Below are 144179 nucleotides of genomic sequence, written 5' to 3'. Positions count from 1 at the left end.
TGAAGTGTCTTGAATCTAAAAAAAAAAAAAAAAAAAAAAAATGCCTTTCTTTCTTTTCTATATGAGCCTCAATTCCTCCAAACTTCCCACCCTCGTAGACAGAACTGTTGACCACTCCCTATTCGCTCCGGCACCGTTCTTCGTTCATCACCTCCGATCAGCACCGCCCATCGCGCCCTCCTCTCCGATCGCAGGCGACCAGACGACATCTCCTCTCCGATTGCAGCGAACAGCGAACAAGTTTTTTCCTTTTCTCGTCGTTTTTTCAGTTCTAAAATGAAATTGAGGATTAATTTTGCTGGAAAACTCTCTAATGCATTGAAATACTTGTTTTTTGATATTGGAAATCCGAAAATATTGAAGAAAATATATTTTCTTGCTTCAAATTCTTGTTAAATGTTGGTGAAAATCAATTTTTCTCCATAACATTGTTGAAAAAGTCTATAATCTAGTTAAATATGTTGTTTGATTTTTTTTGTTGAAACGGTTATGATTTTTGCTGAAAATACTCTTTTTTTTATGAAATTGTTGTTAGAATGTGCTGAAATCAAGCTTTTTTCTTGATTAAAATATGAAATTTTTTGCTGGAAATATGAAATAATGTTGTGAATGTTGTGATTTTTGCTGAAACTACTCCTTATTGCTTCAAATTGTTGTTGAATGTGCTGAAATTTGTTGTTGAATATGCTGAAAATCGTTATTTGGTTTTAGAATTATGAAATAATGATGTGAATGTTGTGATTTTTGCTGAAAATACTCTTTATTGTCTCAAATTGTTGTTGAATGTGTTGAAAGTCATTATTTGGTTTTGGAAATATGAAATAATGATGTTAGTTGTTGAGTGTTATTTTTTTGTTGTAATGTGTATGATATGCAATACCTTATGAAATCATATTTGTCAATTTGTGAATGCTACAATGTCTTATGAAATATTATTTGTCTATGATATGTTGGTTATTAGAAATGGGAGAAAAACATCAATGGACCAATGAGCATTTGAAATGCTTATTGGTTATTTGTATTGAAGAAGTATAGAGTGTTGGTAGAAAATGATTGAGTTTGTAGAAATATTCATGGATAAGGCTTGGAAGAGTTCTTAAGGAAAAATTTGGCGTTGATTTAAGTAAAAAACAATTGAAAATGCATATGACAATCTGAAAGTCAAACACACAGGATGCGTATATTTAAAAAACAAAACTGGTAATATATACAATTCTCAAACAAACACTTTTAACTTAACAGTGGAGGAGTGAGATGATTTTAAGAATATATATATATTAAACATTTACGTTTGAAGTTGCCAAATATTCTTATACTATTTTTTGTTACATTTGGGTTTAGGGGCATCCGAAGGCTGCTTCATTGAGAACAATTTCACTGCCTTTTCCAGATCTTTATGCACGTCTTTTTGATGGAAATAGTGTCACTGGTAATTTTAGGAGTTACTCAACCCAATCATCATCGGTAGTTGGAGCATCCTCTTGTCGTGTTCCACCACTTCAGATTACCGACACCCATTTTCTTGGAATAGATGATGATGGTGATGACACTTCCCATTATGAGCCACCACCTTCTGCTACTTCAACATATACTACTTCACCATCCGGTAACAACAACAAAAGGGCTAAACCCTCAATTCCTATAGCCCCTAGTGTCTCACCGTCTGCTTCTTCACCTGATGGAACTTCTATTACTACTGACGATTTAGAATTTGAAATGAAAAAAGCTCTACAAAGTTTGAGTAAAGGGTATACAATTCCTCAATGTTTAGAGAAGTTAGAGGTGCTTCAGTTAGGCCCTATATATCTTTTACGCTTTGTTGCATATCATATTTTTGGAGGGACTATGAACATGAGAGAGATGTGGATGCATTTGCCCGATGTTCCCGAGAGATTACAATGATGGCTTGAGATGACGGGTACAAGTTCAGGAGTTTTGAAGGATGAAAAGATTATCTGATGATTTTTCTTGTGTTGAAACTATTTGTTATGTATTTTTACCTTTGTTGTAACTATTTTGTTAGGTCTTTTTGCCTTTGTTGGAACTATTTTGTTAGGTGTTTTTGCCTTTGTTGGAACTATTTTTTGTTATTTTGCTACTTGGAATATGGTTAATGTAGTGTTATTTTGCTACTTGAAATATGGTTTATGTAATGTTTTTTTTTTGCTACTTGAAATATGATTAATGTAGTGTTATTTTGTTACTTTAAATATGGTTTATGTAATGTTTTTTTTTTGCTACTTGAAATATGATTAATGTAATGTTTTCTAAAGTTCTACTTTGTTGTTTTAGGTTCATAATGGATCATGATCAAAAGAAACTTCTCGTAATTCTTATGTACCTGTACATTCGTAATTTTTGGAAGAGGAGTGTGAAATGATTACGGGATAATGATTCGGAAATGACGGGACATGAATACACATTAGAGTTATTGCATTGTAATCGTTTATGATGTGTTGAAGTATTGTGCATGTCCTGTGACTCTTTTGTACAACTATGTGCTCATTTTAGAGCAAATTACTCATTAAAGGACGGCAAGCATGTATCGGTTGAGAAAAAGATGGCTATGTTTTTTATGATGATTAGCCATAATCAACGTTGCATGATTATCAAGTGGAGATCTCAACACTCGAAGCAAACAATTCATAAATTTGTTTATGAAGTATTGGAAAAATGATGCTTTTCGCACAAGACGTTATATTACCAACTTATTTTAATCTGAATCCAAACATTCCTAGACATAATAGGAGGCTACGACGGGTTTTCAAAGGGGTGGTTGGTGCACTTGATGGCACTTTGATACATGTTGTTGTTTCTACTAAGAAACAAGACTTGTATAGAAGTAGGGGAAAGGGAGATTGCTACCAAAACGTATTGATAATTTGTGACTTCAATATGATTTTTACATTTGTTGTGCCCGAGTGGAAAGGGGTAGCGCGTGACTCTAGAATATTATCAGAAGCAGTAGCCGATCCACAAGCATCATTCCTGTTTCCACCACCAGGTAAGTTTTTGTTTTTTTTTTTAATTTTTTTATCTTATTTTGAAAATTGATTAGTGTTTTGCATTTTTTTTTACAGACAAATATTATCTTTGTGATGTCGCATATGCACACACTCGAGGATTTATGGCCCCTTATCGTAATGTGAGGTATTGGGTTGGAGATTTTCATCAAAGACGTGCATTGAACAATAAATAAAAATTTAACCATGGACATGCAAAACTTCGAAATGTCATTAAGAGTGCTTTTGGTGTTTTGAAAGAACACTTCCCTATATTGAAAAAGATGGCACCATTCTCGTTTGTTACACAAAGAAACATTGTCATGACATGTTTTGCGCTTCATAATTTTATAAGAAGATAATGACTGAGTGATGAGTATTTTGCACGATACGATGAACACAATGTATCATTTCGAAATAACAATGTGGTCATTGATGATGATGAATATGAGATTCCAACACATGGTACTATAGCAGAGCGTGAATATATAACCCAGTTACATGATGAAATTGTTGAGCAGTTGATGCACAATATAGATTGAATTTGTTTAAATGAAATTGTTATTGTAAAACATAATTTTTTTTTATTGTGTGACTAATTTAGTTGCATGAATTTTATTTTCAGTGTTGTATGACTATTATTATCAAATTTTTGGTGTTGAAAAATCATTTTAAGTTTGTAAAATCATTTTATTTAAAATTTAGTTCATTTCAACAGTCTGCAGACGTTAAAAAACAAACAGTCTTCTTATTGCATACTGCAAACGTTTGGTCCATCTCTTCTGCTGCAAAGGCTAGCAGGTGTAGTCCACAAACTGCAGATATTTTGACTTCAGAAAAACAAACAACACCTTAGTCTTTTTTCTGTTATACAACTCCTCAATATTTCTTAATATCTCTCGGTCTCTATCTCTCCTGCCATCCTTTTTCTCAAACTTATGGTCGGACAGTTGAAGTCATGCAAAACTTCAATTTCTCATTGGTAACCACCTTGGTAAACATATCAAATGGATTCTTCTTTCCAATTATTTTTTTCATATTCAAAGTTCCATAATTGATTAACTATCAAATTAAATGGTACGTCATCGAAATGAGATTGAATTCTTTGTTGGGTGAACTACATTATGGTTGTCACCATGCAATACATAATCCTTTTTATGCATTTCGAGCTATAATATGAAGTTCTTTAACCATATAAGATTTTTGGTTGCTTCTACAAGATCCATATATTATGCTTATGTGGTTAAAAGAACAACACTCTTTTGTAACCTAACGTACAATTGATTGTTGTACCTACGATCGTGAGCACATAACATGTTGTGCTTTTACCCGAATCAGCACATCCTCCCAAATCTGAATCAAAGAAACCTTATAAGACTACCCATTTCTTCTGAAACATATGGAAATCTCAAAATGTTTATTTAGAATGGTGTAACAACCACTTTAATCCTTCTTAATGCTCTTTTTCTGGATTTGACATGAATCTGCTCACAACTGCCACTCCACAAGCAATGTGTGTAACACCCTAATTTTTTTAAAACATTAATATATTAAATATTTTCTCAAAACAGACCGAATAAAAACTCTTATTATAATTAAAGTCAAAAAGGCAATATGAAATAAACAATGTAGTGAAAGTTTTGAACTTAATTTAAAATACTAAATATGAAAATTACTTTTCTTTAAAATTATTATAACATTAATTTGTATAAAACATAAATAAAAATATAAAGGAGGAATACTTAAAGGTCATGAACATTATTATCGAGTGCGAAGCAGTCATGTTGAATCTCTAATTTTCCTGAAAAATGTTAATACACAACGAGTAATCATAAAGCTTAGTGACCACAAACATGACTCACCCATTATATAAATCATATACCTTCATATATAACATACTTTCACGATTCATACATTACATAAAACATATACCTGACAATGGGTATTACAATTCTCCCCCACTAGAATCAGACTTCGCCTTCGATGTCAGCCGCTACGAAAAGATAAGGATAATGCTCATACATCTCATCCTTGGGCTCCCAAGTCCACTCGGAGCCTTTCCGATGTTGCCATTGAATTTTGAACAAGTTCACTACCTTGTTCCTCAAGGTCTTCACCTTCCTATATAGAATCGTTGTTGACCTTTCAATGTAATTCAGGAGACCATTTACTTGAATGCCATTCACAGGAACCACAGTTGTCTCATCAGCCACACACTTCCTCAACTAGGAAACGTAGAAGGCATCATGAATCTGACTCAACTCCTCACGTAGCTCTAACTGGTATGCCACCTTGCCCACTCGGGCTACCACTATGAAAGGGCCAATAAACTTGGGGCTCGGTTTACCCCACTTCCTAAATCGGATAACGCCTTTCATAGGTGATACCTTCAGGAGCACCAAATCTCCAACTTGAAATTCCAATTCAAAGCATCTTCGATCCACATAACTCTTTTGGTGGCTCTAGGCTATCATCAATCTCTATCTGACATGTTGGATAAACTCTGTCATCTTGAGCACTATCTCAATGCTCCCGTGACTCTCTGTCCAGCCTCTCCCCAACATATAGGAATTTGACACTTCCTCCCATATAGGAGCTCGAAAAGAAGGCATGCCAATACTAGCATGATGGTTGTTGTTGTAAGAAAACTCAACCAACAGAAGGTAGGAGTCCTAGCTCCCACCAAAGTCAATGATGCATGCTCTCAACATATCCTCGAGCATCTGAATAGTCTGCCCGCTTTGTCCGTCTATCTGTGGATGCTAAGCAGCACTGAAATGCAATCGAGTACCCAACTCCTCATGAAACCTCTTACAAAATTTGGAAATGAAATGAACATCCTGGTCTGACACCATGGAAGTTGACACCCTGTGATGAGCCACTACCTCTCAGACATAAATATTGGCCAATTTCTTGGCCGAAGAGCTCTCATATATTGTAATGCCCGTGTTTCTGGGTTTGTCATTAATAGCGATGTAATATTTTAGGTTAACCTTTGTAACCCATCTTGAAATAATAAAAGATGTATTATTTAGATATTATGTGTTTTGTGCTTAGTTGTGTGACTTAATTAAATTATGAATGAAAATAAGCGTCAAAATAAAATGTTAGATAAAACCGATATATGGATAATGTTGTAGTAGTTGAAACGAGGCTTTCGAATATATAAAGAATGCCGAAATCCGAGTAATAACGAAGAAGTTATGACCTGTCGAAGTTTCGTGACAGAACCGGCACGACGCTGAATGACGTAAAATACGAAATTAAGATAGAGCGATATTTAGCCCTAGTATTCTAAACGAAAGTCGTAGAATACGTTAAACCGAGAGCGTGTATGAAAATAATGCCCAAATATGACTTCGTATGAGGAAGTTATTATTTTTCCGAAGTTTTGACTTAGCAGTATGCAGCCCGAATCCTCGATTTTAGATCGAGTGATTTTTAGCCGAAACAATCTAAATAAGAATCGAAGATCTCGTCAATGGTAGTGCAACGGTAAAAATACAGACGAAAACGGAATTCAGATGAAGAAGTTTTGAATTTTTAACGAAGTTTTCCTGTCCCGGCCTACTAAAAATATTATATTTATAATATATCAAAAATAAAGTCAAAATTAGCCAACGGAGTCTAAATGAGAGTTGTAGAGCATAATCTCACCTACGCGTTGATATATAGAATGTCGAAAACAGAGCTCGTATGCGAAAGTTATGGATTTTTGAAGTTCGGGGCATGAACCCCAAGGTTGTGTCAGAGCTCACGAGGTGAACATATGTAGTTCACGAGGTGAGCATTAGTGGCTCACGAGGTGAACAGATGATGGACGTCTTCCAGGGCAAGTGGCCAAGAGGAACGCAATGATGTATAGAGCTCACGAGGTGAGCATATGTAGCTCACGATGTGAATATTAGAAACTCACGAGGTGAACTTAGAAAATTCACCCTATAAATAGAAATCAAGGGTCAACCGATTTAGGTTGCTCATCTCTTACTCTCCCACTCCCGATACTCTCTCTAAGCCATACTTTAACCCCCCGAAGCCCCGGTATCATTCCCGAGACCCGAAGCGAGTCCCGAAGCCGGAAGATCCCTAAAAAAAAGAGTTTCCGAGTCGAAGCTCTGACCGCGAGAAGCCCAGTTTTTGTGAAGATCTTCCAGATCTACCGAATAATACTACTTCTACAAGTCGTAGTGCTATTTGATCATCTTCTGATCAAGTGAGTGTGGAGTTACTTTCTTCTAACGCATAACTATGAAGTATTTTACACGAATGCGTGTTATGTGTATATTTTGTTGTTATATGTGTGAACGTATATTCACTTTCTTCTATCTCATAGATATGATTTATTCTCTATGAAATACGTGTTGTGTGTTTGTGTCTCATATGTTGTTTGGAATATGTATTGAATGAGAATGTTACACAGGTTTTAAACTATGTATAAAAATATATATTTTTATCTACTAATATGTTGGGTAGAACATTGGTAGATATTTTGATGTGTGATAAATAGTTGAGAGGCCTCGATGTTGTTGTTGTTGATCTAGTTATTCAGCGGAGTATGGATAACGACCACATACTCTTTTTAGACAGTCATGTGGAATGCTAGCAGGTTCAAAACCTGTAGGTGTTGTGAACGATGTGTTCACCGGTGTACTCTATCCCCCTCATTGTTGCCTTTAGGACATTGATGTGTGTAAAACCAACTAGTTTTAATCCTACTAACTTAAACACAAAGACAAACACACGAAAGGCAGTGTACCTATCGATTAGCAGTTTAGTTCAGGTAAGTAGGGTATCGAACACAGGGAACGGTAAACAATTAAAATAAATGCTAATATTATCTAAATAAAACAAGTAATAGAAAGGGGGTTTTCTCTAGTTTTGCAAGACTAGAAACTTAAACAATTAACTAAAACTTAAACTAAGAAACTAAGAGCTAAGCAAATAAAAATCAACTAAATTCAATAATAAAGAGGACTTCTGTTTAGGTTCGACTCATTTGTTCTCATGGATGATTTCGATATATCGGATTAATTCTTCATTAGCTACCGACTAAGATGATTAGTTCCACTTTCGCTATTACTAATCCTTAGGAAACAAATTAACTCAAGCAGTGGCCAGTTGTCTAAATTAACGAATTTCCTAGTTATTGATTTGGGTTAAATAAGACTTGTAATGGTTAATTAAATTGGCCCTTCAATTAACCTCTTGCTGATGTTCATCAAACAATCTCACACATTAACTTACCTATCTTCTAGTTAATTCTAGTTTCACATTCGTTATTCCTAGACATACAACTATGTGGTCACAATAAATCATATGAAATTAATAACTAAGAGATGTTCATACAACTTAATTACTAATTTATTAACAGAAGATAGTTATTGTTAACACATAAGGTTCTTTAACAAGCTTAATAAAACATAATCACCAATTAAAATTAATCCTAATCAAATAATCAATCCATGTTCACAAATTCATCTACCTAAACAGAAGTTATGAGTTTTTAGCTCATCATTACAATGGAAACAAGCACAAAAACGAAATCAATTGGTAAAAACATAGTTCAAACAAGAGATTAGGTAAGAGTAAACTTGATTTTGACTTGATTCTCCTTAAAATTGAATGTAGGGTTGATTCCCTTGCTTCCCACGCTCCAACAGCACCTTTAGTCGACAATTGGCCTCCAAGGGTTCATCCATCTGCTAGGGTATCGATCTGAAAGTCCCTTTATATAGATTTTCACAAAACAGGGGCTACTCGGCGAGTCCATTGACCTACTCGGCGAGTCCATCACTTAAAACCCGTGTGCGGCAAGTCAGCGCGTCCAGAATCGCGAAACTTCTAACCAACTCGGCGAGTAATCGACCCTACTCGCCGAGTACGTTTGGAATCAGCATTTTCTCTAAACACGAAAGTCATCCGAAATTGTGTCTAGTTTTCAGAACATTTTGAATCTCGTCAATCGGAGTTACAGTTCATGAGATATGGCCAAACCACTGATGAGGGGTCAAGCTGTCCAACAACGTCCTTCTTTCTTCAAAATCCATGATCCAAGCGTCCAATCACTAGTTCCGCTTCATTTTCCTTTCGAGCATGTATTTGTTGCTGAAAATGAAATATTTAATCTAATTAAGCACCTTTTGTTCATTAAATGAGACAAAATCAACATAAAGTATTAAGATAATGCATGAATTTTATAACTAAATATGCCCATATCAGACATCTACTGTTGAGGAAACCCCTTCGCAGTAATGTCCGTCCCGATGAAAATCCTATATTAGGTCCCTTGTAATAGATGTTGCTTTAGGGACGTAAAGTGAGGATAACGGGAATGGGTAATTGGGTTATCGTTGATTGGTGAAATTAAATATAATTATTTATTGTGGGTTGAAAACTCTATATGCTTACCAGACTCCCAAGCCTGACCCACTCAGTCTTATTTGTATTACAGGAAATGATGCGAGGGCATAAGATCGATGAATCATCAAGTTGTTTTGTTTATGAGCCTGTATATGTATATAACTGTTGTATGGCTTGTAATATGCCGTTTATGCTTTTTGGTCTGTATCGGAACATGACATCTCGAATATTGTTAATTAATGAAAATGCATCTCTTAATGAAATGCTTTGATAAACTTTATTTTATCATATTTTGTTTTGGGAACAAATTCCATAACTCTTTTAAATCAAAAGGATTTACTCTTAAATTATTTTAAAAGCATAAATGAAACTGGTCTTTTTTGGCCGAGATTTTATGGATGTCACATATATGGCTAGAAAATGAGCACTCTTCATCAAACGATCGACTATCACCCAGATAACATCAAAACCCTTCGCAGTCTTCGTCAACTTCGTAATGAAATCCATCCTAATTTTCTCCCACATCCACGATGGGATCTCTAAGGTATGGAACTTTCCGTGAGGGCTCTAATGTTCGGCCTTGACCTTCAAGAAGGTCAAGCACCGCTCCACGAACCATGCCACATTCCTATTCATACACGACCACTAATAGCCATGTCTCAAATCATGATACATCTTTGTAACCCCTCTAATGAATGGAGAATCTTGACTTGTGGGCCTCATCCATCAACACCTGCCAATCCCCACCAGCATACGACACCCAAACCTATTGATGTAGTGTCAATAGTCCCTTCCTATCAATATCAAAGGCTGAAACCTGACCAACCACCCGTTTACTCTTCCAATCCTCCTCTTTGATGCTCAAGTTATCCATGCTTGTTAGAGACTTTATGCACCATGTTTTTTAAAGATTCAAGTTTCTGATGACACATTCACATATCTTAGAATATCTAAGTTCCAGTTACATATTCAAGATGTTCAAGTTATCCACGCTTTCAGAATATATTTCACCACTACTACCCAAGGGGAGTCTATTCTTTTTTCTCCGTTTTCTTGTTTTTAAATTATTTCATGCATACAGTGAGGGCATTGTATGTAATAAGTGTGGCGGGGGGGGGGGGGGGGGGGGTCAAAAAGTAGATTGCTAGAAAATTTTAAAATTTAAAATTTAGAAATAGATTTGAAATAATAATCTAAAAATTAAATCTAGTAATAGATCAAAACTTAAGTTTCTAGTGTGTATGTGAGATGATCTGATGTGAGCTCAAATGTTTAATTGAGCCAACACATGTTATAGTATATTTGTGGCTTCCCAAGTCCTAGTGAAAAGCCATGAGATATGAAAGGTAACCTAGTAGTTTTTATGGCATAAAAAGTTTTGCAGTCTGTACCTGAAATCTATCCAGGATAGCTTATGTAGTCATTGCACTTAAACTAATACATTTAACCAATAAATGTTAAAGTTAAGCTCCTTTGGTTAAGCATGTAGGAATTGAGCGAAAAAAAGAGAGTTATTTAAAAAAAAAGAGAGAGAGGAATTACCAAAAAAAGTTGTAAGAATTTTGGAGTTGTCAAAGTATGCAGATCAGAAGATCAAAATTCTGAAGAATCAAAAGCGAATATACCAAAAATCAAACAAAAAGGTGGTGAATTCAAAGAAATCAAAGATTAATTATTCAAAGAAGTGAATAATTCTAAAAGAGCTCCATTGTGGTATCTAAAGTTGTAACTTTTCTATATTATGTATGTTTGGGTAGCTTAACCAAAAATACCTTGAGGTTAAGAAAGATTTATGAGGATTGATTCGGATGGTTGCAAAAATGAGTGTTGCATAAGCTAAGGGGCGATGGTTCATAAGGATTGTGAGTATTTAAGATTGGGAAGTTATTAGGATTTTAGACACATATATATGCATTGAGGTTTTGATATAATGGTTGAGTTCAAAATGGATTGTCTTGTGTTGTGACTTATAATAAATTAGTTTGTTGAGGGCAAGCAAAAGATAAGTGTGGGGTATTTTGATAATGCTATATTTATACATATTTTAGATAATATTTTAATGCATTTTTTTATTAATATTCTGGTTATTTGCAAAGATATATGATACTTATGAAATCAAATTGAATTTTGTAGCCAAAAAGAACAATCTTGAAGCATAAGGACTATAATTGACAAGAGGAGGAACTTTGGAGACTTGAAGAACTTAGAAGAAAAAAATCCATGTGAAAAGCCCAAATCATGACGTGGCGAAGACTTACACGACGTGGAGTGAGTTTTCTAGAAGATAAGTGCACATGAAGTCAGAATTCTTGCCCGATAAGAATTCATCTAAAGTCACGACGTGAAATCGCTGTCCACATCGTGGAGCGCGAATATTCCAAAAACTATATATATATATATATATATATATATATATATATATATATATATATATATATATATGCATTCACTTTCACGATTTGAGAAGATTGGGAGGTTTTTCAGAGACTTATGGAGAAAAATTACTGGGAGATAAGTGCGAAAAAGCATTCATTGAAGGAGGGTCAATTGAAGATCAAGAGATTAAAGAAGACTTTCATCGTTTGGTACTATATGATTATGTCGATTTTTATTGGATTTGTGTTCTTAATTTCAACCATGAGTAGTTGAATCTCGTGGCTTCCGTTTAGATAGATGAAACTTTAACTTTATGGTTTGATTATTGATTTATGGATTTTAATTGTTGATTATGAGCTTGTGTTTTATTATATTTACCTAGCATGTTAATATTTGACACTTTAATTGCTTGAATTCAGGTTTTATGTAGCTTAGTGAACATTAAATTACATGAACTTGTTACAAGTAGTTTAGTGATCATTAAATTGCTAGAGCTAGGATCAATCCAATATTGGATAAATAGTTAAAGCAACTAATTTAGTTGTGCTAGAGAACATAAATTGTGATCACAATTGTGTTTATTTGGATTAATCTTACATAGCTTGCCTACATCTTATATCTGATTTTGTGTTTTTTTGTGTATGACCATACATAATTTTACATGAATTAGAGAAAATATTAGTAAATTTGGACTTGAATTGCTAATAATATAAAATTTGGTAATCAACTTTAATAATCCATAATTAATAGCTAACCACAGAGGAAAAGTGGATTCAAACTAAATGGAAGTGTTTTTAATATATTGATTAAATTCGTTAGTTAAGTAATTAAGTTTATTTAAACTTGCAAAACCAGATAAAAACCAATTAAACTTTTGCTTAATTTTTTATTATTTTTAGTAGTTAAATTAGTTAATTAAATATATTCCATGTGTTCGATACATGTCTATTGAGTTATACTATTTTCAACAAAGTACATTGCTTTAGGTAATAATTAGTTTCATTAGTAGGATAAACTAGTGCATAATTATTTTACGCACATCAATTACAACAAAAAGTTTGAAACAATGAAGTCTTGAATTAATAGCAGGTGATCAGCAAAAAACGATGAATTTCATCAAAACATCACAAAGGGAAAAATGGTCCATACTTAAATAAAACAGGAAGAAGGCTTCACATGTTCACCAAGAACTTAATAAGTGGCCCTACTATAGTGTGTGTATATATATATATATATATATATATATATATATATATATATATATAATTTAAAGAAGTGTAACAATCAAAACAATCAAATGGAGGAATGCTTCACTTAGAACTTGGATTTCTCTTAAATTTGTTTTTTTAACTCCAATGACTCTTTATTTGAAAACAAGATCCAAAAACTTGACCAAATACAAAAAGAGTATAAACAACTAAAATTAGACCGAGAGATATTACAATTTCAGGAACAAGATGAAGCACTAAAGCTAAGGTGAATTCAACCAACTTTAATAAAGCAACAAACTTTTAGTGAGCATATTTTTTCTTAGCCAATATTAAGAAAGCATGGTAACCACATTTTATACACCAAGTAAGATCTTTAAGTACTTAAACACCATTATGGCAACACCGAGGGTAAAATGGTCATCAACAAAGGCACATTACTCCAGAAGCACTTAGTGAGTGATCAATTCTTGAAATATTGAAATATCAACTGATTATACTTATGTAGCCGATTACATAATTAAATTGAAGACAATTCAAGTTAGAGTTATGCTTTGTGACTACTTCATAAATAAAAAAAATGGAACAACAAGACAATGACAATAATAATTGAACTCATTTATTGAGTTTCAAATTTCTAAATTACTGTGATTTTTGAAACATTTATACTGAGATTAATAATAATAATATTTGTTATCAATCCCATATAGGCATACACAAAGAATCAGATATCACATATGGTTGTTTAATAGAATGAGAGAATCAAATACCACTTTCATATGTAAATGGGTTGAGGAAGCAACAAATTATCGGTAGAAGATTACAACGCTGAATGAGAAGAACGAGGAGAAGGGAGGGTCGTGTGGAAACAAATATTGAGATATTTAGGTTGCGTTTAGTTACAGAAAACAATTTTCATTTTCCGTTTTTCGTTTTCCCTTTTCAGTTTTCATTTTTCGTTTTCATTAGAAAATTTAGAAAACGTGTTTAGTTAAAACTTATTCTTTTTTCATTTTCAGGTTTAGAAAATTAGAAAAAGGCGTTTAAATGTGTATATCTCTATCGGTTTTCATTTTTAGAAAATGTTAGTGGTGGTAGGGTGGGGGTGGGGTAGCGGCGGGGGCAGTGGTGGTGTCGATGATGGCGACGGTGGTGGTGGTGGTGGTGGCAGTGGCAATTGTGATAGAGGTGGTGATGATACTGGTGATGGGGTAGTGGTGGTGGTGGTGATGATGGTAGGTTGGTGATCATGGTAATGGTACTGTGTTTGTGGGTATGGGTGTGGGGAAGAGGGTATGTGTGTGTGTTTGTTTGTGGGGGTAGGGGTAGGTGTGTGTGTATGTGTGTTTGTGGGGGTGGGGATGGGTGTGTGTTTGTGGGGGTGTATGTAACAACCAATTATTTCGGGTCAATAAAAGTCAAACAAGTCAAACATAAGTCAAATAACTAAATAGTTCAAATAAAATAATGAAGATGCACTTTACTTTTGAGGTTTTCGGTTCTGATAATCAAAATCATCACTTAGACCGAAAACACCTTGGGTTGAAGTCAACTCCTTGACCGAGAACCCCTCAGCCGAGAACATCATAAACCGAAATTACCTATTTGACCGAGACCATGCGAGAGCGAGAACTCCCTTGGACCGAAATCACATGTGATTTCGGTAGAAATCAAGATGGTTCTCGGTGAAGATAGGTCGAATTCATAAAATCTTATCCGTGACACTTTTTCCTAGGCGACAAAATACACTTCCCAATGCAAACATCACATCAATTTTACCACCATACATAAAGATTAGACCGAAAACACCATTCACAATTCTCATTTACGTCTCAAAATCCTTCACATTTTTATCTCAAAACTCTTAAGAAAACCATCATATCTTCATACTTTTCCAAAGAACATCTTCAAGTCTTCAACAAATTACCCAGAAACACATTCAAACCTATCCCAATAAACTATTCCTTCAAGATTTATTTCTTAGGAGTCATTGTAAATTATCTTGTTTAATCTAGTATTTTTATAATACTTTCATGATTAGTTCATCAAATTTACACACACTATTATGTGTTTAAAACTATTAGGATACAACTATTTTCACGGGTTCTAACTTGAAGAACATCACCACTCACATAATTATCCAGCCAAGAACACACTTGAGGTGAGTTCACACCCCTACAATTTCCACGATTTTCCATGTTTAAAGGGGGGGGGGGGGGGGGGAATACAAGTAAAACACAAGAAAATTTGTGTTATTATACAAACCATTACAAATGTTTTTTTTACTATATATATATATTGGGTACGAAATTTGGTTACAAATATAAAACTATAACCCTTTTGTAACATGTTGAGCAAAATGGTATAATTATATAAAAATAAATATATAATTATTTCAAATCATTTTATTATCATAGTAGAAAAATGATAATGTATATACAAAGGATTCATCATTTTAATGAAACATTTTTATAAACTATAATAGATATGGTTTATGAGAGACACACACTATTTTACCATTTCAAGATACAATACCAAAAATAATTATTTAAAGGCATAATTATTTTATAACATGTAAATACTATAAAAGAATGATACATACATTTACAAAAAAAAAAAAAAAAAAAAGAGTTTTCATCATACTACACGTAAACAATCAACATGGGTTTGTGAGAAATGTCTTCAAGTATTTATCTAAGTACCAACAAAAGTCATGTATTATAACCAGAATCTCCCGTAAGAGAGCGTGATATTTGTGTATAGATCTATACGGGACTAATAATCCTGCACCTAAACTGTTAGCTACAGCTGGACTGACAAGTCTGAGGTGACAAATGTCGTACCATTTCGACGCCTGAAGAACGTCGTACATGTCATCTAGGTCGTTAGCATGGTTATAATAACTCACAAGGGGTATTAACAATACGTTTGGTTTATGAATACATACATATCTTCAAATGGTTTTATTTAGATAAAACTACATTACATTATTTTACAATACAATACAGTTTATATTTCTGGAAACATGCATTCAAATGGTTTTATAAAGATATAAAGCTACATTATACTACTTCAGGGTATAACAATACTTATACATTTTCAATTTTAGGGTTTTTAAGACTATATTACATTTAAAAGAAAATATTGGATTTTTTGTAAGAACACATTATCATTTTCAAGAAACAAAGACATATCTTTCTCAATGCTTATGAATCACCAACTTAAATGCTAACATTTTTTTCTTTCAAAACCACTTGTATTCTCAGGGAATCAGTAGACAGATACTCATGCAGGTTTTGTGAAGACGAAGCATAGCAGTTTACGTATTATATTTTTGTCATATGTTTTGGAGTCAAACAAACAATGATTCGATCTCAATGTAAATATTAAATTATCAATATAATGTTTGTAATGCTTTGATTTCTATTATTCAATGATTATGATACTGTACATGGCGTCATCCGCCCCTAATGTTTCCGCTGTTTTACCCATTTGAGGGTGTGACATGATGGGTATGAGTTTGGGTTGGGGTAGGTGTGTACTTGTGGGGGTGGGTGGGCGAGTGTGTGTGTACGTGTGAGTTTGTAGGGGTGGGTTTGGGAGTAAGTGGTGTGGGTAGGTAAGGGTGTTGTGGGTTGGGGGTAGGTAGAGGTGAGAGTGAATGTGTGTTTATATCTTAGACTTATATAACTGTATTTTGATAATTTTTTGAAGACCAGAAAGAGTTAGCCTTAAATGTTCGGAAAATTTTGGAATTAGAAAAATATGAAAAACAATGATTATTGGTTTTCCAAAAAATTATAATTTCTTTGTAATTTTAGAAAACAAAAAATTTTCATTTTTTCGTGAAAAATTTAGAAAAATAGACAAACTAAACGCGTTTTAAAATTTTCATTTTTTTGATTTTTTTTCGAAAACCGTCTATTTTTTCCAACCTTATCTTTCTTCGATGTCTCTAAAATAGGCATAATAGTCGATAGTAACGGTGAGCAAAAACCGAACCGAAACCCAAAAAAACCGAAATAACAACATAAACTAAAGCCAAATAACCGAAACCGAAATGAAAACCGATGGTGCGGTTTTTAATTTTGAAAAACCGAAAAAATGCAGTGCTGTTCGGTTTTATGTTTAATAACCGTACCAAATTAACCGAAATAACCGCAAACCACATAATTTAATATATTATTTAAATATTTATAATACTTATACTTAATTAATAAAATAAATTATCAAATTTATCATTTTATGATTTTTATTGTTTAGTTTTTTGTGTGTAAATGGTGGTTAGTAAATGTTAGACATATTGTTAATTATTTGAATGAAATGAATTCAATATAACATAATAAAATGCAACATGAAAGAATAAATCTGGACAAAAATTGTGATTTATTTGCAATGAAAATCTTGAAATAAATGAGAGCTGACTAAATTTTATGTTTTGAACATTAAAAACCGCACATTTTTAACCGAAAAACCGCACCACCTCATTTTGTGGTTAAAAACCGAAACTGCACCAAAATAACCACAAAACCGCAAAATCGAACCGAATCAAAACCATAATTTTCGATTTTTGGTTTTAAAAAACCGCAATTTGCGGCTGTGGTTGTATAAAAAAACGCACTGAACCGCACCATGCTCACCCATAGATGATGTTTGGCTTGTTTTTTTTGAGAGACAAAAGTCATTTTTTGAAGAGTTACAAAAAATCAGGTTTCTAACTTTTTCAAAAAATTATTTTTCCTTCAATCTAAAATCCAAAAGTCACTCTTAAAATATTTTTACCAATCTACTTTTACCCTATATATTTTCCAAAAATGATTTTTGCCTTTAAAAAACACCCCTAAATTTCAATTTCAGTCGAAGAATAAAAATATGCCATGGAAAAATCAGTCCCCGTTTCCGTAGATTGAGAAAAATCGAAACCAAAATCACTATCACGCGCCTCCTCTTTCGACGTCTTCGAGCTTCTCCAAGTTTCTCTACAAACACCACAAGCAGAGATGCCAGGGCCAACAATGGAGGCAGAACTACCAGTGGAACCACAATCATTGAAGAAGCTTAGCTTTAAAACCCTAAAACGGGCTCTCGATCTTTTTTCTCCTCTTCACTCTCAGTTTCCTCCTCCTGACCCCGAAAGGTTTCTTTTTTAAACCCTAATTTCGATTTATCAATGTAAGTTTTTCAATATATGATCTGATTGTTCTTTATGTAATTCTGTGCAGCAAGAAGATACGGATGAGCCATAAGGTTAGTACGTCGCTGTATTTTCACTCAGTATATGGCTTCATGTACTGTTTCTATTTTCTTCCCTAAGTATGTTAGTTTCATCGTTTTTCTTAGACGAAACAAACTAGTTTTTTGATCAAGACATGATATGAATTGTTCTAATTTAGAGAAAAAGTTTGAGAATCACGTTAAACTGTATCACAATGATACAAATAGAACCACGTTTCATTCAATGTTTGATTTTGAATTTGGAATTGGGGAATACTACTATCTTTTTCCTGAATGGAAAGAACTTACACTATTGTTTCTTGCGTTTGTGGTCATTACTTTTGAATGTATATTATGTGGTTTATATGTGTGCATTACTTTTTAATGCAGCTACACGTTGAGTATGGGGGAATAAAAAGTGTGCCTAATCAGCCTATCAAGAGTTCCTCACAAAATCAAGCTACACCTTCAAACTCAAATGCTCTTGTTCTACCAGGTACACACACTGATGATTTCCATCATTCTTATCTATCAGCATTAATCTTAATCTTGTTTGCATGTTGATTCTTTATTACTGTAATCTAGACTCCCTTAAATAGCAATTGCAATGAAAGCATGTACCCATAGCTCTTAAATAGAAATTGCAATGACACATGATAGTTTGAAAGTAAGATTGTTGAGCTATTGTCACACTGAATTATGCTGCTTTCACCTTCAAGTTGTTGTTACTTGGAAGCATGAAAGCCCAAAAGTACAATGGAATTATACCACTCACAATGACTTCACATTTTACTCTAGAATCAAAACTATTTATTGAACTGATGTCATCAACTTTGATATTATACAATCTATGCAAAAACAACAGTTTACCTTTTAGCTTTTTTTTATGAAATGAAACTTAAATTACTCAGCCCAAATAACATCATGGATAGAATAATAAGTATCATCTTTTGATTTATATAAATTTTTTTTGTAGGCACTGAAAGTTCTAAGAAGAGTGGTGCTCAGAGTGATTTAGCCATTACTCCTGTTCAATCAAAGAACCCGTAAGCATTATTTTGATATATTTTCTATTTAACAATGCTTCTAAAAGATATACTTTTTAATTGGTAAACTGAATTAATCGATTATGTACGTTTTTTTACTTAAACAGAGGTGATGGCAACTTGAGTGGCAGAAGTACTTCCATCATTCCTGCTCATGGGACTTCAGAAAGGTTTGGATTATTATTTTTTTATAAAAACTTGTTTTGTTTTATACTTTTATTTAACAAAACTTTCGTATTTGATAGTTTATTAACATTTTTGAATTATTTCCAGTAGGAATCTTTCAACTGCAGCCCTTATGGAAAGAATCCCTAGCAGGTGGCCACGTCCTGTATGGCATGCTCCATGGAAGAACTACAGAGTAAGCACACTTATTTTTATTACAAATGTTTTTTAATTTTTTTTTTTTATATGTTTAATTAAATGTGGTAATATATTTATAGGTGATTAGTGGCCATTTGGGATGGGTGAGATCTATTGCATTTGATCCAAGTAATCAGTGGTTCTGTACTGGATCCGCAGATCGAACAATTAAGGTAATAATTATAATATTTTAATTATCAAATCCATATTTTTATATAATTATTGTTTTTAAACATGATAAAATGTTGTGTACAGATATGGGATGTGGGATCTGGAAGGTTAAGACTCACACTAACAGGACACATAGAACAAGTTCGAGGTTTGGTTTTCATTTTTTTTAAACTTAACTAACAACATATATATATATATATATATATATATATATATATATAATACAAATTTTAATGTTTATTAATTATTGCAGGGCTTGCTGTTAGCAGTAGGCACACTTACATGTTTTCAGCTGGTGATGACAAACAAGTTAAATGCTGGGACCTAGAACAGAACAAGGTTCATATCACTTAAACAAGAAACATAAAATCTCTTTTTTTTCTTTTTTATATAATTTTCTTAAATATATTTCTTTTTGAAAGGTTATTCGTTCATATCATGGGCATTTAAGTGGTGTATATTGCCTTGCCCTTCATCCCACTATTGATGTTCTACTTACTGGAGGCCGTGATTCTGTTTGCCGGGTATGAAGGTTTTTAGTTTATTGTAAATTACAAAAATGGTCCCTCTAGTTTCTGTTTTTTACTGTGTTTAGTCCAAAATCGTTTTTGTTTTCAGTTTTGGTTCCTGAAACCTTGAAATAAGGACCAAAATCGATACAAAACCATGAAATAAGTAACAGAAGCGAAAATATTTTAAAAACAAGGACCATTTTTGGCCATTTGTATTATAGTTTAAAACTTAATATATGAATAATTTCAGGTGTGGGATATTCGTAGCAAGATGCAAATCCATGCTCTTTCTGGCCATGATAATACAGTTTGCTCAGTTTTTACTCGACCTACAGTAAGTAATTTTATTTTTAATAAATATTTTTTTTAGTAATTCAAAAGATTAAATTTTTACATCTTATTCCAGGATCCTCAAGTTGTAACTGGCTCACATGATTCGACTATAAAGTTTTGGGATCTTAGATATGGTAATATACTTATTTATTCAAAAAAAATAAATATATTGTAGTTTTTTTTTATTGGAAGTTAGTATTTATCTGGAGTTGTTTATTTTTTAGGTAAAACAATGGCGACTCTTACACATCACAAGAAATCTGTGCGCGCATTGGCCCAGCATCCTATTGAGTATGTATTTTCAGCTTTTTAACTTTTTTAATTTTTATCGGTTTATTTCATATTAAAATTAACTACTTCATTTTCTTGAATTGTCTACAGGGATAGTTTTGCTTCTGCATCAGCTGACAACATAAAAAAATTTAGCCTTCCAAGAGGAGAATTTTTGCACAACATGCTGTGAGTCTTTTTTTTTTTTTTTTTTTTATATACCATTTAATTCGATGTATAAAAATTAAATTAAGAAAAGTATCTAATTTCACCTGTTTGTTTTTTTATCTGTAGTTCCCAACAGAAGACAATAATTAATGCAATGACAGTCAATGAAGAGGGTGTATTAGCTACAGGAGGTAAGAGTTTCTTCATAAACATTTTTTTTAATAATACAATAAAAAATATTTTTTTTTTACTTAATATTGACTGACTATAATAATCTTTTTGATGAAAGGTGACAATGGGAGTTTATGGTTTTGGGATTGGAAAAGTGGTCATAGTTTCCAACAATCTCAAACAATTGTTCAACCAGGTACGTGTCTGTCTTTTAATGCTTCAAATAGCAATCTACTTCCAACTTTATGATTTTTATTAATTTACACTAAATATTTAATTTTTTTTTATAAAATTTTATTAGGGTCATTGGATAGTGAGGCTGGAATTTATGCATTATCTTATGATATGACCGGATCAAGGCTGGTTACATGTGAAGCAGACAAAACAATTAAAATGTGGAAAGAAGACGAAAATGCCACTCCAGAAACTCACCCGGTCAACTTCAAACCCCCAAAAGATATCCGTAGGTTTTAAACATGGAGGGGCATTTTTGGAAGATTTTGTTTTTATTGTTAATTGTGTTGTAATGTTAAAAAAGTTTAGTTTTGGGATATTTGATAAAAAAAAGAGAAAATTAAATAGTTGTGATATAATGAGTGTGGTGACAAAAATGGGACCAGTGTTTATTTAGCATGTCTAGGAAAGAAGGGTCTTTGCAGGTTTGTCATGAAAATATGCTTCCTCAAAGCTTAAGTAGCATGCAAGTTTCTTTATTTATTTACTCATGTTGTTTGACTTGGTCAAACCTTAACTTTTTGAGGGACCAAAGTGTTCACCTAAAAAGATCACAATCCATTTAAACTAATCATTATTTTATTTTGTTGTTATTTTTGGCAATTAACTTTTTTTTTTTGGGTTACTAAATAGGCTACCAAGAGGGTGTTTGGAATTTGCTTAATTGTCACAACTAATGCTTTTTTTGTAAAACGAGAGTTTAGGATTAGTTTATGTGGTGATAAAATACAATAAGTTGGCAAGTTGATATTAGATTTTGGCAAATTATGCTTATATATGTAAAATGATCAAAAAAGACATGGATAAAAGAGCTAATTTGTATGTGTCCATATTTATAAAAATTATTGAATTATATTATTAAAATATTGAGAAAATTAAATTATTAGTTCATTATGAACTCAAGATTAAAGTGCCTTACATAATCAATACAAGTACTCTTTGTGAAGGTGTAGCATTACATCGGAGTTGGGACTAGTTTATGCTCTCTTTTTTTCCTGCTGTATTTTTATTTACGTGACAAACTGACAATGAAATCTTAGATAGAAACTAATTATATTCCTTAATAATAAAAATATATGTATACATTCAATACTCTATAGTAAATAGTAAACACATCACTATACAAAAAAATAAAAAATAAAATAAAAATAACACCTATAGTATTCTCCATTGAAAATGTTTTATCAAAACTCAAAAATATGAAATTAAATACACAAACACATTTATTGATAATGGACTAACCAATTTTTGTATTTGACTATTTTCGTATGAAAGTATTAACTACAAGTCTACAACCATCATAAATCTCCAACTACTTTGAATATATTAATATGAAATACGAAAATACACTACATATGTTTTGTGGTATTTATTGTGACATGTTCTAAATAGTATACATAACAAATCAAATGTTATAAATTCGTTAAAAACTAAAATGAGTTTGTAAGTCTTATAGGGTCTCGCCAACGTTGCATGTGGGTCTCGTCGACATGTAAATTATTATTGCTCTTTTATTTATAAATTTATTTTATTTTTTTCAGAATCATCCTGAAAATTATGATGTTCATGATTTACTTTTTATAATTTATTATAAATAATCATTATCCACTGTATACTTGTTTACTGTATATCTAAAATATGGTTAATAATTAATAATATTATTAAATCATATTCGATTTAGTTTTGTACATTTTTTAGGGAACATTGGTATGATTTATTTTTTTTAAATATGAATAAGTATAAAAAAAGATGTAATGATTAAGACAGAAGTTGTGTGTTGGATGTGGGGACTTTTGGAATCATAGACTCTCTCTTATCACACAATGCAATTTGACCTTACCTTCTTTCAGTATTTTTTTAATAAGTGATTGATCTCTTGTAATAATTATAATTGATTTTATTTTTTTTAAATAGTAATTGTTATAATATCTTAAATGATACTGTATTTAAGAAATATTGGACCTTACTGTCTGGAATTTTTAAATATAATGATTATTTTACAACTTAAAAATAAGTATAACGCTTATAAATATTCAAAAATTGCAAGTCTGGCGACATGGACATCTATCAAAAGTTACAAGGGTTTTTAATTAAAAAAAGTAACATTTATTAATTGATTTTATTTTATGGTTGCTCCCAATGTTAATATATTGGTAGAATAAAATTTGCAATGTATATTTATCAATTGCTGATCTTTTTTTAATGATGTCTATTTTTTATGCTTTATAAATATTTATATGATTTTTCTTAAGTGACATGGATTCTCAGCAGAATATTTATGAAGAAATTGAAATTAAATATGAAGCCTTTTGGTTGGTAGGAAATAAAACTGAAATCCAGTTTCATATTATGTTTAATTTGATTTATGATTTATAACTCAACGATGAACATAGTGGTCGGCGCAAACAAGGGCTTGAAGAATATGAAGTCGGATACCTAACAGTTTAGGAGAGAGAAAGAGAAAAAGAGAGGTATTATGGTAATCTTAGCAATCCTTCTTGAATGAGATTTTAATTTCCTCATTATGTTCCGACTTGATGAAAAATTGAACTCATTTTAGATTCCAATTCACTTTGAAAACTTGAACTAAACATGGAAAAGTAGGAATGATCAACGTCGTGGATCTGGACCGAGAACAGAAGAACCAGGGATTGATTTAATAGGAAATGGAAAACCAAGAACCGAAATGAATACCCCGGTTCTGGTTCCAACCGATTTCAGTTCCGATCTATTTCCAGTCTACAAGTAAGTGTGCTCTTTAGGGATGTGTTCGGTTCGTAACCCTGCCTAAACCTGACCAATAACCGAAGAATTTGGAGCCGATTAAGAACCAAGAACTAGACCAAATTCCGGTTTTTTCCAGGTTACTCCGGTTTCACATGCTCAAGTGCTCATCCTTACAGGAAAATGATAAAATTGGATTTTAATTCCTCTAATTCCAAAGGAATCCTTTCAACCAAATCGGCTTTAATATCCAACATATCAAAAAGTATAATATTATAACATTATCCATAACTTAATCATATATTGGGAATTTATGCAATAACAATAAACAGTTTGTTATGTTAAATTAATATGAAAAGGGAAACTATGAACAAGTTAAGGATAAATGCTTAAGTATTTTTGACATCCAATATTTTGAAGTATCAGATGTTTGTTACTGGATACATAAAAAAATGGGATACATATTGACCAACTTAAAAACGCCATCCAAATAGCCATAAAAATAGGTAAATTATTATATAAATAAATTTTTTTAACACATTGCTATAATCTAACAACTAAATAAATCAAATTTTGTTTTCTATGATCTTTGTTTAAATTGACGAATTAATGTGAAAATCGAGTCGGTTAAATTAATCAACAAACAAAAAAAAATATTGGTAATGAATTAAGACATAAAAAATAAATTGGTGGGTACTTTTAGATCTATGAAATCTCACTACAAATTAATAATAGGAATCTGATTCACTCTCTCATCCTAAAACTGTAACTGTCATTTAATGAAATTGATTATGATATATAGTTTTTCTTTTTATTTTATCAAAAATTATTGTTGATATTTAATGTATAGCTTTTTTTAATGTATAGTTGAATTATTTTTTATATTAAAAGTTCGTATTTGTTTATGATGGAAGATTGAAAGGGGCATCTAAATGTAATAATTAAGATGGGTAATTAATAAATTATTTTATTAAAATATATATGGCATGTTACAAACTATAAAAGGGCTTAACATCATTCTTACTCATTTCCAAGAAGATTATAAAGATCTCACCCAAGATATAAGGATCTCTCTCATTTTGGGTGCTCTTTAGCTCGAATGTGTGTTCTATTTCTATTATACGTATCAATCTAGGATCTTGTAATTCGGTTTTTGTTTTCTCAAATCAAAAAATTTATGCATCCCAAAACCCTTTTCATCAATTTTCATCTTTGTTGTTTCCTAAAAGCACAAATTTCTGAATTTTTGTAAAGGGGTAGTCTCAGAATTCTAAGTGGGTAGTCTTCATTTTGTGTGTGGGGGCAATCTTGGTACTTGGTGCGAAAATATGGATCTTGTGGGAACCAAAAATTGGGGTTTAGATTAGTTTCTTTGATTGGGTTTGATCTAGAAAAGGGGTTGGAATTTTGACTTTCTGAGAGGATTTAAAGCCACCAATTAGGGTTCTTGTGAACACAATCATAAAGACGAGAAAGTTGACTTTTTCTTTTCATTTCTTGACCAGAAGAACAAACAAGAAAATTTCTTCAAGAAAAGGTAGGACATGATATGCTAATTTTTTGGTTTCTCCGTTGTGGGTTTTTGTCTTTCTGCTTCAAAGATTGAATCTGTGTTTGTTAAATTGCATTTTCATATCTGTTCGATACTGTAATCAGCTAAAAACCCTATCCGCTGGTCTTACAAATTCAAGATCCTTTTTAAAGTCTGTAGTGAAAATCTTTGTTTTCTGTATGTGCAATCCATTTGATGCTGCGTTAATGTTGATCAAACATGAATCCAGTTGAGAATTTGATCAAACATGAATCTAAAAGAATGTACTTGTAGTTTTTTCGTTTCCCAAAATTAAAAAGAAAAAACTAATATCTTCCATAATCCATATGCAAAAAGATCCATTGGGAATTGTCTAAAATATAATGGTTAATTTGCAACAAGCATGAATGATGAATGTTAGAAAATTGATCTAATAGGACTGATTAATCTTATTCATGGTTTAATTTCATACTTTAAATCTTGAAATTTCACAAACACTTTCAATTATTTGTCAAATAGGTTTTGTTTACATTCATCAACATGGGTTCATTTTGCACCAAGCTCATTCCGTGTCTGGTTTCACCACACAAAGCTTCAATTCTCGAGGACCCAAATGGTGGTATGTATTCCATATTTCCAAAATATACCCTTCTGTCATTTTAAGCAATTTATTATATGATAATTTGAAACAAAACTCTTTTTTTTTTTTTTTTTTTTTTTTTTTTTTTATTTTTATTTTTTTATCAACAGGGAATGAAGAGGAAGCCGGAAACTTGCCTGCATTTAAAGAATTCAGTTTTGAGCAACTTAAAAATGCAACATCAGGTTTTGCAACTGAAAACATCGTATCTGAACATGGTGAAAAGGCTCCAAATGTCGTCTACAAAGGGAAGCTTGAAAATCAAGTGAGGATAGCTGTTAAAAGGTTTAACAGATCCGCTTGGCCTGATTCCCGACAATTTATGGTACCAAAAAACTCAATTTTTTGTTCTATTTTGTGAAATTTATTCCAAATTTATGCGAGAATTTGATTTTATGAACATCAGGAAGAAGCAAAATTGGTTGGTCAATTGCGTAACGCGAGGCTAGCAAATCTTCTTGGTTGTTGTTGTGAACATGATGAACGACTTCTTGTAGCCGAATATTTGCCCAATAATACACTCGCCAAACATCTTTTTCACTGTAAGAAATCGTTCATGATCGACTTTTCAAAACTCAAAACATTATACTCTTTAAGAATTAGTGATTTTGGATAAGAAGGCTAAGTACGATGATGTTTTTTGCATTTGATTTTTCATAATCGTTCAAAATCTTGCAAAGTATACTAGTGTCTTTTAAGACGTTTTCACAAGAATTGGGGTTAGTAACGAAAAGATTCAATATTACGAGGGGGCTTATGTAAATTTTGTTGATCTAGGGGAATCACAGCCGATGAAATGGGCAATGAGGTTACGTGTGGTTCTACATTTGGCAGAAGCTCTTGAATATTGTACAAGTAAAGGCCGTGCTCTTTATCATGATCTCAATGCATACAGAATTTTGTTTGATGAGGTGGAAATTTTAATTTTAATTTTAAATTTCAAATTTCAACTTTTTTTTTTTAAAACCCAATATTCATGAATTAGATTCTTGCAGGAAGGTAATCCAAGACTCTCTTGTTTTGGCCTAATGAAGAACAGTCGTGATGGGAAAAGTTATAGCACGAATCTTGCATTTACTCCTCCTGAGTATTTAAGAACAGGTACGTTCTTTTTTCAATGTAGTTTTTAATTACGTTTTGAAAAAAGAAAATGTTTTTTGACTTTTGAGGTCAAAGGGTCGGATCTTTTAAACTTTGATTTTGAAATGACTTCTTAAATTTTGTTTTGCTTTAATGTTTTTTTTTTTTGAAAATGTGTTTTCCTTTTATAGGAAGAGTGACACCCGAAAGTGTGATATATAGCTTCGGAACTCTTTTGCTTGACCTTCTTAGTGGGAAACATATTCCTCCAAGCCATGTAAGAATACATGTCCACACTTTCCATTTATGTATAGATATATGTATGTATGTATGTGGGCCCATTTGTTATGTAGGATAAGACATGCCATGACAGAACAGAACAAATTATACTGTCTTTGGCTGAGAGTAATGTCAATGGGTCTTGTGTGTGAAAAAGACGTGAATGCCCTTCTTATTTGGTTTAAAATTTCAGGCTCTTGACTTGATAAGGGATAGGAACCTTCAAATGCTTACGGATTCATGTTTGGAAGGACAATTTTCAAATGATGATGGAACCGAATTGGTTCGTTTGGCTTCTCGTTGCTTACAATATGAACCCCGAGAACGCCCAAATCCAAAGTCACTAGTAGCTTCCTTGATTGTTCTTCAAAAGGAAACCGATGTTAGTTGATTAATATCTTTTATTTTTCATTTAAATTCTAAATTCTTGCATTTAAGTATTTTGAAAAACAGATTATTAATTTTTTTATTTTTACAGGTTCCATCTTACGTGTTGATGGGTATCCCGGCCACAACTTCATTCTCACCTCGATCACCACTTGGTGAAGCTTGCTTGAGAATGGATTTGACTGCAATTCATGAGATTTTAGAAACAATTTCATATAAAGATGACGAAGGACAAACAAACGAGGTTCTTACTTCGTACTTATTTTTATTCACAATATTATTATTTTTATTAAGAAAAAGGCTTCTTCTAATTCATTCATGTGTCCCATTTGATTTCTTGATTTCACATAAACTGGGTCGGACCCATGAAAGTAGAAGGACCCGCAAACTGGATTCCTTTTGTAATTTATTATTATCAAATTGAACATTGGTAAAACTAATAAAGCGTGATTTTTTTTGAATTTTGGAAATTGATCCTTGTAATTTGTTGTTACAGCTCTCGTTTCAAATGTGGACCGATCAAATGCAAGAATCATTGAATTCAAAGAAAAAAGGGGATATGGCATTCCGACACAAGGATTTCAAGGCCGCAATAGAGTGTTATTCTCAGGTTCTTTCTTTTGCACATTTCTGATCGATGATTATTTATTTTAGAAAAAACTTCAAAAATGGTCCCTGTGGTTTTTGAAAATATCAAGTTTAGTCCCTAAGTTCAAAAAACCTCACGGATCGTCCATGTGGTTTCAAAACTTTTAACATTTGGTCCTTCCGGCTAACTCCGTTACCATTTAGCCGTTAAGTCGGGGGCAATTTTGTCATTTCACTACACAGATACCATTTATGAGGTTTTTAATTACTTTTTTTTTTTAAAATAAATAAATATATAATATTTAATATGCAAGGGGTCCCACCCACTCTCTCTCTCTCTCTCTCTCTCTCTCTCTCTCTCTCTCTCTCTCTCTCTTACACACACCAAACAGTAAACAATCACCTTCATCTTCTCCAACCATCCCTCCCAAAAACCCAAAAGCTTACTGCAAGAATCGACAGTGTGTATGCGCCTACATTGGCTTAGATTCTGTCGTCAAGCATTTCAGCGAACACATGGTGTGCACTAGAACAAACCTAACACATGAGCACTCACATCTGCAACAAAAAACCCAGATCTTTGATGCTTAAGTACAAACAAGAAAAATCAACACCAGATCTTTGATAGAAACGATTCTTCCTATCTGTCCTCCAACAATTTAGTGAACAGTTTCCCCTCTAAATACTCGCGTCTTTCAAATTCTGCTATTTTCTTTCCTAAAGCCCAATCCATTTTCAATTTAATCAAACTCTCCTGTCTAGAATCAGGGTTTATCTCCTTCTTTGCTTAATTTTCCCTTTCAACCATTTTCTGGACAATACTTACTAATCTTGTATCGGTTCTTCAATCATGGACCATAACGAAGGAGACGATCAAAACGAGGCAACTCGATCGGAGCGTCGTATCCATTGGTCTCGCTATGTTGCTATGAAGAATCTAATTAGCAGTAATCCCCTTTCAATTTCTTACGATCTTGTAGTACTGTCTACGACATCGTTGTTGTTTAATAGAACATTCTGTGATCTAAGGCAATTTCGAGGGTTTATAATTGTTTTGTTTTTGTTGCCGATAATAGCGATAAGATAACGAAGGCCGACTCGGAGGAGGATTTCAAGTTAGGGACCAAATGTTAAAAGTTTTGAAACCACAGGGACGATCCGTGAGGTTTTTTGAACTTAGGGACTAAACTTGATATTTTCGAAAACCACAGGGACCATTTTTAAGTTTTGTCTTTATTATTTTTTTTTTTTGTCAAAATTGCAATGCTGAATGTTTAGCAAAATGTCTAAAATGCCCTTTGGAACCACCAAAGAAACTTTCGGCAAAGAATGTGCATGACCTACGTTTTCTGTACAAGTAATGTCGCACCTAATTTGACTATTTCTTTCCCACAAAAAAAAACACCTACTTGACCTAACAGTTAGTCAAAAGTCTAAAATGCCCTTACATAGTTATTTACATATGTACTTAATTGATATGCAGTTCATTGAACATGGACCAATGGTATCACCAACAGTTTTCGCGAGGCGTAGCTTATCGTATCTGATGAATGACATGTCACAGCCTCAGGAGGCATTAAGTGATGCAATGCAAGCTCAAGTGGTGTCACCCGTATGGCACATTGCTTCGTATCTACAAGCTGCCTCGCTTTTTGCCCTTAAAATGGAAAATGAAGCCCATGCTGCCCTTAAGGAGGCTGCAACCCTTGAAGCTAAGAGAACCTCACCTTCCACCAATGGATCTGGTCAATGATCCACTCGACACTTGTTCATATCAGTCAATCTTTTGCTGTAAATCTCTGAAATTTCTTGTTGACTTAGAATGAGATGTTTGACTTTTTTACTCAATTGTCAAATGCAATGGCTTTTTCATGTTGATTTTGGGTTTTTGATTTTTTTTACATGTTATTGAGTAAGTTGGGAGCTTGTGTAATGGGAAGATTGAAATAGAAAAATTGCATTCTTTTGTTGGAGATTTGAATGTAAAGCAAACAAGTCGTCTGACTCTAGTTTGTGTACAAAAATGTTTGTTGTTTATTTTCTTGGTTAGTAAATTCTGGCCATTAGACTATTTCAAGGCAACCCAAATATCTATCAAATAACTAATTTCTCTTTCTTCCATCTATACAAACCCAACAAAATACAAACTTTCACTCCCATTAACAACTCAATCCAAATCATTTTTTTTATTAAACAATTATAATTTATTATTCTTTTCTTATATAATAAAAACTATTAAATTTATTTTAAAAATCCAAAACAACTTAATTATTTATTTAAAATATAAAAATATAAAAGTACACATATATAACTCTATAATTAATAAACTGAATAAATAAAGTTACAAATGTAACATAATATATAAAATTACAAATATAGAAGGTGCAAAGTAGATATTATTCATGAATGCCAATTTTTTGTCATAGCTCAATTAAATTAATTTTTAAAGCTATATGAGCATTTCTATTACGAAGTTGTTCCCTATTGGTCATATAGTTGTCAGTAGAGTATTCAAAATGTTGTTCATCATCTTGAGTAGAGTTGTTTCGTCGTTGGTTTGTAGGCATGTCATTTAGAAACTCAGACGGATCATAATAGTTAAGGTATGTGTTTCGTTCATCCTCAACGATCATATTATGAATGATTAAACATATTATCATAATTTTTCTCATAATATCTTTGTCCCAAACCAGACATGGACGTTGAAGAAATGCAAAACAAGCTTGTAAAACTACAAATGCTTGTTCAACATCTTCTCTGGCGGCTTCTTGACGTTTGTTGAACAACTTGTGTTTTCAGATTTGTGGAGCAGTTGTTGACTACACAAAAGCAGTCCATGCAGAGATATTCTCCCTTAGTGAGATAATACAACATGTTACTTTCCTAAACCTTTCACGACGTAATCACTAAAAATAGGTGATCAATATTAATATCATTGTACAAACATGGTGTTCCAAAGAATGTGTGTCATATCCAGTAGCAGAGCCACAGTGTAATAAGGGGGGTCCGTGGACCCCACTTGAAAGTTGATATTAACCACACTTTACTAAAATAACCCTTAGAAAATTCATGGTTTCTTGAAATTATTCATTCTAACACCCACTTTTGCTGAAAAACAACCCTTAAAAAATTGTTTTTTGCTAATATTATCCCTTTGGCACCCACGTTTGTTGAAAGACATACTTTTGTGATATTTTTAACAAAAAACTCCCAAAGAAACCTCAAAATTTCAGATTTTTTTCTAGGTTCAAATTTGTATTTAATTTTTCATATAAGATGGATCCCGATAATTTTTTATTTTGGATTCGCCACTGGTCATATCCATAAGTCATACGATGCAACAACTTCTAGAATGTGTGCTCAACATTTTTCACTAACTTCACTAAAAACAACCAAGCCGCTAAACTTCTTGTTCCCATTTGCCTCATAAATTTTATGAGCTTCGTTCTCAATATATTTCTGGCTCATTCCACTCGTTTTTCGACGATATGCTTCATGGTAGACATTTTCGCTAAGTTGATTATAACGATATTTCATTTGATCCATGTTTTTGTTACTGACATTTCCTAGGTTTTCTATCCGGGCTTAATCATAGAATGCTTTACTCGTGCCCATAATGATTCGTTTTTCTAGTTTTCGCCACAAACTCTATTTTAACTAGCAATACGCAACCACTTGGATTGTGGTGACTTGGTAAGGCATGTGGAAGATATGGTGGATAACCTATTGACCCATGTTCAAATCCTGGCACCACTCAGCCCATGTGGCCATGGAGGTTCGCCTGCAGTGACTCCAGGGCATAAGACAAAGCTTTATGTTTGCAGCGGGGATTAGTCGGTGCGCGAAAACTGGCCCGGAAACCCTCGTTAGGGAAGCTCCCTTTCCAAAAAAAAAAAAACTAGCAATACGCCATGAAGACATTAAAACGATATCTTCTGCAACATCTCATTTATTGCCTTGTGATTGTGTTTCAGTGTTATGTGAGGTATGAAGATTTGCAGTGATAGAAGTTTGATTTGGAATTGATAAAAACTATATGTTTTTTTCAAATAAAAACTATTTGAAAACAAAGGATCCATGACATCAAATATGAAGTTGAAAGAGATTAGAAATAGAAAAACAAACTTGGATATGGAAATATGTGGATATTGTAGTCTATTTATAAAGAAAAAACATCATAATTTTTAGTAATAATTTTCAAGGTTATGAAAATTGCTCGGCGATAGCTGGGCGGTTGATTGACATTAAACGATTAATTGGACTAAGCGACGATTAATCAGAGATTAATCAGTGACCCTAAACTATTAATACATTTATTTTAAAAAAATATATATATCCTAAAAAAATAAGTATCGGAAAATTTGAAATTTTAAAAATTTGAAATTTTTAGTATAATATTCTAAATTTGAAAACTTAAAATTTTGTAATATTTGAAATTAAAAATTTTGAATTTTTAAAATAGCAACCAAACTTTGCATTTAATCACCGATGAATAATTTTTATTATTGATGGTCTAATGTCAATGAATTATAAACCAAATGGAAACATGGTAAATTGATCACAGTTCATTTGGTTTATAAAAAAAACACACTTCTTGCATAACATTTCATTCATTTAAAAAAAACACACTTAATGCATAGCATACATCATTTACATGTTGAATATTCAGTATGTGTTTAATAACTTAAGACTCTCATGTATAGCAGACATAATTTACATGTTCAACACTTTATATGTACTTAATAACTTAAGGGACAAATGAAAATAAACAAGTCCTCTTCTTTGTTATTAATTGGTACTTACGTCCCAAAATAAAATGTAAATGCTAGGTAGATATGAAATTTCAATAAAAGAGGTTGACGATAATTAGGTAACTACCTTAAGTGCCTCTCGTTCAATACAAAATAAACCTAAACTTCTTAGAAGAAAAAATATAAAGAAACAACGTATAGGGCCCAACCGGGTTCGAACCGGTGACCTATTGATCTGCAGTCAATTGCTCTACCACTGAGCTATGGACCCGTTGGTGTTAGTCTGTAAATGAAAATAAAAATATTGTTAAAAACGCAAGTTTTTAAAAATTAAAAAAACAAAAATAGGGCCCAACCGGGTTCGAACCGGTGACCTATTGATCTGCAGTCAATTGCTCTACCACTGAGCTATGGACCCTTTGTTGTTGCTCAACCGATCATTATATTTAAATACAATAATTATTTTCATACAACATTCCAACCATACTACCATAGGCAGTCGAACCACAATAACCCATTTCACGTCGTAAAGTAATCATCGTACCACCTTAATAAACATACGTCTAAGCATGCATAAAGTACTACCCACATATGCAACACAATCTTCTTCTTCCACCCATATCCAATTCAAACAACTCATCTAGAAAAAACGACTAGGGTATGCAGTCCTTTAGTAATGTATCTAGAAATTTATATAAGAAAAAGAAATAAACACTTAAAAAAGAATTAATACTAAAAACAATCAATAATTAGTTAAGTAATCATCACATAATAAAATCAAGGTTGTCAAGATTAACAGAATTCTGTTACCCTTTCACATATCTTGGGTTCCTCGTTGGAGCCAATATCTAAAATTTAGTGTCCTTTTATGGATAAGTTTCGGGCTAAATTGTCAAAGTGGAAAGCAGTTCAAAAAAAATATGCAACACAAAGTAGATTTGAATAAAAACAAAAGTACAAACAAAAATACCATTCAGGCATTCATCATCAGTATTACATCCATTACACATTCTAAAATATCATCATTCAAACAAAACCAGTATCATCCTAATCAAGATTCTGCAATGTCGGGATGATCCGGTATCGGATTAGCTGCCCGGAAATCCTCTTTGGTTCTACCGTAATAAGCCGCCAGTTTGCCGCCAGGAAAAGTCACAAAATTCCAACCGAAAGCTGACCCTCCGACAACGTAACTGCCCGGAGTTTCTTCTTCAGGGTGGTGCTTATTGGCGGTAGGCAGCTCTTCAGAAGCTTTTCTGGTGACCACCTTTTCCTTCTCTGCTGGCGGCGGCTGTGGTGGCTCAGCTGGTTTGACCTCCGGTGGTGGTGGTTTTTTCTGATCATGAACACCATCGATTCCGTTCTTACACTTTTCCATGGTGATTGTGTCTGTTGTCATGTCTTTGTATAGCTTCATTAAGACCTTCATTTCTGTAGAATATAGAAATAAAAATGGAAATGAAAATGAAGTTTATAAAACTATGATTGTCAATTGTTATATTTAAAAAAAAAAAAAAAACTTACGTTGGCTGATTTCATGAGCAGCTTTGGAAGTCTGGAAGTCTGGAGTTCGGAGTACCTTTAAGATGAGAGGGATTAATCAGGAATTTGATGCAAATAAATTGTAAGAGAATATGAATTCATAACTGTTCTTATAAGCTTTGAAGTAAAAATGAATTCTATGCGACTTAGTATGAATGTTTATAGAAATCAAGTTGAAAACCATAAACCCTAATTGACTAACGATCATTGCACAAGCCCATAACCAAATCATGAGTAATTGAAAAATCTCCCAGCTGTAACTTACTATGAAAGTTTAGTATTTAAAGAAATCCAAAAATTAAAACTTTAGGATCTATTCGAGAAGTTAAACCTAAATTAATCATAATAGGCAGGGCAAAAACAATAAGATTACATAACAAGAATTAACATAAAAATTCAAATTGTATGACGGAGCAACTATTTGAACAGATCGAAAACATGTATACTAACTGGAAAGAGATGAAATTAGGGTTTATAAAACAAGACGAAAAGTGCGTACAAACAGAGCATCATTTGGGATTTGTTGTTACGACTTGATTACCTCAAGGAAATGAGGACGAAGATCCTTAAGAACGGCTCGAATCTTGAAGTAATTTGAGTCTTGGATGTTGACATTGCAATCAGACGGACGTTTTTTGGGATTTGCTTGGAGATTTTGGGGACGATTCGGGATTTCCATTTTGTATATTGCAAGATTGAAGTAAAGAAAAGTTGTCGACTTTGGTCTGTTTGATTTCAACTTCCTAGATTTTGTAAAAATATTTGAGGCAATGGAATGTATCTATATATACGGGTATGTCGATAATTTTTTCAGAGGGTCATGTAATTTTTTTTTGGGTTGAATAAAGGATCGCGATACATTTTACCATTTAAACATTATAACTTTTTCAGAGGGTCATGTAATTTTTTTTTTTTTTTTTTCGATACATTTTACCATTTAAACATTTTGATATAGGTTTTAAAGTATTTTTATTGATTAAAATTATATTATTTTTTGAAAAAATATTAAAAATAATTATCTATTTGTTGACTTTTGATAAAAATATCTATTACTAACTGCATTCTTTTTTTTCTCGTTTCTCACTTCTTTTTTTCATCTAATCAGCATGGTTTTTTATTCGAATAAAACCAAATTGTCTAGTAGGATTATTTGGTTTAAATATTTGGATTTTTAGATTAGTTTTACAACGAATTATTACTTTGGATTTAAGATTGGTTTTGGTTTATAAAATAAGAACTGAATAATTCTAAAAAACCGAATAGCAATTTGTTATTATTTTTTAAATATATATTAATAATTCTTTATTTTTCAAATAGATTAAAAAAATTTCACCTAATAAAAAACATTAATGTGTATTTTTCTTTCAAAAGTTTTTTATCTATGAAATACTAAACTTTAATATACTTTTTAGTAGTTGTTTATAAACTTTAAACCACAACTAAATTATTTGTTTTTTTATTTTATAAAGTTAGGTAATATTCTAATTATATGTTATTTTAAAAAATATTTGATTTTTAATAATTTGATTGGATCAGATTTGAATTTAGTTTGTACTATCTGGATCAATGTTTTGAAAACTGAAATTAATTTGGATTCACTTGATTGGAACTGATCGAACCGATCCATCCAAACGAACATCCCTATCTAACCCTGCCATCCAGTGATTTGAACTTTGTTGTTTCGCTTCCTCCCTTTAACTCAATTAGATTTTGTTGTTAAGTTCATTATAAAAAGACATTTTTAATCTTAAATGGGACCAACAACCAGTCAACCAGCACCCACCCATCGCCATCATCGACTATTAAACAAATTAAATAACTTCAAACAAAACGATAAATGATTTCGATAACACACGAGGAATAAAACTACTGAAAATGCAAACTAAAAACTGTAAAATCAGAATACGGTATTTAATGTGGCTCAGTCTAATCTAACCTACAAAAGAAAGAGGAGAGAGAGAGAGAGAGAGAGAGAGAAAGAAAGAAAGAAAGAGAGAGAGAGAGAGAGAGAGAGAGAGAGATAGATAGATAGATAGAGTGTTTTATTATCACCAAGAAATTTTCAATCATACAATGCTAAACTTCATTTGTAATTTGATCACTCACTGTAAGGTATCACTCTTATTTTTGGGTTGCCAAACAAAAGGCTTTGAACAAAAAGAACTACCTTACTCTATATTTTCTATCTGGTATTTATTATTGTTGTTTGTTTGTTTGTTTGTTTGTTTTTCTTAATGTAACACACTTCAATATATAGAGATATATTGTAGTGAATTGAAGAAGTGTAAATCTCCCTTCTTTGATTTGCTCCAAAAACATTAAATATGAGAAAATGTTTACCAAGCTTCTATGACTCTTGTGTGTGCCAGCTAGCATGTAACACCCGGAATCCAGAAGGCCAAATAAAGGAAAGGAAAACCCTTAGTCATGAAGGCAATGACTCGACGAGTAGGGGAGAGTTTTGGTACGCGGGTAAAAGGACCAACTCGACAAGTTGGTCAAGGTTAAGAAACCCTAAATCTGGGTATTTGTACCTTATTTAAGCATCTTATTCCCCTTGTTTCAACCCCATCTACATCCTCCTTGTCCCAAACCCTCAACCAAGAAACCCTAGAGTGTTCTTTGAGTGTGTGAGCTATTTTGAGTGTTCTTTGTGCCATTTTGAAGCTTGTGAAAGGAGAAGAAGATAGAGGACTCAAGAGAGAAGGAGTAGATCCAGGGATTTCGTTCCATTCTCATCACTTTCTGGTAATCAAGCTTCCAAATTGACTTGTGATCCACTAGATCTCCTTATATCCTATTTATGTGGGTTTTTTAGTACAAGATTGATAGCTTTTGGGAAAGGATCGACCAAAGTGGGTATTCTCTAGATCTAGTGACTAGAGGAGCTATGAGGACATAAAGATGAAAACTTTAAGCCCTTAGAGTCCCCATGCAAGTGCTAAGGACATATTTATGGCCTTTTGAGCTCAAAAAGGCCAGGCATGGAAGAAAGATCAAGAGTTTACGTGTTATGTTGGCCTAGGGAGTCCAAATCTGTGAGTTTGTGGCATTAGAATCGATTTGAATCGACTGAATGAGAAGTGGACTAAAGGAACTCTACGAGTTGGATAGCCAACTCAGCGAGTTGAAGGAGGTTTCCCGTTTCTGGTTTCTGCAGGAACTCGGCGATTTGATAGGGTGACTCGAAGAGTGGGTGGGGTTTTTCCTGATCATGGATTCTGCATGTGCACGACAAGTTGAATAGCAACTCGGTGAGCTGGCCAGGGTTTTTGCATGGTTCTGAGGAACTTGATGAGTCTGAAGAAGGACTCGGTGAGTTGACTCATTTTGCCACAACTGAGTAGTGAAGCAACTCGGCGAGTAAGGAGAATGACTCAGCGAGTTGAGTCAACTTGGGGTGTTGACTTTGATTTTGACCAAGCGTTGACTTTGACTTTGACCAGGGGTAAAAGGTCATTTTACCCTAAAAAGGATTATCAGTTCCTGACTGTGTATTATGTTGGTAATTATAGCTCGGGGAGTTGAGGGGTCAACAGTTCGGGGATCTACCAACTAGCAGCGAGAGGATTATCAACGGGATTCTGCAGTCAGTGCGCGAGGTGAGTTTTATCCAGTAGGAACTGGTCGAAGGCACCATTGCCAACCCGTTTATGTATTTTAGTGTATACCGGATTTAGATCCGATGTCGAGGTTAGCCCGATGTAGTTTATATGTTATGTGTTTTGTACTTAGGTCGGATGTCGGGATTATCCCGATGTAGTTTATGTGATATGTGTTTTAGACTTCGATCCGATAATAGGGCAAGCCTGAGGAAGGTTTAAACTTTTCAGACTTAAGTTCGATGTCGGGTGGGGCCCGAGGAAGGAATGCATGTTTAGTTATACTTGTTATCTTTGTGATACTTGTATGAGCCTGGTAGGGAGGTGAGTGTGGACGGGGCCCATATCTCATCACTAGCTGAGTATGGATGGGGTTCAATATCTCATTAGTAGCAAAGTAACGGCGGGGCCCAAGACAGGCGAGGCCTTGAGACTAGTAGTTATAGCATATGTGTTTGATTGTTATGTACTATCATGATTATGATTATATGTTTGTATGTGTATAGCATCTGTGTTTGATTGTTAGGTACTATCATGATTATGATTATATGTTTGTATGTGTATAGCGGGCAGGGCCCATAGACAGGCGGGGCCTAGTAGAAACATATATGTATACCGAGCGGGGCCTGATGTTGGGTAGGGCCCGATTCCGAAGCAAGTTCGATGTCAGGCAAGTCCCGATACAACAGGCGAGGGACTAATGTTCGCATTATGTGTCTATGTGTATGGTATGTGGTAGTTTGAGGAGACTCACTAAGCTTCGTGCTTACAATTTTAAGTTTTGGTTTCAGGTACTTCAGCTGGCCAAGGGAAGAGCTCGGGATGACTTCATGACACACACCTCATCTTTTAGCCTGTAATGATTTACTCTAATAATTTGATATATGATTTTGATACATTGATTGATATGATGTTTTGAGATATTTCACTTATGTTTTATTGAGATGATTTGGATTACTATGGTTTTATTTTTTACTTAATAAGAAATTTTGGACCGTATTTTTGGGATGTTTCAAGTTGGTATCAGAGCCTTGGTTTGAGGGATTCGGACACACTTTCGGGTGTGTCTGAACTCAAACTAAGGAATTGGTTTGGAATTTTCGAAGGAAAAATCATTTTTATAAAAGGATTTTTGAAAAAAGAAAAGAATTTTAGAAAAAGCAAAAAGAAAAGGATTATGAAAAGGAGAAAATGGTGTGGTGCATGCAATCAGTCGAGCTCAATTAAGTACTCCTAAATTACCCATATAATTATATGTTATGATATCATCATCAACTTTATGAGAACTGCATGCTATATTAGGACTAAGGATCTAGGAAGGATGCCTTATGTGCCTGTTTTGTGTGAATCAACATTATGAACTGCATGCTAGTACATATTAGTCAGTATGATGGCCTGATTAGAATATTCTTGATTATGTGTACTCAATGCTCTAATGTTGCTTGCTTTGTGCTTTTAGGAGTTCTAGTTATCTTTTACTAACTAGTAAATGAATATGTTAAGTTACATATTGCGAGGACTGGATAATTTTAGAAGGTTAGGTCTAGCTCTATTTCGCAGCTCTTGTTTGAGTCCAACCGTTGTAGGGTAGGATCTCTCATTCGAAGAATTATGTAGTCTTAGCAATATGTAATGGTATTCGCAAGTTAATTATGGGAAGATAGCGATGAATTCTTATGCAGTTGATGGTGGAGAGTGGGATGGTGATTAACCTAGGGCAAGCCTAAGATGAAAGTGGTGCTAAGAGCAACAATAGTAGTAAGGGACTTGGTGGAGTCGAGACAATCCTTGAGGAAAGTAAGGATAGATGTGGAAGGTAGTATGGGCCGGTACTACTGAAAGCATATGATACGTACTCGAGTCAAGGAGGGTTGGGATAAAACCAACGGAACTTGTAGTGCGTGTGTGATCTCTCGATAGACATGAGCATTATGATGGTTGTTATGTTATGTTGCAGAATGGTGACGTTACGTGAGAGGCCAGTGGGTTGTTCAGGCACCGGCGATAGATCAGGCTCGGTTTCAAGAGCCAAGCAGCTTGGGGAGCAGATGAAAGAGTTTATACCGGCTGAGATTACGCGCAATATTCTAGACCAGACTCCTGTGATATTTGGTACGGTCAAATAAGGCATATTGGAGATTTTGGATGAGAGGCTGGAAGCCTTCCGTACTAAGATGGTGGCTATGATAGGGCTGCGTACACTAACATTCTGAGAGTTCAGAGCTTGTGGAGCTTAAGATTACCGTGGGCTAGAGACCCCATTGTGAGCACCAAATGGTTGGAGGATGTTGCCAATGCATTCCGCACTAGCTGATGTCCCGAGGGGGACAAGGTCCGACTCGCCTCATATCTCCTGAAGGACATAGCTCGTGATTAGTAGGAGGAGGTTGGACATGCTATTGGGGATGATGCTGCGTTGAACGCGATGACATGGAGTGACTTCTCGGTCAGGTTCAAGGCCTAGTTTGCACCAGTTATTGGGGTGCAGCAGTTAGCAGAGGAGTTTCAGGACATCCAGCAGACTACAGAGACAGTGGCGGAGATCACTGCCAAGTTTAGGGAGAGAACCCTTCTTGTTTAGTAGTATGTGGAGGGCGAGGAGATGAAGAAGGCTCGATATCACGAGATGCTGAGAAGTGACATCAGAGAGTTTGTGATCCGATCTAACTGCAAGACGTTGGAGGATATGATTGCTCGAGCCAGAGAGAGTGAGAGAGAGATTGACCTGGAGTCAGACAGGAAGAGGAAACTGGATGAGGTTCAGTTTTCCATAGGTTCGGGCAAGAGACCCTGGGGTCGGATTTGAGATCGAGAGACTTTTAAAGCTGCATTCGCTGTGGGAAGTTCGGCAAGGCACATGAGGGTGCGTGTAGGAGTGACAACGGTGGTGGTTCTGGTTGCTTCAAATGTGGCCAGACTGGTCATTTTAGCAGGGATTGCATTGCTACCACCACCCGGGGATCAGGACTGATCTACTTCCATTGCAGTAAGAGGGGCCATGTAACATCCATAAAATTCGAGCCAATTTAAAACTTTTTAAATCATTTAAAACCATTTAGTTATTAAAATTTGTTTTCAAAATAGTTTAAACATTAGAGTTCCCAGAAATCATAATCATAATTCGAGTAAGTGTACGGTCACACCTTTGTCTTCCCGCGCTCATCCGCTGAACCTGAAACAATAAACTGAAACTGTAAGCTCAAAGGCTTAGTGAGTTATCCCCAAAATACCAACACCATGCCGATATAACCATAACATATAACATATAGGTAAACAGAATAGCCATGCATCTCAATTCTACAGTGTGACTGGTCCGCCCGCACCGGGCCTTCACTCCACCTAGTCCACTCTCTGAGTCTACAGTATGCATAATGAGCCTTCAGCCTGACTGAACCGCCTCGCAGGCCTTCAGTCTGTCTAGACCGCTCTCTGAGCCTTTGGCACATATGGACCGCCTCACAAGGCCTTCAGTCTATCCGGACCGCTCGCTAGGCGTTCGGCCTAACTATGTGCTCTCTTGGGCCTGCAGTCTATCCGGTCCACCCTAGGTATGTTGGCCTTCAGCACAAAGCAGGACCGCCTTAACCCAACCCCCAATCAAACAACCATGTGCACATACAACAGATAATCACATAATAGTCTATAGACAACAAACCGATCTAACGTATCAATAGCATATCAACATCCTATAACCAGGATACCGACCTAACCGGTCACTAACATAATACCATCCTAACTACCATGATGCATATCTAATAGATCAATAAGCATATCAAGCAAGTACCAGTATACAATCCGAAAAAGGGCCGACCTTGGTGCCTTAGACCCTGTTGATATAGTGAGGATAACTCACCTCGCAATGTCGATCTGAACTGAAGTATCAACTTCCGAATCTCTATCTCACTGGAAATCCCAATCTATCACATGATAAATACAAATTCATTACACAACATAACAATCTTGACTAAGGGGGGCCACACAGTCCATCATGTCCATTTTGTCTTTTCTCGAATTTGGGCCAAGGCCCAATACCAAAACAGGACCCAACACTAGGTAGGCTTTCCAAGCCCACTGGTGGTCCACTAATGGCCCAATTTGCTAACTTGGGCCCAATCCCCCTAATGGGCCTTACCCAACTCCCAAATATCTTCTTGGCCCACATTAACTGACTTCGGATGGCCCACTAAGGCCCAAAGAACCAAAATCCCATGTATGGCCCAAAACTCGCAAGGACCATATCTGATGAGTACGCTGAGCGTAATCCTATGTGCGTTAAGCGTACTGGGCAAATGATACGTACGTTGGGCATACCTACATGTACACTTAGCGTACTCCTCTGTTAAGTCCATTTCTCATTACGTGCTTAATACTCCAATTCAGCAGCTACAATTACAGATCCAAGTCCTTTTCATCACCCTAATCCATAAAGTCACTGACTTGGTGACTTTACTTGTCCCAACCAAGCCCAGACTCCAAAAATGATGTATTACTTCCATGAAGATGGTCTTAACTCTTGCATGAATCCATTAAGTCCATAAAGGTGGCAACTTTCTACCTTAGGGACTCATTTAGCACCAAGGGTGGCAACCCTTTGCCTGGAAATCGGATTTGGGCTATAAAGCTTCCACCTTTGGACCAAAATTACTTCAAAACTAAACATTACTAGATCTAAGCACTCTTAGGTAAAATTATGAGCTTTATACCTCCAAGGAGTTCCAGATGATGATGTTATCCTAGATCTATGAGCTCCAACTTCCCAAGTTCTTCCTTGCCAACTTCTTCTTTTCCTCTTCCAAGATTACACCACCAAAATGACCTTCTCAAGGTCAAGATCACCCAAAGATGAAAGGATGAGACGTTTTAGGGTTTCTATGAGGTTGGGTTGGGTGATAAGGAGGCTAGGGTTTGAGCCATAATGTTCATTATATAGTGGTTAGCCCAAAAATTAGGGTTTAAGGTCTTTGGGAGTAAGTTGGGCATACTTCTCGTACACTGGGCGTACTCCTCCTACACCTGTGATCATTTAAACTTCTACGCTGGGCGTACTCGCCTAGTTGCCAAATTTTCATGCTTGGTCCTTTCTTGCCACTTCCTTCCAACTTAAAGGCTAAAAGTGACATAATTCAAATTTGAGTGATGAATATGAAGCTACTTGAAAAATGGGATGTTACTGGCCACAAGAAGGCCCAATGTCCAGGTTTGGTAGCAGCAGGACAGATGATAGCACCTGCTTCTGCAACATTGAGGATCACTGACGGTCGTCAGGGCCGGGCAGAGGCGCCTGTGGCAAGGAGCAGGGCATTCCACTTGGTTACAGAGGAGACATGAGCAACTTCTGATGTTGCAGGTGTGTATCTCTTGTTTCTTATCAGTCTTTATTTATGATTTAATTATTATGGTACTGCATCGATATTACTAAATGTATTTTAGATTTCTATTTCCTGGTTATGATTGAGTTATATTCCATCTGCATGCCTTGGATTGTAGAATAGTAGTTTGAAGATGCTACCCTTTAGAGCAGGTTCTCAGGATGCGGTAACTGTAGCAAGCGTGAATAGGATGTGGGGAGTGTCTCATTAGCCTTCGAGAGCTGTACTATTTTAGTAACGGGGTAGTTGTGAAACATCAATAGTGGTAAGCGTTGGTTACCAGTAGATTGAGCATTTGATGGTAAAGAAGATTGGAAATCCTTTCCAATTTGTGAGATGTAGGGAGCCAATCGAATCAAAATGGGGGAGAACCATCCATATTTCCATGTGCAAAAGTAAGTACGAAGTTGAGATAAGTTAGCACCCTAGTGGAGTAGGGAAGCATCTCGGTTGACTATTAGATAGAAAAGTGTGTGGGTTGGGAGTTTGGGAAACTTCACAACGTTGATTTCGTATAGTCATGACAGTTGATAAATGCTTTAGGAAACCAGGTCGGGGAGTTCTTGGCAAAGCGTGGGTTTAGCCAGGATGTACGACTACGGGATAGTCGTAGCTTTCAACAACAATTATACACCGGGGGAAATGTTGTAAGAGTGTTGTTTATCCACAATATTCATTAGCAACCAGATAATGCAGTCTGGGTGAGGCTCGTATCTCCTAGTTACTGGAGTGTTGGCGAGGCTCGTATCTCCTAGTTAGCGAAATGCAGGCAAGGCCGATATCTCTTAGTCGACAGGGTGTGGAGGAGGACCGTATCATCTAGTTATCAGGTTCGTACTCAAGAAAGGATAGATTAATAGAACTCGAGGGGGGTTGTACTTGCATAGCCCTACATAGGTGAGACCTACGGGCAAGGCCACTTAGCAGTATGATTTGGGTGAGAACTATGGGCGAGGCCCGTGAGTTAGTAGCAGGGCGGGTGGGACCTGGAAAAGACCATAGGGACAAAGTAGGGGATCGGGGATCCCAGGATCAGGTAGCCAAGCGACAATGTAGATAGAGCAGTATTAGTTAGCAGAAGTTGTCTTCAGAAGTCACTGGGAGCGACTGAGAGGGTGTTCAGTGGCTTAGTAACCAGGTGGAATCTGATATTTCAGATAGTGGGCAGATAAGTTTGGACCTAGGAGGTCCCGTGTTCCTTTGGAAGGAAGATAAGAGACAACATGGTGTTCAGGTGGAATCTGATATTTCAGATAATGGGCAGATAAGTTTGCGCAACTCTCGTTTGAGTCTAACCTTTTCTGGGATGGATCTTTTACTCGAAGGATTATCTAAGCCTCCTGGCAAGTATAAGTATTCTACATCTAGTTATAGTTAGGGAGTGTGTTGTTGTTGGTAGCATCGAGCTGATCAGGTTGAAAAGTTGCAGTTGAGCGGTTATCCATTGGGGTTTAGAAAGGTTTTGATAGTGGGTTCAGTTACCTTGGGAAGGCCATTGAATTCGGAGAATGTTAGCAATACTTTCAGAGTGACGAATATAAGTGGCGGTGGAAACACCAATTAGTCTAGAGCAGATAGAAGGGTAGATGCGGGTGTGATGTGTGAGATGTTCGCGGAATAGGTGATGGTAGCAAACTTTGAGGACGAAATCCAGGTTAATTAGGGGAGAAGTGTAACACCCATAATCCAGAAGGCCAAAGAAAGGAAAGGAAAACCCTTAGTCATGAAGGCAACTCGTCGAGTCTGTGGGATGACTCGACGAGTAGGGGAGAGTTTTGGTACGCGGGTAGAAGGACCTACTCGACGAGTTGGTCAGGGTGGGGAAACGCTAAATCCGGGTCTTTGTACCCTATTTAAACATCTTATTCCCCTTGTTTCAGCCCCATCTACAGCCGCCTTGTCCCAAACCCTTAACCACAAAACCCTAGAGTGTTCTTTGAGTGTGTGATCTATTTTGAGTGTTCTTTGTGTCATTTTGAAGCTTTTGAAAGGAGAAGAAGATAGAGGACTCAAAAAAGAAGGAGTAGATTCATGGATATCGTTCCATTCTCATTACTTTTTGGTAATCAAGCTTCCACCTTGACTTGCGATCCATTAGATCTCCTTATTCCTATTTATGCGTGTTTTTGAGTCCAAGATTGATAGCTTTTGGGAAAGGATCGACCCAAGTGGGTATTCTCCAGATCTAGTGACTAGAGGGGTTGTGAGGACATAAAGGTGCAAACTTTATGCCCTTAGAGTCCCCATGCAAGTGCTAAGGACATAATTATGGCCTTTTGAGCTCAAAAAGACCATGCATGGTGATGGCACGCCCCTCAGAGCGGGCCAGAAGTAAGAGAGTCCCTGGCAAGGAATTCCTAGTGAGGCCTGACCAAGCCTGACTCGACAATCCTGGCCACCAGGGACTCTAGCGGGGCGACCACGCTAGAGCCTTACACTCGCCAAATGTTGTCCTTCGCTACAGTCCAAATATAATGGCTCCAAGCGACAAGAGGCACATCCAGAGCATTATCGCCTGAGACAATCGTTAGCTCTGACACTACGCGGAACACGATCCACTCATAAGGACGACGAATCTTGTCGGGATCGCAGGCCCTTGTCCCTCATGTGGATCGAGCAGGATCCTCAGTATAAAAGGACGTTCACCTGGACTTGAGGGGTAAGATATCCATTCCCAATTCCTTAGCCTTTACACTTATTCTCTCTATTGACTTGACCGTCAGCGTTTTTTTGGGACCTCGTCCCGGTGAGGGGCTGACAGTTTTCTTTTTCTTGTGACCTCTCAAGTTTCCTTCCGGCCATCAGAATTAGTATCCCAAGTAGTTGGAGCCCAGGTCGCATCACATCGAATAAAGCTCAATACTTTATGTGTTATGTTGGCCTAGGGAGTCCAGATCTGTGAGTTTGTGGCATTAGAATCGATTGGAATCGACTGAATGAGAAGTGAACTAAAGGACTCGCCGAGTTGGATAGCCAACTCGGCGAGTTGATGGAGGTTTCCTGTTTCTGGTTTTTGCAGGAACTCGGCGAGTTGATAGGGTGACTCGACGAGTTGGTGGGGTTTTTCTTGATCATGGATTGTGCATGTGCACGACGAGTTGAATAGCAACTCGGCGAGCTGGCCAGGGTTTTTGCATGGTTCTTAGGAATTCAGCGAGTCTGAAGAGGGACTCGATCAGTTGACTTGTTCTGCCACAACTAGGGATGAGCGTTGGAAACGGAACGGAACCGGAACCGGTATTACGATAGTATAAGAACCGGTAACCGGACTGCCGGTTCCAATACCGGTTCCGGTTCCGGTCCCGGTTTTCCGGTTATTTTTCCAAACAAGAACCGGTTAAAATTTAGGTGAAACTAATGACTCTTTTGGTTAAAAAATAGGTACAACTAGTTTAGATGCAATTCATAATACTTACATGTTGTTAAGTTGGCTTCTAAAAGAACATAATATTCAATAATCAAGTTTCAAAAAAACATAACATTCAAAAATCAAGTTTCAAAAAAACATAGTGGTGTTCAAAAAACAAACTCGTCCCCACATATCAATTTTAATAGAATTCAACTAATCAAGTTTAAACCAAAATAATTCTCTCTAACTATCATCTATGTCTCCATTGGTCTTTTTCCCATTGCTTTGTCATTGTGTAAAGCTTCCTCAATCTATATATAAAACACAAAACAAAAGTGTTGTTAGCATTTACTAAAATGTAAAGGTCGTATAAAAATATAACAAGGATTGAAAGTACAAAATACCCATAGCTACTTCATCATCATTTAAAATGTCATCCATGTTGTCTATTATAGGTTTTCTACTCTTTCTAACCCAATCTTGGGTACACAACAAAGCTTCAACTATCACGTTAGACAAGTTAGCACGATAGTCGGTTAAAACTCTACGACTTGTGTTAAAGGTAGACTCCGATGCTACAGTTGAGATTTGTATCCCCAAAATATCTATTAAGAAATAAATTATTGTTAAATGTAACATCATTAATTATTAAAAGAAATGTGACATATTAAAAAAAAGTCAATACCTTTTGCCATTCAAGCAACTATCGGGAATCTTAACCCGTTAAGTTTCCACCAACTTAGGATATCAAAACTTTTGTTGTACGTAACCCGGGGCTTTTTCAAATATATAATTAATTCATTTTCCAACGCATCCGAGTTGTCACCTCCACTATTAAGGAAGTTGCCAAAAAAGTCGTTATCATCATCACAATCAACGACTTGTTGAGAACTTTGTTGTTGAGAAGACCCGCCCATGTCGTATTTTTCCACGTAGGTCTTAAAAAATTTCTCAATCTTCCTCTCGACCTCATAAAGCATTTCATATGCTTTCAATTCTATCTCCGACTTTGATAACTTTTCATTCTTGGAACCAATCATTTCTTTAAAAGTATACAACAATAATTGAGACTTCATTGTAGGATCTAGCAAAATAGCAAAGTAAACATAATCACTCATCTTTGCATAGTCGCCCCAATATTTGTCATATTTGTCCTTCATGTCGGGTATCAAATGAACAAAGTTGACTTTGGTTGACCATTTTTTAAGATGTAGATTCACATCTAAGATTTCCCGGATTAATCGATGGACTAAAGGTTTTGTTGAAGCCGAAACGTTCTCCGTTTTCGTCTTAAACTTTTCAAGGAAATCCACCATCTCTTTTATCGCCTCGAAATCCAAACGATCCGGTACTCTTTGTAGATCCTTCTCATACGATTTTTCTATCAAAATCCAAAAATAAAAACCAATTAAATTATCATATATAAATAAATGAAAAAAATGCTGCATTGATATGTTGTCTTTCCAGGCTTGTATCTAATTCAATATTTAACCAAAATATGATTTGTAAAAGTCTAAACTGAAGTATAAAGACTAAGCTACATGTTGAAAAAAAAAATCAAGTGATTCTGACTTCATATGAGTGAGTTATGCAATTTTAAAAACCGGGACACAATAATAAAATGTGCTGAAACAGAAAAAATGCTGCATTGATATGTTGTCTTTCCAGGCTTGTATCTAATTCAATATTTAACCAAAATATGATTTGTAAAAGTCTAAACTGAAGTATAAAGACTAAGCTACATGTTGAAAAAAAATCAAGTGATCCCGACTTCATATGAGTGAGTTATGCAATTTTAAAAACGGGACACAATAATAAAATGTGCTGAAACAAAATAAGAAAAGTAATACCTTTGATGCCAAATTCCACAAAAGCTTCCCATAACTCGTAGGCGGTTTTCAACAACTCGAATGTCGAGTTCCATCGGGTTCGAGAGTCGCCACACAAAAATTTCTTTGTTTCCAACCCCACGTCTTTGATGGTTTTTTTAAACTTCTTAATCCTTTGTGTTGAACCTCTAATATACTTCACCACCTTTTGTACACATTCCACATGATAGTTATGGTATTTTAACCCAACCTTCACAATAAGGTTTAGGATGTGAGCCATACACCGTATGTGGAAATGTTTTCCACCGTCGTAAATCGTGGGAAACATTTTAACCAAAAATTCGATTGTTGTGTCGTTACTCGTGGCATTATCGACGGTCATTGACATAACATTTTTCATACCCCACCCATGTATGCATGCTAGTAACTCTCGTCCAATTTCTTCTCCTTTATGTGTATCTATCTCCCTAAAATTGATGACTCTCTTGTGCATGACCCACTCGTCATCAATAAAATGGGCCGTGACAACCATGTAATTGACCTTTTTACAAGAGGATGTCCAAGTGTCGGTTGTCAAGTGTACAACGGTGTTTGCATTACTGAAATACTTGAGCAATTTATTCCTCTCATCTAAGTAAAACTTGCCTACGTCTCGGGAAATTTTATGTCTAGAAGGCAAGATCACCCTACCATTAAGCGCGTTAGTATATTCAATAAATGCTTCATTTTCAACATACTTGAATGGTAGTTCACCAACGGTAAAAAGGCCTAGTAATGCTCGTTTGATCCTAGTGTCATCATGTTTCCATGTTTGTACACTAGTCTCACCATTTGGTTCCTTCTTAAAATTCAATTTGGCTTGCTTTTTATCATTTTTTTCTTTGTTTTCCGGGTTTAACTTGCAATTCCTCCAATGTTTGTTCTTATTAGAAGTCCCGTTTCGGTCCGTATCGGCTTTAAGTATTGTATGACAATGAATACATTCCACACTTTTCCTTCCAACACCATCATCCTCTACAATCCACACCGACTCGAACTCTACCCAACAAGGAGCCGTTTCTTTACCATTATTCCTTGCTCTATCTCGTTTGCTAGTAATTGGTTTTGGCACGCCTCCATTCCTTTTTCGTTTCTTAGGACTTGGCTTTGGCATGTCTTCTTTTCTGGATTCGTCACTAATATTATTAATTACCGGTGGTGTCTCACCAATAAAATCATCTTCATAATCCTACATTTGGAAAATGAGTTCAAAAAATATTATATATCATCAAGCAAAATGAGTTCAAAAGATGTTTAATTCAATTTGGATAAGTGACATTATTTTACACCATATTAAGTTCTAAGATTTTATTTGTATATTTTTAGAGTTTTCTCAAACATGAATTGAATATTGAGATTGAGCCTTTAGGAGGAAAACAATTAACAAAATCTATTATATCTTTTTACGTTATATCATAAAAAATATTTTAAATATGAAATCAATTAATAAACAATGTAAATTGTAAAGGGATATATTATCTGTCAACCATATATCACAAGCATTACTACAAGATAAGGCAATAAAGGTCTAGGTAGCTTGAAAATTGAAATACATCATTCCCCTAAACTGGAATGGAACCAAAGGAATCCTCTCTACCTAACATCCTTACTCCTAACCTATATGTGCCATGTTGGTATACTAACATAAATGTAGACTAACATAATCAGGAAAGAAACTGGAAAGAAACCTAAAGAATAAGTCTCAACTCTCAAATGGGTTGAAGGGTAATTAAGTAATTTAGTAATGGAGTTGTTTTTAGTAATTTATTAATGCAGCAAGCCAGCAACAATCGACAAGTGCAATCAGCAAAAAACAACAACAATGACTTGTTGATTAGTAATTTAGTAATGCAGCAACAATCAATTGGAGATTGCACTTGTTGATTAAAAGATCTTAGCAAAAAAACAGTTGGTAGTTCTGTACTTCTGTTGCATCAAAAAAGCAAGAACGAACCAGTATACAATAAGAAACAATAACAACAATGACTTACTTGAGTTTCATCTTCTGTATTAATCCAATTACTTGAGTTTGGCTTCTGCATTGTTACACAAAATCGATTTTTGTTTGTCAGGATCGGTTTTTTTTCACAATGTCGACTATTGATCGTGATTTCCTAAGCCCCAAGCAAAACCGATCGTCCCTATTTTCCTCTGTGTGGTGATCGGCTTTTTTTTTTTTTTTTTTTTTTTTTAACTCTTGACTTGCCGTTTTATGTTTAGGTTAATTAAGGAATAGATTAGGAATTTAGGATATATGATATATCGATATTGCATCAATTAGATAATATTTTGAAAATAGATTTGCATGGATTCCGACTCTTACACTTCCAAGCCGGTTCCGGTTTTTTAACCGATTTTTGTTAGAACCGAACCGGTGGTAGAACCGGAACCGGTTTTGCCATAAGTCAAGAACCGATAACCGAACCGCTCTACTAATTTGTGTCCGGTTCCGGTTCCGGCGGTTCAAAAGCTCATCCCTAGCCACAACTATGAGTAGTGAAGGAACTCGACGAGTCAGGAGAATGACTCGGCGAGTTGAGTCAACTTGGGGTGTTGACTTTGAATTTGACCAAGCGTTGCCTTTGACTTTGACCAGGGGTAAAATGGTCAATTTTACCATAAGAAGAATTATAAGTTCCTAATTGTGTTTTATGTTGATAATGATAGCTCGGGGAGTTGAGGGGTCAGTAGTTCGGGGATCTACCAGCTAGCAGTGAGAGGATTATCAATAGGATTCTGCAGTCAGTGTGTGAGGTTAGTTTTCTCCAGTAGGAACGGGTCAAAGGCACCATTACCGACCCGTTTATGTATGTTAGTGTATATCGGATTTAGATCCGATGCTAGGGTTAGCCCGATGTAGTTTATATGTTATGTGTTCCGGACTTAGGTCCAATGCCAACATCGGGTCGTACTCGATAATCATAAAGCATATTCCAATAACTAGCATACAATATACTCATCAGGCCCTGCCCGATATCGATCCCCGCTCGATAAACATAAAACACATAACACATGCAAGCGTCACGCGTACACCAAGCATACTAAGTATAATAAACCATGGGTTGGAATTGGTGCCTTCGACCTGCTAAACATAGGGAGGATACTTACCTTATACTGCCGAATTACATAAACGATCCGTTGCTGCTGGCTGACAGATCCCCGGACTATCAATATCAAAACAACATCCAGTGAGCAATTGGTTTCCAATCCATAACTGGGGTAAAAAGACCATTTTACGCCTAACCTAGCTTGGTCTAAAACTAAGACCTCAACTCACAATCTGAAAGGCCCAAAAGTCAAATAATCAACCAAGTCCCAAATATGGCCTAATTTTCCAAATTGGGCCTAAACCCCTTACATGACCGACCGATAAACAATGGACCGAATCACACCCGAGTCAAAAAACACTAAAGCAGGCAGGGAGTTCACTATAAACGTACCTAATAGAGGTATATATATATATATATATATATATATATATATATATATATATATATATATAAGCGCATAACACAAAACATAATCAACAAGATTTTGATATTGCCATATTTATACCTATTTTTAGGCAATATTTAAGTACATTTTTATATATAAGCTGGTAATTTGTTTAGAAGATTAAAGGACACGAAAATCATGGAAAAGCGTTCTCACGTCGTGAGAACTGGAAGATTCACGACGTGAGTTTAAGTTCTAGAAGATATGTACACGGGTGAAGGAATCCTTGCCGAATACGGATATCTTGTATTCACGATGTGAATAACTTATTATTCACGACGTGAATTATGAAAATCGAAAAACTATATATATCCTCGACCATTACGACTTAAAGAACTTTTGGGTGATTAGAGGGGTTCCTGAAGAAGAAAAATCAGAGGAGAAACATACCTGGAAGCTGTTTTCAACACCAAAGAAGAGGAAGTTCATAATTTGCTTTATAAACTTGGTACATTTGTCATGTGTTTGACTATAGCTTTTTACGGTTTACCTGTTAATATGTCTAGCTAAATCTAGCTGCTTCTGTTAGCTAGATGAAGCTGGAACTCATGGTTTGAATACATTAGATTTGAATTTATTTGTTGGTTATATGCTTGTGTTGGTTGATTTTACCTAGCATGCCTAGTTAATGATTTAATTGCTTTAAATTCCTGTTCTGTGTAGTTAGTGAACACAAATCTACATGGATATGAATACCTAATAACAAAGTGAACACTAGTTTATTAGAGCTAAGACCAAACCAATCTTAGATAAGTAATTGAATCATTGAATCAAGCTGTGTTAGAGAACTCATATTATGAATGTAATTGTGTTTTGATCAATCAATCTTCATAGCTCCAATCTTACTTAATAATAGATTTCGTGTTAACTATTGTGTGACCACACATAGATTTTCATGAATTGGTTAATAATTAGTAGGTTTAGAACTAAACTGCTAATACTTCTTAAATTGGTAACCAACGGTAATAGTCTTGACTAATGTATAACCATTTAGTGAAAGTGGATTCGAACTAACATAAGTATTTGGTTTATTGATTAAGTTATCGTTAAAGAATTAAGTTCATCTAAACTTGCAAAATTAGATAAAAACCCTTTTAGCTTGTTAATAATTAGATTAATTTAATAGTAAATTAGTAACACTGTTCCCTGTGATCGACACCCGACTTACCTAAGCTATATTGTAATCTGACTAGGTACACTGCCTATAAGTGCATAGTTAGTCTAAGTTTGTTAGGTTATAAATATTAAAATTAGTGGGTACTTTTGTGAACATCAATAATAGATAGAAACATACCAGTTACAACATCTGGAGTTGATCTGTCCTCCTTGGTAGTGATCTGAAAAGCACAACATCGAGCCCTTGGGTCAAATACCCATCCAAACCGAATCCGAGTACGATACTGAGCCCGAATTTGAAGAACATACGAGCGAACTCGAGAACGAGCCAAGGCACGAGATGAAAAATATTGAGGAAATGTCCATGGGAGGTTACAAAAAGAGAATTCGAGATGATGTTGGTCCAGGCTTAGTACAACCTGCAATCCCTGCCACTGCCACATTCGAGCTAAAGGGACATATCCTTTCCGCACTAAAGGATATCCCATTCTATGGAAAGGATCGCGAGGATGCATTCAAACACTTAGATGAGGTGAATGACATTGTTGATTACTTCAATGTCCCAAATATTAACAGAGACACCATTTTGCTAAGGATGCTTCCCGTTACCTTTAAAGGAGCTGCAAAGGATTGGTTAAAAGCACTTTCACCCGGTACCATAACTACTTGGGGTCAAATGCGTGAGCAGTTTCTAGATTAATTCTTTCCACCATCCAAGATTGCTAAACTCAAAAAGGCAATAACCAATTTTAAGCAAAACCCGGGAGAGTCACTTTACGAAGCTTGGGACCGTTACCAAGGGTTGTTAAGGAATTGTCCTCAACATGACCTTAACATTCATCAGAAGGTGTCAATATTTTATGACGGGGTAAACGTGATGACAAGACAACTCCTTGATTCTTAAGGACCACTTACAAAGAAAAATTTGGGCGAAGTCAAGGAGTTAATTGAAGAATTCGCAAAGCACTCTCGGGAATATCATAATCCAAGGAATGAAGGCATTAAAGGAGTTAGGGGTGCACAACCCGAAGAGATAGTTGCTGTGATGGCAATGCTTAACACTATGGAGAGAAGATTAACACAAATGGACCAATCTATTCATGCAATTAGAGTTGGTTGCGAGAGATGTAGTTGTCCACATTTAACAAAAGATTGCAACTTGGACGAATATGGAAACAAGAAAGCTCAAGTTTGCTATTTGAGTGGGGACAAGTATGATGAAGATTGGGGGAAACCAAAGAAAGAGTGGCTGCCCTATGATGAATACAAGAAGCAAAAGGAAAAGAAATATACACAAACTGGCAGAGGCCTCTACCAAAAAGAACAACCACCAATCGAGAAGAAAACCGATCTAGAGACCATGTTAATTAAATTTATGGAAGCTTCCGAAAAGAGACACGAGGTTACTGATTATGCTATTAATGAACAAAGAACTTTGGTAAAGAATCATCATGCATTGATGGTAGAACAACAAGCTTTGATAAAAAATCAACAAGCCTCCATAGATAATCTTGAAGTGCAACTTGGTCAAATAACCACTCTGATTCATGAGAAGCTGTGCCCGAAAACTCCGGAATCGAAGACCCAATCTCATGTAATGGCTATAGATACTGAAGAAGAGGTCATCTCTAAGTTCTTAGAGGCACTAGAAGAAGAACCAAAGCAACCCGATCCAAAACCAAAGAAGCCCAAGCTCAAGAATCAAGATGATGCTGAATTGACGATGTCACAACGTGATCCATTTAAGCTCACGACGTGGGCCCATCAGGAACATAAAAATTATGGAGTTGGTTCGGTTTATCAGCCGCCATTGTCGTTTCCTTCCCAAGCTACCCTTAGTCCACTAGAAAGAGATCATATAGAGTTTGTTAAGCACGTGAAAGGTATCCCGATTAATACTCCCTTTGTTGAGTCCTTATCCAAAATTCTCGAGTATCAAAATTACTGCAAGATTTGATAGACACTTGCAAGCAATTAAAGAAGAATTCCAAGGTGATTCTAAGTGAGCAACGCTCAAAAGCTGTGTTGGGAGATACACTTAAGAAAATGGGGGATCCTGGGCGCCTCACTCTTCCATGTGAGTTTGGTAACAACATGAAGGTTGATGCTTTAGCCGATTCTGGGGCTAGCATTAATTTGACGCCTTATTCATTGTATCAGAAGTTGAAGGCTACAAGAATGACTATTCACATGGTGAACCTTTCAGTGACACAGCCCCGAGGTATTGTGGAAGACATTTTAGTGAAAATTGGGAAATTCTTTTTTCCAATAGACTTTGTGGTATTGGACATGAAAGAAGATCCCGATGTACCAATTATTCTTGGTCGCCCGTTATTAAACACTGCTGGAGCTCTTGTTGATATTCGTGAGTCTAAGCTCACCTTGAGGGTTGGTGATGAAAAGGAAGTTTTTGGATTGGAAGATAGATTTCAAGAGGATCATGCTCATGAAGAAGTTTTCACCATTGATGATCAAGATGAACTTGAATAATTAGAGAAGCTCATGGAAGAAGAGATCAAGATAATTCATCAAGTCAAAAGAACAAAACCAAGAGCGAGTGTTCCATATTTAGTTGAAGTCATTGCATACCAAAGTCCAACTTCTTGGGTGAGCAAGGAAGATGATGAGATGACAAGTGATGAAGAGGAGGTTACTTCAAAGGTGACAAATCCAGTAGTGAAAGAGGAGATGGATGCTATGGAGTGCAAAGAAGAAACTAAATGGACCAAACAGAAGCTTAAGGAGGATGAGGTCAAAGTTAAAAAGGAAAATTCAAAAAAGGCATACAAAAGACGAGTTCAAGCTTACAAGAGGCGTTTCAAGGAACAAAAGGTCCAGCTGGTGGTAGACTCTTCAAATGATTCAACGTAGGATGCATGGAGTCCAACTCAAGACTCCAAGAAAAAGAAGCGCTTCTCGGGAGGCAACCCAAGTTTGGTTTGCAATTTTCTTTTTAATTTTTGCATTTTAGTTTTAGAAACATAGATCATATCATCCAATTCGCTTATAACATAATTGAACACTGAATGTGGGGGGCCTAAAATGGAAGTAGTAATAATTGAGAATTTAGTTAAAAGACAAATTTAATTTAGAATGAATTGTCCCTTCCAGACATAATTCACGACATGGCTTCTTCAGAATTCACGACGTGAATCGTGAATAAACCAGATAATAAGTCAATAAGCCCTGACGAAATTCACGACGTGAATTATAATAAACTCACGATGTGAGTTTTGAATTACATGGGACCACAAAATAAAGACCTAGAAACCAGTTGACTCCCATTCTTTAATACCCCACGAAGTGAACAAGCAATCTGGTCCCCCTTGCTCCGATTTAGGCCGACAATACTCAAATCTTGTGCTTGCTTATGTAATAATTCCATACAAGGTAATGATTCTTCTATTTTATGTTTAATTTTTGCTTTAATAGTTGAATTTAGGGCTAGGGTTTGTTCATTTGTTGAATTGTTTAAAATATGCCCTAAGATTCGTGAATCGCCCTTGGAATGTAGTTGATTATTGGTTGAAAATGTCATAGGAGTAAACCCCCAGAACTATCATGACCGATTTGTATAGAAACAAGACCAAGTATAGAATCTAACTACGAACTCACGATGTGAATTTTTAGGAATTCACGATGTGAATTCTGGACGGTGCAAGTTCTTTGTTCCTTTTATTTTGAAACTGTTGGGTTGTTGTTTTGGCTTCACGATGTGAATTCTGGACGGTGCAAGTTCTTTGTTCCTTTTATTTCTAAACTGTTGGGTTGTTGTTTTGGCTGTGTTTGTTCCTTGTTTTTGTAGAGATGGCACCTAGAAGGGAAATACCTCTTGGGATTGCGAGTTTACACCCATTTTACAAGTTTCCAACCAATACACCCTGGGATGTTTACACGCGATGGAATACTCGGTTGGGATGGCTTTACAACCGGGAGTTTGCTGTTGCTCCCACTATTCAGTGGGCAAGGTTGAGGGAGGTTGGTTTGGTTGATAGGATGTCCCAATACCTAACAAAAATCTTTTTGGGGGACGGATTTCAATTTACATGCAAGGGGTGGTTCAACTTGTTTAACATCCAGGAGCGTGTTTATATCGAGCTTTGCGTAGAGTTTTTTTTTCCACGGTGACATTCCATGAGAATATCAGAGATCCCACTTTTCCCCAAGATTTGGTCTTTCGTTTAGGAGGGAAGTATCGAGAGTGCAGTTTAGTGGAGTTTTCTCGCTGTATGGGGTTGTATGAAGCTCATGAAACAATCACTCATGAGTTTGTTTTATTTTTAAGGGACGCCAAACGGGTGTATGCGGATGGGGTTTCGGGGCCGCAGTTTTGGATCCATCGCTCATCCATCGCTTCATCACCTTTTGTCCATTCATCACAAACGCCACAGTGATAAAGTTACTAAAAGTAACTTGTTCTTTTTATGGTGTATCTTACAACCGGGTGTTTGCTGCAATATTCCATATTTCTTGGCCTGATATTTGGCGGATTATGCAACAAGTGCTCGTCCCGGGAGCCCCATTTGTGGAGGGCATTTTGTTACACGATTGGCCCGATCTTATGGCCTCCTTGTTCCTGCCATCACTCGTTCTCTAACATGTATTGAGGGGAATGAGTTCAGTATGGGGTATCTAGAAACAATAAGGGTGGTGAAAAATTATGGGACACATTAGGGAATTCTTCAAGATGATGATGATGAGGAGGAGCCGACTGACCAACCTGAACCATAACCACGACCGAGACGCAGGAACGTGAGAGGAAGGGGGAACACGGGTAACCAATGCATCCACCCGCATCCATGGTGGGACCATCTTTCGGGAGTGACATGGCTGGTTATTTTGACCAGTTATCCTTGAGTGTTAATTGGAGTGGAGGTACTATGGAGAACGTTGTCCAACACTTTGGGGTGGAGTAGCCGCCTCGTTTGGGGTATCATTACCCGATTTGCCCAAGGTGGACGGAGTATGATGGACGTGGAGGTGATAGAGCGGGCACGAGCGGAGCGAACCAGGACGAGGAGGATGATTGAGTGTTTGTTTATTTTATTTTGTTTGGTTTGATTTGTTTTGGTTTGTTTTTATTTTGTTTTATTTTGTTTGGGATTGTAAAAACTATTAATATATTATGTTACTTTTATTCTTCTTTAGTTGTTATTTCTTAGAAATTGCTAGGAGCACCTAAAAAGGATATCGAGATATAAGTGCGTATGTGTTTAGCCGGGAGTGTTTCAAGTCAAGAGTTGAGACCCATATTTTAAATTAAGAGTGGGGCGAGTCAAGTGAGAAGAAAGTTTGAGAGAGGAGTCCAAAATAGTAGGGATAGAAGAGTTTTCATACGTTAACATGGTTGGAATACAAGAATTAAAGTGAAGTTGGAAGAACAATATTTCAGATGTTCTAGTTTTCACGTCGTGAACATGTTAAGGTTCACCTCGTGAGTCCGCATATGGTGGTTTTCCAAATCCATTTCACAACGAATTCACCTCGTGAGTTTGAGTATACTCACGTCGTGAACTTCAACTTTTCACAAAGAGGAGTTATATTTTTCCATATTCATTGTGTGGTTTCCCAATATTCTTTTTGGGGAATATTCTGAAGATTATTATGGTTCATACGATGTGGCATATGATTTCCCGCATTGTTCGTTCTATTTTGGAGATTTCCACCACATTAGTTGAAGATTGAAGACTCAATTCCATATTTTGTCGATACATTACTTATCTCACGTGTTCAAGATCAAAGTTTCTATTTCTCAAAGGCCATCTTCAAGATGCACCTTCCATCCGCACTTTTGGAGATGATCACACCACTATCCCAGGGGAGTCTGTTCCTTTTTCTCCCTTTTCTTAATTTTTATATTAATTTAGGCATAAGATGAGGGCATTGTATGAAATAAGTGTAGGGTAGGGGGTAGAAAAAGTAAATTGCTAGATAATGGAAAATTTTGAAAAATTGCAACTTTTAATAATTAAATCTAGTATTAACAATTTGAACTGTAGTTGCTAGTGTTGCATGTGATGATCCGATAAGAGCTCAAATGTTTAGTTGATCCAACACACGTTATAGTGCATTTGTGGTCTCCCTTATTTTAGTGAAATCATGGAACAAAAACACAACCTCGCTTAGTTTGAAGGGTGCAATATGTTTAGCATCGTGTACCAGAAATGTATCCAGGAAAATTATTATCTTTAACCAATAAAGGTTGAAGTTGAGTGCCCCTGCTTAGGCATATAGGGATTTGAGTGAAAATAGTGAGTTATATGTTTAAAAAAAAAGAGAATTAGAAGAAAAAGTTTGAAGAATTTTTGGAGCATCAAAGTCAAAGCATGAAGAACAAAAACCAAAATTCCAAGAAATTCAAAAGTTGAAGATACAAAAGAATTAAACAACAAGGTGTGAATTCAAAGAAATCAAAGATCAAATTATTAAGAAACTGAAGAAATTCAAAAGAGCTCCATAGTGGTATCATAAATTGTAATTGTCTAGATTATGTATGCTTGGGTTGCTCAACCAAAAATACCTTGAGGTTAGGAGGTTTTCTGCGGATGGATTCGGAGGGATGCATAAAATGAGCATTGTTCGGAAGAAGTGGGCGAGTGTTTATGAAGATTGTGAGTATTTAAAGTATGGGGGGGTACTTTAGGAAAAATTTTAGACACAAATGCATGCGTTGAGGTCTTGGCATAATGGTCGAGCTGGAATCGGATTGATCATTGTGATGTTAATAATAAAGGGTTAAGTTTAAATTTGCTTGAGGGCAAGCAAAGTCCAAGTGTGGGGTATTTTGATATTGCCATATTTATACCTATTTTTAGGGATTATTTAAGTACATTTTTATATGTAAGCTGGTAATTTGTTTAGAATAATGGTACTTATGAGTTTAAATGTTATTTGCAACCCAAAAAGAAGACATTTTGAAGAAAAGGGACTAAAAATATCAAAGTAAGAAACTTTGGGAGTTAAAAGATTAAAGGACACGAAAATCATGGAAAGCGTTCTCACGTCGTGAGAACTGGAAGATTAACGACGTGAGTTTAAGTTCTAGAAGATATGTACACGGGTGAAGGAATCCTTGCCGAACACGGATATCTTGTATTCACGACGTGAATAGCTTATTATTCACGATGTGAATTATGAAAATCGAAAAACTATATATATCCTCGACCATTACGACTTAAAGAACCTTTGGGTGATTAGAGGGGTTCCTGAAGACGAAAAATCAGAGGAGAAAGATACATGGAAGCTGTTTTCAACACCAAAGAAGAGGAAGTTCATAATTTGCTTTATAAACTTGGTACATTTGTCATGTGTTTGACTATAGCTTTTTACGGTTTACCTGTTAATATGTCCAGCTAAATCTAGCTGCTTCTGTTAGCTAGATGAAGCTGGAACTCATGGTTTGAATACATTAGATTTGAATTTATTTGTTGGTTATATGCTTGTGTTGGTTGATTTACCTAGCATGCCTAGTTAATGATTTAATTGCTTTAAATTCCTGTTCTGTGTAGTTAGTGAACACAAATCTACATGGATATGAATACCTAATAACAAAGTGAACACTAGTTTATTAGAGCTAAGACCAAACCAATCTTAGATAAGTAATTGAATCATTGAATCAAGCTGTGATAGAGAACTCATATTATGAATGTAATTGTGTTTTGATCAATCAATCTTCATAGCTCCAATCTTACTTAATAATAGATTTCGTGTTAACTATTGTGTGACCACACATAGATTTTCATGAATTGGTTAATAATTAGTAGGTTTAGAACTAAACTGCTAATACTTCTTAAATTGGTAACCAACGGTAAGAGTCTTGACTAATGTATAACCATTTAGTGAAAGTGGATTCGAACTAACATAAGTATTTTGTTTATTGATTAAGTTATCGTTAAAGAATTAAGTTCATCTAAACTTGCAAAATTAGATAAAAACCCTTTTAGCTTGTTAATAATTAGATTAATTTAATAGTAAATTAGTAACACTGTTCCCTGTGATCGACACCCGACTTACCTAAGCTATACTGTAATCTGACTAGGTACACTGCCTATAAGTGCATAGTTAGTCTAAGTTTGTTAGGTTATAAATATTAAAATTAGTGGGTACTTTTGTGAACATCAATAATAGATAGAAACATACCAGTTACAACATCTGGAGTTGATCTGTCCTCCTTGGTAGTGATCTGAAAAGCACAACATCGAGCCCTTGGGGGCTCCGCCTTCCCCTAGCGTCCATCTGTGATCCTAAAAAAAGCTGGCGCGCGCCGGCTTGGCGGTAAGTAACGGACAATTGACCTTCACATGGCCAACCTGATTACAATGATAACATATCCTAGTACTGTGAACATGGGCTAACTGGCGGCAATCCCCCACATAGTGCCCTTCCTTGCTACATTTGTGGCACAAACTACCAGATCGTCATGCCCCTTCATGAACCCTACCACTCTTCCCACAAGTGCGACCTTGCTGTCCCCCAACTCTAGACTCAGCGGTCTTGAACCGTTTCGGTTTCAGTTGCGATTATGCCAGGGCCAATCTCTGCTCCCTCAACTGAAGATCTATCTCAAGATCACGCCGCTTGGCGGCCTCCTGCAAGTCCACCAAAGAATCATACTGCTGGGTGGAAACAAACTGCCTGATATCCGTCTTGAGCATGCTCAAGTAACGAGTCATCTGAGCCTGCTCCAATACAAACTCAGGGCAAAACATGGACCTCTCAGTAAACATGCTGGTAATCTCTATCACCGACTCAGTACCTTGCCTCTGATCCACAAACTCATCGGCCAACCTCTCACCCTCTACCCACGACACATATCGAGTACGAAAGATCTCCATGAACTGCTCCTAAGATACCACATCCATCTACACAGTAGAATACAATCTCGTAACAAGTCTTCACCAATCCTTCGCTCTCGACATCAAGAGGTTCAAAGTGCACCTGACCTTCTGGTCAGCTGAGCAAGAGCAGGTGAAAAAGCATCACTCAAAATCAAATAGCCACCTCATGGCTACGATCGAATACTGAACTCCATCGAAAGTTGGGGGCTTCATATTGTCGAATTCCTGATACTGAAAACCCGACACGGTCCAACACCTGCAGCTGCAACGGCCGCGTAGGCAGCAACCGCCACATATCTGTCATCGAAGAACTCCATCATCACGGTCTTAATAGACCCAAATAACTCTGGTATCTGATCCCTGGCAATAGCTACAACCTCCGCACGGAGGATCTCCCTAATCCTGTCATCCAATGCGGCTGACCCATCCTGGCGGCCTGCATCCGATCTTGATCCAAATCCAATTTCAACTCGTCTCGTCATCACCATACTCAAATGAACCAGGAAGATATCAGATAATACACATACCATTTCAGGGGAACCAACTCCCAACAAAACCTAGGGTTGTGATTTATCTATTACGCATGCGTGTCCTGTGCTTTCAGTAGTACGAGCCCATACTAACTTCCACACCTACACGTAATCATCTCATAGGGTCATCACAACAACCCTAACAACAACTCTGACAATAAAATTCACTCTAGCATACTCATGTACTCTATTCTCAATTCCTAAAGGAAGGCTACACATATCGACTGGCCAGCTGACCCCAAATAACTCTTCCTACCACTAACTGCCACATGACCCTCTATTGGTGCCAGATAACTATCACACGAGCATTATCACATACTGCATAACTTAAACAATGTTAGGCTAAAGGATTCAATCCCACAACAGTTGGACTCGGACAAGAGCTGCGCAACAGGACCAAATCCCCCACTGCATGACCACTTAACTCATGCAATATGTAACTTAGCACATTCATTCATTAGTTAGTTCACACACGAAAGAGTCATGCCACAATCAATAGAGCACTTTACAAGAAATAAGGCATCAAATATCCGGAAATTCTATCATATGATACCTGAGGATCCCTATCCTATCACTAGCATGTTGCTCTAATCATAACATAACATAATCTTAATTATCTATGTGGTAATTTGTATCACTTACTGGCTCCGACTGATCGTACACCTTGCATCCTCCTCAATTATTTCAAAAACCATTTGAAAATTATTAATTTTTTTCCTTAGTTTAAGACTGGATTCGCAGGGTGTTCCTCCAATTTACTCAAACAAAATCTTTAATACCAACTTGTAACATCCATAAAATTTCATAAAAATTTAAACTTTTTCAGACCAACCAAAATCATAATTATTTACACTGTAGTTTTCAAAACATGTTTAACATCAAAGTTTTTTCCAAAATCACAAAACATAATATGAGGAGGCGCACGATCAAGCCTTTGCCTTCACACGATCATCTGAGGTACCTAAAACATAACCAAAAACTGTAAGTCTAACGCTTAGTGAGTTTCCCCAAAATACAACCACAAAAAATAATCGATTGATATTACAGCAACTGCATGCATACAGAACCTTCAGCATGCCTGGACCGCCGTACCAGGACTTCAGCCGGTCTGGACCGTTCTTCGGGCCTTTGGCCTGAATGGTCCACCTTATAATCCTTCAGTCTATCTAGGCCGCCCTGGGTCTGTTGACCTTCTATACACAACAAGACCGCCTCAACCCAACCAACCATCATATGTTTACATATAACATAATCAAACATTGCTAGCATATACATGCAGTTATACATGTCTAGCATATCACTATAGTATAGCATATCCTATCTACCAAGATGCCTATCTAACATATCACAATAGTGTAACAAGCATACAATAACATACAAAGGCTCGACATTGGTGCCTTCGACCCGAGATTATAGTGAGGATGACTCACCTCGCAGAATGAGTAGAAGTGATGAGGCCCGACTTCGAATCTCAGCTCTCTACACGATACCTACTTTCATCAAATGGCTAATTTTCATAAGAATTACAAAATACCCAAAATACCCTTAAGGTCAAACTTGATCAAAGTCAAAGTCAACACTCAAGGTCAATAGTCCATGTTGAACCAAAACACGTCGTGTTTACTAGCAAACACGCCGTGTTTCGATAACGTCTAGATGACCATGAAAACTCTATCCAACACGCTGTGTTGGCTTACAAACACGCCGTGTTCGCCCAAGTTCCAACAACTTAATATATTTAGTTGTTTTCTATGATTCCAGGGACTCCAAGGCTCAGATCTAGACTCAAATGCTATCAAGAAGGATAAAGTTTCAAACTTTATCCTTTGGAACCACTCTAAGGGTTCCAAGACCCAACCACAAGGCTTAAGCACCAAATCCTTTAAGTCTGAAACCCATCCTTTCCAGAAGATATTCTAGCACCAAAACCATCTCAAAGGTCGGTGCTTTATAGACATGCATGTCCAATGCATGTCTTGAACCCAAAATAGGTCAAAAATGGGTATTTATGGCATACTCTAGGGATGAGCATAGGCGGGTACCCACCTCATTTGGCGAGAACCGAAATCGGAACCGGAACCGGTGGTTCCTAGAAAGTTAGAACCGGAACCGGAACCGCTATAGGCGGTTCTTAAATTTTTGGAACCGGTTCTGGGAGCGGGTAACCCGGTTACATTAACTTTGTTAACTTTTATCGATAAAATCGCAACTTAGTTCGATCCAAATCGAATCAATTCAGATCAAAGAGGGATAGAATCGGACCAATATATATTCTAAACCGGTCTAAGTAACACACACATATTTATATGAAATACTAATATATACATATTTATATGAAATACTAATATATATATAGAGGTGGGTTCAATTGAGAAAATAAAAAAGGTTGAGAATGAGGGAATCATTCTCAGCCACTCATTTTATTCAAGTATAAAAAGACACGGTTGAAAACCTGTAAATATGATAACAACCTTTACAAGATCACTGTAGTAAAACCTGATTCATTTTTATTCACTTATGAATAACAATAACTGAAAATATAAAAAAAAATATTTTATCTTAAAACTATATCAGTATGGATGTCTATTTGTAGAGAATAAAAAATCATGAATTTTGGTATATTTAAAATCATTTTTCGATAAAAATAGCTTCTTAAAAATAATAAAAAAAAACAAAAAAACTATGTTTTTGTATATATTAAGGTAATGATTAGCATAGTTTAAGGAAACATGTTTTGTTGGAAAACAGATGTCTATTCTTTTCCCATTTCTGCTGGTACGACGGAGGCTTTTGCGGTAAAAATAAATGAGTGGCTGAGAATGATTCCCCATTCTTAACTTTTTTTTCTCAATTGAACCCTCCTCTCTCTCTCTCTCTCACTCTATATATATATATATATATATATATATATATATATATATATATATATATATATATATATATATATATATATATATATATATATATGGAAAAGTGAATATACCCTTAAGGGTATATAAGCTTAGGTACCCAAACCCACCGTAATACATCGTTTTGTTTGATAAATTCATTATAAAGTTCTTAAACTTTAAGTCCTTACTTGATTTGATTCCAAGATTTTCAAATTTTCACTATTATATTTCTCTTAAATCACATCTTTTTGTCGAACACCTACTAGGCTATATATTATAGTTAAAAATGAAAATTATGTATATGAAGATAAATGTGAAATTTATGAAAATCTTGAAAGTAAATCAAGTTAGAAGATGGATTATAAGAATATTGGACAATTACAATTTATATATGATACAAAATAACGTAGTATGGTGAGTTTGGGTACCCTAACGTAGTATGGTGAGTTTGGGTACCCAAACTTATATACCATTAAGGGTATATTCACTTTTCCCATATATATATATATATATATATATATATATATATATATATATATATATATATATATATATATATATATATAGATCCGGTAAGAAATTTTTTTTGGTAGGAAGGTAAGAAGTTTTTTTTTCTACATATTTTTTTTACGAACAAAATAAATGAATCACTAGATGATTCATTTCTAAGATGATTCACAAAAAAAATTCTCAAAAAAACATCTTTATGATTCATTTTTAAGTAAATTAAGAAAAAATTCATTTTTATGATAATTTTAGTGAATAACAACAAAATCATTGTATAAATGAATCATAAAGATGTTTTTTTGAGAATTTTTTCTTGTGAATTATCTTAGAAATGAATCATCTAGTGATTCATTTATTTTGTTCGTCAAAAAAATATGTAGAAAAAAAACTTCTTACCTTCCTGCCAAAAATTTCCTTATTATTTGATCTTGACTCTCTCTCTCTCTCTCTCTCTCTCTATATATATATATATATATATATATATATATATATATATATATATATATATATATATATATATATATATATATAGACAAACCGGTTTCGGCGGGTACCCAACGGGTAGCGTTTCCGAAAAAATGAGAATTGGAACCGGAACCGCTTAAGGCAGTTCCAGTTTCAGAACCGGCAGTTCTGAGGCGTTTCCGGTTCCAAAAGCGGGTACCCGGTTCCGATGCTCATCCCTAGCATACTCTCCATGCAAGGCATCAAAACTCGACTATAGCCCAGATCCAAGACTTTACAAGATCACTTAGACCTGGAGATTCATAAAGTTGCTAACTTTATGAAATCCAACCATTCTCTCACTCAAGAACAACAATAAAAGGGACACAACTTAAGATCTAGCAACATAGAGAAATAAAAATTGGATATTGGACACTTACAAAGGTCCAGTAGAGTGCCAAATTGAAAGATGAGGGTTGCTTGTTGGATTCTTACTTCCTTCTTCCAACTTCTTTCTTCTTTGGTTCCAAAAACACCACACTAGCTCACAAATGAAAGGGAAAGATGATTAGGGTTCTTAAGGGTTGATATGGGGGGGGGGGGGGGGGGGGGGGTTTGGAGGCTGATAAAAAAGTATCATTTAGGACTTAAGGAGATTATATAGGGTGCAAAATCTTGAAAGGCATCAAAACTCGACTATAGACAACCCCCCCCCCCCCCTCCCACACACACACAACACGTCGTGTTTTAGAGGAAAACATACAAAAATGAAATAAATCTCATAACTGGAAATCGGGATCTTACAATCTTAGTCTAAGGTTGTAGGTATTTATATGGAAAAAAAAGAAAAAACTAAAAAAACCACATGCGAACGTACAAATCACTAAATACGTTCGCAAATGGAATGTTAAAATCATAGATGAGCTTAATCCATTTGCGATTTTGATGACTATTTTTTATAATTTGGGTTTTTTTGGCTATTTTCTACAAAGTAATTAAGGGATTGAATTATTTTGTAATTTTCTCTAAAAATTATTTGAATTTAAGCGAAAAAAGATTGAGAACAATTCATTACAAATATATATTTCTTATAATCATATTTGGATTATTATCTTATGAAAAAAATAATGTTATTTTGTTTTATTTATCTAATACAAAATAAGCTTGAAATAAAATTTAGCTGATAATAAAGTTGGTAAATTTTCACTTGAGTATCATAAAATAATAAATAAAATGTGAAAGAAAGTTTAGATAATAATAATGTAATGATTAAATAATAAAGTAATAAAATAATCAGGTATATTGATGAAATGATTAGGATATACAGAATGTCTTTTCATATATTTTAACGATATTTATTTTATCCTAGTAAACTAGAAATACAAATTGTACAAGTTATGGAAAAAAAAAAAAACATTCTTAGTATTATGATCCTTAACATACCAATTTTTAAACAAAATTTTGTCAAAAGTAAATCGCGAATTTTTTCAACAGCGGTAATAAAATTTCAGTCGAAGTTAATTAGTTAACCACCAAAAATGTACCCTGTGTCTGTGTGTGCAATTGGACTTCTACATAATACACTGCAAAGGTTTCCCCAATTTGGAAAATCCAGAAACTTCAGTGAATTACCTGTTTCTCGTTAACTTCACTTTCTCATCTTTCAAAGTTTTCGACTATGAATCCGAGCACTGACAAGTTGGTGAGGAGAACAACAATGGTGGCGACGGTTACTGCCGGTTATTTCCTACTAACTGCTGATTATGGCCCCGAACCTAATGTTCTTGATCCCGTAAGCTTTTCAATACAGTTTACTGTTCTTTGACTTAATCTAGGGTTTTTTCGGTAAATTTCTGGTTCTCGATTTTAGTTTAATTAGTTGTATTTCGCTTGTTGCGGTGTGTCAAGGTAAACTTCTACTTACATATCGAGATTGTTCATCGCTTCCATGGTGATTTCCTCGTTGCTGATATTGTAATTTTGGTTATGTTTTCGTCATTGCAATTATCCCTTATTCGATAATCAAATTCGACTTTTGGTTTTCATAATCCTAACCCGGTCTCTCTCTCAAATTACAAAATTGGGGCCGATGTTTATAGTCTTTTAAACCCCAAAACTACTAGATTGTAACACGGCTTGTCTAATTGTAATCTGGTTAGCAACTGTCAATGTTATTAGGTTTATCTGATGATATCTCTAAATGTGGGTTTTTAATCTTTAGATGCTTATCTTGTTCATGGTATCTTGTGCGTTTTTTAATCATTATATGATGATCTCCAAATGTTCTATTATTTCATTTCTTGAAATTGTTTTCATGTTGCTGTCAATCCTAACACATCTCATTTTGCACTGCAAATAATAGATCAAGAATAGAATACAATCTGCAGAACAATCAGTGAAGAGATTCATCTTTGGATCTAAACAAGGAATTCAAGAACCCAAAAAGCCGACCCCTGATACTACATCAGAGAAACGTTCATGATCTTTTAGGTTCTTTTGTGATGTTTTTGCCTTTGGTTGACCTTTAGAATGTGAATCTTGACTATCTGATTCATTTTTCTTTTGTAAAATACAAAGGAAATACTATAGAGGAAAAAAACCACTCCCAAATAGCTCTCATAAAGATTAGGAACTTTCTTTCTTCTTTGTTTGTTTGATATTTGGTGTTTTTATTTGTATGTAGTCTCTTTTCTCTTGGACTTTATTTGCAGTTTTAACCTCATGTATGTATCTTTCATATGCTAGTGTTATTACATTTTACTTTTCGTGTATCTTGATTCTGTAGGCTTGGGATTTTTGTGTATAATTTGTGTATATGGATTCTATGAGGGTTTTGGGTTTGCTTGTGCGTTTTTTGTCTATGGAAAATGGATCTAATTGTAAATTGATTTCTTCTTTGTAATGCGAATCGATAATGCGCCATTTGTGGTAAAAAGAGACAATACAAGGGGCTTGATGAGCACAAAAAAAGAGAGCAATATATTTGATTTTTGGGTTTAGATTGAATCTGTCATCGAATTATTTGTTCACATCTGGTTTCTCTAGATTTTTTTGGTACATCTATGGTCCCTAAACTTTTGTTGATAATATTTTGTCGTGAAACCCCACTTATGTTGCTAACTATTTAAGATGACGTTGATTATATTTGTATTGGTAAACATTTTTACATTCGGACATCTACTTTAAATCTTTTAGTTGTTATTTAATGAAATTTTGATCTTTCATTTCTATTTATATTATGTTATAAAAAAGCTATATTATATTTTTGGGAATAAAATTACATGACACAACGATAATTTTAAAATAGCTAAATAATTTGTAATATTCAACTCCCCGAAGCATTATATCCACATGTAAGCCTTTCCTTGAACCTAGCCTTTGATTTTGATATTTGTCAAGATCAATAATTTTGAATAACCACCTAAACCAATTATTTACAAACCAATTGATTTTCGATTTTCTATAGGGGAAATTAAATATTCTTTTACCTTTTGTTTCTATCTAGTTAGGATTATGATATGCATAAATTTAATATCCTAATCCAATTTAAATTAAATTTAATGATACTTGTCATCATCCAAAATAAATAAATAAAAAGATTTTTTTTTCTTAAATTGATTATTATAAAAGTGCATCTTTTATTATATAACGAGTATTTTATAACTTGTGTAAAAGATAAATATGGTTGAGTTTTGTAGTATTTTTCAGACTTAATATTTTTAACCCTATCTTTTACCCAGAATATTTATTTATAAATTAATATTAAATATTTGAAAAAACCTCATTCACATACCTGTCAAACAACCATCCACTTTCTCTCTCCCTCACTAAAAACCTCTCCACTCTTCACTTCAGAGAAGCTCCCAAACAATGTCCCCTCCCTCTGCTTTCCCTCATTCACATAACTGTAATTTCCCTCCATGGCCACACCAAAATCTTCATTTCGCATCGCACCATCATCTTCTTCACAATTCCCTCCATGGACACCCTTCAAAATCCCATTAAAACCCTCCAAAATCCTCTGTTCTCGAAACCCTAATCCACCCTCTCCTCCAGCACCCATAAACCTAATCTCAATTCTTCGAGTAATACCCGATTGGGCCGATGCAATACAAGAGAGTCGTTTGAAACAGAAGAGGCAACTTTACAAATACGAAGATTGGGTTGAACACAGAAGCTCTTTGAGACATCTCAGGCATCTGCTGTCAAGTCTGAGTTCTAGGGTGGTTTTATCGTTAGTCCCACCGGTTATTGCCTTCACGACGGTGGCTGTGGTGGTTGCGAGTTACAACACGGCGGTGTTTTGGGATTTGTTGCCGGAATTTTTCCCGATTTTGAGGGCTTCTTCTTTGCCTTACCAGTTGACAGCTCCGGCGTTGGCGCTTTTGTTAGTTTTCAGGACGGAAGCTTCGTATTCAAGGTTTGAGGAAGGGAGGAAGGCTTGGACGAAGGTGATTTCAGGGACAAATGACTTCGCTCGACAAGTGATTGTTAGTGTGGAGACAGATTCTGTGTTAAAAACAGCGCTTTTGCAGTATATTCTGGCGTTCCCGATTGCTCTTAAGGTTTGTCATCTTTAAATCCAACAATAATGCTTCCAATTTAGAGATATCTGTGTGCTGACCTTTTGTAGTTAAATTCAATGCAGTGCCATTTGATTCATGGATCCGACATAGGAGGAGACCTCAAGAATCTTCTTGAGGATAATGATTTAGATCTAGTTCTGAGTTCAAATCATCGTCCACGTTGCATTATCCAATTCATCTCTCAAAGTCTCAAGTTGCTGAATTTGGAATCATCAACACTAACCACGCTAGTAAGTCTTTAAATGTTTCAAACTCGTAACTTTGAGCTCAGAAGTAAAATCTTGGTTGTGGATTACGTTTCAGGAATCAAAAGTTACGTGTTTCCATGAAGGAATTGGTGTTTGTGAACAAATCACAAGCATACCTATCCCTGTTTCCTACACTCGTTTGACTTCAAGATTTCTTGTTCTATGGCATCTCACCCTTCCAATAATTCTGTGGGACGATTGTCACTGGATTGTAGTCCCCGCTACTTTCATCAGCGCTGCTTCTCTATTCTGCATCGAAGAGGTTTGTTTTCCCTTAAAAGCCTTGACTTTTGAAATCAAACCCCCCATTTTCCAAACTTCAGTTTCTATACAAATTTTGTACCTTTTTCCAAAAGCTATTAAGAAAAAGATTGGGTTTGTAGTAAGCATTAGACGCATACCAATCTAGGTGTTGAATTGTACATACTACACATAGTATTACCATTTTTGTACTTTCAAAATCACTAGGTTTGACCTTTAAAGTCAAACTTAGCCTTGAAATTTGAGAAGCTTGTTTTTAATTTTTATATTTGTATTTGTAGGTGGGGGTTCTGATTGAAGAACCATTTCCGATGCTTGCTCTGGATGAGCTATGCAAACTGGTTTATGACAATGTTCAAGAAACATTAAAAAGTGAGAAAAAGATTCGAAAATTACTTAACACCAAAATTAAGGATGCTGTTTCTTCTAGAAAACACACAGCAAATGGGCACCCAGCTTCAGGAGGTGGACAAAGTATTTGGCCTAATAATTCCTCAAATAGTATAGACAATTGACGTATCTTTTATATTTACACGAGGAATGATATGTTTTAAAAGGCGATGTCTAATACTGTAGATGTTTATCTTCCATTATTATTGCATCTGTATATATAGCTATATCTGTTTATAGGAGAAACAAGTCCATAATTTCGTGTAATACATTAGCAAATTATTTAAAGTCGGATGCCAATAATCAAAAATCAAAAACCAATACAAACAAGATTGTTAAATCAACAATCACTTGTCAATTAAACTAGTCAACAAGTCATCCATTCGAGGTTATAATCTCCCAATTTCAATTTCTTGCATTTTGCAGAGTCTGATGCTTGTATCAAAAGTAACCCTCCAATATTACACTTTTGCCCACTATTTTGGGTTCAAACTTGTTCAAGCCTGCTTTTTGGCCAATCTTTATAGCCTCAAGGGAGGTAGCTTCTTTGTTCCCACCCCAAATTGGCAAAACTTCCACCACCAACTTCTGCACCAAATTTCCCTCGACCCCCTTCAAAATCTCCTCAAAGTCAACAATACCCCCTCTTAAATCCAGCAACACACTGCACAGTCCTTCACCTTTACAATGCTCCAAGATTGTCCCTAACTTCAATTCATCAAAAACCCGTGTCTCGATCCCCTTTTCAGATCCCACTCCTGTCTGTTGATCCGTGAATATGACCACCTTTGAAGCTGATTCTTCAATCTGAATCACTTGATTTGGATCTTTTGCAATTATAACTCGCAAAGGTTGGTTTGATTTGGGTTCTTTGGATTCAGGAACTGAATACTTTTTTAATGATTTTGAAGAAAGCACAACTGCATCGTGTTCTTGTAATAGCCTTGAGTAGTATCCACCAGCCTCCATGGATTCTTCCCCAAGATCATCTGAGAGACCACCATCGATAGTGAGAGAGTATCTGTATTTCATCAAGACATTGTTATGTACTTATTTGAATTGTTGCTTTTGTTTGTTTAATTGTTAAAACTGATGAATATTGTGAATATTGTTTGTTGTAGTGTAAGATTTTGTCTTATTCAGACTGTTTATTCGGTTAAGAAAACAAACTTTGTATATAGGATTTATCTAGTAAGCTATATATAGGTGTTTCTTTATGTTACATAAAGAGACATGAAAATGAGACTTATTTTCTCAAATACTCTTTGAAACATCACTTATCCATACAATACTTAACGACCTCAAAATAAAACTTACCTTAATGTAACAAAAGGGTTCCCAGTTTTCATTTGATGTATCCATGCCTCATTAAGCTTTTTGCAGAGTTCTTCTTCAACACCAACTGTTACATCAATTCCTGCATCTTGCAATTTAGCAACGCCCCTTGAGGCAACAATTGGATTTGGATCAACCATTCCCACCACCACCTTTTTCACTTTTGCTTTGATTAGTGCTTCAGAACATGGAGGAGTTCTTCCAAAGTGATTACATGGTTCTAAACTCACATATGCAGTTGAGTTCTCTGCCAATTCCCCAGCATCCCTTAAAGCAAAAACCTGTGAAATGGAATAAAAGAAGTAAGTCGTATATCATATATGTGAAAGTTAGAAGCAGAAATAGCAAATATTAAAGTAAGTACCTCAGCATGAGGTTGCCCAGCTTTGGGATGAAATCCTTCACCAATGATTTTCCCATCTTTAACGATAACACAACCAACCATGGGATTAGGGCTTGTATGCCCAATAGCTTTTCTAGCAAGCTCCACACATCTTCTTATATAAAATCCATCGTCATTATCTTTCTTATCATCTTCCCCTAGTGACGCTTCTTCACATGTACTCCCACCTAATCCAACGTGTCTCCTCATATTGTTTGATGAATCAGATACCCTTCTGGTTGAATTACATAGCCCGAATCTGTAATTCGAAAAGGATTGAACTTTAACAAACTGGGTTGAAGGTGGGTTAGGGTTTAAGCAGCGAAACGAAGATGAGGTTTTTGTGGGATTGAGATTATAATTTGAAATTGGAAGTGTTTGGGCATACATTATGAAAACCCCAACAGCAACAACTTGTGAATTTGAAGTCCAGGACGATGTCACCCGATTTAGAGATTAAAAAGGTTTTGAATCTCAAACTCGATAGTGCATTAGAAGTGAGTCAAGGTTGAAGATGGCCTAGTCCATGCCCTCAACAAATTCAAAGAAGAAGAAAAATAATAGATTATTTCTCGTGGCCTGGTTCATGCCCACAGCCCGGCTTTGCTCACCCAATTTTCTCTTACGATTTTCTGTGCTGCATTCAAGATATAAAATGGTGGATTAAATATTTTTTAGAATAAAATTAATTTCATTTTAATAAACTAAGATTATTTTAATCATTTTTTTAAAAGAAAAAGTTTCTATATTTTCATTTTCATTCTCAACTCTTTACTTATAAACTTTTTTGATTTTGTAATTAGCTACCATTAATCATCAATATCCAAATTTTAATTTAAAAATCTTGATGATTTGTAAGATTAAAATAACTTTTAAATAAATAATTATCTTTTAATATTTATAATTGTTTTTAATAGAGTAAAACATAAACATAAATTATATTTATTAAATAAATATTGGTTTACGTTGAAAAATTGGATTGTTTGGAAGATAGAGAAATTAGTATTTTTAATAGAAAAATTGGGTCGGATTGGATTGCTAATAATCAATTTAAAAATTAAATAATAATCAAACTTTCATACAATACTGTCTTTTATAGAATTTTAACTTTCATACAATAGGCTTTTTATGTAATTTATTTGAATATAGTTATGGAAAGCAAATATAGCCACACTAACATCAATTTTAGTTTGTATACAAATTTAGGCATTCTAAAAGTAATTTTCAACGTTTCAATGGTAGCTATGGAATAAAAAAGAAACAACTTTATTTATAAATACAAGCAATAGTCATCTAGTTAGATGAACTAATGCATTTCATATTCTCATACTCCACATCATATTTCACGTAACATATCATAATATATACCAACGCAATAAACTGACATGAAGAACATACAAAAGTATGCATATATACTGCATACATATACGTATATTTGTGTAAGTGTAACAAGTAACAACTCAGCTTTCATACGATGACAAAGCAAGAGCAAAACCTAATGCCCACCTTACTTTCTTCATTCTCCAAAATCTTCTCCAGTTCTGTTATTATGTCTTCAAACTTTGGCCTCACGTCAGGATTGCGGTGCCAACATCTTTTAAGAAGCCTGTCCCCATTTAAAAATAAAAATAAAAAACATAAATTAGAAAGAGTCAAATATTCTTTTCAAGATACTTTGACTTAATAAGTCAAATCTATAACTTTCAAGTTCATATATGACAAGATTTTTGTTAGGAATTCAACACCAACATCGTTCTATTGCTATACTTGTTTATAGTACTTGTTATGGGTGTTTAATCTATTTATCCGAATACATAAACATTTTAAAGATTCGTATCAATTTTTTAAGTTTATAAACTTTGTTTGACCTTAAAAAGCCAAATAACTCAATTTCAAAAGGGAGGGAGGAATCAAGACTTTTGGCTTCCGCATATGAATATTTAGTATATCTGTATATGTTATTAATTTAATGAGGAAACATGACTTAATCTGGTAAGCTATAGGAGTATTTACAAATATAGAAAGAACGACTTAATACATACAGAGTAAGTAACTTACATCCTTACAGGCTCCGGATACAAATATGAAGATAAAGGCGGCCTCGAGTCCTCGTATGCTCGTTTATCCGCCACATGCTCGGGTGGTTCTTCTCTATTTGATGGTCCTCCTTGAAACATCTAATCCCACATATAGATGCAACATTTTAATTTGAATTCTTTTAAGTTTTCAAGTCACATAACAAAAGCAAAAAAGTTGTCCAAATGTATCATTGATTAATTTTGTGTTTGAAGATTCAAAATCATTTTCAATTATTAGTCATTTCAAGATGATTTCAACTTTATTGTTCAAGTAACAAAAACTCAAACCAAATCTTGAATTCAAAGATTGACTAGTTTGACCATAAAAGTCGAAACATATATGAGAAGTGATCACTAGAACTTACTTCATGAACAATCAAAGCAAACGAGAAAACATCAACACTCTTGCCATAAGATTCTCGCCGATATACTTCAGGAGCCATATACCGATCTAAAAAAAAAGATCATAAAATCAATACGATTTCATGAAACTTTATTATTGCTTTTATTGTAATAAAAGTGGTACATTTTCATACATGATCCAGTTCCTCCAGTCATTTTGTAACCATAAACATCTTTCTCCTGTGCAATTTTGCTCAACCCAAAGTCTGTCACTTTAAGACGCCCCGCTTCATCTTGCAATACATTTCTAAAATATGAAGAAATCATCATTTCATTTCGGAAGTCTAAAACTTGAAGAAAAAAAAATCTTGACCCATTATTTGATTTTGACCTCCCTTGTTTTTTCTAACAACAATGAATGCATACATTACATATATACCTTGGGGTCAAATCCCTGTGTATTATAGCATGAGGTTTATGGTGATGAAGATAATTCATACCCCTGCACAATGTAACTCAAGTTTTCATATAAATTCTTCAATGACTCGAGAAAAGTTTGATGATAACATTGAAGATGAAATGAAATACCTTGCAATATCCAAAGCATAAGAGACAGCAGTCATCGAATCAAGTCTTCCTTTCTTCTTTAGAATGTCATACAAACTTCCCTACAAAATTCCAAATTATAAACAAATATCAAAGCCCATATATAAAAGAAAAGAACTGGAAAGGGTACTAATACAAATAGTCAAATACACATCATAAACAAAAAGACTAACATTTTTTAAATACTCAGTTAGGAATATCAAGCGATCCGAGTCTTTCAAGACACCAAGAAACTGCACTATGTTTGGGTGTCGCAACGTTTGCCATAACTCAAGTTCTTTCAAAAACGCTTTCCTGCAACATGTTTGACTTTCGAGGGTCAAACTCAAACGGACTAAATTCTCGATTCGAAAAGTACTAGGTTTGACTTTTGTTTGGTCAAAACTCACCTCACAGTTTCGCTTGATGCAATTGAAGACCGGATTGTTTTAGCAGCGACTTCTGTGCCACGCCATTTTACTTTATAAACTTCACCATACGCACCCTGCTGTCATGTGACATTGTTGACACGCGGGTTATGAAGTTCCTTTAATAAAAGATTGCTTCAAGATTTTATTTTTTTTCTTATAAAATATAAAGTATTTACTTCGCCAATAAGAATTGATTCCTTCATTCGAACTTCTGTGTAATGAATTTGGTAACACGGAGTTTGGGAATCGAGTCCAACCTATAGAAAAGATACTTTAAGTGAAATGAATTAATATTGAATTTGTAAAAGTAATAGGTTTGGCTTGAGGGTCAAACATAGATTACCGGATCAAGTCCTCCATGTGCCTCAAGGATTTTACATATTTCCAAGTGACCTAAGCTACGTGCATCCGAAAGTGGCTGCATACCAAAAGTGAATTTTAGATATATCTCTGTATCAGGCACACTATGTATCAGACACTTTTTGTAAAGTGTCTGATACATATTAAAAATATGAAAAATTACCGTGCGACCCCAACGGTCGGTAGAGTTGACATCAGCTCCTTTTTCAAGAAGTAAGAGAATGATTTCGGTGCATCCTTCACAAGCAGCTAAGTGAAGTGCTGTTCTTCTATCATAATCTCCTACATTCGGTTCTACTCCTTTTTCAAGCTCTTGCATCACTCCCCATTTGTTGCCTTTACCCGAACAATATAGAAGGCGATATGGCCCATCTGAGTCCGACTTTTGCACTTGCATTTGCTCCTACATGAATATGAAATTCATCAAACCTATGGAAAAAAAAACAGCAATGTATTTTCATTTATTTGTTTATTATAGCAACCTACTTTGATTTCTTTCTGTTATAGGATCATGCTTTGAAAAATCTATCCAATTATAGTATCTAAATACAAGGAAATTTTCAATTGCTATAATTAGGTAGATCTTTTAAAGTACCCGTCTCAATAAGATTTTTCCCCTAAATCTCCCAACTTGCACAAATTGTGGGTTTGCATACTCTTGTAGAATTAAACATTTCTTCAAACAAATAAGACATTTAAAAATCAACCAAAAAGTCAATATTGTGGACTTGCTTTGACTTTAATTGGTCAAACGAGTAACCATCAGAAATCCTAAAAAAATAGAATGTAGGAATGGATAAAAGCAAAAATGCTGTCTTGAATTATGCAAAATAGAGATCGACAATCTGATTAAATACTTCAAACAAATAAATTATTTGAACATATCATTTGGGATCCACAAAAATGAATTGCTTCACCACAAGATTCAAACTTTATCTCAACGCTTGATGACTTAGGAAATAAAATGATTATTACAAATACCCAGATCACATCTTTACCAAATTTTCACCAGAACACACGTTTTACAGTTCAATCACTTACATACACAAACACATATCATAAGTTGATAGATACTGAAATCAAATTAAAACACTAATAACTCACATAACTAGGTGATGATGAAGCATCCATGGCAACTCTGGTTCCAAGATTCTGTTGTTGAAGGTTGGAACGAAACTGTGTGACGATTTGCTATCAAGATTTATAAACCCACATAATTTTATGGCCGATGAGATTAAGGAATAGACAAATAAGAACAAATAAAATACTGATTTACCAAGAAATGGAAAAGGGTAAGAAGAAAAACATAGTGTGTTTCGCCATGGTTGATTGGTGGGGAACATTCTCACGAGCAAATGAAATTGATATTTTGGTGGGAAAATTGGGGGAGAATTTTGACGCAATTCGACTTTATTCTACGAACTTGGAATTAGAGATTCAATTAGCTGGCGTGTGGAATTGTTAAATTGAAATTCTATTTTATTAATTTCTTTTGTTAAAATTTATCATGTAGATGGATAAATATCAAATGATAATTTTACAAATCCTATCAAATATAACTAATTCGTTATCCTAAACTAAACCGCTTAATCTTAATTTTACGAATCCTATCAAATATAACTAATTCGTTATCCGATAAAATATTTTAGCAAGTATTTACTTCCTCATGTAAAAGCATCTCTCCGACTTTGATCAACGGTTTGAAAAATCCATAATAATGCAACATGGTCATCTTTCTCCGTTCTTTTTGTATTAATTATAAAGACATGTCCCAATTAATTAAAATAAACATTTAACCTCAATTGAATTCATACAACGAGAAAAAAATAAATAAAAAGGTCATAAAGAAAGAGACTTGCAGCTAATTACATCATCATCAGACGCCGGCAATTTAGGAACAGAAGTAGTAACCAACACCCCATCCACATTCGCCGCCTTATCCACATCAAAAACCACCGTGCTCAGCCCCTTTCCGACCACAAATATCTTCTTACCAATTCCAACAACCCGACAAGGTGGTCTAGTAAGTACAGCCGACAGCCTCCCAAAAGCTTCCCACTCCCTCTTATCTTTCCGCCACGTCATCACTCTAGTCCCTGAACTCTGATCCAACACGTACAGCGTGTCCTCCACTACAATAGCTGGGCCCCGCCACCCACACACCATGTCAGAATCTGCATGCTGCCACGTGCCATTTAATGGATCATACACCACTGCATAAACATGTGAAGACACAGCAGAAGAGCCACATTTTATATAGATTTTTCCGTTTAGGATTACAGAATCTTCTATTTCGGGAACAACGTTGGGATCCATGTGAGATGTCCATGTGTTTGTGTTGGAATCGAATGTGTCCCATGAATGCGGGTCGCTTGATTTTGACCCGAGTCCACCAATTGCATACATTTTGTCATCCATTGATTCACAAGCAAAATAACACCTGAATAAAAGTGTGTCGCTTTTATTGATAAAGAAATATTTACAAGTAAATTGCTATGAAAATAATACCTTGCAGTTGACAAAGGAGAAGATTCACTCCATGCATTCCTGCTAGCATCATATGAGTAAACTTCATCTGTAGCATCTTCAATCCACCCACATCCACCCAAAAAGTAAATATTTTTCCCCAAAACTTCAAATCCTACGCCTTTTCTTTTCAAACAATGAGGTGGAAGATCATGGATACGTTTCCAACCTTTTTTTGGTAGGTTTGGGTCTAACACATAACAACAAAGTTGCTCCATTTTGTCTTTACACAATGCATAAATCCAAGTTTCAGTCAAATTATGCTTTTCACGATAGGATTGCCATTGTTTACTGCAAACCAAATCACGCCATGTTCTTGAGACACATTTGAGAAGGGAATGATATCTACGAGGAATTCTTGCTAAACAGGTTACAGCAATGTCATCTGGGAGACCATTGATCAATGATGATTGTGTAGAAACAGTTTGATTTGATCCCTCTGATTCCCTTTGTAAAAGTTCCATATCTTGCAACAATTTAAATGCCTGTAACATACAATGAATGTCTAGATCATTGATCAATTTGAAGCCTAACTTGGTCACAGGCAAGTTTGTTTATATAGATCTATTCTATATAACACATAATTTTTTTGTATTTTACTTATGGAATTTCATTCAATTTACATCATACAAATTGAATCAATTTGCTTCAAGAGCAGAGAAAGTTTTGCAACAACAAAATTCATGTCCATTTCAAAATCATTAGATTACACCGATTTTGAGATAACATCAAGTACCATAACAGCATAATTGCAACGACACATTTTCGTGTCCTATCAAAATTCATTCGTTTCGTGGTGATATAACCTTAAATTTCATCCATTGGGGCTTAATATCTGCATCAATTGAATGAAAAACGCCTTTCAACCACAGGCATGTGTTCCAATTTAAGATCAGTGAAATGCAACGAGTATCTAGATCAGATTAAGTCCTAGGTTACAAAAACACGAATCGCAGTTGGATATGAACAAATTATATCAAAATGAGATAGAGATTAGAAAGCAAAACCTCACAATCAGGTGCGTCTTGACTTAGAACTGATCAATTCGGATTGATTCTTCCAAAATCCAGTTTTTCGGAACCCTGATCCCTTTTCTGATTATGTAAAAATGAAAACGGATCGATGAGTATTGGTACGTTAGGGTCACTTTTTGAGTTATACATTCCTGTGGGGTGAGAATGACACAAGCCATAAGATATTTAGGCTATTGTACTTTTTAATAAATTACACGAATCGTCCTGTCATATAAGTTTAATATGTCTTTAGTCCTTTAACTTTTTTTTTTTTTTTTTTTTCCGGATTGTTCCTGTGATGTTTTTTTATCGAGGTTTTGGTACCTGAAATGAATATATTTCCTTAGCTTTGTTCTTTTCTCATTTAAACTTTTAAAACAATTATTAATATTATTATTTTTTCCGATTTAAACTTTTTAAAACAATTATTAATATTATTATTTAAACAAATGGATCCCACCCACCTTTGAAACATCATGTCATATATTATTTTAAATAACCTTTATTAAATAATTTCAAAATATCTCTAGAGTTCTAAATTTTACAGGAAAAAACAGTCCCAAAATTTCAATCATCAAAATAGTAAATAAACTTCAAATTTAAGTGTGTGGAATACGATCCAATATTTAATTTCCAAATTTAGTTCAGAAAAACATGCGTTCGTAGACATTAAAATAACGGTTCAAATAAAAATAGTATTTCATACACAACGAATACTCTTCTAAATGTCAAATAGCTTCATAATCTTCTAAGCTTCTACAAACAACTATTAACCTAAAAAAGAATGTCAACATAGTGGATTAGATTTTAAGAAGCCTAGTGAGTACAACCCGATGATTAGTCTTATAAATAGTAGACAAATGAACACTCAATATATATACAAATGTATCAACTCGTACATCTTCAAAATCACAAAACAAAGGGTATAAATTCATACTTTAGGACAAAGGGTACATGAACTCATAAACCAAAGCAAAGGGTATAATAACTGGCAATCAAATTCAATCTTTTTTCCATTATCACATTATTAAATTGATTGTCATTCATGAAGCACTTTGAAAATACAACTATTTGTGATATTTTTGAATATTTGGTCACTTTCGTGGTTAGCTCTTTCTATATTATATTTATTACTTGTCATCAAAAAATCAAAATATGTAGTTTAACTTAACACAATACAAATGCAACAATGAAAGTTGTAATGAGAAGTTTTCGTTGATGTATAAGTAAAATTACCTATTTAAAAAATTATATTCAATCACATGTATGATGAAAATTACCATTTCCATAATATAGAAAAGGAACCTTCAAATACAAATACTAGCAATTCAAGAATTATAATTGCATACATTCGAGAACAATCAATCATCTTATCTTTTTGGTAACTATTATCTCCAGTCTTTGAACATGAGTTCATTTATCTGATCAATTCCAATATCAGAGTAAGGCTCAATGGGTCGATCATCTTCCTCCAACACAGGATCACAACACACTGGTTCTCTACTGTTTTCATCTGTCAAAAATATAATTACAAAATCATACGTTTTCTTTTACCAAATTTTGAAACTGACACAAAATATGCAACCACGTTTTAACCACAAAAACACGTTAACATGGTTAAAGATTTCATCTAAAGATTAACTCACCGAATATTGAGTTGAATGATGAAGGAGGTGGAGTTGCCATAAAATTGAGGCCAATGTAGAATATGAAGATTGTTGCAATGATCACCATGGCATAAGCAGGAAGTGCCAATGCCCAATACCTGAAAAGTTAAAAAAAAAAAGCACATTATATAAAATTTTGTAATAAGTTTAATGGAAAAAAGAAAAGGTAAGATTATTTATCTAGTGCACACTTACTTGCTAGGATAGTAGAAGATACCAATGGAATGTAACCAAGGATCAGGAACATATGCCCATACCATGAAAATAACTGTTGGAACAACAAAGCAACATAATATTAGGATTCTCTGAACATAAAATGAAGTGTACAGAAGGAAGAATACCTGTGGCAACAACAGTTGAAATGGCTCCTACAAACCCATAAACTTCAGAAGGGTTAGGACCATGGTCTCCTGAAACACCTACACCTGAAGCCCTTTTGTTGTCTGCTTCAAAAACAGAGAAAGTTGTTCCCCTATTTCTAGAATAACTAAGAGTCCTTCTAGGGCTATTGAAAGAACGTTGATCTTCCATTGCCTTTTATACCCGTTAGTTACAAATACCAAATATTCATTACTCCAAGACTCCAAGTGAAAAACTCTGAAACATCGTGTAAGCATAAATTTGGATAAGAATGCTGGAATATCGATATCAAAGAAATTCAATGATTTCTTCTGCTTAATTGGGTTACTTTGTTATCAGTGATAAGTAGGATGGAATTACAGTAAAAATTCATGGAGTGCGCATACAATTTAGAGATTCAAGAACAATATATTTGGAAATACAAAGGTTCTCCTACTTAAAATCTCCAAAGCAACATCAATTCGCATAAAAAACTGCTATACCTTTACCGAATAAGATTCAGGACTAAAGTTAAGTAAAATTAATGAAAGATTATGTTAATAATAGTAACAACTAATTATTGGATTAGGATAGGGCTTTTGCTAAGCAAATTTAATAGATATTGAGAGATGGAGACTTGCCATTCTAGAGTTTGGGAAAGTAACGACGCCAGCAATTGAGAGTTCTTGACGAGATTCGTCGTCGAAGACGATGGATACGTTGTTGGCGATCGATCGTTGAATTGCAATTTGGAATAGCGGTGAGTTCAGATGTTGATCTTGAGTTCCTTCGGTAGTTCGATACTCGATAATCAATTGGACTGTGAATAGATGGGTCTTAAAAGGCCCATGAATAGAGCAATGGCCCATTAATAAGAGTCCGCTATAATAAAAAGTCCAACCTCCCATATAAAACTTGAATTAGGGTTTCATTTTTCTTCAGCTGCATCGGTAAAACGCTACAGCTGGAGGGAAAAATTATACGGTTTGTTCCCTAACAATGGCTTACCCTTGCATTCATTGCACGAATTCATGCGTGTTTCAATGTAAACCTGATATGATATGTTTGTCGCAAATTTTGAGTTCTTTACATTTCGAGCTTTCTGAATGAATCGTATGTGTGTTTGGAGTGCTGTAAATTGCTTATCGCTTCGTTTTACTTTTACTTATCCCGCATCTTCTTATAGTTCCGAGATGCATTCCATGTTCTTATAAGCTTACTGGTGTTTACGAACTTATCGGCACGCATAAATTCGTTTATATCTTGTAATTAGCTTCATGTTTAGTAAGAATATATACTGCGCATTTTGATTGTAGTCTGAGGCTTGTAGGTTTTTCAGGACATATTGAATCAAAATTGCATAAGCTAAGTTGATGATCTGTTGTAAGTGTATGATGCTCTGTGCTGATATATATGTTTATATTTTCAGGTTCCAATGGCTCCAAAACAGCCAAATACAGGACTCTTTGTGGGTCTAAACAAAGGGCATGTTGTCACCAAGAAGGAGTTAGCACCTCGTCCTTCTGACAGAAAAGGGGTAAGTAACAAATCATGATATCTAATTTGTGTTGAGTTTCTTTTGGTTAACTAATGGTTGTGCTTCTATGCATTATATATAGAAAACAAGCAAGAGATCACACTTTGTGAGAAACCTTATCAGAGAGGTTGCTGGATTTGCTCCTTATGAGAAGAGAATCACTGAGCTTCTCAAGGTTGGAAAGGACAAACGTGCCCTCAAAGTGGCAAAGAGGAAGTTGGGGACCCACAAGAGAGCAAAGAAGAAGCGTGAGGAGATGTCCAGTGTTCTTCGCAAGATGAGGTAACTCCATTCTTTAAAGCTTTACAAATACTGATATTGACATAGTATGATGAATGTTTTTTTATTGAGTATGATATTTTTGTATTGCATTGCATTGGTTTTTGATTTGATATAATATTGGGTCTTCTTTTTGTAGGTCTGGTGGAGGTGCTGAGAAGAAAAAGTGAGATTGAAAAGATAAAGATTTGTCTTTTGAATAGAGTAGTGGTTTTGGTATTTATTGAAAAAACCTTCTTGTATTATCTTTTTTGGATTTGAAAAAACTCGTGGTTCACTTTCTATTTGCAAATTTTGATATACCAACAGATGTATCAGAACAGAAACTTTTTTATGCAAGATCGATCAATAGATGTCCTTAGATTTGTAGGAAGTATTATAATGAAGGTTTAAAAGTACGGAATTGTGCCTAGAGGCATTTACTTTAACCTCACTTGGTGGAATTACATATTATTTTTAAAGACTATAGTCGAACACCAAGAAAAAGTATATTGCCATTTAGTGTAGGCTTTAAAAAGAAACTAACAAAAAAACTGAAGTACATTGCTATGTAATGCATGTATGAAAAAGAAAGAAAAGGAAATTGCATCTTTAATGGTATTTTTCACCAATTTCTTTGTAATAAACTACATAACACATCCATAGACCATTTGCTTCATAATTCCATCTTTAAGAGCCTCTAATAGCCTTTTTGCATCATTATTCCATTTAGACTTTTTTTTCCACCCTTCTTTTACACCATCTGAACCTATAGACATGAGATGTGTCATCCAATGATCAAGAAACCTAGTAGACCTCTATTTCATAATGAGATATGTCGTCCAATGATCAAGAAACCTTGTAGACTTCTATTTCACTGGTTCATTTCAAACTTAATTGAAGTATAGACATGAGGTACATTAACATCAAAAGGGCCACAAAACACCAAGAGTTTCATCAATAACAAACATTAATATAAAAAATATCCAAATGGTAACATAAAACATCTAATAATCAAGCACAAAATTGACCACGAAATACTGAGAAACATAATAACATCGATTTTATAGAATTGAGCTTACAATTACAACTTGAAAAAAAAAATCATTCTAATAACTAATGACAAAGCTGATACATAAACTCACTAATTTCAGAAAAGAACAAAAAAAGTCGAACCAATTACCTATGGAGAGATCAGACGGCCCGGGTTGAGTGGCCGGAGAGAGGAGTTGTGTCAAGCAGCTCTATGCTAAAGAACAAAGGGAGAACAAGGAGAGAAGTGTCGTTTGTGTTACACCCTGTTCCTGAGTTCCATTAAAGGAGAGAAAAAGAAAATGAAGGGAAAGAAAAATAAAGTGCATTTTTCTGTTCCCGAGTTCGAGAGAAAGGAAATGATAACTTTTTTTTGTGTTCCCGAGTTGTAGGGAAAAGAAATAAAAACTAAAAGTGAACAATTATACATTTGTCACATTTTTACTACAATTTCAAATATATACCACACAATTATCTTGAAAACAAAATTATGCCTAATCTTTTTAGCCACCTGTTGCCTTGCCTGACTCTCGACATCTTTACTTTTTTTTTTCCACATGATTACTTATAAAAGAATCATTAACGCTTCAGTCATTATTAATCAAACTTCAAGTATGTTCTTCATTGGTATTACTTTTTTAAACAAAACCAATACAAAGTGGAAAAAAAAAGACATAAAAACCCAACATGCATAACCTAATACATAACATGAAGTATATATAAAGCATAACAAGAATATGACCGGTTAAAGACAAATCAATAAGAAACCAATTTGAAATCAAGAATAATCAAACAAATTCCAATGTATGAAGTCAAACCAAAAACCAAAAAGTATAAAGTAAAACAAATAATAAATCAAAAACTATCATCCTAAGTAAGTCATTTACTTGCACTCATCATTTTTTTTTCAACAATTTTTTTTTGTATTTTAAATGGAACTCTAAATAATGTCCCTGCACCAGCTTGATTTCGAGACAAAAACATGAAAGCTTCGGCTAATTTATCGGGTTCAAAATCCATCGACTTTAATGCTTTATAAATTTCATCACCAATATACACCTCATGATAAGAGTTTTCGAAGATTTTGTTACATTCCTTCTTATTAAAAACCACATCTTTAACTCCACTCATAATAACATTGTCGAACAATTCAGATTCAGCTTCAGGTTCAATTTCATGTTTCCTTCTTTTCCTTTTTTTGCACTACTTTGCATCGGTGAAAAGAATGTAGGAGATAATACTTGAACATCATCATCATCGCCATCATGATCAATTTTTCGTTCTTTCTGAAGTGTTATGTCATTTCTTTCCAGTAACTCATCAACTTCTTCGGTCGTTTCTACTTTGATATCTATATGTTCAATTGAGCATTCATCTTTTTCGGGATTTCAGCATGCACCCCCGAAGCTCTATCTCTTGCAAATAAAGCTATCATTTCATTGTATTTTGCAATTTTTTTTGCTCTTCAACAAAATTGCATCGGGCTTTGACTGTAACACACAATCCCAAATATAATTATTGGTAAGAAAAACAACATAAATGTATATAGAACTAAGTAAAATGCAATACGAAAACCAGGTGCGGGACCAGAAATTTTTGTCCGGAGTAACACAATTTTTTTTCTATAAAGAGTAAGGGTCAATCCAAAGATTTTTCATGCCCATGAAAAACTATGTTTGTTCTATATATGCTATATAAAGACAAGTTATGATGTGAAGGATCTTATTTCCTTAAAGCATGATGTTTTGTGAACCATGGTATAACGTTTTTACTTTCTTTGATGTTAAAGTTGAAATGGATCGAGTAAGATCAAAATTCTCAATGTTAAAGTGGTATTAGTGTTGGTACAACCTGCATCAGTTTTATATAGATAAGTCAAAAAAATTGATATGTAAAAAAACAAGAAAGAGTAAAAAAAAGGTATTTTACTTGATCAATCCATGGAAATAACCCTTCTTTTAGTTCATCAACATAGCAACATAGCGTGTTGTATGTTGTAGCTTTCTCCTTAAGGACACTAGTTTTGATCCATATTCTCTTATTTCCAATTGTGATGGTCTCAATGTTGCAATATCAAAAGCCATTTGTTACTCATCATAATTTCTAAACAGATGGATAATTATAAACTTTAATTTAATATGATTTTGCAATATAAAATAAAGTTCAATAAAAGAAAAAGAATAGAAGCATCCTTGAATCATGTAATAAGTTATAACTCTCTAAGATGCAAAAAGTAAAACATTTGTAAATTAAATATATAATCTAGCTATCACCCACGTAAGTCCACCTATTTAGCATCATCTTTGAACTTATATTTTTCAATAACCATTTCAACCAAACTAATACACTCCACGGATTTGGCACAAAGTACGAGATTATCTTTATAAGTCACATTCATGAGTATAAATTTCAGGTAAGGATGAACGAATATAATTTCCTTAAATTAATCAAATATTAATCATAATCATAAATCTACACCAAACACTCTGGAACGCTATGTAAGTCAAGGTAAGAAATCTAAAAACCTAGAACTATTGAATCAAATCAAGGTTACTTTCTAGATCTGACTTTAAATAGTAGTAATTAGGGTTACCTTCGATTACAAATTGGAGAAATTAGGTTTACCTTCATCTTCGTTTATTAAGGGCATCTTCATTTGATTCGTTCTCTCCACCCCTCTTCTTCTTCGATCAACCCCATTCCAGTCCCTAGGGCCCTGCCCCTTTCAGAGTAAGTCATAAGCATCGATTTTGTGAAGACGATGGAGATGACCAATAAGACCTAGGGATCGATTTCAGTCCCATGTCCCTTTACCTTTGACTTTGTGAAGACGAAGAAGACAAAGCAAAGATGGCTAGGATAAGGAGTAGCACAAACCGTAGCACCTTACATAATCACCGACGACATCCAAATTTTTTGATGGTTCTTAGACATATATGAGGGGTAGCACGGGCTACCCCTAGCAACTAGCTAGTTCTGTCACTGACGAAAACTTACATTAATCTGGTTAGACCACACTTCTTGATCTACTTCAATTAGCTGTGTTTCAGAATTCTAACCGAACCCACTCAATGAAGTTCCACGAAAAATGTCATACCATTATGAAAAACCCGATTTTAAAGTTTTCAAACGATTCTCTAAATGATTTTTTGTTAAACTCTTCCCAAACTTTGCATTAAGCTCCTCCACCATGTTAGTGTACGCTTGTGGGATGAATGTCACACTAATCCTTCTTCTATTATCTTGTTGTGTCAACATAGATTGAATAAAACAATAATCCATCCTATCTGTCCATTTTATTTGTTTTTTCTTACCAACTTGTTCTTCCTTGATCATCATCACCTGCGTAGCAACATAAATAAACGAACCATACATTGAAAACATAAAAAGTACATACTTAGAAACTATACAAGTATAAATAAATAGCATTTTCAAAAGATAAATAACACAAATAAAGTCAAACACTAACGATCCATACAAAATCAAATTGAAATTCTATAATGAAAAACTATTAGCTAAATTGACATATCTATCTCATGGTTTGGATTTGGTAAGTAATCAGCCCACATTTGATTTGCAATTAAGTTCCTCATTTGCTCTGCTGCAACATTACCCCCAAGTGTCTAACGATCCATACAAAATCAAATTGAAATGCTATAATGGAAAACTATTAGCTACGTTGACATATATATCTCATGGTTTAGATTTGGTAAGTAATCAGTCCACATTTGATTTGCAATTAAGTTCCTCATTTTCTCTGCCGCAACACTACCCTCATGTGTCTCTCTTAAATTATGTCAACACTTCCTCTCTTGGTTCACTTAACACCTCTTGTAGAACCTCATCTTCAATATTTTTTTGTCTCGATCTTCTTCTATCAAAAATTTATGTAAAATACAACATGCCAAGAAAATGTCTCATTGTGTTTCACAAGAATAAAAAGGTTCCCATGTACTTCTAATGATATGAAACCTTCTTTTTAGAATACCAAATGCCCGCTCTATAGTATTACGTAATGAAGCATGACGGAGATTAAACAAATATCTTGCATTCTCATGGGACCAAGCATAATACTCTTTCAAATGATATCTGGCACCTCTATATGGTGCCATTAGTGTAGTTGTATGAGGCAAACCAATGTCTACCAAACAATACCGGCCTACAAATAAGTCGTAATTAGTTATGTATTAAAAATCACATTGCATACAAGAGTACTTTTGGTATTAAAAATTACTTGTTGGATTACTAGTTTATCTTCTCTAATGAGTGCATACTTTAGTATCCTTATGTATAATGTTGTACCCTCCCGACCACTTAAAATGTACATAAACTTTTAAGTTCAACGTATAAGTAGCTAAGACATTTATTGTAGGGTATCCCTTGTGACCACAATATTTAGGGGCACATTTGTTAGGTATTTTGACATGGACATGTGTCCCATCAATTGCCCTATAAAATTCTTGAAGTAAGGATAAAATCGTTTTTTTCCTTTAATTTCTTTTTGTACAACATCACCTTTTGGTTGTTGAATATAACCACTTTCTAGTGATATAATTGCTCGGAGAACTTTATGGAAACACCTACTTGTAGTGGATTTAGAGTGACCGTACACCCAAGTGACAAATCAATTTCTAAAATTATTACCCACAATGTGCAAAAATCTTGCAACATGCTCTTCAACGGACATGCATTGAGTAGCTCGAAGACCACCATCATGTTGTAAGATAGTGCATAATTTCTTGAAGTCCTTCTCACTCGTACAAATAAGTTCATGGCATTGAACACCATTTGAAAGGTCGTGTAGCAACTGTTCACGTATACATCAACGTCTTAAACTAAGTTTTTTTAGAAGGTAATTTGGGACGGTTTGTGTTGGCAAGTGCACATTGTTTCAGAATAGCCATTGTTGTTATATGTACTCAAGGCTTAACATCGTCTCTTGATGGTTCCGACTGGATTGAGCTGTGTGATCACAACAATGAAGAAATAACGTTAATCGACGTCCGAGAGGTGGTCTCGGAACGAAGATCTGACGGTCTAGTTAGTATGAGTCTATGTGGGAGTATGGAACATGATCCCAACAGTATCCTTTGTCCCGTATGGGCCAACAGGACGTGCAGGAGTCCCATTGGTGGATATTGCACCACTAGTGGTCATTTGCTATAGGTGTGGAGGAGACAGAGGACAACGCTCTGAGTGTTACACTTGTCACTTTGGGAAATGATTAACTGTGTTTTGGCTTATTACAGACTGGAGATTATTATCTGTAATTAGACCTGGGTGCGCCAGAGCCAAGCATCAAGGTCCTAGTGTAAGACCACATGTAGCGCCCGCAGATTCGGGCTAGTCATTTTAGCAATAATAAGCGTTAAAAATGACATTTTTCATAGAATATTATTTAGCATAAATAATCTTAACCAAAGTTATAGTATATGTCACAAGGATTCCGTACATATAAAGAATGCTGAAATTTGACTTATAACTAAGAAGTTATGACCCATTGAAGTTTTGCGATTAAACCGAACCGGCTCTAAGTAACGTAAAATGTGATATTTTTGATAAACTACATTTTAGCCTTAGAAATCTAAACAAAAGTCATAGTATATGCTAACCCGAGAGTGTACATATAGAGAACGTCCAAATCTGACTTCGTTTGAGGTATTGATTTGCAATTAAGTTCCCCATTTTCTCTGCCCCAGTACTACCCTCATGTGTCTCTCTTAAATTATACCACACTTCCTCTCTTGGTTCACCTAACACCTCTTGTAGGACCTCATCTTCAAGATTTTTTTTTGTCTCTATCTTCTTCTATCAAAAAGCCAAGAAAATATCTCATTGTGTTTCACAAAAATAAAAAGGTGCCCATGTACTTCTAATGATATGAAACCTTCTATTTAGAATACCAAATGCTCATTCTATAGCATTACTGTGACATCCCCAAAATCTCGGCCAGAAAAGACCGATTTTCATTTATGCTTTAAAAATAAATTCAGAGTAAATCCTTTTGATTTGAAAGAGTTGCGGAATTTGTTCCCAAAAACAAAACATGATAAAACAATGTTTACCAAAGCATTTCATAAAAGAAATGTATTTTTCATTATATAATCAAAACTCGGGGTGTCATGTTCCGATATAGACCAACAAGCATAAACGATAACATTACAAGTCATTCAACAAATATTTACATATACAGACTTGTAAACAAAACAACTTGATGGTTCATCCATCTTACGCCCTTGCGCCACTTCCTGTAATACAAATAAAACTGAGTGGGTCAGGCTTGGGAGCCTGGTGAGCATATAGGGTTTTCAATCCACAATAAATAATTAAATTAATTATTATCAACCAACAATAACCCAGTTACCTATTCCCGTTATTCTCACTTTATGTCCCTAAAATAACTAACACAAGGGACCTAATCTAAGAATATTTTCATCGGGGTGACAACACATGCTGCGGGGTTTCCTCAGCAATATAAGTCAAATAAGGCAACCATGAGGGGGATGTAATACAGCGAATGAACACCCAAGTTCATTAACACCTACAGGTTATGAGCCTGCTAGCGTTCCACTAGACTGTCTAGAAAAGTTTGTGGTCGTCATCTAAATTCCGCTAGATGACTGGATCAAAACAACAACGAGGCCTCTCATCTGTTTATTACACACCAACTATCTACCCATGTTCTACCCAACATATTAGTAGATAAAAATATACATATTTTCAAAACCTGTATAGCATGCTTGATCAATACATTTTCCATATAACAGATGAGGCACACACACATAACACGTATTTCGTATAGAAATAATCAGATCTGTAAGATAGAAGAAAGTGAATATACATTCACACACATAACAACAAAATATACACATAACACGCATCTCGTATAAAATACTTCATAGTTATACGTTATGAGAAAGTAACAACGCATTCACATGTATAAACGATAATAAACTTAATACCCTCGAACCATACTTGTATTATTATTGCGTTTATGAAAGGTAGTATACACTCACTTGATCAGAAGATGATCGGACAGCACTACGACTTGCAGAAGTAGTAATCCACAGTAGATCTGGAAGATCTCCACAAAAATCGAACTTCTCGCGGGCAGAGCTTCGGCTCGGAAACCGCACTTCTCGGGATCTTCGGGATCTCAGGACTCGCTTCGGGACTCGGGAATGATACCGGGGCTTTGGGATATTTCTTGCACGAAAAACGATGCAAAAACGCGAGAAAACGGGAAGAAATGAGCAACTAAATCGGCTGCACTTGACTTCCTTTTATAGGGGCTGGATCTGCGATTTACGCGGGGCGTAACGGGGATAAGGCCGGTGACTCCCCCCCCCCCCCCCCCCCCCCCCCCCGATAATATCAGCGAATTTTTATTTAAATTAAATACCAAATTTATTAAATAAACTTCAAAAATTCATATCTTCCTCATACGAACTCCGTTTTCGACGCTCTTTATATCCACGCGTATGTGAGACTACGATCTACAACTTTCGTTTAGACTCCGTCGGCTAATTTTGATTTTATTTTTTATTATTTATTTTTAGTAGGCCGGGACAGGAAAACTCCGTTATAAAATCATAACTTCTTCATCCGACGTCCGTTTTCGCCTATATTTTTATCGTTTTACTACAATTAATGAGATCTTCAATTCTCATTTAGATTGTTTCGGCTAAAAACCGCTCGGTCTCAAATCGAGCATTTAGGCTGCATACTACTAAGTCGAAACTTCGAAAAATCATAACTTCCTCATACGAAGTCAGATTTGGGCGTTCTTTTTATGCACGCTCATGGTTTGACATACTCTACGACTTTCATTTAGATTGCTAAGGCTAAATATCGCTCTAACGTAAATTCACTTTTTACGTCGCGCTGTGTCGTGCCAGTTTTGTCGCGAAACTTTGACAGGTCATAACTTCCTCGTTATAACTCGGATTTCGGCATTCTTTATATCTTCGGAAACCTTGTTTCAACTACTACAACATTATCTAAATATATCAAGTTTATTTTACACTTAAATTTTGACGCTTATTTTTATTCTTAATTAATCAAACCACATAATTAAGCAATTAAGCACAAAACACATAATACTCAAATAATACAATCTTATTATTTCAAAACGGGTTACAAAGGTTAACCTAGACCATTACATTGCTAAAAATGGCATGCCCGGAAACACATGCGTTACAATTACGTAATGAAGCATGGTGGAGATTAAACAACTCTCTTGCATTCTCAGGGGACCAAGCATAATACTCTTTCAAATGATACCTAACACCTCTATATGGTGCCGTTAGTGTAGTTGTATGAGGCAAACCAACGTCTACCAAACAATACCCGCCTACAAATATTAGTTATGTATTAAAAATGAGATTGCACTCAAGAGTACTTTTGGTATTAAAAATTACTTGTTGGAATTACTAGTTTATCTTCTCTAACGAGTGCATTTTTTAGTATCCTTAAGTATAATGTTGTACCCTCCCAACCACTTAAAATGTACGTAAACTTTAAGTTAAACGTACAAGTAGCTAAGACATGTATTGTAGGGTATCCGTTACGACCACAATATCTAGGGGCATCTTTGTTAGGTATTTTGACACGGGCATGTGTCCCATCAATTACCCTGTACAATTCTTGAAGTAAGGATAAAATCGTTTTTTCCTTTAATTTCTTTTTGTACAATGTCGCCTTTTGGTTGTTGAATATAACCACTTTCTAGTGATATAATTACTCGGAGAACTTTATGGAAATACCTACTTGTAGTGGATTTAGAGTGACACTACACCCAAGTGACAAATTGATTTCTAAAATCATTGCCCACTATGTGCAAAAATCTTGCAACATGCTCTTCAACGGACATGCATTGAGTATCTCGAAGACCACCATCATGTTGTAAGATAGTGCATAATTTCTTAAAATCCTAGTCACTCATACAAATAAGTTCACGGCATTCACCACCATTTGGAAGGTCGTGTAGCAACTGTTCATGTATACATCATCGTTTTAAACTAAGTTTTTTAGAAGGTAATTTGGGACGGTTTGTGTTGGCAAGTGCACATTGTGTCAGAATAGCCATTGTTGTTATATATACACAAGGATTAATGTAACACTCCAAATCATGTATACTTTTAAACCCTTGAAGAAATCAAATTTTAATATAATAGTCCCTTAAGTACGTTGGGCGTAGTTATGAGTATGCATAGCACACTATGCATGGATGATCGCGGAGTGGCAGCACGTACGCTGGGTGTACGTGCCGAATGGCCAAACCCTAATTTTCAGACTTGAGGCATATCTAAACATCCTTAAGCCCCTTACACTAAACCCTAGAGAGCCTACATAGCCTTATAACGTCGTTCTACTCCAGAGAGAGCTTGTGAGACCATTTTGAGCTTAGAAAGGGTGTTGGTGGCCATTTTTTAGTGACATTATAGAAGGAGAAGTTGTCAAGGAAGCTTGGAGTGACATTGAGCTTCAAGAATCTGCATCTAGATCACCTTGAGGAGCTTCTGGATGTATAACGCTTGCACCTTTCCACCTTAATCACTAGATCTAGCTAGGGTTTTCTAGTTTCGTCCCCTTTGTTGATTTTAGATCTTCTCTTGTGAGTTGAGCAACTCCATAAGATGGGAATGTTAGATCTGAGGTCCTTTGGTCCGTTTTTAACATAAAAATGAAGTCTTGGTGGGTGTTTTGACCTCATGAATGGGTTAAGAACCTTAAAAAGGTCTTAATAGGGGTGTTGGGAACATATGAGACATGCAAAGGCATAAAGTTGCCAACTTTATGCCCTAGGTCGTCTTAATAAGCTTAGATCTGACTTTTAGATGTGAGGGAATCGAGTATTAAACACTTAATGGAGAAAGTGCTCAGTCTGTTAGTACAATGGTCGTAACCTAGTGTACGCAACGCGTAAGTCCCAGAGACTTAGTACGCTAAGCATACGCACCACAGATGGGCTTGGATCTGTTTTGGGCCTTTGAACTATTGGGCCTCAATAGGTCATTGGGCCAGGTTGTATTTTTGGGATGGTGGGCCAGTTTATCTGTTTTGGGCCATGGGTGTTATGATTGGGCCTTATTGGGCCATTAGGCCCATTAATGGTTTTTGGACATGGACTTTGGGCCCATTAACAAAGGAAGAATATTTGGGCCTTTGTAGAAGGACTTAGAGTTTGGGTTTCCCTTTAATTATGTGAAGCCCTAACATTGGTTAATATTATTATTCAGCACGGGAGGTTACAAACAGTTAATATGGCAGTTTCGGATTCGTTGGATAGAGGTGAGTCTTCTCACCATACCAATGGGTCTAAGGCATCAAGGTCGGCCTATTTTATGTTAGGTTATTATGTATGTTATTGCATGGAAGACCCCGGGGGGAATCTGTGGAAATTGGATATAAGACCATGTGGGGTAGCCCATGAAATTCCCAGGTTAAGACCATATGGGGTAGCCCATGACACAATGGTATAAGACCTTGGGGGGAGCCCACGACATCCTTACAGGTTTATGTTTGTGTTATATGTAGATATTTATGTGATATATGATATGTTATGTGATTATGTATGTTATTGCATGGAAGACCCCAGGGGGAGCCCGTGGCAATTAGATATAAGACCATGTGGGATAGCCCAAGACATTCCCAGGTTAAGACCATGTGGGGTAGATAATGACATAATGGTGTAAGACCCTGGGGAGCCTACGACATCCTTACAGGTTTATGTATGCTTGGCTTGTGTGATATAGGTAGCTTTTATAACTAACATGATATGTGATATGTGGATTGTGTGTGTGGTATGCTATGGGAAACTCACTAAGCATTAGCTTACATGTTGTGGATTTGTTTCAGGTACTTCAGATCCCAAGGGCAAGGGCAAGGCGTGATGGCGTAGCGTGCACTCTCTCTCAGGCATTTTCACGGGACACTCTGATGTTTGGAATAAAAGTTGTATTTGACTTATGTTTTGAAAACAATTATAACTGGATTTCTTGATGTTGGAAATGTGTTTGATTATTCAAAAATGAAAATTTTCTTTGTAAAAATTGGGTCGTTACACTTAACACTGTCTCTTTATGGTTCCGACTGGTTGAGCTGTGTGATCATAACAATGAAGAAATAACGTTAGTCGGCGTCCGAGAGGTGGTCCAAGAACAAATCTCTGACGGTCTAGTTGGTATGAGTCTATATGGGAGTATGGAGCATGATCCTAATAATATCCTTTGTCCCGTCTGGGCCAACAGGAAGTGGAGGAGTCCTATTGGTGGATCGTACACCACTAGTGGTCATTTGTTATTGGTGTAGAGGAGACAGAGGAAAACGCTCTGAGTGTTACACTTGTCGCTTTGAGAAGTGATCAACTGTGTTTTGGCTTATTATAGATCAGAGATTATTTTCTGTAATTGGACCTGCGCATGCCAGAGCCAAGCATCAAGGTCCTAGTATGAGACCACGTGTAACGCCCGCAGATTCGGGCTAGTCAATTTAGCAATAATAAGCGTTAAAAATGACATTTTTCATATAAGACTATTTAGCATAAATAATCTTAACCAAAGTTATAGTATATGTCACCTGGATTCCGTACATATAAAGAACGTTGAAATTTGATTTATAACGAAGAAGTTATGACCCGTCGAAGTTTTACGATTAAACCGACACGACTCTATGTAACGTAAAAAGTGATTTTTTTGATAAACTACTTTTTAGCCTTAGAAATCTAAACAAAATTCATAGTACACGTTAAACCGAGAGTGTGCATATAGAGAACGTCCAAAAATTGACTTTTGAGAAAGTTACGATTTTTCTAAGATTTAACATAGCAATATACTATCCGAAAATTGAATTTTAGATCGATCAATTTTTAGCTGGCACAACCTAAAAAAGAATTGAATATCTCGTTAATATGAGCTCAACGATATAAATAAAGTTGAAAACGGACGACAGATGACAAATTTATGAATTTTTGATGGACTTTAACTGTCTAAGTTTGTTAAAATATAACTTTAAAAATAAAGTCAAAATTAGCCGACGGATTCTAAATAAAATTTTTAGATCACATCGCTACCTAGGCTTGGATATAAAGAACGTAAAAAACAGAGCTTGTATGCGAAAGTTACGAATTCTAGAAGATAATTAATTTTTGGGATTAACCAACGAGTGACACGTGACAAGATCTGGGCACTACTTCTTCCCCACGACTTCGCACAAGATCGTGACACATGGCATGCGTACACCCAACGTACAACAGTACGCCCCGCATACATCTAAATTATGCCCAGCGTAACTCGGATTCTCAGCCTATAAATAGAGCTCGTTTTCAATCATTTTTCTTACACCTTTATTAACCAATCTCTCCCAAACACCGCCAAACCACTATTCTTTCCCCTAGCACCTCCTAGGTGTTAGTAGTGTGTAGCAGCCGGAAACCAGAATGCTAAATAAGGAAAAATATTATGCAAATTGAAGGTCTACTCGTCGAGTCCAAGGGGGACAACTCAACGAGTAGAAATAAGCTTTTAGGACGCGAGTTGAGAAACCAACTCGACGAGTTAGGGAGGACCAACTCGACGAGTTGGTCTGGTTTTAGGAAACCCTAAATTCGGGGTTTGCACCATATTTAAGCATCTTAATCCCCATCTTATGGCTTCATTTCCATCCTCCAAGTCCTAAATCCTAATCCACGAAACCCTAGAGCATTTTGTGAGTATGTGAGCCATTCTTGAGTAATTTTTGTGTGTTCTTGAAGCTCGAAGAAGAAGAAGGAGATAGGAGGTTCAAGGAGAAGATAGTAGATCCAAAGACATCCTTCTATCCTCATCATTTTATGGTAATCAAGTCTCTAGCTTGGATATTAGTTCATTAGATCTCTTTAGTTCCATTTTATAAGGGTTTTGGTTTAAGAATCTTGATCTTTGGGACATGGGCATCCCAAGCGGCTTACCTTTCAGAACTGGGATCTAGAAGGGGTTTCATGGCATAAAGGTGAAAACTTTATGACCATGGGTGCCCCATGCAAGATTAAGGATGTTGTTATGGCCTTTTAAGCCCCAAAAGCCCGTGCATGGAAGTAAAGTCTGAGACTTTACGTGCTCATTTGGTGTGTAGGACCTAGATCTCGGTTTTCATGCTTTGGGTTGGAGTAATAAGGCTTTTGGACAAAGATATATGTCTTAATGAACTAGGGTTTTAGCTAAACCCAATAAGTAGGATTACTAGGAGGTAAAGTTGGAAACTTTATCCTTAAACGAGCATTTCCAGGGTGTAGATGGAGTATGGACTTTGGATCTGGAGAGTAGAGGCTTAATATGTTAAGATGGACCAAATAGACAAAGGAACTCATCGAGTCCATAGAGGAACTCGACGAGTTGAGTGGTTTTACCCTTATAAGGATTCTTAGTTTTTGACTAAGTGATTTATGTGAATGATATATGTGGAGTCATTGGAGCAGCAGTCGGAGATTCCTCACACGAGATTTCATCAACCAACTTGAGAGGTGAGTTTCCTTCAGTAGGAACGGGTGTAAGGCACCAATGTCGGCCCATGTAGAGTAGCTAAGTGTGGGTTGGGCCCGTATCTTAGAACCATTATGTTTAGTAGCTAAGTGTGGGTTGGGCTCGTATCTTAGACTTGTTTATGATTAGTAGCTAAGTGTAGGCAGGGCTCATATCTTAGTATTACCTGAGTATGTTTATAAACTGGTAGATTATGTTATACTTGTTGTCTGCATGAAACTTGTATGTATGTTTAGTTAGCGGAGTGTGGGCAGGGCCCCGGGAGCGTGGCTGAGGCTCGTACCTCCTAGCCAGCTGAGTGTTGGCGAGGCCCGTATCTCTTAGTTAGTAGAGTGTGGGAGAGGCCTATATCTATGAGATAGATGAGTGTGGGTGAGGCCTGTATCTTATAGTTAGTCGAGTGTAGGCGGGGGCCTGCATCTCCTTAAGTGAGGGCGAGGCTCGTACCTCCTAGCTGCATGTTATGTGTTATGTATATAATATGGGGTAGTTTGGGGAGACTCACTAAGCTTCATACTTATAGTTTTCATTTTTGGTTTCAGGTACTTCCAGTAGCAAATGGAAGAGCTCGGGGTGATTGCAGTGCACACACCATTCATTCAGCCTGAGATGTTTTAGACTCTGGTATTTTCACACATGGTTTTGATACATTACATTGAAATAATGATTTTGTGATACATTACTTATGTTTTTATGAGATGATGGATTTTATTTATGGTTTTATGAATAATTAGCAACGGAATTTTTGGACCATATTTTTGGGATGTTTCATAGCGAGTATTGGAGCGCTAGAAGGCCTCGAGAAGAAGAGCTTCCGGTTCAGAAGTTCTGCCCGCATAGAGCCCAGTTTCTCGCTAAACCCCTCTGTAAGTGAGTTATGCTTACCATACTTTAAGTATAACTTACGTTTAAGTTCATTATCGTTATTATGAACCTATAAACAAGATTTATCAGTGATTCCAAGTCGTTATATTGATTGATCTACTTACGTGGATGATGTCTAGGTTGGATTTAGTGAGGTGTTTATAGTGAAATGTCCAAACAGTATACTTCGTATGCTAAACGGACCCTACCTCCAATATGATCCATTTGGTTGTTCCTTACTTAATAGATCTTGAAGTAGACTTTGAGTTAATGATAAATCTAGACTAATACTTAGTCGCAATAAATATTAGACTAAAACTTAGTGATAATAATACTAGATTACGTCGATGGAAAAGACAATTGCTAGAAGCGAAGCGCTATCCGAATTTCGAGTCGTCACTTTAACAAGTGAGTGCATAGTTACTTTCATCTTACATATAGATATGAATTATTTAATATTAATACATGCTTTATGTGCTTATTATCTGTGTTCCTAATATCTATGCTAGATGAAGGATTTATAAAAGTTTTACGTTATTTAAATTGTATATGTATTTTTATACCTATAAATATATTTGGGAAAGATCGATAGATGAATGATGAGAGATGAAAGATGATATAGATGATGAAAGGTAAAATATGATGAGAAGCCTTTACTTTAATGATGATCCAATCATCTAGCAAAGTATAAATGACGACCATAGACTATTCTAGACAGTCCAATGGAACGCTAGCAGACTCGCAACCTGTAGGTGTTTATGAACGATGTGTTCACCAGATGTACTCTAAAAACCCTAGCAACTATGGACTTGGTGCCTAATGGATAGCATTGGCAGTTGTGCCTAACAGATAACCTCAACAACTATGGACTTAGTGTCTGTTAGATAAACCCTGACAACGATGGACTTTGTGCGTATTCCTTAGGAAAATCCTTAGGAATAAATATGGAAGAATACAAGATTCTTAGGGTAGATCCTTAAGAATAAAGAAGATAATGGGGATGAGTAATAGAGTTAAATTGTTTAACATGAAGTATGTGAAGAAACAAATTAACTATATTATTGTGGGTTGAAAAACCTATATACTCACCAGCTTTCCCAACCTAACCCATTCAGTTTATTTGTATCATATGTATCGATGCGAAAATACATTACACTGAGAGATTAAAGGAGATGTAAATAATTAGTATAAATGAATGTAAGGTCTGTTTATGTTTATGTTTTTGTGTTGACGATGACATCCCAATGTTTTAATATAAATAAAATACATTTCTTCGAAAATGCTTTGATAATATATTTATCATATTTTTTGGGAAAAATTCCGCAATAGTATTCTTCAAAAAGGATACTTTGATTTTAAAATAGGCATGAATAAATTTTTTAAAATGACTGTGAATTTGGGGATGTCACACCACGAGGGCGAGGGTTCGGGGTTGACACTAGGCCGGGCAGTGACCGTTAGCTAGGTCGTCCTTGAAGTTCTGTTATCTTTAATGTATTCCTAGAGGGATACATTAACAAGTCCCTAGATTAGTAGATGTCCACGTTGGCATATCATAGTTGAGTTGTTCTAGTCTTGAGCATGACACGTGTTTGGTGGAGATGGACTGGACGTTTGCTGATTTGACGAAGCCGTCAGCAAAGACGGTTTCATCATAGAGACGGTTGGTTATCCCTGCTCCTCATTTAAACCTTCCTTACCAGGAATAGTTTTCTTTTTACTCTTTCGTTCTCAACTGCTTCCAATTTCTCTTTACTTACTCTCTCTTCTATCTCATGTTTGCACTAAAAAAAGCAATGGCGAAACCATGATTTGGAATTTAGCTGACATTAGAAGAGTTTGAGGCTTTGTAAGTTCTCTTTGGTTTCATGTCGGATCATGGAGTATAGTTTCCGAGAAAGGGAGTTATCATCAGTTGGCTGCCTTTAGACAAAGTTAGAATCCCATTCCCAATCTTTGAAGTGGTGTTGCGGTTGCCAACAACTGATTTATTTGATAAAATCATGCGCCGGTACGGTTTCTATATGGACGATTTAACCTCCAATGTTGTGAACAAAATCATTGGGTTCAAACTGGCTTGTCGAGCCCTTGGTGTACTTCCTCAATTCTGGGAGTTTAAGCCTTACTTTAACTCGTCTACACACTCTGGTTTCACACCTTCTCTCAGAGGTGAAACATCCACGCATTCATCATTAACTAGAAGGTGCCCAAGAAGAACTAGCCTGACAATTTGTTGGGGGTAAATAGCAACCTGGTTGGTTTTGGTTATCCTCGAGTGACCACTTTCTCTGACCGGGCGCCACAACTGTTGGGCGCCAGTCTGACCGTGGTGTAGGCGTTGAAGGGTATCTACATCGTCGGTGAGGATTGCATCATGGCAGCAACGAGAATGAGCACTGCCTGGCAGGACTAGGGGATGATACACCTGTTTTACATGGATAATGATGGTAAGTGGTCTTCTCTTCTTCCCCCTCCCCCGTTACTCTTTTTGGAAGACGAAAGGGGGTTGCTAATTCATTTGTTGTTTGTATTCGCAGGTATTGAAATGGTTTTATCCCTTGAGATGGTTCTGAAGGGCAAGTACAAGAGAAATATATCATTCATGTTTCAGACAAGTTTATTTTGAGTCTTTATCAAACATGTTCATTTTGTCTCAACCTTGGGGGTTGTTAAACACGTAGACCAGGTTTTCTAAGAAAATACTAAGATTAAATTAGTAAACATATAAGGGGTCATTTGATAGTCGCTGACTGGGTTAGAGCTGACTGAGTTAGAAGCTGACAGAGTTGGAAGTTCTGACTGAGTTAACTTCTGACTGAAACTTGCTGTTTGATTTTTGCATCTAACTGATTGTGCAAAATGACTATTTTACCCTTGTAGCATCTGAAACACAATGCATATTAGAATTAATATCAAACTCCATAACCAATATTAATAGCAACTTAGTTTCATTTATTTGAGAATTGTGACAATAAATACAAAATTAAACATAAAAGTGGAATCTAATGATAAAAACTTCAAAATTCACCTTATCATATGTACTAAAGTGGAGATCAGGGTGGAAAAGTGATTGATCAAAGTCATGAAGTTGTAAAATGTAGAACAAGAAAACAAGAATTGGAGATGGGTATCTATCTGAGAAACAAAGCTAGGCATTGAACTGCCAACACTTGTATTAGCTTTTCTTAGCTAAAATTTGACTATCAAATTTCAATACTTCAAAATAGTCATGTAATCATACAATTGAAACAAAAACGGAAAAAAATGAACAATAGTATGTTGCAAGTTAAAACCACTGAAAATGAAAACCATAATCATTTAAAAGCAATCAAAATTTCATATGTATAAGCAATATACAATAATCAATCACAGAAGAAGACATGCTAGGTGATATAATTTGTATCTTGTCCTTTTCCTTTAAATGAAATAAAACATTATTAAGATCTATTAAATCATCAGTGTAGTCAATTGTTCTTGTCTATGGAGAACATGCCAACAATTTGTCTTCATTATATATCATCAAAATTGTTCCATCCTTTAAACCCCAAGTAGATAAACAAGCAGATAAACAGGTTCCTTAATCAACCAATCTAGACCAGCTTTAATGCTTTGCTTGATAATAATCTCTTAATTCTGGGATTTCTTGATCCCATATTCCTTTACTCACATATATTAAACATGATCAAACAATCAAAATCGAATAATAGGGCTGATTAAATGCTACCTTGAACGAAGAAGAGATGCCTGTAAGTTGAAATTGATGACACGAAGTGATTTGGGAGAGAGTTGAAGCCACGTGAGAGAAGGGAGAGGGCTTCTTGAGCGATATGTCGAGGGAAGAGGGAAACAGAAAAGAGCATAAATGAGATAGACCCGGTCATGAGAGTTTCAATGAAGGACCGAATCAACACAAAATTGGGGATCGAGTCCTTCATTTGGACCGAGTCCAAGGGTGGAGAAGAGAAAACAAACAAACTATTTTGAACTGAGGGCCGGGTCCTAGCTTTGGATCTAGTTAGAAAGGAAATCAAACGACCCCTAAATTTAATTGACAAAATATCAAAAGTATAGTTACTAAACAAACTGTTAAATGTGGTCGTTTTAATCTATTTGTTATTGACTAGAGTTATATTTGAACTTTTATAGTTCAAATGGAAAAATATTAGATTTATTCATTAACATTATCAAATTTGAGTCAACTATACATATTTGACTACTTTACTACTTATTTTAACAAAAGACCACCAATATCGAGTTAGACTCTTGCGAGTTTGTTAGCTACTATTTCCCAGTAAACTAACATCACAAAGATCTATTGTTTCATGATGTGCCTCTTACTGAAAAAGTACTTCGCTAGATTTTTACGAGGTTCTATTATTTTGTGAATGATACCTTCTATATCTATTTTACGTTATAAAGCATTTCTAGTCAAATGCTGAATTTTAAGTCGTATAAAACTTATTGCGATATGTATAATGAATTTAAGCATTGAAATCTTATCGGTCAACATATTCTATCCAAAAACCAAGCATGTCAATGATATGGGAAGACGTATTCAAATGAGAATTCCCCAAAATTTTGCTAAAAGTACGGTTGACTGATTCATATTACTCATTCAACAAGTAAAAAAAAAATCAAAAACCTCTTATCACCTTTGTGTTATTATTTTGACCTGGCTTTTTCCCTTATCTCTTAGTTTCAGGCTATTATTTTGACCAATTCCTTCCCATATCTCACCATATATCCCAGTTAGCGTGAAAATACGATTATCCCATGCTTCCTTATCTCTCGCAGACCCAGCCCTTTAATCTTTGATGATGTCGTCTTGAAGCTCGAGACCTGGGCAAAAATCTTTGAATTTTGGTCTGCCCTCTCCTTATATTAGGTTTTCTTCTCCTTCGCTACATCATTTCCCATTTCTATTTCTATGAAACAAATTTTCTTCCTCTCTCAGTTAAAAAGCCCTAACATCACTCGCCACCTCCGTTTACCCCTGCCATCACCGAACCACCAATGTACAAATGGACAACCTGCTACTCTATCCCGACCAAAAAGAGGTAAAACATCCCGACTACTCTTTCTATCTCTCTTTATATGTGTGTGTTTTCAAAAACAGGACCAAACCTTTTGGATTTCGGATTTCATGGATTGAGAATTTGCTTATTTTACCAAGGGTTGTTCTTTACGATTTGGTTATCTGAAACGGCCTCCGGTCTCTTGTCTTGAATTCTTCATTGGTGCAATAATTATCAAAATTACCTCATACTACTCTTTCTTTCTGCTTTTCAATTTCTATTTTTGAATTTATTTATTTGAAAGATTTCTATTTTTTGGGTTTTTGACGATTCATGATGGCTAAAAAGAGGTTATATTCAAAAATTATGTTTTCAAAGGTTAGAGTCTGCGTCAACCTTTTCGATTATAATGTTTGTTTGTTTCATTTTCATGTTTAAAGGTTTGGAATTCTCAAAAATAAAGGTGTTCAGATTGATGTGTTAAATAACATTATTGAATTTGATACAATGAATGGATTATAAGAATAAGATCCATATCTAATTATACTGAGAGACATTGACTTTGGACGTTTTTTTGGGCAAATGATTGAAACTCTAATCCACCCCTTATATGCTTTATTATGATTTTGTTTTAAATGATCCATGGTTGAAGTTATCATTCTAGAGTTACATTGTTTTTATGATTTTATGCTCTTGATCTTTTATCACCGTGTCACGTATTATATGGTGTATTATGAGTTGCAGGTCCAACATTGGCCCCTTTGGAAATAAAGAAAAAGTAAACATATTAATTGTGAAAATTTCGGATAAAAATTGAAAAATATAACATGTGGCAATTCTTTGTAAAATATGAATCGTTTGTATGTGCAAAATATGTGTTTAGTATGAAAAAGGTTAAACATACTCCACTTGATAAAAAAGGGAAAACAAAACTGTGTAAAATATGGATCTTGTGTAGGTGTAAAACCTAATCTAATTTAGATTTAAGGAGGAGTAACCAGAAAACTAACACAAATTTATACAATTTTGTTGTTTCATACATTGCTATTTCTTATATTTTGTCAATGTTTAAGGTTAAGAAGTTAAAATGTTTCATTTTGGTTTTGTAGAAATCAACATCGCAGGGTTTTAGGAAGAACAATGATGAAATTAGCATGACTGAGTGACATGTACATGTGACATTTTATGCAATTTTTAATGGGTAAACTAAATATAAGATGTCTAACTGTGTATAATTAGGATGATTTTTTTATTTTAATTCATGGGTAAGGAAGTAAGTTGCTATTACTTGCAACTAACCTCTCTCTCTCTCACACACACAAAGGGGTAAAGTGCCCATTTTATTATCTCTATGTGTGTGCAATGACAATTATTTTCTTTATTTCCAAAAAAAATGATGATTGTTTATCCATATACATAAACAAATTTGGTAAAAAAGAGAAACTCATTAGTTTTTGTAGTGATGTCATGATGCCTTTTTATGCTTTTTATTGTCACTTCTCTTCGTGATGCAAATGTGTTAAGTAGTAGTTAATGGTCAATGTTGCACGTGGATGTTGGATTGTTTTTTATTGATGATAGTTTGTTGGTTAAAACGGAGGAGCTTACGAAATTTACGCAAACATGCTCATGTTGAAGTTGTCTAACAAGCATGGTTAATGATTATCAAATTGGTTTTAATATATGTTTGGATGATAATAGATTAGTAGAATATTGTATTTTAAGTATTATTTAATGAGTTGCAACTTCCTTTTGACAATAATAGACATGTTAAAGGGTGTTAATTAACCGTTGAAACTTTTGTTTTAATAACATTATGTTTATATGATGTGCCAAATTAATTTTTGAAAACACACAGGAAACAAACAATAGAATTGTCAGGGGAAAACACAAATAACATTGATAATATTATGAATTAACCGATAATATTATAAATTAACCGACAATAATAAATATTATTATAATGTCTAAACTTAACGAAATGATTAAAGGGGAAAATCAAACATCCATGGGAATTAAACAATACTTATCAAATATTAAATAGATCATTTTATTTTTTTAATCTAAAAAAGTTCAACAAAAGTATTTTTAAGTCTTAAAGTGTATTTTGTCAAAGCTGGATAATTGACACTAAATAATATTTTAAATCCATAAGTTTTTTAAAATGATTCAAATGGTGGAACACTGTAACTACACTTTTACTATGAATGTGGTGATTGCAATTATTAAAATATGTTTGGTACATTATTAAATGATAAAAAATAAAATTGTTTCATGGATTCATTAAAATAAGCTAAACAATAAAAAGAAAAGAAAAACCGTATATCTAAAGAAAATGGAATTATGTGTGTTTTTATTATTATTGATAATAAACAGTTGTAACCATACCATCGAATATTATAAAATGTCATACATTTATAGTCGAATATTATATAATGTAATATTACAATCACATAGTATCAAATAAGCGTACTTATTTTTCTAAGAATGCAAATAATTATATTGGAAACTTATTTATAAATGAAAACCAATTTTAATTATTTGTCCATGGTAACTAATTTTTATATATTACAAAAAATAAGATTAGATTGTCAAAACATTATATTTAAAATGTATTTTTTTTAAGGATGGACTACTATGACATATAAACACTTTTAGACCACTTCACCGAATTAACTATTCGTCACATTAGAAAGAACTATTGCACGGTTAATAATGCACAATCAATCAAGTGTTCATATATATTTGCAAATAATCTCAATTTTTCATTTTTAATTCCGACTGATTTCGTTTCTGCTAGCATGACACTTATTGATAATTGTTAGATATAAAAAACTATTTGCGTAAAAGAAAAACTAATAGTTTCTTGAAACTAATTTTTGAAAGAGATTATTCGTACTCATCACTTAGCGCGGGTAAACGGCTAGTGTCAAAGTCGATATTACGTATATAAATGGGGATCTACCTGTGGTGAAGGTGGTGATGTACCTGAAATCAATGAATTCATTAGTTATCGACACAAACATAGGAAAAAAAAAATACCAAAATGGTTTATAATACCCAAACTTCTTTTTAATTTATAAACAAATTATGACAACACCGTTACACGTATTTTTGCAAATAAAACAAATATTATATTACACATTGCGAAAATCACAACTGCCCAAGGCCCAATCCTTTTAATTATATATATATATATATATATATATATATATATATATATATATATATATATATATATATATATATATATATATATATATATATATATATATATAAAAGTAAAAAATTATAATAAAGATAAGAGTTATTTTTTTCTTATTCGTCCTAAGCCTCAAATAACATTTAATTTTTCAGAACCGAACCTGCGTACGAAACATTGTTTTTAATTGGTGAGTACACTTATAACCTTTACAAGAACTACCAACGAGCATATGGCTCAACAATCTATTTTTCGTACATATTTTTTGATCGATTTATGGTTGTAGAAAACTGTTGTTATTTTCTAATAAAATGTTTTCAAAAAATAGAATTGAGTTTTTATTTTTAGTTTTCAATGAAAATTTTAGAAAATGTTTTTTGTTAGAACTGATAGAGTTTCTATTTTTCATTTTAGAAATTTAGAAAACTTTAGAATACTGTAAAAATCACTTTTCTAATTTATATACAATTTGGAAAAAAGAAATTTTAATTTTCTTGTAAAAATCTTGAAAACTAAATCAACCAAACGCGTGTTTAAAATTTTCAGTTTCATTTGATTTTTTTTTATGGAAAACTAGGAAATTTTCCGCAACCAAACACACTTTTAACTTTCTTCAGTGTATCAACTCCTTTCAGCCAACATTCTGCTTCCAACGCTGATTCATTGGTTTTTCCATGGGGGTCGTTGAGGGACGGCAAAGTGGACAGCTACATAGAGCCCAATTTTTATTATTATATATTATATATACATTTGTTTAAAAATAAAAACTTATAATAACAATAGAGACTCTTTTTCTGTGATTCAAACTGAGCATTTAATAATATTTACATTTCCAGGACCGGTTCTAGGGCTTTTCGTTACACATATTGCCACTATAACAATACAAATGCCACTTGCCTACACTATTCTCAAAAAACACTACACAGTTCACCATTTAGTATTAGATCAATCAACACTGTAGCCAGTGTCGACACTATTGTGTAGGATTCCAAACCCTGCCACATCTCTAGCTCTTCGAATCAACCAAATAGACTTTTTCAATCTTATATTTAACAAGTATTATCAATTCACATATGTTGTCCTCAAGAAAAAAACAAGTATCACAATTGATTACCTATTATCTACTTTATTATAATCGATGTACTTAAGTTATGTCAATAACACAATCAAAACAAAAATCATGAGTAGGACGGTCAAAATTGTACAATGGAAAACCAACTAATATGTTACCAACCAATATGTTACCAATCAAACCAAGAAACTTGGTAGCTAATATATTTGGTAGCCAACACCAATTGATCAATGCTGGTACCGTAATGGTACAAAAATTGGAATACCATGATAATACTGTACCAACCAATTCATTATATATATATATATATATATATATATATATATATATATATATATATATATATATATATATATATATATATATATATATATAAAATTGTATTTAGTCTTTACAGTTTTAATAACATTATATTAGTCATTTGATCGTATTAGTGAATAGTTATTACCATGTTAAAGCATACTTCAGTAGAATTCTTTTGTAAACTAAAAGAATTACGTAACTAATTTCTATACTACACATCAAAATCCCGATATCTTTGCTTATTTTTAAATCTGAATAGAAAATTAAAAGAAGTTGGTATATACCATTACTAATTTGTACTAACCAAACTTATTGGTAGTCAAATAAATTGATACCAAGTATACTTGGTACGGTACCGGTAGTAATTTTTTTTATACCAATTATAGTTGGTACGGTACATGATTTAGAGAAAAATAAATTGATACCGTACTAATTCCACCCCTAATCATGAGTGATTACTAATTCCCTGTTGAATAACAAAACTATGAGAATGCCTCATGAGCATCCTTTAGTTGTAATCAACATACCTTATCGGCTTATGTACACGATAAGTGTGCATGGGAGACAATCATATTTCACAAATGTAACACGATAAGATAATTATAAAAAACTCGCGAACTTTTGTGAAGTTTTTTCTTGTAAGAAAAAAGTGATCCCCAAATTCGTACATTTTTCTTTATTGTTGTGGTCATTTGTGATAGACTATGAAAATTTGATCTTGCGAATTCATCAACTTTTTCTCACGTTAGTTGTGGTCATATGTGTGGTAGGCTATGAAGATTATGAAAATATGGTTATCTTGATATTCTTAGCTTCTAAATATGGTTTTTTTTTAGTGAACAGCTCAACTTTTAATTTTTTAACTCTGTTATATGGAAAAATTAAAAATTTAGTAAAAATAAAATAGATTAAAAGGTTGTCAAAATTAAATTTAAACGCTTACATCTTAAATCACATTATTAAAAAGTTGGATTACTACAACACATAGTAGGTATGGTAATCATATTTTTCTAATGGCAATTGGCAAATACGTTGGATTTGAACTCGTAAACTTCATTTTAGACTCTTTCATACCAAATGATCACCCCTTTTATCCTGCTATCAAACCAATCCTGCTTGTTTACACACCTATAAAGAAAAAAGACTTCCATCAAATGTTGTATGGATATTTTGCCCTTATCTTTTTCCTACATCTTCACTAAACTAAAACAAAGTTTATGAACAACTTTAACCAAGTAACCTTTAATCCATTAATATCATGAGTGTAAGTTATTTGTTTAAACATATGAAAATATCACTATAGTACAATAAAGTATGTGTTTACCCGAATTGGTCATTAAAGTTATTTTTTTCGCACAATATGTCATTAAACTTGTAAAAACAATGTCAATTAAGTCATTATTGAAAATATGACGCAGTCATCCGATCACAATGCTTATGTGGCAATAAATTTGACCATGTGTGTTTAGCCACTTAGGAATTTGACATTGAAGAAAGTCACCCAAAACCCATGAACACTAAGCTTCACTGATGACAATGGCATAACATCAATCCAAATCCTAAAGGCCAAGTTGCCAAATCCTTTCATTGTAATGAAGTTCTTACAGGCCCAACTCTTTTCGTCTTCTTCTTCTTGTTCCCTGTAAGAAAATCATCACCAAACAACTCAGATATCTTTTTCTTTCTATCTGAACCAATGAAACCCATCAACTCTTCTGCACCCATTTCTCTAAATTCTTCACTAATTTCTTGTCTTGCTACATTCAATCTCTCCACACATCCATCAACAGATTCCTTCAACTGTTGTTTTGGGACTTGCATTAACAGAAAACTCAAATCTCTAAGCTTCTTTAAGTCGAAATTGTTGGCCAAAGATTCATGTCCGATAAAAGATGCCCTTTGGATAGCCATCTCCTTCAGGCTGACAAGAAGATCCAACTCGGATTCTGAGAGGGAACATAGCCAACGGACGTCTTCAATCCGATTGTCTCCTAACATCTCCATCTCCTAACAAATGCAAATTAGACAGACAATAAACTCATCAGAAGATTTCCCTTCAAAAATTATAAAAATTTCCTACTACTTGTGATCCATTAATGAAACAAGTTTCATGTCTTAATTAAAACCAAACAGTTTTTTAATCGAAGAAGAACAAAACCTAAAATAAGTTTTAATTTCAAGTTGATGATAAAAATAGTCCGAACTTTGACGCAAAGTGATGTGAAAAATGAAAACCTAGCATATATGAAACTAATAATTAAACAAAATGACAATTTTTACCAAAAATTAAGAAAAGACATTTGAAGCAATGGTTAACGACAACAAATTAATTTAAATTAACAGAATGACCATACGTCCATACTATACTTTACAAACTGAAATTTCAAAACAGACCCGAAATTATCCAACTGTATCTTTCAGACCACAAATTGCCAACAAAAGAATGTGCAGCAATCAGAGATTTAGAATCCAGAAATCAGAAAATGTACAGACATTCAGTAATCACACGAGATCAGAAAATTACCTGTCAGTACTCCTCGTCCAGTCGGCTTCCTCTTTTTCAGAAATTAGTAATCACATGAAATCAGAAATGATCAAAAGAAACAGATATTAGTCTTTCTAGGTTTCCAGCGTCCTCCGAGGGCGTGGATGCGTGATTGTCGATCAAAAAACTCAGAAATCAGACTTAGACTTGAGATACAAGAAATCAGTAACCACAAGGAATCATAAATACAGGCTCCAATCGATTTGTGAATCGTGATTGACTGCTGCAAATCAGATAAAAGGGTTGCAAGAAATCAGAAATACGGGCTCCAATCGATTACTTTATTTAAATAAAATCGAAGAACGGCGGAATTCGGGGCGTCAGCGATTGAGCGTCATCAGTGGACTCTTGTTTAGGCATAGGAATTAGGCGCCTTTGTTTTGTTCGCTTTCGAATTGCCGATATGCCCATTAGACCAAATCAACTGGATCAAAATTTGGGCCTAACAAATCTTCCTATCTTCTTATCTTCTTCTTCTTATTATAATAATAATCTTTATTCTTATAAAAGACTAGGTATTTTATCTGTGACTATATTAAATCTTTCTTAATTAATGTGATAATATGATGTTATTGTTAATCTATTAGTTTTTTATTTTAAATTTATTAAACTTTCTAATTAATGTGATGTTATTTACTAATATATTTATTCTTCATTTTAAATTTTAAATTTTATATTATTGTTTTCATTAATTCACAAATAAAAAATGTCTAATATATATTAAAAATTAATTTTATATATTTATTTGAATCAACGATTATAATTTCACATAACTAATAAAAATATCTCATAATTAATAATTTATTTAAAATACTTAATTAATAATTTTGAACTTTTATTATAAAAGTTTAATTAATTTTATAACCGTAGTTTCTAAGGGTTATAAACTAATAAAATAAATATATGTATCTGCAATCTGTATTTTTGTTTTACAACAATTGGTAGTATACTAGTATGTAACGAAAAGTTAAGCTTAATTGATCTAAAATCTAAAATGAATATAGCATTTGGAATCCCTCAAATATTTTATCGTTAAAGAATATATCAATACTTTGAAACAAAATAGTTTATATACTCTATATGAAACTTAAACACATAATGAACTCACCAAAAAAACATATCATCATTTATTATGAGATCTCATTTATTATATAGTTACAGATTACAAACTAGGGATAAAAAAAATCAAAAAATATATTAAAAAAAAAAACAAAACACACGCACACTACACAAGTCACAACACACTCTCCACGCAAACAAAGCTATAAATCTACGTTATCACTACTTAAAACTTTCTAGTTTTTACCATTACAAAAAGTAGCAACTATGTTACCTATCACTTTAAGGTTAATTAGTTAATATCCATTAAGCTTAAAAGGGTATCATCGATCAAATCCTCCAATATCCATTCTTCGGTTTCCATAACTATTTCCCTAGTCCCCAACCAAAGATCCATCCACATTCTCGATATGTCCATGTCATTACTTATAAGTTGATCCAACGACCGAAGATAAACACAGTTGAGACATGACTCGATTCTTTTCCATACCTCATTTATCAATTCCACTCCCTTCGGAATCCGATACATATTTGTTTTGAAAAACGGTAACTCGGGAAACAAACCCAAGGATTGATCACATATTTCCTTGAGAGTTTCGTTAGTGGAATCGAATAGAAGCCGTTGATCGCAAACGGGTTGACTCGAAAAGATTTGTAGTTCTTCGTATAATGATTGATCCAATATTTTAGCATTAGAAATCCATCTTTCTTCAAACTCATCCCAATTGAGATCCGAAGCTAAAAGAACCGTTTCGATGTACTCAAATGCTGATTCCTCGTTTTCAACAAGAATATGGATAGATGTTTCTTGATTTTCGGTTGGTGTAACGTGATCTTCAAATCGGATACGTAGTGGTGTAATTGAAGTTTCGCCTAGAAAATGTGAATAAAATTGAGTTAGCATGAAACAGGGTGTACTGTATTTGATATGCATTAGACTGAGCCAGTCTAACAGATGTCAGTGAGACAAAAACTGCAATTTTTTTTACCAGATCGAGAAATGGTTCTGGCTGGGCTAATATCGTCATCTGAGAACAATGGCTCGAGAACCGATACGGGACTAGGTTTCTCGGTTCTATCATCTAAGGTACCCTCAATTTTTTCTGTTTTTCTAGGGGATGTTATTGGAGAACAACATAACTCGTCGTCTTCTTCTTCTTCGGTCGAATCCTGTAAACCAAATAAAAATTATTATGAAAAACGAAGCCGAATTAAATAAGAAATCTAATAGTTTAGATGTTTTTCGTTACCGATGCATCAAAAACTTCGGATTCTTCTGGCGAATGTGGTTTTATGGTTTCTATAACATCTGCAATATTCGAGTTATCGAGAATCAACAATGTAAATCAAGTAATTAATGTATGTCATAACAATATTGTCGTTCAGACGATCGGAAATTATGAAAACAGTACCTTCAGCCTCATGAACTTCATCTGAAACTTTAAGTTCTTGATGATCGTCATATGTTACCGAAGGTTGACTTTCATTGACCTCATGCTCTGGTTCGTGTTTATGATCGATAACTGCAGAAGAAGAGTCGTAATTTGGAAAAGATAGAAGCTTTCCTAGGGTTCTAGGATGCCTTGCCACCATCAAATCTTTACATTCATCTCCGTTACTCAAAATCTCCGATAGATGTTTCTTTGCCTCAACGTAGATGTTAGAAATTCTTTCGCTCGTGTTTCCAAATCCCTCGTATTCCCTCGATTTTGTTTCGTATTTGAATGATCTTGAAAGTACTCCATCTTGAATCTTAAACCCGTTAGACATTGTCGAAAATCTTTCAGAGTAGAAATGGTCTCTTAGCGGTGAACTCCGTCCACTCCTTCTTCCATCAACAACAACTGGTTTTTCTCCTAAATCCCTTTTTGATCTTCCAATGGCGTTCTTTAGTCTTTTCTTGATTTCCGAGAACGAAAATTGGGAAACACTTCTTTCGTTATGAAACCCATTGCTCGTGCTTGAAGGTAGAAGAGAGCTATCGTTCTCGAAGGATATACATTCGTGAGACTTGCTTCTTCTTCTGAAGAAGTTCCGGTGTTTACGAGAAACGGCGTCGTTTGATCTTGGATTGCTTCGTTCATTCTGTAACGAGTTTGATCTTTCCAGTGATTTTGGGTTTTGTAATTCTTCGTTTTTCTTCTTATGGATCAACAAGAGCTCGTTCATTAGATCTTCAAAGTGACAATATTGAGATGGAACTGGTTGATCTTTAGAAATTTGACGATAATCCATAGACTCGTGGTTCTCTTCACATTCTAAAACGCCATGCGTATGCGTTTCTTCTTCTTCTTCTTCCATGTGTTCCTTCACAGCCGATTTAGCTTTCTGATCAACGTTCTGAGATTCAATCCAAAGATGCATCATCTCTTCTGAATCCGTAATTGAGTTCACGTCGGAATTAGGATACGAAGGACCTGTATGCAAATCATCCCCCCACATTAATTATCGTCTATATATATGAATGAATGATTTTTCAAAAGAGATATTTGAGAAAATGCTTACCGATGGTACTTTCAGTGATGTGTGTAGCATGATCTGAAAGCAGTTGTCTGGTAATCCGGCCATGGCGGAAAGCAAAAATGCTTACAATACCCGACATACAGCCTGACCGATCTTTATTTTTCTGAGCAAGTTTTGATCTTTTTGCCATAAGAACATTGGAGTTTTTAAACTTCATCATCATCGACCTCTCTTCAGAAAATTAACAGCCTGATAATTAAGCAGGAATGAAATTATATTAACTGAAGAAAATAAAAAATTCAATTTTTTTAAGAAAGGACAATATTTTGCATGTGTGGGTATCAAATGTGACGATGTAAGATGAAGCCAGATGTCCAGATGAACAATTCTCAATTCTGAAAATCATGCAATCAGCATTTTATTGACTACCGATTTAGGTATCTATTTCCAAGATAAATTCCAGAATACAAATATTACTATTTAAAGAAAACTGTACATCATGTACTTAAACTTGTACATTGAACAGATTCATCAGTTTCTTTATGTAAAACAGTACCTGAAATCTAAGCGATATATAAGACAAATAAAATAAGAAAAGAAATATGATTTTACAAAATTCAAGGATGATGACAAGAAAAAAAAATACCTGAAATCAAACCCCTTTGATGATATCAACAAGAACAACTTAGTAGCTGACAAATATTTTCTAAAGAAAGTCAAAAATATGTTCCAATTTTGACTTTTCTAAGGTGTCTAACCGAGTAAAGTTTCAAACTTTTTTTTTCTCTTTTGATCTCTAATGAGATTTGCAATCCAGTTGTTTGAAGAATGTGCTCATTAGCATTGAAGACTTTGTGAACTCTAAAAGTCCAATTTTCAACCAAAAAGAAAATTGACACCTTGATGAAGACTAAACACTACTTTTTACCAAATTTTGCAGAGATTAAATCTTAGCTTTCAATGTGGATATCTCTACTTTGTAATCTTTTTGCTCAAAAACGGATACCCAGATGAAATTTTCTGCAAAATTGTTATCATCCAGACAAAACCCTAAGACTTTTCTTCAAAGAAACTGTTACAAAGAAAAAAGTTTTATGGTCGAAGGCTTGAAGCATAAGCTTAATTATGAATACAAAAGAAAGATAAAAAGAAAAAGAAAAAGAAGAAAAGATGAAAAAAGGTTATCCTAAATCGACCAAAGAGAGAGAGAGAGAGAGATAGAGGGATACCCAGATGGATTAAACACCACCACACTTATTATATTGAGGAAAGTAGGAAGTTTTAGTGTATGGCAGCCATTTAAGACAGTGAAATTCAACAATGGTGGTGGTGGGAGGCGGAGGAGGAGGAGGAGAAAGAAGATTAATTAGGGAAATAACGACAAAGGGTAAGGTCTGAATATGAGCTTTTGTGTGTTTGTGTGTATGCAAAAGATGGTGATGAAAATGGGAGATGAAAGTCGACACCTGGGTATTGGATTTCTTGATGTGGTGGGGCCATGAAAGTTGAAAACATCATATACATAAACACAAATACACTAGGAAACACACACTGTTTTTGAAAAAGAAAGAGGAAAAGAGGAAACTTTGGAATAAAGTTTACAATGTTTATTTTTGGTGGTTGTATTTGCAGGTATCCATGTTCAATCATCATCAGTTTCACCACCACCACCCCACTCACCATCCATCTCATTGACACATGACATCCACCATATACTCTCTTGTCTCTACTATTAAACGATTTTTTTTTTTCATTTAATTAGATTATTTACTTTGTTTATCTTCAGTTTTGTTATTATTAAATTCTTGTAAGAATATAAAGCTAGCTATTAAATTGTTAGTTGGAAATTAAAAGGTTGGAAGTTATTATTGTAATTTGTATAAAAGTATTCCGTAAAAATAGTTGTCATCTTTTAAAAATGTAAAATTAGTTAAAAGCCAAAGCTAAAAGCTCTAAAAAGTTACTTGAAATTGGATTCAAAGATTTTTGTTTAAAATAAAAACTAAAAGTTTCTAATGCCTGAACAAGACCCTTTTTCCTAAATGTTTGCAACTAACTTGCGTTCTAAAAAAAACCCTCAAAAACTCCATGTTTTAACACTCTACATTGATAACAAGATTTTTTTTTTTGGATTAAATAAACCGACTGATATCATGATATCATATGTGTGTATCGGTGTGTATGACCGGTTTATCATTTTCTTTAAAAGTCATTCCGAATAACAGATTAAGAAAAGTATTGTTAGTTGAATTATAAAAGAGAAACAAATAAATATAAAAATCATAAAGGAAAGAAACAATAAAATAATCATACGAGTTTCTAACCATTTGAGAAAGAAGTTTTGTGTGTTATCTCGGTCGTAGAAAATTGTGATACCAAAGAAATAAGCAGAAGTAATGCACACTAACGTAGAAAATTGTGATACCATTGGAAAACTAGAGAATGGTGTTTGTTGAGGTCAAGGGCATTAATGTAAAAAGGAGGGTTGAATGGATAAACCCATATTCCTTCCATTCAACACGTTTACGTTTAGGACTTTATGTAAACATAACATTCTTATATCTGTCCATATTAAGTTATGCCTTCATTAAATCGATTAAGCAAAGAAAAGATAGACTAAAACGTAGTTATTGATTCGATGTGGTTTAACAAAATCATTCAAATATCTAAAATTTCTTTTAATAAGATTTAATTTTTAAAACTTGTGATCCAAACGTAATATAAAAAAAATGGAATAATAATACTTTAATAACAAATATATAAACAAGATACAAATATTATTAAATAAAAAAATATCATCAACAACTTGAATATATAGATATACGTCGAAACAACAGGTCATATATCTAAGAGAGTAAGAGATTCCAAATAGTCATCGATGGAAGCCTAATGGTTGATGACTGCAATTCCATATAGAAGGTCCAATATTGCTAATGTTTTGCGATTATCCTCTCACGTGAGGTCTAAGACAGGTTGACGTGGCCGTTCTAAGAAATTTGTATTGTCAAAATTTTCCACAACCAATTTTAAAGATGTTCTCCATAATACTTTTTTCAACAACCTACTCTTGACATAATCATCCCTAACACCCTTGGACCATTTTGTCCATTTGCTATTTTATTTTCTTTAGTATTATTGTTATTTTTAATCATTGATAGTCGTTCGTAACAGCGGTTATTTTTTCCTGATGAAACCCGCGATGATGATTCCTATCTGTGGTGATTAGTTGGCGGGACCATATCTGCAAAAAAATAGGACCAAGAGGACGACTTTGTGACAAAACGAAAACTTAAAGGTAAATTTACAATTATCCTCTCACGGCTTTTCGATCACCTTCAACCACCATAAAAAAAAAGTCATCTTTTTTTTTTTCTTCTTCTTCTCTTAGAATGGCCATTGCATTTCTCAAAATAAAAGAGTGGTCCACTAAAAATCTATTTGACCTATTAGATTTAGTTAAAAACAAGAATTCATTGAAGTTTGGTTAAATACTAAGATTGTTTTTGAAAGAAAAAAAAGAAGCTAAACGGGCCAAGAAATCAGTTTTTGGTAAAGGTATGCAATGCTTGTATCAGGTCACTCTTAACATTTTAAAGGGTGTTCATTTTAGGGGTGAGTACTTGAATCATACTTGTCGGACTGAGCTGAAACTGATTTTAAAGGAATTATTGGATAGTGGACCAGACCTAGTGATACATACCACTTTCAGTTTTTCGACGACCTGTAATGTTTAAGTTTGAGGTCGGCAATCAAGTATTACTTAAAGTCGCTCCATGGAAGGGACTTATCAGATTCGGAAAACGTGGAAAGTTAAGTCCTCGTTTTATTGGTCTATTCAAGGTACTTCAAAAGATTGGGAAAACAAGCTTACAAGCTTGAATTGCCACCTGAACTAGAAGGTATTCACAACATCTTTCATGTTTTCTATTTGAGGACTTACTTGGGAAAAGAACCTGATATGAATCCACCTTCGGAAACAATGATCGATGATAATAAAAGATTGGCAGAAGATCTCGAAGAAATCGTTGACTGCAAGAGGAACAAATTACGATATAAGATGATTGACTTAGTGGTTGTGCGATAGAAACATCCGGCAGAGCCAAACCTCACTTGGGAGACATAAAGAAACATGAAGAGTCGTTATCCATATCTGTTTGCGGATGCATAATTCCGGGAAGGAATCATCCTAAATGGGAGATAATTATAACGTCCGTGCTTATCGTTAAGCATAATTAAGAATCTATATGTATGTCTTTCGACGACTAGAACCTTCTATGAATAAATAAAAGTAAATTATATATATATATATATATATGTGTGTGTGTGTGTGTGTGTGTTTGTGTGTGTGTATTTATGTGAATTATATATATATTAGGTGTATATGGGTCTTACACCTTCGTGTCATGGGCTACCCCACATGGTCTTTACATGGGAATGCAATGGGCTACCCCACATGATCTTACATCTAACTGCTACGGGCTCCCGTGGGGTCTTTCATACAATAACATACATAATCAACTTAGCATATCATATCACATAAGTGTCTAACATACTACATACACATACATAAACATGTAAGGATGTATTGGGCTCCCCCATGGTCTTATACCATCGTGTAATGAGCTACCCCACATGGTATTTTCTTAGGAACGCCATGGGCTACCCCACATGGTCTTATATCCAACTGCCACGGGCTCCTCCCAGGGTCTTCCATGCAATAACAAACAATCACTAGCATATTACTTAGCACAAAGCTAACTATCATACCACATATCTCTACAAATTCTAGTGTACCACATACAATAAAATGGGTCGGCCTTGGTGCCGTAGACTCATTGGTATGGTGAGAAGACTCACCTCTCTTGAATGCTGACTGACAAGCTAGAACTAGATATGTCCCACGTGTTGCTCCCACTCAACTGCCTGTAAGCATCATTAGATAGACTTGTCATAATCCCATAATTACCCTCAAGGTCAACCCTGGTCAACCTTGGTCAAATTCAACGTCAACAGTCAAAGTTAACAGTTTATATTGACCTCAACTCATCGAGTGCATCTAGTGACTCGTCAAGTTCCTACCGAGTCCAGACAACCTGATCAAATGCTATCTAACTTGCTGAGTGGTTCATCATCTCGATGAGTTCACTTGATATTCAGAAGGCAGGGAAACCCGATCCGACACGTCGAGTTGCTAGGGAAACTCATCGATTCCCCCTTCCTGTTTGCTTGTTGTGATGATACTCCGAATCCAGGGACTCCAAGGCTTAGATATAAAGCCCTAAGGTGTCTAGAAGGATAAATTTTCCAACTTTATCCTTTAGAACCATTCCAAATGCTCTAAGGCCCTTTTCAAAGGTTGGAAAGCTCCAAAGCTTTTCCATATGGTCCAAAACTCTAGGGATCTAAAATCCCTCCTTTCCAGAAAAGTTCCTAGTCCTCAAAATGTTCTAAAGATGGAGGCTTTATAGACGTGCATATCCAATGCATGTCCTTAGGTCAAAATGGATAAAAACAAGGAAATATGCCCTAAAAACCCTTGCATGGTGTCCTTGCTCGACCAAAGGCCATATCTATCCCACCTTGGGACCATTTTGCCTTGGAGATTCATAAAGTTGCAAAGTTTATGAACCCCATGCATGTAATAAACAAGAAGGGTATGAAATAAAGAGTAAACTCAAGATCTAGCCATATTCTATGATAAAAATTGAGTCTTGAAGACTTACAGCAGTCCACAAGATGGTCAAGCTCAAGGATGTGTGCTTGGTTTTCTGGATCTTCTCACTATCTCCTTCTTCTTAAGCTTCAAAGTTACTCTAGTTCACAAAATGGAAGAGAATGGGGATTAGGGTTAGCACAAACATTCTTAGGGTTTGGAGGCTGATGCCAGGTCAACCTCAAGGCTCTTAAGGAGACTATATAGGGTGCAAACCCCAAAATTAAGGTTTTATCATTACAGCGCCTACTCATCGAGTCGGTCTTCCAGCTCGTCGAGTAGGGTGGAGATCACACGTCCTTGAAATGCCCTCTACTCGACAAGTTGGACTCCCAACTCGCCTAGTCCACACACCAAAACCCTAAATCTTATATAAATTAAGTAATATCGGGAACATGTGTTACAACACTGAGGGAGCTTCCTTTTAGGGCGTTGAGGCATAATGGAAAATGAAAACTCCAATTGACAACAGGAAACGAAAACACAAACAACCAAAGCAAATTGAGAACGCAAAGAAAACGTTTATAAGGAAAATAGAAAGAAGAAAGGGAATTTTTTTTAAACTACGAAGTACCTAGAAAAAAAGCGAAGAACATTGACGAAAACCAAAGGAAAAATGGCGACAAAGAAGGGTAATTGGTGAGTAGATAATAGAAGAAGATCGAAAAAAACACGTAGACGATGTCACAACTAGCATTTCTTGGCTAGGAAATTATGTTTGTAATAAACTCTTGTATAAATTGTAATCTAAGTTGATGTCATGAACTATGTTCATTCAAAATCAACCGTTTGAATCAAAACTCATGGGTGAAGTTCAAAACTGAATTCAATGCATCTCATCTACTCAACTATGAGTTTAAAACCCTAATAACCCGGTTCAAACTCAAAATGGACCAAGATCCTCATGTTGGGCCTAATAGGCTAGGAAACTCTCAATTTGACTATTTTTGGGTCGAGGAACCCTATTTGGACCTTAAATAGACCCACAAACATGAAATAATAACATTTTGGGCCATAAGACTTCTCATGGACCTTATTAGGCCTAAAATGTCTCACCTTGTCATCATGGGCCTTAATGGGCAGTTAATGGGTTCATAAGCCCTATTGGGCCGTAAACCCCATTCCTTCATCATATTGGGTCGTAAGCCCATAAGAATGACCCAATGGACCGTGAACCACTCTCTTGAACAATAATGGACCGTAAACCCATCTCTTTAATGTAATTGGGCCGTAAACCCATCTCTTTAATGTAATTGGGCTGTAAACTCATCTCTTCAATGTAATTGGGTCGTAAACCCCATCCCTCCTCATTCACGACGTATAACAAAAAAAGATAAAATGTTGAATTAATTCCAAGGATGACACATAATATTTGCATGGAGGATATCCATGTAAATTATCCTACAAATATTTATGCAATCTCAAGTATCCATGCAACCATCACATCTCACTACTCTCTTCTTTTCTCTCTTCTTCTTATTCTAGGCCTAAGCAACTCACCACCATCTTCATTCCCACTTCAAACTCTCTAAGAAATTCTCTCTAATCTCTCAAGGAAACAATGAAAAATCCTCCCCTTTCCTCTCTAAAAACCGTGATTTGTGTGGTTAGCTCAAGGTGGATCATTTTAAGATCACATACTAGGTAAGCTACTTCACTATTAAGTGGGTAAATCCATCCTATGTTTAAATCATCATCAAAAACATCTCAAATCTTGTGTTTATACTCTTAGAGACATCATATTTTCGAGGATCCTTTCAAGAAATCTTCTAGGGCGGAGATCTCATCCATCCTTCATTAAGAACCGAAATATCCAAAGAAAATTGAGTTCATACCCCCTATTTTTGGTTTTTACTATGTTTTGAGGGAGAATACAAGTTGTTTTATGTAGATCTATGTGTGTATGCATGATTTTGTGTGTTTTTCATGATATGTGTGTGATTATGTGTTATAAACTCCATGAACTTGAAGATATACTAAAATGTGATGATATTTGTAGAACATAACACTTATTTCAACTTATTATGAAAAGATGAGGTATTTTTGATGTAACTCGCGGTTTTGAGGGACCAAAAAGGATGTATTTTGATAAATATGAATCTTTATGATATTTGTGATCTTAAAAAGCACAAGGAGTGTAAAAGTGCATAATTGGGCTTCTTTTAGGCTTTTACGAAATTTTGGGCCAAAATTATAAAATTTTGGATTTTTGTGGGCTTAAATGTCATTCTCAACAAAGTTGTGCAAAAACATAAATTTTTGATAAGTAGAACTGAAAATGTGGATTTATTAAAACTTGGGCCCAAAAGATGAATTTATTTATAAATGGACCGAAAATGCACATTTTCATGAAACCAAGACAAAAATGATATTTTATACAAAAATGAGTTAAAAATGTTATTTCTACTTAAAACTAGCCTTAAATGCAAATTTTGGCCTTAAAGGACCTAAAATGTCATTTTTACCAACATGTGCCATAATTGTAAATTTTCGGTTTTTGGACCAAAAATGACCTTTTACAAAAGGATGGGCTTTTTATGTCATTTTGGTGAACAACATAGCTTAAACAACCAAGGTAACAAATGTGACAACCCGATATTTCAACTCTTTGTAATGACCTAATAGGTCAAGTATTGTAAACATTTTCGAGTTAATAAAATTAACTTTGATAATAAAATGTCCTAAAAGTTTCTATTTAAATTCTTCTATGTTTAAATCTCATTAAACCATGATCTTACGTAAAAAGAACGCCCAAATCCGACTTCGTATATTGAAGTTATGATTTTTCCAAGTTCAGCTTAGCAACAGACAGCTAAAAACTCGAAACGGAGATCGAGCGACATTTGGCCGGAATGACCTAAACGAGAATCGAAGGTCTCGACAATGGTATTTCAACGGTAAAAAGTCTGGCAAAAACCGACGTCAGATAAAGAAGTTATGAATTGTTAAAGAAATTCCTTAATCACGTCATTTTAATAAATAAATAATAAAAATAATTTCGGAATTTGCCAACGGAATCTAAACGAAAGTTGTAGATCGTAGTCTCACCTTCGCGGAGTTATATAGAACGTCGAAAACGGAGTTCGTATGAAGGAGATATGAATTTTTGAAGTTTGATAAATAATGTATATATAATTTTTATTAAAAATTCGATATTATCCGAAGAGGAGTCAGCCTAGGGCCGAGGTACGCGCCGCGTACCCTCGTACGCCCCGCGTACTCGAGGGCACGGCCTCGGATCGTCCACGTCGCCCTATGCGAAGCTACCCGACCCGCCGTCCCATCCGACCCGCCCCATCCGAAATACGTAAGCGATGACGTACGGGTACGCCCCGCGTTCGGAGGCGGTTCAGCACCCCTATAAAAGGGATGCGAGCCTTTCCGAAAAGTTTGTTCATTTTCTCTCTTTCTCTCACGATCTTGCCTCGATTTCCGTGCCCGTTCAAACCCGAAGCTCTGGTCTTTTTGCTCAAGTCCCGAGGGTCGATTTTACTCCTGAGATTCCCGAGAATCCCGAGAAAAATCCGTTTCCCAAGACGAAACTCTGCTCGGTTTTCGATCTCGCTATCTTCAAACTTCCAAGTGAGTTCATACCCCTTATTTTACCTTTGAAATGCTTTTAAATGTTTTAAATACTTTATGGGGGGGGGGGGGGATACAAGTTAAACACTTATAGTTATTGCTTCGATCACATGTGATTGCATTAATCACATGTGATTAATAACTAGGAAACCAATGATTTTATCACTGTTCAAACTATTTTACTTCAAAATGTTTTACAAACTCTTTTACTTATCAAATGCTTTATTGTAAACTTTGTTTTACTACCTATAAATTTGCATGCCCATATATGTATAGCTGTATAAATAATGTTTAAAGGGCTTAGGAAAGCCACCTATCCTATTTCCTTTTCCTCGATTTGGATGTGGTCTGGTGGAATTTCGGGTGACCATCCGAGGGTTGTTTCAATATTAGTTATATATCATATATACATGTATAGACATAAAAGTACTTCCATATTCATACTTATCAGCACATCATTAGTAAGTTACCATCGGGGTAACACGGGATCATACTACTACAATTTCTAGATCAACGAGTCAGTTCATTCAGGAGTCAATACTTATTACTAAGAGAACATATACAACGATGCTAGCTTTTGAGAAGATGGAGCGCATTCAAGACTCATCATACTATTTTGATTTAAATTATATTTTTGGTGTCTAAAACTGTACGGAACACGCTTGTATTAAAATTTTATATTTAATGCAATGGATGATGTTGTTTGCTTATTTACATTTACTGTGTTGTGATACTTTACATGACGTCCTCCGCCCTAGAACGTTTCTGCCATTCTTGGTTTTGGGGTGTGACAGATTGGTATCAGAGCATTGTTTATAGTGAAGCAAGTATATCAACCCATAAAAGATATACTAAACTATAAACCCATTTGGGATTAAAACACTCTGACCAAGAGTCTATACTTTAAATACTAAAATAGTTAATTAAGTATACTAGTCTGCATTCATACTAAAACCAGTGTCACAACGACAAGAACAAGAGTATTACGATTGTTAAATATCACAGGTAAGCTAGGGGATGTATGGTCAGTCTTGGGAATGGCATAGCCTGATCAACTATGCTGGTCCGAGGAGTGATTAGCATATGCCCTAGAATAGTTGTGATGTGTTAACAAGTCTAAAAACTTACCAACAATGCCACAAAAAGATCAGTGAAACTTAAACTTAAAATACTATAGGTGTATTTTGTACTATTAACTACATACATACTATATCTTTATACCTCTCTTCTCGCATAGATTTAAATGGCTGGATTCCATCATGACGACCCGTACTTTCCAAATGAAGGCAACATAGGAATGCTCGAAGCAGAGTCTGACAATGAACACCAAATTCCGTTGGATGATCATCAAGCTGAAGGCTTCTCAGATGGATCAGACTCTGAGCCTGAAGTCAACAACCTACCGCTCGTAGGTCAACCCCCGAACAACAACCCTCGACCAGCTTTTCCAGGTCCTACTCCCTTATGGGCAAGCAACTTGAATCGTTGGAGTGATGAACAGGGTCAACCCTTACCATACTTTGGGGACCGAAGCTTTTACAACTTCAACAATGGTGGCTCTGCTGACCGAGCCCTGCCTGTCATTATCCGTAGAATAGCTCGTAATGTCGAGCAAGGTAGAGCAGCCATCGACCGGGTCATGGAGATTGATGCCAACTCAGGTGTCAACACAGTCCGCATCCGCCGTCTTGAAGAAGACATGGAACGGACCCGGAGAACCAATGAAACCCTACAGCAACCTCTGGTTGCCTCTCAAGCTGAAGTCATGGAACTCCGAGCTCGTCAAAGTGCTCATGAGCAACACCTTCAAGAGGTGGTCCGTCAAATGAGAGACCTTAGGGTTCTCCCGAGGAATATTCATCGCCATTAGATGATGTCTAGTACATCATTATCTTTAGGGTTAAGGATTAGCCTTTAACATCTGTGCTCTCAGTAGCACTTGTCTGTAAAATATTCCTAACTTTCAGTACTCTAATTAGGAATCTAAGAACTGTCAAACTTTTCTATATGGTATGATGTAAGACCTACTGTTAGGTCGATTTTTCCTTGAACTTATTACATCAGTAATACCAGTATTATTGAAATCTATCTAAATTGTGGGAAAAATCTATACACTTGTGTTTTCCTACTAATATTTCTTGTTGTGATTTCAAATACTCATTCAACTGTTGGGCTATGGTTAGTTAGTCCATGTATCACTCTCACGTTGCTTACAAAATGATTCTTACCATTTTTCTTACCTTTATAAACTTATAGCTGAAAGATGCCTCCTCGCAAATCTCCCACGAATAATCCTGCATCACCACCTCCTCCGCCTCCGGTCATCGATACTGCAGCCCTAAATGCTGCCGTAGCTGCAGCAGTGGCAACTGCCATGGCTCAGTATCACTCTTCTGATGCCAGCAGAGGTGGAACCCCTGTGGAATCAATCCCGGTTGAAACCCCTGTGCGCTCGAGAGAGTGCTCTTACAAGGATTTCACCAACTGCAAGCCGTAGTCCTTTCATGGGACCGGCGGAGTCATTGCTCTCTCGCAATGGTTCGAGAAGACTGAAGCGGTCTTCGAAATTTGTTCATGCCCGGCTGCGAGCAAAGTGAAATATGCCGCATGCACCTTTGAAGGAAAGGCCCTGACGTGGTGGAACGGCCACGTTAAATCTCTAACTCTCATCGTAGCCAACGACATAGGCTGGGAAACGATGAAAGACCTCATGATTGAGGAATACTGCCCGAGGGGCGAGATCCAGAAACTAGAGCAGGAGCTTTGGAGCCTGACCATGAAGGGCACCAATATTGTTGCTTATACTGCCAGATTCAGCGAACTGGTGGCTCTCTGCCCTAATATGGTTCCCACTGAAGGGAAAAAGATCGAAAGGTACATATGGGGGCTTGTGCCTCCGTATCAGGGGAATGTTCTAGCATCAAACCCCGCTACCTTCGACAGTGCCAAACGATTGGCACAACGACTCATTGACCATGGAGTCAAAACCCCTGCAACCACAACCATGCTAGCCATCCCGGAACTCTCCAAACCCGCTGATACTAAGCGGAAATTCTGGGATGAAAAGAAGAAGCAACAGGCTGCCAAAAAGCAGCAAATTGTGGCAATACATGTCGCAATAACCCCTGTTGCTGCTACTACTACTCCAGTGGGTGGGTATGCTGGAAGTTCGCCCAAGTGCAACAAATGCAACTACCACCACAATGGCCCCTGCCATGAAATGCAGTGCTCTAACTACCACAGGAGAGGACACACAATCCGTTTTTGTAAATCTCCGACGAGACCGATCGCCCAAGTCCCCGGCTCTGGCGCGAGCCCGACCTGCTATGGATGTGGCGAAACAGGCCACTATAAGAGGGACTTCCCCAAGGCGAAAAATGTTGGCGGAGCAGGGAGGGTACTAGCGATAGGCCATGGAGAAGCAGTTGCTGACCCGACAGTGGTGACTGGTACGTTCCTCCTCGATGACTCCTATGCATGCATTCTATTCGATAGTGGAGCGGAGCGAAGCTTCGTAAACCATAAATTTACTCGCATGCTTAATCAACCACCGCACGCACTCAAAGAACTATTCACAGTAGAAATGGCTAATGGAAAAACTGAAAGTACGAGTAGCATATATTTAGGTTGTACCCTAACTCTAGATAACCATTCATTCTTAATCGACCTCATGCCAGTCTCAATAAAAAGTTTCGACGTTATCATTGGCATGGATTGGTTAAGCCTTCATCACGCCGACATCATGTGCTACGAGAAAGCAGTCCGTTTAAACCTTCCGTCTAACGAAACTCTTATAGTCTACGACGACAAACCCGGTGCAAGTCTTCGCATCATAACAAGTATTCAAGCACAGAAGTATCTGCGTAAGGAATACCATGCATTCCTTGCTCACGTCGTCGACACGAGCCTCAAAACGAAAGAACTAAAGAACATCCCTGTAGTGAGTGACTTCCCCGACATTTTCCCATAAGAACTACCCGGGTTACCTCCGCAACGACAGGTCGAGTTCAGAATCGACTTAGTCCCAGGAGCTACCCCAGTAGCCAAGTCGCCCTACCGTTTAGCACCGGCTGAGATGCAGGAACTCTCTGGTCAACTTAACGAACTGCTCAGCAAGGGCTTCATAAGACCAAGCTTCTCACCTTGGGGAGCACCGGTCTTGTTCGTTAAGAAGAAAGACGGATCATTCCGTATGTGTATCAACTACAGAGAACTCAAAAAACCGACGGTCAAAAATCGTTACCCTCTGCCTCGCATAGACGATCTATTTGACCAACTGCAAGGGGCGAACTATTTTTCTAAGATTGATCTGAGATCCGGATATCACCAGTTACGGGTACTAGAGGAGGATGTTCCAAAGATAGCCTTCCGAACTCGTTACAGACACAACGAGTTCGTGGTGATGCCATTCGGATTGACCAATGCGCCAGCAGTCTTCATGGATCTGATGAATAGAGTATGCCGACCTTATTTGGATCAGTTCGTCATCATTTTCATTGACGACATCCTGATCTACTCCCGAAGTAAGAAAGAGCATGGCGATCACCTGCGACAAGTTCTAGAGACATTACGAAAAGAAAAGCTTTATGCGAAGTTCAAGAAATGTGAATTTTGGATCCGGAGAGTCGAATTCTTAGGACACGTGGTAAGCGAAGAGGGAATCCACGTGGACCCATCCAAAATTAAAGCCATTGAGAACTGGTCAGCACCTAAGACGCCGACAGAAATTCGTTAATTTCTAGGTCTTGCTGGCTACTACCGCAAATTCATTTAGAACTTCTCTCGAATAGCGAAACCTCTTACAACCCTAACCCAGAAAGGCGTGGTCTTTGACTGGGAAGAGAAACAAGAAAGAGCGTTCCAAACACTCAAACGAGCCTTGTGCACCGCACCAATACTATCCCTTCCCGAAGGAATAGAAGACTTCGTAGTCTATTGCGATGCATCGAACCAAGGGCTCGGGTGTGTTCTGATGCAGCGAGGTAAGGTCATCGCCTACGCCTCGAGACAGTTGAAGACACACGAGGTTAACTACACGACCCACGATCTTGAACTAGGAGCAGTGGTGTTTGCTCTGAAGATCTGGAGACATTACTTGTATGGAATGAAAAGCACTATCTTTACCGACCACAAGAGTTTACAACACATTTTCGATCAAAAGGAGCTCAACATGAGACAACGACGGTGGGTCGAGCTACTCAGTGATTACGAATGCGATATTCGTTATCATCCGGGTAAAGCCAACGTAGTAGCAGACGCCCTAAGTCGAAAGGAATATTCTGGTCGAAAAATCAAGTCATTGTCAATAACCATCCATTCACACTTGTCTAATCATATTCAGACGACCCAACTTGAAGCCATGAAACCTGAAAATGTGACGAGTGAATCCCTCAGAGGAATGGACAAGAATTTAGAAGCCAAGGGTGACGGAGCCTTATATTTCATGGATCGGATCTGGACACCGAAAAACGGTGGTTTCCGAGACTTGGTCATGACCGAGGCGCACAACACTTGGTATTCCGTCCACCCAGGTTCAGATAAGATGTATCTGGATCTTAAAAAGCTATACTGGTGGCCTAATATGAAAGCAGAGATTGCTACCTTCGTGAGTAAATGCCTTACTTGCGCAAAGGTTAAGGTCGAGTACCAGAAGCCCTCTGGTTTATTGTAACAACCAGAGATCCCAGAATGGAAGTGGGAGCGGATCACTATGGATTTCATAACCAAGTTTCCCAAGACAGCGGGTGGACTTGATACCATATGGGTTATCGTCGATAGATTGACCAAGTCTGCACACTTCCTACCTATCAAAGAAACCGACAAGATATAGAAACTGACTAGGACATACATTAGGGAAATCGTACGGCTACATGGTGTGCCTATATCTATTATCTCCGATAGAGATAGTAGGTTCACCTCAAGATTCTGGCAATCACTACAACATTCCCTAGGAACAAGGCTGGACATGAGCACAACCTACCATCCGCAGACCGACGGACAGAGTGAGAGGACCATCCAAACTCTGGAAGATATGTTGCGAGCCTGCGTGATTGACTTTGGGAAGGCATGGGATACTCATTTACCCCTTGTCGAGTTTTCCTATAATAACAGTTATCACACGAGCATCAAGGCTGCTCCATTTGAAGCTCTCTACGGCCGAAAGTGCAGATCCCCTCTGTGCTGGGCTGAAGTGGGTGATACCCAATTAGCCAGGGGCCAAGCTTCCGACAGTACTCTCACCGGTCCGGAGATCATTCGGGAAACGACAGAGAAAATCGTTCAAATCCGTGAACGATTGAAAGCCTCTAGAGACCGACAGAAGAGCTACGTAGATAAACGAAGGAAACCTTTGGAATTTCAGGTGGGAGACCGAGTCCTTCTCAAAGTCTCACCCTGGAAGGGCTTGATACGCTTCGGCAAGCGTGGGAAACTTAATCCGAGGTACATAGGGCCTTTCGAAATTCTTGCAAGAGTCGGCCCCGTAGCTTACAAACTCGATCTACCTGGCGCACTTCATAACGTACATTCTACATTCCACGTATCTAACTTGAAAAAGTGTCTATCCAAAGAGACTCTCGTAATCCCACTCGACGAGATCGAGATCAACGAGAGCCTCAATTTTGTAGAAGAACCAGTAGAAATCATGGACCGAGAGGTCAAGCAAACAAAACAAAGTCGCATACCCATCGTGAAGGTTCGCTGGAACGCTAAGCGGGGACCTGAATTCACATGGGAACGCGAAGATCAGATGCAACACAAGTACCCACATCTGTTTCCCTAATCCACGAGTGTTCTCTTACTTTGAATTTCGGGACGAAATTCCCTCTAACGGGGGGATGATGTGACAACCCGATATTTCAACTCTTTGTAATGGCCTAATAGGTCAAGTATTGTAAACATTTTCGAGTTAATAAAATTTACTTTGATAATAAAATGTCCAAAAAGTTTCTATTTAAATTCTTCTATGTTTAAATCTCATTAAACCATGATCGTACGTAAAAAGAACGCCCAAATCCGATTTCGTATATTGAAGTTATGATTTTTCCAAGTTCAGCTTAGCAACAGACAGCTAAAAACTCGAAACGGAGATCGAGCGACATTTGGCCGGAATGACCTAAACGAGAATCGAAGGTCTCGACAATGGTATTTCAACGGTAAAAAGTCTGGTAAAAACCGACGTCAGATAAAGAAGTTATGAATTGTTAAAGAAATTCCTTAATCACGTCATTTTAATAAATAAATAATAAAAATAATTTTGGAATTTGCCAACCGAATCTAAACGAAAGTTGTAGATCGTAGTCTCACCTTCGCGGGGATATATAGAACGTCGAAAACGGAGTTCGTATGAAGGAGGTATGAATTTTTGAAGTTTGATAAATAATTTATATATAATTTTTATTAAAAATTCGGTATTATCCGAAGAGGAGTCAGCCTAGGGCCGAGGTACGCACCGTGTACCCTCGTACGCCCTGCGTACTCGAGGGCACGGCCTCGGATCGTCCATGTCGCCCTATGCGAAGCTACCCGACCCGCCGTCCCATCCGACCTGCCCCATCCGAAATATGTAAGCGATGACGTACGGGTACGCGCTGCGTACGCCCGTACGCCCCGCGTTCGGAGGCGGTTCAGCACCCCTATAAAAGGGATGCGAGCCTTTCCGAAAAGTTTGTTCATTTTCTCTCTTTCTCTCACGATCTTGCCTCGATTTCCGTGCCCGTTCAAACCCGAAGCTCTGGTCTTTTTGCTCAAGTCCCGAGGGTTGATTTTACTTCCTGAGATTCCCGAGAATCCCGAGAAAAATCCGTTTCCCGAGACGAAACTCTGCCCGGTTTTCGATCTCGCTATCTTCAAACTTCCAAGTGAGTTCATACCCCTTATTTTACCTTTGAAATGCTTTTAAATGTTTTAAATACTTTATGGGGGGGGGGGGGGGGGAATACAAGTTAAACACTTATAGTTATTGCTTCGATCACATGTGATTGCATTAATCACATGTGATTAATAACTAGGAAACCAATGATTTTATCACTGTTCAAACTGTTTTACTTCAAAATGTTTTACAAACTCTTTTGACTTATCAAATGCTTTATTGTAAACTTTGTTTTACTACCTATAAATTTGCATGCCCATATATGTATAGCTGTATAAATAATGTTTAAAGGGCTTAGGAAAGCCACCTGTCCTATTTCCTTTTCCTCGATTTGGATGTGGTCTGGTGGAATTTCGGGTGACCATCCGAGGGTCGTTTCAATATTAGTTATATATCATATATACATGTATAGACATAAAAGTACTTCCATATTCATACTTATCAGCACATCATTAGTAAGTTACCATCGGGGTAACACGGGATCATACTACTACAATTTCTAGATCAACGAGTCAGTTCATTCAGGAGTCAATACTTATTACTAAGAGAACATATACAACGATACTAGAACAAGTAAGATTATATTGCATATACACGAATACGTTAACAATTGTGATCCACTGTATGGGAGCATGTCTTAATTGACATGACCCGAGTTGTAGCCAGAGTCTCTTGGAGGGAGAGCGTGAGTTTGCGTATAGATCTATACTGGATTGACTATCCTACACCTCGCTGCTAGCTACAGTGGGACCGACAGGTCTGCGGATGCCAAACATCATACCTTATTTTTCGACTATACGTTGTCGATGTTACCAGTCGATAGTATGGTGTAATTTATCACATGATACCTTAATATAAACCCGGTTTAAGGTAGTTAGTACAGCAGTAGTTCATATAAAACAAAACTACCGTACTACAACAATTTACCCATTACATTTTGGTGATAACCTCACTTAAACTTTAATGTACAAACTATATTTTGTTAATTGATAGTTACACTTGGGAAATTACACACTTTTACATCAAACGAGCATACAAAACAATTAAGCCTTGGTAGAGGGCTACTTTAACAGAAAATATAGGTTTTTCTGAGAGATTCAAACTTTTACAAACACTTACATACATTTACAACTCATACTTGCAACAGGTTCAAACGTTTTGATAACAAACCTCGACACTAAAATATTTATGAATTCACCAGCTTAATGCTGATAAACTCTTTCAAAATAACTTGTATTCTCAGGTCATCAGTAGTCAGGTACCGATGCTAGCTTTTGAGAAGATGGAGCGCATTCAAGACTCATCATACTATTTTGATTTAAATTATATTTTTGGTGTCTAAAACTGTACGGAACACGCTTGTATTAAAAATTTATATTTAATGCAATGGATGATGTTGTTTGCTTATTTACATTTACTGTGTTGTGATACTTTACATGACGTCCTCCACCCCAGAACGTTTCCGCCATTCTTGGTTTTGGGGTGTGACAGATTGGTATCAGAGCATTGTTTATAGTGAAGCAAGTATATCAACCCATAAAAGATATACTAAACTATAAACCCATTTGGGATTAAAACACTCTGACCAAGAGTCTATACTTTAAATACTAAAATAGTTAATTAAGTATACTAGTCTGCATTCATACTAAAACCAGTGTCACAACGACAAGAACAAGAGTATTACGATTGTTAAATATCACAGGTAAGCTAGGGGATGTATGGTCAGTCCTGGGAATGGCATAGCCTGATCAACTATGCTGGTCCGAGGAGTGATTAGCATATGCCCTAGAATAGTTGTGATGTGTTAACAAGTCTAAAAACTTACCAACAATGCCACAAAAAGATCAGTGAAACTTAAACTTAAAATACTATAGGTGTATTTTGTACTATTAACTACATACATACTATATCTTTATACCTCTCTTCTCGCGTAGATTTAAATGGCTTGATTCCATCACGACGACCCGTACCTTCCAAATGAAGGCAACATAGGAATGCTCGAAGCAGAGTCTGACAATGAACACCAAATTCCGTTGGATGATCATCAAGCTTTCTCCCCAAGTCTTGCCACTAGATGGTGACATGTGGCACCAAGTTCAGCCATTTTCACCCTATAAATAGAACCTCTCTCACCCTCATTTTCTTCACACCTTTCTCATTCTTTCTTCTCTTTACACTCTCTCTCTCTCTCTAGAACCTCTCTCTAGCCCCGAAAAGCCTAGGGAATCTCCCTAGCACGAGGCGGAAGCCCCTAAGTGATCGACGGCTCCGAGAAGAAGAGCTTTTCCGCACGAGAATGCTGCTCCAAGCAAAGCATGGTTTTCTATAAAACCCGCTGTAAGTGAGCTACGCCTACGTTATTTTTAATATAGTTTTTATTTAATTATATTAACGTTATTAAGAACATATAATAAGTAATTGGACTATTATTATGGGTTATATAAGATTATTTAACAGTTATATAATAGTAATAATAGCTATACTATTAATTAGTCTCGGTGAATAATAGACTAAACTCTAGTGGTAATAATACTAGGTTTCATCGAATGAAATTATTTTTTTCAAGAAGTGAAGCGTTGTCTGAGTTCGGAATCACCATCTTTTCAAGTGAGTGCATAGTTACTTTCATCTTACACATAGATATGAAGTATTTTATATAAACTACGTGCTATGTGTGAATATTATTTGTATACTTGCTGTCTGTGTTGGATGAACGTTTTTATACATGTTTTAGATGATTTAAATTGTATACGTATTTTATATACACGAATATGTTGGGTATGATATGGGTAGATGAATGATGAGAGATAAAAGGTGATGTGAGTAAAAATTGGCAACTATAGACTTAGTGCCTAACTAATAAACATCAGCAACTATGTACTTAGTACCTATTGGACAAACACCGGTAGCTATGGCTTTAGTACCTGTTAAGGAATTGGTAGCTATAGACTTAGTACCTATTAGATAAACACTGGTAGCTATGGATTTAGTACCCAATGAATAGACTATAGCGACTATGGAATTAGTGCTTTATGAACGAACATTGACAGCTATGGATTTAATGATAGTCCTATAACCCTGGAAGTAAGGGACTTCGGAATAAACGAATGCAGAATAGATGACTCTTAGGATAAATCCTTAAGAGTAAAGAAGATAATGGGGATGGCTAATTGGGTTGATTGTTTGATTGTTTAAACATAATAATTATATTATTGTGGGTTGAAAACCCTATGTACTCACTAGGTTTCCCAACCTGACCCACTCAGTTTATTTATATCACAGGTGTTGATATGAAGTCACATTACACTGAGAGATTAAAAAGATGTAGATTACTAGTGTAAATAAATGTAAGTTCTGTTTATGCTTATGTTCATGTATTGACGATGACATCCCAAACGTTTTAAAATGAATAAAATACGTTTCTTCGAAAATGTTTTAATAACGTATTTATCGTGTTTTTCTGGGAACGAATTCCGCAACATTTTTATTAAAAGAAGAACTCTGATTTTTATAAAGCATAAACAAAATCGGTCTTTTCTGGCCATGAAAATGGGGATGTCACATTATGATCTCACAAACATTATATATGTTGACATTTTAAAATAACTTGTATTCTCAAGAAATCATTGATCAGGTCGGTTAACAAGAATACTTTGACATTTTGTTATGTTTTGTTTTCATCATATTCTGGTTATTTTGGCATGCAATATTGTAATACAATACTCGATGTAAACAAATAATAGTTGTAATATTCCATGTGTGATGATGATGATGTTAAGTTTCAATTATATACTCTGTGATGATACTACAAGGATAAAGTCACCCAAGCCTCTAGACTTTTCCGCGGTCTGATTCGAGGGTGTGACAGACGATAGTTCTACTGATTACATCACGTGGAAAGCACTCTCTCGAACCAAGAACATGGATAAATTAGATATTGGGAAATGATTATGAAAGAAACTAAAAGAAGAAAGAACAAATCATAATAGAATATTGTTCACTATGATACTTTTTAATTTATATATATATATATATATATATATATATATATATATATATATATATATATATATATATATATATATATATATATATATATGGAAAAAGTGAATATACCTAACAACCTTATATAAACTTAGGTACCTAACTCCATAATACTACATCAGTTTGTATCATATTTACATTGTAATTGCCTAAGGTTCTTAAACTTCAACCCCATAACTTTATTACTTCCAAAATCTTTGAACTTTCACCAATATCTTTCTTTTACATCAGGTATTTGTATTGAATACCGCCTGATAGGCTTCATATCCTACCGCTATAAATGAAATGATGTAGGAGAAATATAATGATGAATTTCCAAATTTTTTTTGAAGTAAATCAAGTTTATGGATAAAGTTTAAGAACCTTGCATGATTGCAATGAAAATTTAATGCAAAATGATCTAGTTTGATGAGGTTAGGTACCTAAGATTATATAAGATTGTTAGGTATACTCACTTTACCCTATATATATATATATATATATATATATATATATATATATATATATATATATATATATATATATATATATATATATATTGACTACTTAAAAAAAAGGTATAAAAAATGTTTCGATTAAAGTTAAGCTATAAATAAAGGAGTAATATTCTATAAATTATAGATAATGAACCAAATATCCCAGTTTTACAATTCAAATAGAGAGGAGGATGATTTGTACATAACAATTTTTTTTTCATACACAACAATTGGCGTTTTAAATTGTTATATTGTACAACTCTATAATGCATAAATTGCTACGTATGACAAAAAACTATTGTTTATGAATCATTTCCTAAATGGAAAATGTTGTTTGCTGATTTAATGGGATATTGGAAAATTTTGTTTGCTGATTTAATGGGATACATATGTCATATGTTAATTACTGAAATAATTTATTATTTTGTTGATTTAATTAGTTTTAAGGTTCAAATGGAAAAGGTATTTATATTCTATTTAAAAGAGGGAACATAATCACTTTCTTTTAGCGACATATTTAATCAGACTGAATATGGTTTTCAGAACTATCATGATCATTCACATCCATTTCAATAGGCATGAAGGAAATGGGCATTCGGGAAGCGATTAGTTGCTTCCGAAGAAGCTTTTAGAAGGCCGACCACTACATAGAGGGATTCATATACCAATCATGAGTGATAGTGAAGCCTAGAGAAGCGGAAGGAAGCAGTAGCTTCTAGGGCGAAGCCACTCAATTTATATTATAGGGTAGGCGAAAGCCCATAAGACCCCATGTCTATTGTGCAACCCCGCAATAGTTGTATTGAGAGCAATTCTAATAAAGAAAATATGCCCACATGGAAGAATACCAAAGGATAGTGGGAATTAATTTTAATAATGTCATATGACATCATTAGAACGAATGACAAGATACATTTATACTTTAAAAATGTATCACTTCACACATAATCATTTTTAATTATTTTATAGTATAATATGGTTTTGTTAAACCAATAATATTTTTTCCAGTAATTGAAATCGGTGTTTATTTGTTTAACCAACTCTATTATATATGTACTATGACACATTCTTATAGAATAGGATTTTAGATTCTTATTTTATTTTATTTATTAAATGTATTTTGAAACTTTTACTATCAAATATATTATTATAGAGTACCATTTCACATTTTATATTTTATTTTAGTTTTTAAATGTACCTTGAAATTGTTAATATCAAGTTAATAAGTTATTTATTAGGTTTTATAGTTTTGTAAATTGAGTTTCCAGTATTCAAATTTCTTGACAAAATTATACAAAGTTAAAATAGTTCTTTTTTTCAGATAAAAGATTATAACATTATAAATCTTTTAGCTTGTGGTAAATTGCACATACATTTTTCTTTTTGTTTATAAAATTACATGAAATAAATTTTAGTATTTTCATGAGTGTTTTTAACATCCTATCATTTAGTTTATTAATTACAAATATATATATTTTTTTGATATAATATAATTAGATGTATGAATGATTCAAAAACTTATAAAATGTAGACATTTTTGGTTCTATAAAAATGTAAATACAAAACCTTTATAAATGTTTTAACATTTAAAATGTATTAAAATTACAATTCTTTTATTGTTAAATATATTTAGTTATAAAATTATGAGTTTAAAAAAGTTATTATCATCGTGGTAATATTTTATTTTTGTACTAACAAATACACTTTGTGTTTATATGCTATTAAGCTATTTTAATTTAATTTCAAATATATTTATTTGTACAAAAAAAGGCGATATATATATATATATATATATATATATATATATATATATATATATATATATATATATATATATATATATATATATATATATATATATATATATATATATATTAAAATCAGGCTACCCAAGTAATTAAAATTTATATACGTTAAATTTATTTGTTTGACTAAAAGAAATTTTATATATACAATTAAGTTATTTGTATTTAATTACAACTTTTTTAATGATAGGTTATTGATGGTTGAAAATTATGTGAGGCATTTCAATTAATGTTGTTCAAGATGAAAATTTTATATTTTATTATATTCTTTTAAATTATTTTTATTCATTAACTTGCCTTTAAACCGTTATTTTTATTATAACTTTTACAAATAATAATATCTAATATATAAAATTCAAATTGTACAAAAAAAAAAAAAAAAATGTTAACGAATCCAACCCAACCCTACTTTGACATGTTTGGTCCATACTAAAAAAAATTGGATACCCGTTTTGACCAACTTTTAACGCGGCCTTCTCACCCATTTTGTGCCATATTGGTTCATTATTCAAGATAAACGTGTTTTTTCATGTTACATGCATTAAATGTTTGTGCAAAGCTCCAGCTCTTAAAAATACAAGAAGATCTAACTAATATATTTATTTAATAATTAAGTGCATACATAATGATGTGAACTATTTGGAGAAAAGTTAACTAATTTGAAACAATAGAATAATGATTTTAGGTCATGATGAAGATCCAATAAGTCAACCATCTTAATTCAAAACTGCATTCCCTCCTAGAATTGGTTTCATACTTTTGGTTAATTTAAATAAAGTTTAATGTAGATGATATAAACCATGTGATCAATCTTCGTAAATTAAATGTGTAGTAAAAACATCTTTTTCTTTTATTATGACATTTTTATTGTGTAGATTTTAACGGATTAACCATCTTGATATAGTCTTTTTCAGTTTTGTCCCATTCATTTATCGTCATATATATAAGAAGGTTGACGATGGCACAAAGATTAGAGTTGTCACAATCGAGTCTGGAAAGAAATAAAGTGACAGAAAATGATAGAAAAAGAAGGGTAATAATTTCTTTATATGTTTTTAAGTTAGAGAAAAAACAAACATACGTTTTGTTTTCCATGGTGGTGAAAAAACACGAGTTTACAAATATACCATATCTTGTGTAAAACATGTCAAGATTAAATCGAGTATTTTTTTTTTTTTTTTTTGGCGATTAAATAAAAAAAAGTTAGGAGACCTTTACTTCACTTTTTCTCCAAATATTCCCGCATTTGGAAGGAAAACTTTAAAAAGAACCTTATCCAAAACTTATATTCTGATTCCTGGAAAAACAAATTGTGAACACATTTTTTTTGGTTTTTCTTGAAAGATATAACTCGAGAACACAGTTATAGTTTTCTCTCTCCTTACCCTGCTCAAAATTCTAAAAAGTAACTTTGTTTGTCACTCGTTACATTATTGCATAAGATTACATAACCTTGTTAACAATCTGCGAAACTAACAGATAAGCACCATATATAGTAAAGATTCTCCAATTGCATATTAATTGTTAAGGATACTATACTAAAGTGTAAAGATTGGTCCAATGTTGAATCAATAAATGAAGGTTTTTTGCCACATATCCTCTTCTCATTCATTTAAACTCATGGCATTTTCTAGAATTTTTAAATTTTCTATTTTCCACTTGTTATTTTATTGTAGTTTTCATTTTATTATATTAAAGTTCCACATTTAATATATAAGGTACTATATATGTAAGGTTTTTATTAGAAAAGGTTTATATATGTAATGTATTAAAACCTCATTAATTTTAATAATTCAAAAAATTTCTTATTTTTCTTATAAATTCAAAATTTTCAAATTGTTAAAATTTTAAATTTAATTTTTTTAAATAAACCCATGTAATACATGAATATCACACCTAGTATAATTATATAACGTAAATTCTTAAATTTAACTTCCAATATATACTATATATGACAACTTCGTAAGAACCACATTCACGGGACGTACGACAATTTGTCTTCTTGTATGTGATGGCTCATGAATGATGATTACCAATTACAAAAGGTTGAGGCAGAAGGGACCGATACTATTCATATGACATTAATTGACAATCAAACTAAATATCCAATAGCCTATGGACCATAATTCGGGAACAAGACGCTCAAGTGGGGTGGGACACCTCATAATAGAGACCCGAAGAGACATCACGTTAAAAGCCCCAATCATATTCATACCCAACACCAACAGATGTACATGATGTAGATTGTAGGCCTTAGGGTTGGTGTACCCAATCTGGCCTCTTAAGGGAATAAAATCACACTATTTATATTTATATACCGGAACTGGAAGTTACACAATTTGCTTATTACAAAACTTTACTTACAAAAACAATTTTAAGTTTTAACATAAACAAAACTTGCATGATGTAAACTGTATACTATAACTATACTTATTATTAATATCAATCCCATTTATTTATACCTGCAACAAATAAAACCATCACTTCTTATAAAAAAACAGGCAACTTATATTATATGATTATGACTTGATTAATTAATTAAAGCATGCTTCAAGGTAAAACTGACCATGTTATTATTGTTCATGTTCAGTTAATGATAATTGCATTGCATTGTTTTCTCTTTCTTCTCCTTGCTTTCCTTAGAATACGTTCAGTTTCTTCCTTTGCTTTCTTCATCAAATAGCTTCCTACAAAATACATATTAAACTCATGACTCATGATTGTAAATATTTAATTAATTAATCAAAAACAATGAGCCAGATTAATTAAGACCTGTTGTTTCCTTTTCCTTGGACAAGAATGTGAAACCTCCATCGCTATCTTCATCAGATTCAATCACAACACTCCATTCTCTTTCCTACATCAATATTATTAAACAAACCATTGTTAATCAATGGTGGAATTTCAAGCTCAAGAAAGTTTCCATAAAACAAAACATTTTGAAAGAAAGAGAAAAAAAAAAAATTATCATGTAAATTTAATATTTTAGCATCATTTGTCCTAATCAGTGAATTGGGACTTAGACTGATGTTAATGGGACAACCATTGCAATTTTTTGTTTGGGAAAAAGACGTGAATGCCCTCCTCCTCTTCCTAATTAACATATGTAGCCTAAATGCAAAAAGAAACAGAAAATACCAGTTGAGTCTGAGATACTCTGCTGTGTTTATGCCCCTTGCTGTAATCTCTATCTGTGAGAGTAGCCTTTTCACGTTTTACAGAGTTCCAGGTGCCCATTTCTACCTTGGGAATCCGAGTTCCCATTTGGACTTTTAAAGGCACTGCTGAACTGTAAAAAAGTAAAAAAAAAAATTGCTACTTCATTCCATGGTTATATAAAATTTTCAGTATTACTAAGATAAGCAAGAATATTGATACACTAGAAATAGACATACTTCTTTGGGGCTATTCCTTGAGGATTGGCACAAAAACTGACAGCCTGCATTTGGACATCAAATGTTATATAAAAAAAAAAAAAAGACTATATTGCCCTCTATAACACTAACAGCTACATGTTGATACACTATAGTAGTATAGTACCTTTGGTGGGAGAAGGGCAGGTGTTGGATTCTTTTGGTCTAGTGCTTTAAGCTTGTATGCCACTGCCTGTATAAGTAAACATACATCATTCATAAAAGTATTGCACATCTGAAAATATGTGGACTTCTTTGCCTCTTAATAAAAAATGCATACCTGAATTTCATTAGTGAGGGATTTTGAGAGGTTATTATGTAAGTTCAGTATGAACACTCCAATCTTTTCTTCTAAACCAGAGAGCAAGACTGAAATCTCTTGTGAGTTCTGGTGACATTTATCTTGATTGAGCTTAACAGAAAGTGACTTCAGTTCTCCATGAAGGCTAGATTTTACATCTTCTTGCCCTTTGCTCTGGTCATGGTAATTCAATTGAGTTAGAAAATATTACTAAATATAGATGTTAACAAAATTATGGGAGAATATAAGGTATTCTCACAATTATCTGCAGGGAGTTGACAATCATCTGTAGAGAGTTGTCAATTGTCTGCAAGGAGTTGTCATGTGCAATCAATTTCTGGCGTATGCTATCCACTGAATGTAGACAAAAATAAGGAGATAAATGTGAAAATATCAGTTATGATCATAGTACAAGAATTTTGAATATATTTTCTTTTTATGAGATAGATCTACTTACTATCCATGGTTAATTCTTTTGATCCTTTATTGACATGCATTACATCTGTCTGAAGAGATTCCAGCATCAACCCAAACCTGTTTAGTGAACTTTCTATTGTTCCTATCCGGTGTTCAAGTTCATCACTCATCTGACCTGTTCATTCAT

The 144179-nt window shown here is 35.0% G+C and overlaps 13 protein-coding genes and 3 non-coding genes across 21 annotated transcripts in view; 6 read left to right on the top strand and 10 right to left on the bottom strand.

Moving 5' to 3' along the window:
• The first annotated feature begins 17806 nt into the window (after window positions 1-17806).
• PRL1 (pleiotropic regulatory locus 1) lies at window positions 17807-21911 on the top strand. 2 transcript variants are annotated; one of them, XM_078989880.1, is made up of 17 exons: window positions 17807-18083; window positions 18169-18193; window positions 18551-18656; window positions 19137-19206; window positions 19314-19376; window positions 19483-19567; window positions 19650-19742; window positions 19825-19888; window positions 19994-20079; window positions 20163-20264; window positions 20503-20586; window positions 20659-20719; window positions 20810-20876; window positions 20967-21044; window positions 21150-21214; window positions 21313-21390; window positions 21496-21911. In XM_078989880.1, the coding sequence occupies exons 1-17, from the start codon at window positions 17947-17949 to the stop codon at window positions 21666-21668; spliced, it is 1437 nt and encodes a 478-aa protein (XP_078846006.1). In that variant the 5' UTR covers window positions 17807-17946; the 3' UTR covers window positions 21669-21911. The 2 variants fall into 2 exon arrangements, with proteins under 2 accessions (XP_078846006.1, XP_078846005.1); XM_078989879.1 differs by having other exon boundaries at window positions 17808-18083; window positions 19480-19567.
• A 3261-nt stretch (window positions 21912-25172) lies between these two features.
• Window positions 25173-30694, top strand: LOC145041720 (serine/threonine-protein kinase BSK7-like). The gene is made up of 11 exons (XM_078989878.1): window positions 25173-25689; window positions 26203-26302; window positions 26434-26648; window positions 26730-26865; window positions 27101-27234; window positions 27319-27424; window positions 27595-27680; window positions 27876-28064; window positions 28161-28313; window positions 28566-28679; window positions 30141-30694. Exons 2-11 carry the CDS (start codon window positions 26224-26226, stop codon window positions 30408-30410), a joined length of 1482 nt encoding a protein of 493 aa, XP_078846004.1. The 5' UTR covers window positions 25173-25689; window positions 26203-26223; the 3' UTR covers window positions 30411-30694.
• A 2913-nt stretch (window positions 30695-33607) lies between these two features.
• TRNAC-GCA (transfer RNA cysteine (anticodon GCA)) lies at window positions 33608-33679 on the bottom strand. The gene has a single exon. It is a non-coding gene; the product is annotated as a tRNA-Cys (tRNA).
• A 75-nt stretch (window positions 33680-33754) lies between these two features.
• On the bottom strand, window positions 33755-33826 carry TRNAC-GCA (transfer RNA cysteine (anticodon GCA)). Its single transcript has one exon. It is a non-coding gene; the product is annotated as a tRNA-Cys (tRNA).
• A 501-nt stretch (window positions 33827-34327) lies between these two features.
• On the bottom strand, window positions 34328-35729 carry LOC145041719 (uncharacterized). The gene is made up of 3 exons (XM_078989876.1): window positions 35492-35729; window positions 34933-34987; window positions 34328-34839 (listed from the first exon to the last, which is right to left on the bottom strand). The coding sequence occupies exons 1-3, from the start codon at window positions 35627-35629 to the stop codon at window positions 34460-34462; spliced, it is 573 nt and encodes a 190-aa protein (XP_078846002.1). The 5' UTR covers window positions 35630-35729; the 3' UTR covers window positions 34328-34459.
• Window positions 35730-54473: 18744 nt separating this feature from the next.
• Window positions 54474-54580, bottom strand: LOC145044482 (small nucleolar RNA R71). The gene has a single exon (XR_013681431.1). It is a non-coding gene; the product is annotated as a small nucleolar RNA R71 (small nucleolar RNA).
• Window positions 54581-55795: 1215 nt separating this feature from the next.
• Window positions 55796-56239, top strand: LOC145039539 (uncharacterized). The gene has a single exon (XM_078987576.1). The coding sequence runs from the start codon at window positions 55796-55798 to the stop codon at window positions 56237-56239; it is 444 nt and encodes a 147-aa protein (XP_078843702.1).
• Window positions 56240-68511: 12272 nt separating this feature from the next.
• Window positions 68512-69729, top strand: LOC145041718 (uncharacterized). Its single transcript, XM_078989875.1, has 2 exons — window positions 68512-68750; window positions 69321-69729. Exons 1-2 carry the CDS (start codon window positions 68637-68639, stop codon window positions 69438-69440), a joined length of 234 nt encoding a protein of 77 aa, XP_078846001.1. The 5' UTR covers window positions 68512-68636; the 3' UTR covers window positions 69441-69729.
• A 1021-nt stretch (window positions 69730-70750) lies between these two features.
• Window positions 70751-72662, top strand: LOC145041717 (voltage-dependent chloride channel 1, chloroplastic-like). The gene is made up of 4 exons (XM_078989874.1): window positions 70751-71523; window positions 71607-71774; window positions 71848-72054; window positions 72335-72662. Exons 1-4 carry the CDS (start codon window positions 70879-70881, stop codon window positions 72566-72568), a joined length of 1254 nt encoding a protein of 417 aa, XP_078846000.1. The 5' UTR covers window positions 70751-70878; the 3' UTR covers window positions 72569-72662.
• Window positions 72663-72693: 31 nt separating this feature from the next.
• On the bottom strand, window positions 72694-74788 carry PYRD (Cytidine/deoxycytidylate deaminase family protein). The gene is made up of 3 exons (XM_078989873.1): window positions 74143-74788; window positions 73761-74059; window positions 72694-73464 (listed from the first exon to the last, which is right to left on the bottom strand). The coding sequence occupies exons 1-3, from the start codon at window positions 74548-74550 to the stop codon at window positions 72885-72887; spliced, it is 1287 nt and encodes a 428-aa protein (XP_078845999.1). The 5' UTR covers window positions 74551-74788; the 3' UTR covers window positions 72694-72884.
• Window positions 74789-75486: 698 nt separating this feature from the next.
• LOC145038456 (serine/threonine-protein kinase VIK-like) lies at window positions 75487-79369 on the bottom strand. Of its 2 annotated transcripts, XM_078986815.1 has the most exons (13): window positions 79233-79369; window positions 79061-79147; window positions 78120-78359; window positions 77940-78014; window positions 77773-77853; window positions 77576-77673; window positions 77360-77480; window positions 77169-77248; window positions 77020-77082; window positions 76775-76887; window positions 76604-76689; window positions 76219-76337; window positions 75487-75766 (listed from the first exon to the last, which is right to left on the bottom strand). In XM_078986815.1, exons 2-13 carry the CDS (start codon window positions 79085-79087, stop codon window positions 75628-75630), a joined length of 1242 nt encoding a protein of 413 aa, XP_078842941.1. In that variant the 5' UTR covers window positions 79088-79147; window positions 79233-79369; the 3' UTR covers window positions 75487-75627. The 2 variants fall into 2 exon arrangements, with proteins under 2 accessions (XP_078842941.1, XP_078842942.1); XM_078986816.1 differs by having other exon boundaries at window positions 77576-77670; window positions 79061-79369.
• Window positions 79370-79731: 362 nt separating this feature from the next.
• On the bottom strand, window positions 79732-81667 carry SKIP4 (SKP1 interacting partner 4). The gene is made up of 3 exons (XM_078989872.1): window positions 81490-81667; window positions 80465-80967; window positions 79732-80396 (listed from the first exon to the last, which is right to left on the bottom strand). The coding sequence occupies exons 2-3, from the start codon at window positions 80944-80946 to the stop codon at window positions 79796-79798; spliced, it is 1083 nt and encodes a 360-aa protein (XP_078845998.1). The 5' UTR covers window positions 80947-80967; window positions 81490-81667; the 3' UTR covers window positions 79732-79795.
• Window positions 81668-82760: 1093 nt separating this feature from the next.
• Window positions 82761-84307, bottom strand: LOC145041713 (phosphatidylinositol N-acetylglucosaminyltransferase subunit P-like). Its single transcript, XM_078989871.1, has 5 exons — window positions 84143-84307; window positions 83504-83759; window positions 83358-83430; window positions 83142-83260; window positions 82761-83008 (listed from the first exon to the last, which is right to left on the bottom strand). The coding sequence occupies exons 2-5, from the start codon at window positions 83691-83693 to the stop codon at window positions 82884-82886; spliced, it is 507 nt and encodes a 168-aa protein (XP_078845997.1). The 5' UTR covers window positions 83694-83759; window positions 84143-84307; the 3' UTR covers window positions 82761-82883.
• Window positions 84308-84390: 83 nt separating this feature from the next.
• On the top strand, window positions 84391-85609 carry LOC145041712 (large ribosomal subunit protein eL36y-like). Its single transcript, XM_078989870.1, has 4 exons — window positions 84391-84485; window positions 84931-85038; window positions 85121-85320; window positions 85457-85609. The coding sequence occupies exons 2-4, from the start codon at window positions 84937-84939 to the stop codon at window positions 85485-85487; spliced, it is 333 nt and encodes a 110-aa protein (XP_078845996.1). The 5' UTR covers window positions 84391-84485; window positions 84931-84936; the 3' UTR covers window positions 85488-85609.
• Window positions 85610-113953: 28344 nt separating this feature from the next.
• Window positions 113954-118036, bottom strand: TRM33 (Phosphatidylinositol N-acetyglucosaminlytransferase subunit P-like protein). Of its 2 annotated transcripts, none has more exons than XM_078989868.1 (6): window positions 117018-118036; window positions 116414-116620; window positions 115321-116325; window positions 115159-115217; window positions 114898-115078; window positions 113954-114781 (listed from the first exon to the last, which is right to left on the bottom strand). In XM_078989868.1, exons 2-6 carry the CDS (start codon window positions 116592-116594, stop codon window positions 114201-114203), a joined length of 2007 nt encoding a protein of 668 aa, XP_078845994.1. In that variant the 5' UTR covers window positions 116595-116620; window positions 117018-118036; the 3' UTR covers window positions 113954-114200. The 2 variants fall into 2 exon arrangements, with proteins under 2 accessions (XP_078845994.1, XP_078845995.1); XM_078989869.1 differs by having other exon boundaries at window positions 117601-118036.
• A 24015-nt stretch (window positions 118037-142051) lies between these two features.
• PRD3 (putative recombination initiation defects 3) overlaps window positions 142052-144179 on the bottom strand; it is a 3772-nt gene continuing 1644 nt past the window's right edge. For 2 of the 3 annotated variants that reach the window (XM_078989864.1, XM_078989867.1), the window contains exons 4-12: window positions 144033-144167; window positions 143835-143929; window positions 143555-143749; window positions 143402-143467; window positions 143257-143300; window positions 143000-143150; window positions 142634-142718; window positions 142428-142548; window positions 142052-142323 (exon numbers count right to left, since the gene is read on the bottom strand). In XM_078989864.1, coding sequence (XP_078845990.1) covers window positions 142448-142548; window positions 142634-142718; window positions 143000-143150; window positions 143257-143300; window positions 143402-143467; window positions 143555-143749; window positions 143835-143929; window positions 144033-144167 — 872 coding nt within the window. In that variant the 3' untranslated portion in view covers window positions 142052-142323; window positions 142428-142447. The remainder of the gene's footprint in view (window positions 142324-142427; window positions 142549-142633; window positions 142719-142999; window positions 143151-143256; window positions 143301-143401; window positions 143468-143554; window positions 143750-143834; window positions 143930-144032; window positions 144168-144179) is intronic. The other variant, XM_078989865.1, reaches the window with a different exon arrangement.

Source organism: Lactuca saligna, chromosome 4, assembly GCF_052625555.1.
Source record: "Lactuca saligna cultivar CGN05327 chromosome 4, ASM5262555v1, whole genome shotgun sequence".
Lineage (NCBI taxonomy): Eukaryota > Viridiplantae > Streptophyta > Magnoliopsida > Asterales > Asteraceae > Lactuca > Lactuca saligna.
Note: the sequence above shows the minus strand (reverse complement) of the source record. Positions and strands in the feature narration are given on the sequence as shown.

Coding starts and splice junctions, on each gene's coding strand:
- PRL1 (XM_078989879.1), top strand. CDS start 17,947: ATGCCAGGGCCAACAATGGAGGCAGAACTACCAGTGGAACCACAATCA. Junction 18,657..19,136: donor AAATGCTCTTGTTCTACCAG/GTACACACACTG, acceptor TTTTTTTTGTAG/GCACTGAAAGTTCTAAGAAG. Junction 21,045..21,149: donor GAATTTTTGCACAACATGCT/GTGAGTCTTTTT, acceptor TTTTATCTGTAG/TTCCCAACAGAAGACAATAA.
- LOC145041720 (XM_078989878.1), top strand. CDS start 26,224: ATGGGTTCATTTTGCACCAAGCTCATTCCGTGTCTGGTTTCACCACAC. Junction 27,681..27,875: donor AACATATTCCTCCAAGCCAT/GTAAGAATACAT, acceptor TTAAAATTTCAG/GCTCTTGACTTGATAAGGGA. Junction 28,680..30,140: donor CAATAGAGTGTTATTCTCAG/GTTCTTTCTTTT, acceptor ATTGATATGCAG/TTCATTGAACATGGACCAAT.
- LOC145041719 (XM_078989876.1), bottom strand. CDS start 35,629: ATGGAAATCCCGAATCGTCCCCAAAATCTCCAAGCAAATCCCAAAAAA. Junction 34,988..35,491: donor TTCGTCCTCATTTCCTTGAG/GTAATCAAGTCG, acceptor CTCATCTTAAAG/GTACTCCGAACTCCAGACTT. Junction 34,840..34,932: donor TGCTCATGAAATCAGCCAAC/GTAAGTTTTTTT, acceptor TATATTCTACAG/AAATGAAGGTCTTAATGAAG.
- LOC145039539 (XM_078987576.1), top strand. CDS start 55,796: ATGGGGGATCCTGGGCGCCTCACTCTTCCATGTGAGTTTGGTAACAAC.
- LOC145041718 (XM_078989875.1), top strand. CDS start 68,637: ATGAATCCGAGCACTGACAAGTTGGTGAGGAGAACAACAATGGTGGCG. Junction 68,751..69,320: donor AACCTAATGTTCTTGATCCC/GTAAGCTTTTCA, acceptor TGCAAATAATAG/ATCAAGAATAGAATACAATC.
- LOC145041717 (XM_078989874.1), top strand. CDS start 70,879: ATGGCCACACCAAAATCTTCATTTCGCATCGCACCATCATCTTCTTCA. Junction 71,524..71,606: donor CGTTCCCGATTGCTCTTAAG/GTTTGTCATCTT, acceptor AATTCAATGCAG/TGCCATTTGATTCATGGATC. Junction 72,055..72,334: donor CTCTATTCTGCATCGAAGAG/GTTTGTTTTCCC, acceptor TTGTATTTGTAG/GTGGGGGTTCTGATTGAAGA.
- PYRD (XM_078989873.1), bottom strand. CDS start 74,550: ATGTATGCCCAAACACTTCCAATTTCAAATTATAATCTCAATCCCACA. Junction 74,060..74,142: donor CTGGGCAACCTCATGCTGAG/GTACTTACTTTA, acceptor TCCATTTCACAG/GTTTTTGCTTTAAGGGATGC. Junction 73,465..73,760: donor AACCCTTTTGTTACATTAAG/GTAAGTTTTATT, acceptor GATGAAATACAG/ATACTCTCTCACTATCGATG.
- LOC145038456 (XM_078986815.1), bottom strand. CDS start 79,087: ATGGATGCTTCATCATCACCTAGTTAT. Junction 77,481..77,575: donor GCATCAAGCGAAACTGTGAG/GTGAGTTTTGAC, acceptor AACATGTTGCAG/GAAAGCGTTTTTGAAAGAAC. Junction 76,338..76,603: donor TTGCTTTGATTGTTCATGAA/GTAAGTTCTAGT, acceptor ATGTGGGATTAG/ATGTTTCAAGGAGGACCATC.
- SKIP4 (XM_078989872.1), bottom strand. CDS start 80,946: ATGGAACTTTTACAAAGGGAATCAGAGGGATCAAATCAAACTGTTTCT. Junction 80,397..80,464: donor TCTCCTTTGTCAACTGCAAG/GTATTATTTTCA, acceptor ACTTTTATTCAG/GTGTTATTTTGCTTGTGAAT.
- LOC145041713 (XM_078989871.1), bottom strand. CDS start 83,693: ATGGAAGATCAACGTTCTTTCAATAGCCCTAGAAGGACTCTTAGTTAT. Junction 83,431..83,503: donor TTCAACTGTTGTTGCCACAG/GTATTCTTCCTT, acceptor TTGTTCCAACAG/TTATTTTCATGGTATGGGCA. Junction 83,261..83,357: donor ATCTTCTACTATCCTAGCAA/GTAAGTGTGCAC, acceptor TTAACTTTTCAG/GTATTGGGCATTGGCACTTC.
- LOC145041712 (XM_078989870.1), top strand. CDS start 84,937: ATGGCTCCAAAACAGCCAAATACAGGACTCTTTGTGGGTCTAAACAAA. Junction 85,039..85,120: donor GTCCTTCTGACAGAAAAGGG/GTAAGTAACAAA, acceptor CATTATATATAG/AAAACAAGCAAGAGATCACA. Junction 85,321..85,456: donor AGTGTTCTTCGCAAGATGAG/GTAACTCCATTC, acceptor TTCTTTTTGTAG/GTCTGGTGGAGGTGCTGAGA.
- TRM33 (XM_078989868.1), bottom strand. CDS start 116,594: ATGATGATGAAGTTTAAAAACTCCAATGTTCTTATGGCAAAAAGATCA. Junction 116,326..116,413: donor CATCACTGAAAGTACCATCG/GTAAGCATTTTC, acceptor ATTTGCATACAG/GTCCTTCGTATCCTAATTCC. Junction 114,782..114,897: donor CAGAACCATTTCTCGATCTG/GTAAAAAAAATT, acceptor CACATTTTCTAG/GCGAAACTTCAATTACACCA.